At 40.2% G+C, this 135,000-nt stretch overlaps 4 protein-coding genes across 10 annotated transcripts in view; all 4 read left to right on the forward strand.

Annotated features, from left to right (window-relative positions):
* trub1 (TruB pseudouridine (psi) synthase family member 1) overlaps nucleotides 1-6,009 on the forward strand; it is an 8,187-nt gene extending 2,178 nt beyond the window's left edge. The window contains exons 4-8 of the mRNA XM_054601569.1: nucleotides 1,039-1,120; nucleotides 1,252-1,324; nucleotides 3,380-3,519; nucleotides 3,652-3,708; nucleotides 3,832-6,009. Coding sequence (XP_054457544.1) covers nucleotides 1,039-1,120; nucleotides 1,252-1,324; nucleotides 3,380-3,519; nucleotides 3,652-3,708; nucleotides 3,832-4,013 — 534 coding nt within the window. The 3' untranslated portion in view covers nucleotides 4,014-6,009. The remainder of the gene's footprint in view (nucleotides 1-1,038; nucleotides 1,121-1,251; nucleotides 1,325-3,379; nucleotides 3,520-3,651; nucleotides 3,709-3,831) is intronic.
* A 2,549-nt stretch (nucleotides 6,010-8,558) lies between these two features.
* On the forward strand, nucleotides 8,559-14,300 carry hhex (hematopoietically expressed homeobox). Its single transcript, XM_054601361.1, is given in 6 exon segments — nucleotides 8,559-9,217; nucleotides 12,129-12,173; nucleotides 12,176-12,248; nucleotides 12,250-12,304; nucleotides 13,361-13,411; nucleotides 13,534-14,300. Coding segments are annotated over 6 exon segments (924 nt in total). The 5' UTR covers nucleotides 8,559-8,796; the 3' UTR covers nucleotides 13,813-14,300.
* A 26,879-nt stretch (nucleotides 14,301-41,179) lies between these two features.
* exoc6 (exocyst complex component 6) lies at nucleotides 41,180-86,378 on the forward strand. Of its 7 annotated transcripts, none has more exons than XM_054600944.1 (24): nucleotides 41,180-41,340; nucleotides 49,804-49,975; nucleotides 52,570-52,617; nucleotides 52,817-52,907; nucleotides 53,459-53,504; nucleotides 56,060-56,113; nucleotides 56,824-56,974; nucleotides 57,203-57,364; nucleotides 57,778-57,846; nucleotides 58,046-58,129; nucleotides 59,141-59,187; nucleotides 60,450-60,570; nucleotides 62,297-62,368; nucleotides 62,483-62,580; nucleotides 63,862-63,967; nucleotides 64,872-64,981; nucleotides 65,140-65,251; nucleotides 65,329-65,463; nucleotides 66,702-66,881; nucleotides 67,648-67,677; nucleotides 70,657-70,798; nucleotides 71,042-71,115; nucleotides 78,052-78,164; nucleotides 82,782-86,378. In XM_054600944.1, the coding sequence occupies exons 1-24, from the start codon at nucleotides 41,201-41,203 to the stop codon at nucleotides 82,906-82,908; spliced, it is 2,484 nt and encodes an 827-aa protein (XP_054456919.1). In that variant the 5' UTR covers nucleotides 41,180-41,200; the 3' UTR covers nucleotides 82,909-86,378. The 7 variants fall into 7 exon arrangements, with proteins under 7 accessions (XP_054456919.1, XP_054456920.1, XP_054456921.1 ...); XM_054600945.1 differs by having other exon boundaries at nucleotides 64,875-64,981; XM_054600949.1 differs by lacking the exon at nucleotides 41,180-41,340 and adding an exon at nucleotides 42,204-42,323.
* Nucleotides 86,379-97,051: 10,673 nt separating this feature from the next.
* On the forward strand, nucleotides 97,052-101,587 carry LOC129093312 (cytochrome P450 26A1). The gene is made up of 7 exons (XM_054601292.1): nucleotides 97,052-97,463; nucleotides 97,871-98,095; nucleotides 98,631-98,912; nucleotides 99,286-99,435; nucleotides 99,554-99,688; nucleotides 100,441-100,587; nucleotides 100,691-101,587. Exons 1-7 carry the CDS (start codon nucleotides 97,275-97,277, stop codon nucleotides 101,021-101,023), a joined length of 1,461 nt encoding a protein of 486 aa, XP_054457267.1. The 5' UTR covers nucleotides 97,052-97,274; the 3' UTR covers nucleotides 101,024-101,587.
* The last annotated feature ends 33,413 nt before the right edge of the window (nucleotides 101,588-135,000 follow it).

Raw genomic sequence — 135,000 nt, forward strand, 5'->3', positions numbered from 1 at the left:
ACTGTTTGATTTTGAAAGCCGTAGTGCTATGATTGACTATATTTCTCTTGTAACATATATAATTTATACTAGCAAAAGCATGTGCTAGTGTTTTAAAAAAGGATCGATATCAGTTTTCCTTGATTTTATGTATTTTTTTTCTATGTAGATTTGGTATTTAATGAATAAAATGAGCAGAAAATGAACAATTTGGCTTATTGTGTGATTAAAGTGTGTTGCTGTGTTAAGACTTTAGTATCTTAATAACAATGAAAAGCATAGCAACAGTAAAATAAACTTACTAAGATGAATACAATACTGATAAGAGTATCGTAATTAGTATCGTGTTAAATTAGGTTGAATACTTCAAAATGTTAAATTACCAGATATGATCAAAGTTGAATATTATACTTCAAAACAGGGTTGTTTATTATTATCATTATGACACCCCTCAAGAATCCAAGTGAATTTATCTAACTAAACCCTACCAGATATGATCAAAGTCATAGGAATATTATACATGATCAAAACAGGGTTGTTTATTATTATCATTATGTTTCGGGTCGTCTGTACGTACCTATGGTCCATTCATGTAAATGCAATATCTTAGAAACGTCTGAAAAGAGCTTCTTAATAATTGGCACAACCCTGGCCATAAAGCAATAATTGTTATGCTAATTATGAAAATACGATAAAAATATTAAGTGATGACATTTTGGACGGGCATGGATGTCAACTGCTACTTGACTGGTTGACGGAGGAGGACAACCATGAGGCGGTAATTCTAGTTTTTAATGGTCCAGTATTTTGACCAGTGAACAGCTGTTCACTGTGGTAGCATTAAAGTGGTTAAAACTCACTTTAATGATGAATGCCCTGGACTCTCTCAATTCATCAGGTTGTTCTGAATGTCCCCCAAGGTTATTCTTTGTTCCCAAGACAGGTATAAGCTCAATTAGTATCTTCTTCAGTATGAATATTTGCAGCTTCCCACAGATCCGTATCAGAGGTAGTTTAAACACAGAGGTAACAAAGTGATATGTACCATTTGTTTTTCAGAAATATGTTGCCGTGGGGGAGCTGGGGAAAGCAACAGATACCCTTGATGCCACTGGCAGTGTGATTCTGGAGAAAGACTTTGGTAAACATGGATGTTACAGTTGGTCCCATTCAGCGGTCTCATCTATGTGAGCGTGCCACTCTTTCTGCAGTTTGGTTTGCTTCCGTTTTAGAAGGTGACGTTTCTGTGATTTATTAATTTTTTGCCCACAGAACACATAACCAGGTTGGACATCGAGGAGAAACTGAAAGCTTTCACTGGTGACATCATGCAAGTTCCTCCACTGTAAGTAAAGCCTCTCCCATCTGAGAAGGTGTGTGTGTGCGTGAAAACTGTTCAAGTGTTTAACCTGCTGATCTGATTGGTGAGACAGCCGTAAAACTTAATGTACAGATTCATGCTCCTCAGAGGGTGAAGCCATCGAGGACCCCCCCCATCCATGTTTTTTTGAATCGCAAGAGAAAACTCACCTTGAAGCAAATATGATAAAGGCCACATTTCAGCAGAGCCTTGTGTGTGTGTATTGTTATATTTATTGACATTCAAATGAGTTCCACTAATGGCTTTATGTAAAGGGCCTTAATTTCATGTGTTAATTACATCCAGCCTGTGTAAGACTGTGGGGAGATCATGTGTTCGGTCGTGTGTATCTGTCCATCCGTCCATAGCTAATCTCGCATAATACTAGACCCATCAGCCTAGTATTTGTTTTGCTAAAAAATACTTTTTCTATGTTCGCTCAAGGACCTCTCTTGGATGCCGTGATTCACAGTTTTTGAAAAACCTATTTTACTGAGTGTTTTATACAAAAACTGACTTTCATAGAAAAGTTTGGTCTCATTTTGAACTGCAGCATCTGTAGATTAATTCCACAGCCAATATGTTATAAACCACGGAAGTTAGGCCCGATACGAGATGAACACAGCCCTGTTTTTCTTATCTTTGTCACCATCTTTGCTGTAAGTGAGCCGGTAGGACAATTGAGTGAGATTGAACTCTTCTTTGTTTAGGAGGAGCGAGGGAGACACACCTGGCAAGATTTCACACAAATAGAACTTGCCCTAAATCTAAAATCTAAACAGTAATTAGTGTAGCGAACCCCAGCCGGACATAAATTCACTTTCCTCTCCTTCACTACCAATCCTTAGAAAACACTGTAAGAGCTACAAAACAGATTAAAAACACACAAATGAGCTCTTACGAGCATTAACCTTCATTAAATACATGTAGGCATTAGTCAAAACCTTTTTCTCACAATCATCCTTCTCAAAAAGCACATGCAAAGGCTGAAATCGCGTAGCAATTTAGCCAATTTGATAAAACAATAATGCATTCGACCAGCCTTTTTAGAGGTTAATTAAGATAAAATGTCGCTAAAAATGGTCATAAAGTACAATAAAACACACAATACCTTGTTCCTCCTCCAGCTAGGTGCTTAACCGGGTTCAGCGATTCTGCTTTCGCCAGAAGGGCTTCAAAATAAAAGACCTGAAACATTAAAAAAGGCACTTACAACACATAAGCATGCAGGAAGTAGTTATCTTAGGTAACTAGCAAAATATAAGTGTAAAGGATATATTCACCTTATTAACAGAACCTTTAGAAGAGTAATTTTGTTCTACTGTGGTGCACTGAACCCTGCAGCCTCTAGAGGGCACCAGCAGTGCTTAAGACCAGGGTTTCTAAACCTTTTGTAACTGCAGACCCACTTCTGATTGTTAGAAAAAATGACAGAGGACCACCTTTCCAAATAAATTAGATAAAAGCATGACAAAATAAGGAGAAAACAAACTGGGCTGTAAATATGTATTATGCCTCACCACAACGTTTTGGAGCTTTTACTGGCCCAGGGTTGTCTCATGCATCACTTTCTCATAAAAAAAGAAAGATTTAGTGTCACTGCATCTGAAAAATGGTTATCAGTGGTGAACATGACTGTCTATCTGATAATGTGCCCTGATCATACTGTTGATATTCAAATGGACCTGGTCTTTTATGTATTTGAACTCTTGAGCACATTCCAAAATAATAACTAGCTTTTAAAAGGACCAAAAAGCAAATTTGGAACCATTATGGCCCCCACTACATGGTGCTCTCAGGCCCAGTGTTTGAGAATAGCTGAATTGTTCAACTGTCACTTTCCTGCCAGTGGCCATTGCACTTGTAGGCAAACAGCCTGAGGTTGCAACATTTCCTACTGAGGGGAAGGGAAACACTTCAGCTTTACAGTGTCACTGTTTGATATTGGATGGATGGAAGTTATCTCTGAATTCTCCTCTTTCTATTAGATAAGACAGCATCTTCAGCATGGTGTAATTTATAGTGTTTCTGTCATTTTAGCTACTCTGCGCTGAAAAAAGACGGCCAGCGTCTGTCCGTCATGCTGATGAAAGGTCACAAGGTCGAGGCCAAACCCGCCAGACCAGTCACCGTGTACAACCTGACCCTGCAGGAGTTCAAGCCTCCTCTCTTCACCCTGGGTTAGCACGCACTGCATAACTCAGCATTGCTCTCCTTCACTTCTGACTTTCTGGCATTTGAAGCACATTTTCAGCACTTCTCTTCCTTCAGATTCTATTCCACAGTAAAAGTTTTTTTTATTTCTATGACAGATATAGAGTGTGGTGGTGGATTTTACGTCCGAAGCTTGGTGGATGATCTGGGAAAAGGTGAGATTTATTTGTTCATTTCCTCGTGATGCTGAAAAAAGTCAATGAACTATACGATCAGAAATCCCCCCTGCTGACGCATTAACCCCAACGTGAGAATAACGGGTTTTCTGTCTGCTGCAGCTCTGTCATCGTGCGCTCACGTGAAGGAACTGACCCGCACCAAGCAGGGCCAGTTCACCCTGGAGGAGCACACCTTGTACGAGGAGCAGTGGACGCTGGAACACGTCCAGCGCTCTCTGCAGCCCTGCTCGGAGCCGGAGCAGGGGGTGCGCCGTGCGGACCCACCAGAGGCTGACACCTGAGGCCAACACCTGAGGGGGGCCCTCTGAACAAGTTGAAGAGCTGCAGGCCGCTGTCTGATTTTGGGCTCAGTCATGACACACCTGCTGGGCTTTTCCAGGGAACAAGAACATCCTGTCTGAGCGTGTTGTCTTGGAACCCGATGGAGCTGTGCTGGCTGATTTCCAGGCGCTTGTTGTCTTTACCAGTTATTAAAATTTTTATTTTAGATAACGTTGATATACTGATATACTTGTAACAGTCAACTGCCCCACCTGTTCATATCCATCCTTGTAATGTAGATTTCACAATTTCAAAAATCATCTTCCTCATAATTAAAAACAAGAAATTGCTTGACAATACACACCACAGTAAAATAGTTTCTGCTTGCAGCCACGATTGTGGTGAATCTTTAAGATCAGAAGAAACATGAACTTAATGTATACAGTGACATATAAGTACATCTATATAGACTAATATGTAAAGCAGTATTGTGATAACATTACCTTCATTCATGTTGTCACTGATGGTACACTAGCAGGTACACCATCTGTAGCCCTGCTGGAAAATACATGCACAAAACAGGTGAAATGTATCACAGGTTCATCTGTGGTAACGCCTCTACGTGCTACGAACAAAGAAGTTCGACACTCGAAAAGAGCATTTATGTTCTTCCAGTACACGGGGTAAAGCTGTGTTTTGTTTTTGTTTTTTTAAAGATTGGCGTACTCAACATTTGAAAGGGTTGTTGCGTCAGTGGTGGTGTTTATACAGCATGTCTAATTCAATTTGTCCTGAACTTGCAGATTTTTTTAAAAACTTTTGAACTGACCCTATTATGCTTTTCCACTTTTTCCCTCTTCTTTAGTTATATATATTTCTGTACATGTAAAAGGTCCGTGGAGTGTAAGACCTGAAGTCCACGCCTAAAAGGAGCTACCCTCCCCCTCAGAAACACTGATCCTAAGCTGCCTGAAACGGCTCCATTGACGCTCTAACAGACCGTTTCACAGAGAGGATGAGAAGAGGTGCTGCAGGACAGCCAGGATGAGGAAAAACAAGGAGGATTATGAGCATTAATGCATGTAAACATGTTGTAACTGTAACTTAAGTTAAAAATATGCACCCGGAAAATAGCATAGTAGGGCCTGTTTAAGTGAAACCCATCTTCATTGTTAAATACTTGCATTTCATACCAACATCTCTTACATCACTCACATGATGCTAAGTGGCTTCTGGTCATGGAGACACTGAAAGTATTTAGTTTGACTAGGCGTCACATGTCTTTTCCTGCCCGTTGCTATACTGGTGGATTGGCTGATGCGTTTAGGATGGACATTTAAGGGCAAGAGGAGAGATTTTCTAAATGTATACTGGTTTCATATTTCTCTCAAATTTCTTGTTTGGACTCTTTCTTTCTCTTCCTTTCCTTTAAGCAGACAAAAAGAACTTCTATCTGCATTCAAGCGGGCAATAGCAGAGCGGTATAAAGGCTTGGTGTGTAGGATGTGGAATCATCTAGCGATGAGCTTGCAGATTGCAACCAACTGAAACCTCCTGTGTGCCAGATGTGGTTGTATAATTAGGCTGTAAAGTGATACAAATGTGGTCCATATTGCAGATCTATCCTCATTTTAATAAGTCATACTGCTGACTTAGTATCTTTAATTATATTTAAGCATTACAATAAAAAAATGTATTTCTCACAGGTTCTGAAAACTATCTGGAAAATATAAATTGGGTCACAACAACATAAAATATGTAATACTTTGGCAGAATCTGGATTTATCTGGCGATATTAGTTTAAAATAGTGTCATCAAGTCAACATTAGATAGCAAGTCATGTCTTCATCATTTATATTTAGTGTCATATATATAATTTTCTCACAATGATCACTTTTTATTTTTCATCTTTGAAAACCCTGCTGAAATGGGCTTTCATAATCAAGTTGCCATTAATCAAAGGGAGCAGCTGAGAAAGAAATCCAAAAAGTGTGTCATATTTCACTTATGGTTGTACATCTCCAAACAATAAAGGTGGTGTCCGCGTCTCTCCGTGTCTCTGGTAGTATAACCCCTACATGGCGCCAGCTGCTCTGAGGAGTGATCCATCGTGTTTGGGACAGGAGCCTGACGCCGCGCTAAGCCGAGGCGGATCAATGAGCTGCAATCATTGTCTCAGTCCAAATATTAGCCGTTTGCAGACTTCTTTCATGTCTCCAAGGCCGCTGGTATCCCTGTTTGCACTCCCGAGTCCACTTTTATCTAAATTACAGCCGTTAGAAAGTTGGCAGTTAGCGGTGCGCGCTTTAAAGATCGAACCCATTGGATTCGACTAGTGCTCAGATTTATCGATCGGGCGGAGATGCGGCTTCCTCCCGATACCGTGTCATTTATGAAGTCATCACGTCATTTAAATGAATAAAAAACGACCATAACACGAGTTCCGCTTGTGGTGTAACTGTGGAACGGAGAAGTTCCCCGGTTGGCGTTTAACAGCCAACCAGGAAACGTGTGAGAGGGAACGTTGCTCTTAGTGGGCAGTTAAAGCGATTTGCGTCTGCGGTCGTTCGCACAAGTTTATCACCTGATGGATTTCACAGGAACTGTCCAAACATTCAAATTATGAGTTAATCACTGATTGTAGTTCACTCGTATTACAGTGTTAAGATAACGCTCTAAACTGTTTGATTAGGCAAATAAGTATAAAACCTAACGTTTTTAAGGGCTGAGGGGAAAATGTAAGGGGCAAAATGCTGAGCACCTTTTCCTGGAGGGGGGTTCACGAGACACTTGAAACTGCAGGATTCAGCCCAGGTGTTTTGCAGGTTGAATCTGAACCTGTAAATGAATTTTATTTTTTAAATATATATATATATATAGACTTCATATGATAGCCTGTAGGACAACAAAGGTACAGTGTTCAGGATTTCTTCCCTGGCGGTGTAAAAAGGCTTCATGACAGACATCCACTATAGTCTCACTATGACCAGAACAAAGGCATGTCAGAAAGAAGGAGGGGGGGTTATTGATAAATATAAATAAATACAAAACACACAGCCATATTTGATTTACTGAATTTATTTTGTTTCCAACAGAATGGCATTAAGTGTCCACCTCATAAAAAACAATAAGGATAACATGTGGATGATGGCATTTGTGTGTACTTACTGTCAGTGAAGATATAGTTTACACTGTAAACAAGTAAAATGGTTCTCTCTACTCTTTAGATAGCTTCTCCTCTTCATCTCCAGCCTGATGAAGGAATGAAGAATGAACCGGTAAGATAGCAGTGGAGAAAGATGCATATCGGCCTATAGTGGTAGGAAGGGGGTCCTTCTGCCTGATGTCTGCTAATCTGTCCAAGGATTTAACCGGTAGAATGACAGACTCATAAAACAACACTACATAAACAGTAAAACATCCCTGTTGCTGCAGGGGAACTTTATAATAAATGATAAAGTAAGGAGAAAGATAAATAAAATTGACATTCACATAAAGAGTAATGATCGCTTTATACTATGTATTACAATATGCGGCATATTCGGATTGTTTATTATCTCCAGCGGTGGATATCTTTTGGGATATGGTTCTAATTCAATGACACTTTATATCTCTTCTGGTCTACATCTAGTGACAGCTATAGTTACTGGTTAGTTTGCAGATGATGCATGATGTAACACATGATCGTCTTATGAAATAGATGTATTGTTACACAATAAACTGCCCAACATCTCCATGTCTACCAGCTGCTGATCACAAAGGAATGCATGAGCAATCATAATCCAATAATATATACTTTTTGATTTTATTACTATTAGATTTGAAATGCAGGTTTATTTTTTCTTGTAATAATCTTATAGTGAGTAGCTCCATCATTGATAATTACAGAATCACAGTATGGTTTCCTCAATGCAGACTGGGAAGCAAAATCTCAACCTCTCAGCCGCACGCGGAGCCTTGTCGACAAAAGGCTCATTACATAAAATGCACAGATCTAGAAATCAATCAGAAATAATGAAACAAACCTGACACGAGCAGCACCTTCCATATGTTTTTCTCAGAAAGTATTTCAGTTTGGTTCAGAACCCAAAAAAATCACTGTCACTACATTTGCTGCAGATTCTTTTTTTTTTTTTTTATTTGAAAAGCTTGTTTTTATTGCTAACCATTAGTTAATTGATTTAGTCATTATAAGGGAGCAACTATGTTGTATCTTTAATGTTTAATGCAGGAAGACTGTTTGAAGGTTCATTGTATTTAACTTTATCAGGACGTTCTCATCCCATCACCTCAAATCTCATGTTTTCCATCTCTGACTCTTTTTTTTAATTGCCGATCCCTGAAAACATAACTCAGTAGAAAAAAAAAAACAAGCGCGCGTAAACAGTTCCCAGGTGATCAGCTGTACTGATCTGATTCTCCTGGAAGACAATCATCTCTTCCCTCCCGTCATCTGATCACTGTGCGCTCGATCGGAGCAGCGGGTAAGCCAATCAGAAACGACCTCTAGAGCCACCTGCAGGAAGTTTGCAGTCCGCTTATCTCCTCCCTTCTCCGCCTGCAGCCAGATAACAGCCCCAACAGTTGGACCGAGAGCCAAGCACTGCCGCAACAACCTGATGGGCAGCAAAACAGTCTAACGGACTCTCTCTTCAATGCGCCTCGGATAGCCAGTGCTGAGTAGATGTTTGGTAGTATGTGAAGAAGTTCCTCTGAGACACTGTCGATAAAGAGGAAGGCTGCAGGGAGAGACAGCGGGGAGACGGACGCAGCTCTCCGTTAACTCAGCTCCAGCGCGCAACCATGAGCGTGCCGCTTTACGCACCGACCCCCATCCAGCAGGCTCACCCGACGCCCTTCTACATCGAGGACATCCTGGGGAGGACCGCCACCACCAACACCTCCTCACCCTCTTCTTCCTCCTCCTCCTCCTCCTCCTCCTCCTCCTGCTGCTCCACTCCGATCGTTCCCACGCCGACTCTCCCGTCGCCCAACTCCTCCTTCACGAGTCTCATCTCGCCGTACAGGACGCCGATTTACGAACCCACGCCGATCCACCCGGCGCTGTCTCACCACCAGCACGCCGCCGCCGCCGCCGCCGCCGCGCTGTCCGCGACGTACGCCTCCGCCGGGGCTTTCGCCGGCTCCATCTACCCGTTCCACCACCAGCACCACCGCTCCATGGGGGAGTACGCACAGGCGCTGCTGAGGCACGACCCTCTCGGTGAGTTGGACGTGTTCAGAGCCATGTTCTGGGCGCACATGTCGTCTTTATAGTGGGTTTATTTTACAGCACCTTGCGTGTTTTTTTGTTTTTTTTACTTGTGTGAAGAAGCTGTTATGGTTGGCCTATTGCCACTGTCTGTATCTTTAGTGCTTCTGGAGTGAAAACAAATATTAGTTCATAGACTAGTTTGCATGTCGCGTGCCTTATATCTACTTAGTCCAAAGAAATCATTCGAATTCGCTCGGCTGATGTGGCACCAGGAGCAATTTTTTTTTTTGTTGTTTTGACCTTTTGCAGGACAACTTTCGTGTCTTCACAAGCGTCGTTTCAGTGCCAACGGAAACTATTTTTTGCATAAAAAATGTCACGCTTGGTCGTGCATGCGTGTCGAACGCAATGCAGTCAGACTGCCATAGTTTCAATGTCGCCTGTACACAGGAGCAGGTCATTGGACGTGTGCTTTCTCAAGTCTTCAGTCCCAAAAGACACATTAGTGAACGACGCCTGACCCCGCGCGCACATGAGTCACGTTGTTGTTGTGTGACAGACGTGTTTGTTATCCATTCCTTCAGCTAGCGGGGATTGGGGGTGGTGATGGAGGGCTGTGGGGGGGGGGGGGGGGGGGTGCACAGCAACCTTGACTCTTTTTCCTAACTCCCATTGTTCTGCAACATCAAGAGGAGCAAGTCGGCCGCTGACTGAAGCCTCTCAATCACTTCTTATTTCACCTGATTTAGTTAGGACGTGCGTGCGCGTGCGCGTGCGAGCACCAAAAGGCCCCACGAAAAGGAAGAAAAGTTACTCCACACGCATGCAAATGTTTCTTAGGTTGTTGCTCTCATAACGATTCGAAAATCGAAGTTGCATGTCGGGTTTAGAGTGCGCCTATTAAACATGAGGGAATCAGGGTTTTTGTTTTTTTGTAGGCCTGAGATTTGTTTACTTGTTTACATGAAGTCGTTGAGAGGATATGATTGGGTCCACGTTAGACTGGTTGGCTCAGACTGGGAACGCTGGTTGACATTTTTAAATATAGTGCGACATGCGACATGCGCCGAACAAGCCGGAGCCCTTTTCCGTTCAGAGCGGAAGCCGATGGGAGTAAATCTGCTCTCAGAAGCTGTTGAATGTTTTCCCGGCTCACCCCGGCCAGCCGCTTCCTCGGGAGCTCGCTGCGCGCTGCTGATTATTTTATCGACATCCTCAATACAGACGCATTCAGGAAACACTCGGCCTCTGATAGCCCGGGATCCGTTTTTCGCATATTGTTGCACTTCCTCTGCCTGGCCCCCGCGAGGATGTGGCTGACTTTCTTCATGGTTGGGCGGCGAGAAGGGGGAAACTAGTGGGAGCTCACAAAAGACAAACTACTACAACAATTAAAAGTGCTTCTATTAAAGATTGATTTCAGTCGTCCCCCCCCACACAAAATAATAATTTACCAGTTTCCTACTCTTCAGTTAAGGCCGCACTTCTGTTTTATCCTCTTGGGACCATATGATCAGATTAAAAATATATAAATGAATAAGGCCGATAAGCATTCATTCGTGGTAGTATTAAGTATATTTCGTTTTCTTTATCGTTTATGTCATAAATGAAGCAGTGTATTTTAATAGCTTTAATATAAAAATAAATAAGTGCTCTGATGAGACCACGTTTACATATGTAATAACTAGCTGACAACTAATATCAGCCAATTACTATATAGTTTGACTGTAGCCATTCCATAAATATGTCCTTTCATTAACCTACAGTTTCAAATGCAGCAATTTGTTGCAGGCCAAGGGACATATCTGTAGAAACAGAAGGTGGACAACCTAAATATCAACCACTTAAGAAAGGACTTGCCTTATTAATTCGGGTACCCGAGCTTTATTCTAATGTTTCCTTTCGTGATATTTTTGTTGTTTTTGTTTTGAGAATATATCTCTTGGGGATGGATTAGCTAACTTCCTTCGGAAAAGAGCAGCAGTAAGACGTTTGGACCGCAGCAGATTTATGTGGTGTCAGTGAGGGGGTCTGTTAGTGGATGCCATCGGCCTCTAATCACACCGCAGAGCAGGAAGCACATGAAGCGGATATTTGGCCATAGTTTTCACTCTGTCACGACCTTCCTCAAAAAAAGAGCAGCGTGGCGGCCACAGCCTGCGCTATTGTTTGTTCCAGGCCATTAAGAGGAGAGGAAACCAGACGAGACAAAAGGAAAGAAAAAAGAACAGCCCTGATTACACGGAGGAGACGTTTCTCTCACATCAATCTGATCAATAGTGATTGGAGAGTGATACATAATAACTGTATCATGTTTATTGTTGCAGCTCAAATAAAGAGCTTTGCACACTTTATTCTTTTTTTTCTCTTTAAATATTTCATTTGTATTGGGCACTGTATTAATAATAATATTATTATTATTAATAATAATAATAATGGTAATGCTATAAGAATAATTATATTAAAAAACATTAAAATCATAATGACAACAATAATCATAATAATAAACAATTAAATCATAATCATGACAATAAAAAGTGTTATTATTATTATTATTATTATTATTATATTCATATTATTATGATAATAATAATTTAATTAATTATCATTTCTTACGTCACAGCTGATTATGAAGTCAAATCCCATACGATATATATATATATATATATATATATATATATAGCTACAATTACCGTAGCTACAATTATATATATATATACATATACATATTATGTGTGTGTGTGTGTGTGTGTGTGTGTGTGTGTGTGTGTGTGTGTGTGTGTGTGTGTGTGTGTGTGCGTGTGCTTGTGCCATTCTGTGTGAATAGTGAGGAAATAAGAAAACATATTGGTGGATATTATGAGGCTGAATGTGTTTTAAAGTGGACCTTGAATGAATCGCCTCTCTTCCTTCTCTAAAGGGAAACCTATGCTGTGGACTCCCTTCATACAGCGGCCCTTGCATAAGAGAAAGGGGGTCAGGTCCGGTTCTCCAACGACCAGACGATCGAGCTGGAGAAGAAGTTCGAGACGCAGAAGTACCTCTCCCCCGGAGAGGAAGCGACTGGCCAAGATGCTGCAGCTCAGCGAGAGACAGGTGAGCCAGTCTGAGTCAGTGAGTGAGTGGGGGATGTCATTGGGACTGAGAGACACACGTACACACACGCACGCACGCACACAAGCACACACACACACACACACACACACACACACACACACACACACACACACACACACACACACACACACACACACACGACTGACCCGAAATAAGCACGCAGGAGCCATGGACCTAGGGTTTCGGTGCCTTGCCCAAGGGCACCTCGTCAAGGCCCACACTCGGTATAGCCGGACATTTCTTAATGTAAATTTTGCCAATGGTAGCTTGAAATTCAATTAAATGACATTGCACATTTCTGTACAAAACTACCACTTCTAAAAAGCAGCACAGCTCAACCATTTTAAATATAGATATATTATAAAAATGTGTATATTGTTTGATCATATTTTTATTGTATTTCTCTATTCTATATTTATGTTCCTTGTACATAGTTTATAGTTTTAATTCATATGTTTTTTCTATTTTCTTAGATTCTATGTTTGTTTCTTCTACAGTTTATATTATGTTTAATATTTGTATTGTAATTTTCTATTTGTATTTCTTTTACATATTTTTACAATACATTTTCTTATTGTATTTTTCTTCTGTTCTATATTTAGATTTCTTGTACCTATTTTTATAGTTGTATTCATACATTTTTTGTATTTTTCTTCTATTATATATTTGTTTCTTGTACCTATTCTTTAAGTACTTCATCTTTTTATTGTATTACCTTTTATGTCTCATGCTTTTATTTTTTATTCCTCTATTCCTCAAAACAAAGTCGTGTAAAAGCTTCTTCGGAAGCTTAAACCTGATTCTGATTTTGATGACCACCTCTTTAAATGTGTGACACGCGCTGTAACGGCCTAATAGTTCTAGTCGCGCGCATGCATTCCACCTTTAAATGTATGAATGGAAACGTTCCAACATTTATGAATTGAACCAAATTTATTGGAGCATCTTTACATCATTTTGAACCAGCACGGTTCTAATGAGCACCATGGAGGAAAAGAATGAGCCTAAAACGTTTATTATCATTTTGTCTTTCAGGTCAAGACCTGGTTCCAAAACCGACGAGCTAAGTGGCGAAGACTAAAACAGGTGAGGGGTTTAGGCTCATGTCGTCATATGTTCCTTTCATATAGTTCCTTATGGTCCTCTATTAACCACTAAAGGGCAGCCATACAGGCCTCTGAATTCATAGAAGGTTTCTTTTGCATCAGGAAAATCTCCCGGGGGGTAAGAGGGAGTCGGAGGATGACGGTTCCGCCGCCGGCAGGAGCAATAAAGGAGACGAGACGACCGAGTCCTCCGGGACCCGGAGCCCGGATCAGAGACAGATACTCCCGGCCTCTGAGCTGGCGCAGGCGGGCCACTGCGTGATGCGTTCTGTGTCCCCGCAGCCGCAGCAGCAGCACACGGAGCTGGACTCTGACGTGTCGGACGATACGGACCGGGAGCTGGACATCGAGGACGACGACGATTTCACGCTGAACCCGTAGCTGTGGACCACATGGCTCCAAAACTGACACTGGATCCTCTGTGACTTTTGTAGCCCCGATGATGCAGATCACCGGACTCCTTTGACACTCACCTTCACTCCACTGGAGTCTTTTTTTTTACGCCAGAACGACGGATAGGTTGATAGACGGGTTCCTGATGTAATATTCATACATCAGTATCTTATAAAGAATAAATCATTTCCTCACATTCCAGTACCTCTCACACGGGACAGTCATCTCTAGTGAAACTTCTAATGCACTCTGCTGTATGTGTGTTGATTGTTTCTGTGTTATGTCCATCACTGTAAAATAACTGTATAGGTCCGTAAAATAGTTCCTCCTGTAACGTGTGTGAATGTCGTCTCGGGCGATGAGCGCTCGTGGTCATAAGTCTAATGACCGTTGCCTTAAAATGTGATATTACATTAAATAATCAATGTAGTGCAAATTATGTTTTATCTAATAAACAATTTGTTGTTGTAGAATAACGTGTTCGGATGGAGCTCAGATGAAATTTGACTGTGATTTATTATTTTGTATTTCCTAAAACTGCACAAGGGAAAACGATTAATGACGTAATGTTTAGAATCATCTAACTCGGCAATAAAATAAAATAAATAAATGACAGAGTGAAACAAAACAATAAACCTGAAATTGATATAGTCATTGAAAATAACAAGAATAAAGGTATTGCGTTTATTTAAAAAAAAAAAAAAAAAAAAGTGATGTATAGGAACACAGGCTGCTTTTGTATTACGTAAGCACAATATGTAATACATGTATAACCTGCAGTATTTTATGACTAAAAAGCATAAAGGATAACAGTTATGACACCCATGTCTATAATGCATAATAAATATAATCCCTTAATATCTGTTGGTAGCGCTGCATAATTATAAGCGCTCAAATAGTCAAATATCTATAACAATAAACACTTTGTAAAGCATTTTATAATGATAAGATCAAGTTTCATAATATTTAATAATTGTTGGTCACTCACTGACCCTAGCTATATTTGTAATACATGATTATCTTTTTATAATTCACCACCGTTAATGTTAATTATGATAATGTGATAAATCATCTGATCATTGTTTGCTTTGAGTTAAGTAAAAATGTAGACTTTGTGCTGTTCTTGCTTAGATTTAAAGTTTTTTTCACTTTAAGTGAAGCAAACAAAGATCACTAAGGGTAATTCATAATTACATTTTAATGCATTTTAACTGATTATAAAACATTATAAAAAAAAGATCGATGAGGATTACTACGATTCTTTAAAAAAAATGACATGAGCTATAAAGTATTACTTGACCTTACAAGTAATTATAAAATGCTTTATAATGTGTTAAAATTATTGTTTTAAGCATCATGAATAGTTATGAGTGCTTATAACTATTACACAGTGATTTAAACAGATTATAATGCATTATAAGGATGCTACCTCATAAATAACTCTAAAGTAAATGTAAATTGTATGTAAATAATATCCGAAAAAAGGACTTAGAATATCAAAATCATAGTTACTTAGAGCATAAATTGGTCCCTTTCACAGTATGGAATAATTTTATATTTGAAGATAATATTACTGGCACCTTGATGTATAATCAGCATTTGAACTAATGTTCTATTATGTAGTGAAATCTAATATGCTTTGGAAGAATTGTTAGAGGGAAAGTTATCAGTCCCGCTGATATGGAACTTGCTTGCTGTAGATAATCTATAACAGTGTACATTATGTCTTCTTTAATTAGTCTGCCAGGACAATCTATAACCGAAACAGGACCATTTGATTGGTGGAGTTTGGACAGGAAGCTCATACTCTGTCCTCTACTCTAGGCTGTGAAGAAGATTAACATTATACTTTGATTAACCTCTGACAAGATGTATCCAGAGAAATGTTTTTGATTAAATTTGTTGCATTCATTTAGGTAACATTTTTGGTTTAGTGGACGACAACCGTGCCTCTTCAGTAACAAGAACCATAGATATATCTATGATAAGAACCACTCCATGTGCTCTTTAGGAAGATGTTGAACCTCAAAGTGCTTTGCAGAACTTTTAAAGTTGCCTTAAAGGACCTGTTCAGTGGAACAAATTGTGAACATATGTGAATAGAACAACATAAAGCTCATTGTTGTTGGAGAGTAGATGCCGCATACATAGAGGTCCAACTTAAAGATGCTAAACCCAGTAGTCCCTCTTCTTCTGCTGTTTCACTGAGGAATCAAAGGCAGCCACAGATCAGCAAACAGTTTAGTGCATGTCAATGGTCGTCCCATCACCACATTCAACTTCAAATAGCTTATCATTGAGTTCTCATGCAAACACTGTGGGAGTTTTTCAGTAAGTAGATTAGGTTAATGATTGAGTGAAGCCTCAGAACAGCAGGGACCACAGGAAGATACCAGCGGGCTGATTGTTTATACAATATGTTCACAGTACTTTTTAATATAACACATGATTACAGCTGTTGATGCTGACAGCTGTCCTGACCGGCTGATTTGGAGGCTGAGTTTGGAAATATTACAAAATAGATAACTTTGTGATCAATTTTTAAAAGATTGAAGCTCATTGTCCTTATAACCTTGTTTGTGTTATATTAGTGGGGTTCAATGGTCGCACACATACGAGACTTTTCCAAAACCAACAGTATGCACATTGATCTCAGCCTCTGTATTGTGTAATGGTTCACAAATTGTGCTGGGTAAAGTCAACATTTGGACAAATAGCCCACACAGTTGGTGGGTGAAATGTTCAGGAGATAGCTGTTTGATTCCAAAGTGCCTGTCTGATCTGGTCAATTAACCCCCGCACACACACACACACACACACACACACACACACACACACACACACACACACACACACACACACACACACACACACACACACACACACACACACACACACACACACACACACACACACACAATTCATTGACTTACATTAATTTCCTGTAGATTTAACCTAACCCTAACCACTAACCACTTAACCACACCTAACATTAATGAATACACATTGTTACTCCTGATGATTAAAATGATCCTTTCAGTTGTGTCAACATGTGACGAAAAAGCTTGCTTACATGTAGAAGTTGACACACTTGCATCAATAAAATGTAGTATTCTGAAATCATAAGTTGTTTTACGTATAAATGTGGTCAATATGTCATGCATGAATTGAAGGGCATTTTTTTGTCAAGACAAATAAAAACAGTGTCACCGCAGTTCGAGAAATAGACAATTTAGTGGTTTTGTGCTGAACACAAATTTTCTTCTTTTTTTTGTGCCACTCAGCATGACTGCTTTTTGTGACATTACGTTACAAAACCCCCCGGTTTGTTTGACCCATGCACCTCCCTCACCCGACCACCATTAGTGGTATTTGTTGATGCATAGACACATGGATGCGTTTATTTTGCGTGTCTACCACGAATAAGGATCCCAATTAACTTTCCATTTTCATTGTTTTCATCCTTAATTACACAAAAAAACAGACACTGAGATGGACAAATACTATGAAAACCTGTGTTAAGGTTGTAATACTTCCTGGACTGGAAAAATATTGTTGTTGTCCCCAAAAAGAACAAAACTATTTTTTTTATCATTATATTATGTGATAAAAAAGTGAAAGTGAACCTAACCTAATCACTGTAACCTAATCAAAACCCTGAAACACTGAGCCAATATACGTCTTAACTATTAAACACTTTTCAGCTCCCAAACAGATGGCGACATCAGGGGTCATCCGGTGGGACAAACTACTTAATTTGTCTGTAGGTGTTATCATAAGTTAACCTTTCTGATATTGAGCGGATATTCTGAGCAGGGATCAGACTTTGTATCACCTCTTTAATACGATGAAACCATCATAAACAGGCAGGACAGTATCACTACTACTACTCACTAACAATCTATCAGTGCCGTGTGTGTGTGTGTGTGTGTGTGTATGTTCCCTTGTGGTACTGGTGGAAACAAGTTAATGTGTGGTTATATTTGAACGACTGTGGAATGTGTTGACTGTTGACCTTGGCCAAATGGAAGCCATTATCTCCCCACGCTGAGCCCCCCCCCCCCGCTCTGAACTGATAAATTAATGAGAGAAAACACTGCTTACATCGATACTAGTGTCGCCAGCAGCCACAGAGACATAGGGAGGAGGAAGGCAGAGGGGGGAGGGGGAGAGTGGGAGAGCAGGAGAAGAGGAAACAGAGCCAGGCATTGAGAAACACAAATATCCAAATGGTAAAAAAATATTTTTGGTTATATAGTGTTCATTCCAGCAATATATTCCTAGATGTATCATAATTTAGAAGTATAAAAGAAAAAGAAAACAACAATAAAGAGTTTACATGATTAAAAGCAGTGAAAATGCACACAGGATCAATTGTAAAAGAGAAAAAGCAACAAAAAGAAAAACGTCCTCTGAACAGACACCGTCAGCCCTGCTGTGTGTTTAGTTCGGTTAGCTGTTAGCTCTGTTAGCCAAACACACAGGAAGTCCGCCCACAGTACCAGCTGCTAACAGCTAGCTAGCCATCCTCGTAAGAGTATTTATTAGGCTGATGGGTCCAACAGTATGCGAGATTAGCAGTGGACAGACAGACAGATAAAGGGATGCACACACACACACGAAGGAATACATAATCTCTTGGTGGATAATTAATTACAAAGCCAAAACTATAAGGCTATAAGCCTTAAAATGGCGAGTGGATTTGTATTTAATTATGTTAATAAATAGCATTAATATCCTAAAATATCAAAAAACACTGACAAAGTAAAGAAGCTGTTCAGCATATGAGTTGACTTGAAGATGGACAGAAGAGGGGATAAATAACTTTGAATATTGGTTACAGCATAGAGCATAGTGATGTTGTGAAGGCCGTAATGAATATTCACTTGCTAGGATGTGCTCAGGTAGATTCAATATGGTCATTCATTTGGTTATGATTTGTTGGTGACAAATACAACTCACAACCTGTTTGACTCTAATAATACTTGGACAGGTGAACAACACTGTTTCTGTCCTTGACCGTCAGACTGTGAAACATTTTTCATTTTCATTTTAATTGATACTACTAAGAATAACTGAACTGACCAAAAAGGGCTATAGCTTCATCCTAAAACATTTCACACCAATCTGAAAAGTCTACTTTCTGAAGTGATTGGAGAAGTGTGCAACCTCTGCAGGCCCTCCAGCACTATATCCAATAATAACTTGCATTAGTTGACAGAAGTGGGATGTGTGTGTCAAGTCATGAATTAAATGACTTCAGACATTTTTAAATTGACCTACTACTGGTTTTGGACTTTAACACAAATTGATGGTGACTTCACTATGACAAGATCCTCTTCCCAAGAATGAAACACTTTCAGCAGGATCTTCAGAGACAGGCCGGATGTTGAAACATAACCCCTGTTCATCAACCTAGTTTTACCTTTAAAGGTAAGTCAACCACTGGTCCTAACCATAAACCAAGTCTGAATTATTGAATAGTTGTTGGGACCAGTTTCTTTTCTCCAAAAGGAAGAGAAATCTCCATAATGTGACAGATTCTATTTTTTAAAAAGGGGACACACATGCGCACAGGACCGAGCCCTAACACTGCAGGTAACAGAGTTCTTATTGCAGCCTGGGACCGTTTAGTCATGTCTACTCCTCTCAGTGCAGAGGAACTAGGAGTTAAATTGGCCATGTACTGATTTGTGTTGAAAGAGAACAAACAGTGGCTCATGTGCTCTGCTGGCTGGCACACAAGACCAAACAGCTTTTGAAGACCTGTAATGATGACAAATGTGTGTTTGTGGGTCGACCATGAGGGAAAGAGTGAGCTTCCTCTACCATTAACCCGCCATGAGGACAGAGTGCTACTTGTACCAGGGAATTGATTTCTGTCACACTGTGTTTCATATTTTCATTAGCCTAACTTTTTGTACAGCTAAACACGCATATGTATTACTTCCACTGGATTCAGTATGTCACAGATTCATCTGTTATTGTTCATTTGTTCATTTGTCCAATAATGTCTGTTTTGCTTGAACTTTTCTTTTTTTATTAATTTGTTTGTTGATTTAACACCAACAATATAAATAAATTAGTGTTACATATAGGGAGAAGAAATGCAATTATGTAAATCTAATCTGCAGTCCCCACTCTGGGTAGGACTTTTAAATTCTGATGAAAACAATTGAGCTGCACGGTGGTGTAGTGGTTAGCGCTGTCGCCTCACAGCAAGAGGGGCCTGGGTTCAATTCCTGGGCTAGACAACCTTCTGTGTGGAGTTTGCATGTTCTCCCACAGTGTGGGTTCTCTCCGGGTTCTCCAGCTTCCTCCCACAGTCCAAAGACATGGTCTTCATTGAAGACTCTAAATTGCCCGTAGGTGTGGATGTGAGTGTGAATGGTTGTCTGTCTATATATGTCAGCCCTGCAACACACTGACGACCTGGCCAGGGTGAACCCTGCCTTCACCCATTGACAGCTGAGATCGGCTCCAGCACCCCTGCGACCCTTAGGTTACGGAAAATGAATGAATGAACAAACAAACATTAGTTGTTATCATCAATAGTGTTTACATCACTAATTTACTTTTTTATATCAGTGCAGCACTCCTGACACTGCGGTATGATTCCTTATGATAATGTATAGTACCTATTCATATGATTATTTATATAATCAAGCATGATTGAGTATGATTCCTTATCATATGGAAGTATGATACACATTTGGCATGATTTGTTGTTGCTGTCTTATTTGAAACATACCTTATAATGTTTTTGTCTCACCCAGGTTAACTCAGCACTCCTTACCTGCAGCATCACTGATTCTCCACCACGCAGCATCCAGTGCTTACTAATATACTAACAAGATTCCCCACATAATACATTATTAAATGCATTAAATGCATTAAATGCATTAAATGATATATTATTATTTATTTATTATTATTATTTTTATATAATTACGCAGAAAGTCTAATAATTTTTTCAAACCTGCTGGCCTATTTTAAAACTTACCTTGTAGTTTCAATCTCTCATAGGTCCTCCAACTTCCCTATCCGATATCCATCAGTCAGAAATCAGCTTGTTATTATTTTATTGTTATCATGTTTTTGTTTGATGTTTAGAAGTCTCAAATATGCACTCTAAATCCATACCAGATGTATCACCAAAGTCAATTTCTTCCTTAACATTGTGTACCGTTAACACTTATTATAACAACTCTAACTTCAAAATGGAAATGATCATTCTATTACCTACATCCTAAACTCTACAATCACACCCCTCAATCTTAATTAACTAATAAAATATAATTCACCTAATGCCCCTGTAAGCTAACGTTAGCTAGTTTTGTTGTGTGTTAGCAACAAAGTAATGTCCATTCTAGCCCGTCTATTGGTCAAAATGATTTTGTTTACTTAATTGGTGAAACAGGTACTATGTTTCTACAGAAAAATACAGTTTTGCTTCACTAAGAGATTTTTGATTTGTAAGTTCAATGTTTAATGTATAAGATATGTGTTTTATTTCTTTTTTAAATATTTGCCCAGCTGAATTATTTCGTCATGTCAGATTTTTTAATTGTTTTAATACATGCGAGGCATATTTTGTTGGAACAAAACAATACTCATATCATCTGAGAATTTGGAATTTGAACTAGAAAGTAACAAATCATTTAAAATATGTGTTTGCATTCTGTCAATGCTTACTTTGATGTTGTTAAGATCTAGTATGATGTTGTAGAACGTAAGAGAAACAGTTATGAGATATGAAGGACAGCAGGACAGAGACTATAACAGAGACAGTTTGTAAATGGTCTGTTATTGAGTGAGGGGATCCAGTGAAGAAGATCCAAGGATTCCTAGCTTGATTTCCAGGAACCCGGATCAATGTTGCCACTGAACCAGCTGGATGAACTGTCTGCTTTGTGGTAGGATAGAGACACCTGGATTGGTACCACCTCCAATTTACGATATACTTAGAGATTGCACTCTGAATCATCATACTCCAGTACTAATAACTAATCAGACCTCCATCTGATCTGAAAACCATACTTTGAACACCAAACCAAGCTTCTTTAAATGAATTTTCTTTGGCTAAGAGAGCCCAGTTTTTACTTTTCATACCCAAGTCAATGTTGCATTTGTAATGATATTCATAGGCAAACTAAAGTTGTAGTTATTGAATTCACTTGTGTTGTTTACGGTTAATGCGGTCAAAACTTAGATCCTAGAGCAAGGTGGTCATACCAAAGAGTGAGTTGCAACTGCATTCAGTATGTCACTACTTTGTCTGTCATAGTTAATTTGATCACCTGTCCAATAATGTATGTTTCTTTGCACATTTTACTTTTATTAATATGTTTGTTGATTCAACAGAGATGTAGATAAATATTCTGAATCTAGATAAATTATCTGAATAAAAAAATCTGCATTCCCAATTCTTGGTTGGACTTTTCAATTCAGTTTAAAACAATTAAACAAACAAATGTGCCATATGAGACCAATGATTAAAAACAGGATTTTAAACAATAGCACAAATAAAACAGACACATGTATGCATGTGTGTATGCATGTATATAAGTGTGTTTGATTTGTACATGACTAAGTATGCATTGGCTTATCATTAATATTATGAATAATAATTCTAATTTAATTCTAATATAATATACCACCTTTTATACCCAAATGCAACTCAAAGTGCTTTACAAATTAGAAAAAAAAGCAAAAAACTGATAAAATGTAAGAAATAAGAAATACATTAAAAAAGAGGAAAGAAGTAAAATGATAAACAATCAAAATATATAAAGTTAATCAAATCAAATCATGGGAGATTTGGAACACATCTTCTCATCATGTCGCCCAAGGAGCAAGTCTAAACACATTTATATATGAAAACAATGATCTTAGAGTAAATACTATAACTTAACTATAAAGTTAGGTAAGGCCTGTAATGTGTTGAGATAGTGTAGTGAATAAAAAACAGGTTCTCTCTTGCTCTTTATTAAAAAATGTCAGCACTATGCTACCTCACATATCTGTATTATTACATGCCTGTATATATGATTTACTCCTCTGTGTAATGTATAAATGCCAGTGGCTGTAAATAATATTACCTTCCTGCGCTAATGCAGAGCTTGTTACTGTGGTTCCATCGCTGCACAGTCATTCAGTTAAATTTAGAACCTGATTATGGAATATATTGAATATTCTTACATTTTATTCAAAGTTTTACTATATTTTATTGTGTACTATTTATGGTTTCCCCTTTTTCTGGCTTTCTTAACTGCTACCTCTGGACCACATCTATATTATCTAATTATCTCAACATAACAGTTTTCTCATCATCATCACTTTAAGTTATCTCAACGTGACAAAGGAGGCTCATATTTACTCTTTTAGAGCCAGGTATCCTGAGTTGATTGTTCCATTTCAACATTATCTCAAGAAAACAATCATTGTTTTCTTAAGATTAAATGTCTCATTATGATTCTTTATCTCAGGATAACAGGCTTCTGTACTTCATAGTGTATCCAAACTGGTTTCATCATGGAATCATTCTGCTCAGATTTAGTAGGAAGGGGTTTTCTAGAAGAGAACACGGGGCAAATAATGAACCTCAAATGCCAATACATATGTTATTATGAGCACCATCTCATTAGATAAGAAAATAAATGAAAAAAAAGACAATTACATAGAACGATAAGGGATGCACCAATCGTAGTATCATGCTATTACTGTGCCCATGGACTTGTACTTGTAAAACTATTCCAATACCACTACGGCAACATGACGTTAGCCTCTCAGTTGAGCCTAATAAGCCTCTCAGCTGCAACGATAACCCTGTGCACAAACAGGTTAAATCTAACATTTATTTCAAGCTGCAGTGTATGTACTTTTTAGATACGAGGTTGTCAGCTGTGAATCTGTCTGGCATACTCTGTCGGGGTTTAAATCAGTGTGTTGCAAGACTGGCGTAAGGTTACAGAGTGTCTGGTGGAATGGAATGCAGAGGAGTCACGTGTTGACCCTTATATCGCTATGGTACAGTAGAGACCTGTATATCACGGTAAGCTCGCCTTTAAGTTTCTCATATTTTAAGGTCTATTTGACTCTAAATGGACCATAATTTACGAAATGAACATCATGCTGTATTGAAGAAGACTTGAAACTAGAGATTGAGACCATAAACTCATGTTTACAATGTTTACTGAGGGAATAAATCAAGAGAGAAGTAGGGTAATTTTCTCATAGACGCCCCCTGCTGGTCAGTAGAGAGAATGCAGGTTTTACATTTTTCACACCTCTGCATCGGCTTCACTCTGCAGAACCGGAGGTTGCGGTCTGTTTCCTGTGCCTTTGTTAACATATATGAAAGATATGCTCTCAATTGTGAGAAAGATTATTTGTATTGTCATATGCAAATTTAAATTAATGCAGGTACTGTGTATATTCGGGCTAGTACTGGGTACACACACCAGAGTCGCTGAACAACCATCCTCTGCTAACAACCTTACATGTCAGCTAGCTGCTGATTAAATAAATGGGGGCAACTCCTTGGGCTCAAGAACTCTTAAGGTGGGTGGACCAGCTGCTCTAAAAATCTGTAGATCATTTGGAAAAAAAGTGATAGTTGACAAGGAATAAACAAAAGGTCTTCTGTAGAGCTTACATCCTGTTTCTTATTTAACCGTCTTCATCATTCTGCAACCATTTTTGATATAATCTGTCGGAGGTGGTTCACATAATGAATGTTCAGCTGACAAACGTTTTCCATTTGAATCCATACCAAACTAATCTGGGCTACTCTAATTTTAAATCAAGGATGCCCAACAACACCAAGTCAATGTGATCTTCACTGCTCTGAATTGAATATTTTGTTAGCGCGCACACACACACACACGCACACACACACACACACACACACACACACACACACACACACACACACACACACACACACTAGGGCAGACATAGACGGCAATATTTCCCCAGTAATATAACATTTGCTCCAATGACTTGCCGGCCCAGTCAGAGAGACCGAGGGGAGATTACACAAAGTTAAAGGTATTTTTAAAAAGCCTGACAGATTTGGGGGCTGTAGTCTGACGCTCATGTCTAATGGTGGTGGTATTCTACTTTAAGACACGCCCTGGTGAGATGGTGATGTTGTCCTCTGTGTAAAAGGGCGAGCTGAGTGGGCAGACTTCAAGTGAGACGTTGCAGACACCAGGACTCAAAACAAAGAAGTGAAACCAGAGTGCACTCCAAAGAAAACAGTTATGTGCATGTCAGCAGGGCTGCAGCCTGTGGCAAACTTCTTACCATATTCTATATACAACACTCCAAGGCCAGCCAATACCGCCACAAGGGCCAACCAGCCTTGCAAGACACGATATGGATAAAGCAGAGGCATGTTGAGAACACTCAGGTTAGCCAGGGGTTCAGCTTTACGCTGTGTGGAATAAATGTCCATCCCTCATTTTGGAAGAATCAATTTCTAGTAAGTTCATTATAATTGTTTATGCTGCATAAACAAGAAATAGTGTTCAGGCTATTAAAAAGAAATGTACATTTTCAGAAAATGAAAAGAAATGACTTCCTCTGTAATAATACTGCAAAAAGGAAGGTCATACAATAGACTACATGGACCCAAACACTATTGCCCATTTAATACCCCAAATGAACCCTCAATTATAAAGTACCATGTTATTATTGATAATGACACTTCATTATCATCATCTGTTTCAGTTCATCCTTTTTTTTTTTTTATTAATTTCTCATTTAGTAAAAAACCTCTCCACATTCACCTTGAGCGTGGAGTGTATCAGCCTGTCTTTGTTCAGAGTCCCATCTGGTGAGTCAACAGTGAGGCCCGGAGTTGTCCCAGAAACCACTTACTGTGTGTGTGAAAAGGAGCCACATCGAGACATTAATCCCCAAAACAATAATCCAATAGATAATGCGTGAGGGAGGCCATTTGAAGCAATGGAAAACAGGAGCCAGGACGAGGGGCCCGGCAGAAGAGATTCATTCCTCCGGCAGCTAAGGAGATATCACTCACCGATTCATGGGTGCACTCAAGTGTACTATTTGCTTTTCAATTAGGCCATATCCAAATGGAAGATAGGGAGGTTTTAAAGTATTAACATGCTAGTTAAAAGAGTTCTGGATTTTCTGCCTCACCATCCAATTTAGATAGAGTCCATCTGAACGATTAGCTGCTCAAACAAGCCGCCATGGCAGAGCACACACACTGATAATAAATAGTTCTGGCCAAATGTTGCAAACATCCGAACAAATTAAGCTGCTATTAGGGCACAAGTGACATTTTAGGAACAATATAAAAGGATATCACCTGAGGTAAGGCGGGTGGCTACTGGGAAATAGTTTTGTTGGCTTTTCCATTGTGATAAGATAATAAAAGTCAGACTTTTTAATTATTTTGGGTTCTTTAAATAAAATCCCTTCATATTACCATAAAGGAACCTCTACTTACATACTATATGATTTTGATATTCATTCTCAACTTTTTTCCCTAAAGACTTTAAAGGCACAATGAGTAAGATTTGTCGATTGTGGTTTGTAAACACAACATTCAAAGTTGTGTGCTTATGATCTGGCGCCTGGTCGCTTCATTTCTACAGATTTAAAGGCCAGAAACATCCCGCACACAGAAAATTGAGAATAAACAGGCAGAGGGCAGGGTCTATGCAGATACAAACACCACCACATCATGATTGAGAGGTATTATTTATCAGTCTATGCATGTTTTTTTAGGAAACTCTACTTATTTCCTTCCTTTTTCACTGGGCTTTATTCACATACTTGAGGTACCGGTCTACTGATTGTTTGGTTTAGTCATGTTGAAGCTGTGTGTTTCCACAGCACACCAGGAAAAAATATGTTTTGTGTGGCATTGTACGTTTTTGTTCAATGTCATTTTTTGTGCATTTGGTCAGAGCAAGTGTATAGTAGTATATTGTGCGGGCGTTAATGAGAGTTACAAGCGAGAAAGTCCACCACCTAAAATCCACGGGTAGATCAATAAACACAAGACTTTCATCAAGGAGACCACTGTTAGTGTCCAGTGTGACACAAAAAGCACATTTTGACTTTACGCTTGTTACGTAACATTATGTAAGAAAGTCCGCTTAAGGGCGGTTATTTTTTCATGCTAGTTACGTTATTGTCCTGACTTTAATAACTGACTCACGTTCATACTGGTAGGGCAGCACAGATGCCATCGCTAATCAAAGCTACAACAGTGTTTTGGTGTTTTTGAGCGACTGTGTTGGTTTTCAAATGTTCTCTCTCTCCCTTCAGCGGGTCAGTGTTAGATTTAAGCACATATAGTGATAAGCTGTTATTTGCCAAGTAAGTCACAACACAGAACCATCAAATCATAAATCTCATTCTGCCTCTCTGCGCACAGAAAGCCAGTTTTGTATTATGTCTGAGTGGAGGTCAATAATGTCACAGGAAATGGATCAAAAGTGTGACTCAAGTCTTATCAGCCTGGCCATTGTTGTACAGTGACACTTTTTTATTACCAGCACTGATTACAGCAATTACACTTCAAAAAGTGTCATGTTAAAATCACGCACGAGTATAAAACACACAGCCCAAATGTAGACTATATTATATTTTGTCACATGATCTATAGCAATTTAGGTCTTTGCAATTTTTGTGATATGAAGCCTTGATCAGGCAATGTTTTGTTTCCACAGATTCCATGATTTATTAGATTGAGATGAGCTATAACATGACTGTAGGGCTCTTCAGAGTCTGTAACAGTGTGGCTGAGAACGTGATGGAGCCTTTAACCTTCAGACATATGACATTTCCAGATTCCACACTGATTTTTAGTTTTTTTAATTCAAAAATTCATAATTCTGTATCATATACGGAATACATCCTCTGGTGTTCAACACGAGGAATTGCATCTATTTACATATGGAGAAATGGGAGAGTTAATTTTGTCTATCTTTTGCCATCCAGTCTTATGGTTTATGCTCATCGACATCATCGAGACAAAAACAGGACTGATAATGTAAGGAGAGTAGCCAGTTGTGTGAAATATTTTGTTAAAAGACGCATGAAACGCTATGCATGCACCGTATATTTGACACAGCTAGCATGCCATCAATGTTAGCTTAATACGCCATCAAACATTAAACTTGTATGAATACAGCTGTATTCATCGATCTGTTATTAGCTCGCTTATTCCACAGGAAGTTAGCATAGCATAAAATGCTTACTTCCTGCGGCACACAGTGCATACAGTTCGTCCAAAGTCTGCCGCAAAAGTTCAGATTTTTCAATGTACTCAACAACAACAACAAAACGTAAGGAATGAATGGCTCTTCCGCTTGACTTGCATACGTCCACAGAGCTATGTGGATTAATTTAGTTCATATCTGTTTGAAGTGCATTATCAGTTCATGTCTGAGTTTCACTCTCTGTATCTGTATTCACTGTACACGTATGGACGTATCCGTAGCGGTATGTGGGATAGTCAGATAAACGCAGCTTGTTTCTAGTTTTTACAGTGTTGTACCCCAGCTCTTATCATCGCCTCATAGAGACAAACAGAACTAAATGATCCAGTTATAAGCCTTTATTGATCTGCTGCTGGTCCTTTTATGACATGCTTGTGCTGTTGTTCCCATCCCACACCATTGATTTTCCTGCCTGTGTAAACAGCAGGCCCCCCTTGTAAAAGGGCCTCAGTCCACAGCAATGTGTTGGGAAGGGTGTGTGTGTGTGTGTGTGTGTGTGTGTGTGTGTGTGTGTGTGTGTGTGTGTGTGTGTGTGTGTTTGGATTCAATGATATGGTGATAATCCCAGATCAATGAGAGATAATGTTTAAGGGTGCTACTCCTTTTACTGACATATGGGCCTGACAAACAGCTGAATAATGTTTTACTCTGTTCCTTTCCCTTCAACATAACCAAACACTGCTCATGTTAGAGTGCCCTCCTTCTGCCCTCCTTCTGCCCTCCCACTGGTCAACAGAACTGGATGTCATGGACGTGGTCTGTCACGCCAGCCTGTCATGACTGATTCTTCATTGTTGCCTACATTCTTTGTATTTATTTTGGTCTTTGCTAAAGAGAAAAAAGGCTTAGCGCACAGCATATGCTTCAGGGTTGAACCATTAAGAACTAATCCGTGTTTGGGTGATAGACTACCACTATACACTAAACCAGAAAGAAAAATGCCCTGCCCACTACCAAACTTCATCATCAACCTCCCAGTTTACCTTCCACCACTGTTCCCTGGCAGATTGGCTGTTGTGCCTCTGAGCCTTCTAGCCATAGCAACCAACCTTGACAGTTGGTCCCAATACACAAACATCATCCTGCTTCACTACCAATCAGCAGATTCAAGTCCAGTTTAAACTGGAACAGTTAAAACTGGATTTTCTATTAAATTGCAGGTTGTTCAGGGGTTTGGAACCAGGCTAACTAGCCTGTTCTTTGGCCTAATTCATATTTTGAGGATAAATGTTACTGATACCATATACTTGTCAGCAGTACAAAGTAACAAAATGTAATCCAAGGTGGTTTGATAAACCGCAGTGAATGAAAAGCCAAAGACAGGGTGTGGAATTCAAAGTAAGAGGCAGAGCATTGAGCTTTAAGTTCTGTACTAGGCCTCACACACACACACACACACACACACACACACACACACACACACACACACACACACACACACACACACACACACACACACACACACACACACACACATACACACACACACACAGGCATCACCACTGGCCTTTGCTTATTAATGTGTGGTTTCAGGAAACTATTGTTGCGCTGATGTTTCCAGCCATAATGTGACTGGCCAGAACAATGCGGTGTTAATTTGTTTGGTTTCCGGCAGTGACTGTGAAAACAGTGATGGCCACAGAGACAGGAAAGGACATCAATAGATGAAGGAATGCTGGGGGCGGGGGGTGCTTGGCAATGTCCTCACTGAGGGAGGATGTTGGACGGAGAAAGAGAGGGTTAAAGCTAACATTAGCATATAGCGATGAATCAAAATCAACATTGTATAACCACAATGTAATTATTAACCGATGATTAGTAGATATACAATTAACTCACTGATGGTGGCAAGTGAGACCTGTGTTTAGGAATAGGACTACTTGTGTTCCCAGTATTTTGTGGACTCTTCGTGCAAAGTCTTTATCTTTTTCACAGCAGACATTTTGACTTGTCGAAGTCGGAAAAGCGCAGGTGTTATAATAAAATTAATAATGGATCTGTTGTACTCAAATGTCCCTGTTAGTCATGACAGTGACAGTGGGTCAAACAAACATAGGACTTAGGACTAACCCTAACCCAAAGTCTGTCGCCATCTTGGAATACGGCCGTCACCATGTTGGCTTTTTTACAACCAATAATCAGATGTTTAATAAACATCATGCTGTATCAAAGAAGACTTGAAACTAGAGGTTGAGACCCTAAACTCATGTTTAGAATGTTTACTGAGGTAATAAATCAAGTTAGAAGTAGGGTCATTTTCTCATACACTTCTTTGTTGCTGATCTGACTTATTTTTGCATAGTGAGCGTGCCTCGTTGGTTGGCTCTGCAATGCTCCATACTGCGGTAAACGCTGATAACCCCGTCCCAACCGACAGTGTTATTGTGGAAGCGTAGCACCCACCCACTGTTTCCCCCAGGTAAACGCTGTTAGCGTTTTCAGCCCTATTGCGGTCGTTTGCACTGTTAGCGCTGTTAGCACTGTTAGCTTCTAGCGGCCAGCTCAGCCTTCGCCATGTGGAGAGCTGTGTGGAGGCAATAAATATGCTCTGAATTCCGTATTGAGGACCTTTAAGTGGGATTGGTTCATGGTGTCAAGACATGGTGAATTAACATGATGCTTACTTAAGTTGCCTTCATAAACAAGGAAATATGACCAATGATTCACACTTTACAAAATGTCACCTGTTTTTCAGAGCAGGCATTATTTATTTTCCTTTATAACAATTTGTTTCTGTTTCTTTTTTAGAATTGCCCTGTAGACCAGTCAGCTTTGTATGTGAGGTGTTTGTCTGCATAATATAGAAGTCCATGTCAAAAACAAGCCATGGACCCTGTTGCATTTTTGTTATCCATGAAATGGGTTATCTGAGACAATGAGGGTAACAGGATATGCTGTTTTATCACTTCCTCCCAGTCCCACTTTGTTTAGGACTGCATCACAGTGAGTGAAGGAAAAGAGAAGGAGGTGGAGAGAAACCATAGTACTGGAGGGATAAATAGGAAGTATGGTGACAAATTATTATTGACTGAAAAGCAGATTTAACATGTAAAATCCGGCCATTTTGTTGTTTTGTGGGAGATTTTACGTGGGCTCCAAACTGATCAGTTCAATGCTTTGCCACCTGGTAGGTGAAAAAACTTGACTTCTGTTTGGTGGTTTGGGCCAAAGATATGGAAAACAATCCATATCAATCACTTCATTGAAATGTTTTTTTGTCTGGGTAGCGTGAATCCATCAGTAATACACACTGCAGTATTTTATGACCAAGTTTAAGAGTGCTTTCACTAACAAAGACCTCGCCAGTAACGATATATTACATATTGAATGTCGAACACCAAGATGATACAGGAGCGATGGAGCAAAGGCCCGAAGGGAGGGATGGTGGTTAAAGGGATGGGGGTCGAGGGATGTGGGCATTAAGGGTGGGGGACGAAGGCATAAAGGGTGAGGGATGAAGGAAGAGAGGGCATGATTCAACTTGAAGACCGATGGAAGATGGAGAGCGAGGATGGATTGTGTTCAGCTGAAGAAGGGGGAGAACCGGGGGGAGGTTGAGACCTGAGTGGGGGGAGCAGTGGACGTTTTTGATGTCGTTCAGATAATTGTGGATGTATATGGGGTCGACCAGAGAAGACCAGCGGCCGAGCATTTTAATGACGTGATCATGGATACCCTGCCTCTGATGCTGAAGGAGTACAGGACCTAACGGTGACCTTCTTATGTGTGGAACAGGGTGCCCCTAAGGACATTTTTTATGAAGACATTATTTCTTTTCATTGTGCAGACCCCTGCAATTTTTTTTTTTTACATTTTTGAGGGGAAAGAAAATGTTATCATCAGTACCCTTCAGTAAAAGACATATTTTAATTCTAATTACCACTCGGTAAAAGAGACATCATGCCATCAGGAACAGCCTTGTGCGGCAGGATGTTCACCTGTTTGTGCACATCTGAGATCTTCTAATGAGAAAATGGAAAACTTTGAGTAGTTGGTGGCAGAAGTGACATAATCGTCTTGCCTCGAGGAGAAACCGGCAAAAAGAGATCTGAAGATCTGAAGCTCATGTATGTGTGACAAAAGTACAACTGAAGAAGAGTAAATTGAATTAACAGGTATAACCAACTTCCCATTTTAATAAAACAATGCTTGTATTCCCTGCCCTATATATTTATATATATATATTATTTTGTTTAAATGTATTGTTTATTAATTTCATTGTATTTATATTTATATATATAATTTTAGTTATTTATTTAATTTAAATATATTTTTTTCTCTCAGGCTCTCTATTTTATTCCCTCACAGTCTCCTTCTTCTTCCCTCACAGTTATGTCTCTCTCTCTGTGTCGGTTGGGTCGTGTCTGGAGTCAGTGATGGTACCCAGAGGATTTGCCTATCAGTAACAGCACATGTTCTCCTGCAACAAGCTATCTAAGAGCACACACACGTGTCTGACGGGACGTACGGCCGCGCTGCTTTACTGAACACCCTGCATGTGTGTGTGTGTGTGTGTGTGTGTGTGTGTGTGTGTGTGTGTGTGTGTGTGTGTGTGTGTGTGTGTGTGTGTGTGTGTGTGTATGAGTGTGTGTTTGTTTATATATCTCTGCCTCTCTTTCACTTCCCCATTCCAAATGAAAGAGAAGACAATTTCACAGCCGTGACACACAGACTTGAGCATGCATGTATTTTCAGATATTCACACACAAGCACACTACTGAGGATGATATTAGTTCAAAGTATGTAACATTTAACCCCTCTACCGGCAACATGCCGAGGTGTCCTTGAGCAAGACACCTAACCCCAAGTTGCTTCATTGCAGCCCACTGCTCCTCCGGGATGGGTTAAATGCAGAGAAAAAATTTCCCCATTCCCCGACTAATAAAGGCTTAAAGGCTTAATTATAATGATAATCTGTCACATCCCTCATTTTGACACATTAGACAGATTACTCTCTAATAGCTTTGAAGAGGCGTAATAACCTTTCCCTAAAAATATATAGTTTTGTCTTAATATTACAACTTTTCAAAAAATATTATGCCTTTTTTTCTTGAAATACAACAAAACAGCATTTATTTCTCAAAACAGTGACTTTGAGAAATAGTATTTTCACAGTGTGTGGTATTGGAACTTAATGAAGATTATTACATTGATGAACATGTGATGTTTGTGACATGTAATTCTAGACCAAGATGGCGGCATAAGTGTGTGTGTGGGGCGGGGGGGGGACCATTATCTCTGTTTGACTTCCTCTCCTTAGTGTTTGATGAATCTGCGTGGCGGGATGATCTTGACCTCTTCATTCAGAAAAAAACAGAGGTGAAGAGTCCACAGCGGTGCAGACAGAAAGACTGCACTGCAAATAATCCCAAATCTTCAGCACGCAGACTGCCACTCCACGTATAGCTGCAGGATTCGCTTGGTTCTTCTTCTGATGTCCGTTTGACTTTTATTCACTTACACACACTAAACAGCATAACCACAGTCTCTTCAATGATGGCAACACTTCCAGCATGAGGAAAAAGTTCACCGTCTTTAAACCCCATCACTCGTGAGACAAAAGTCTTTGAAACCTCGGGATTAACTCAAGTAAAGAAATTACTTCCCTTTGGTAAGTGAACTTGGTTTTTTTCAGCATGTGAAGGAGAAAAAGAAGCAGAGGGATTGATAAAGTATCTGTGTACATATGTTAACATTCCTCCTGGTGCCTGTCCACTTGACGGAGACTGGAGAGACGACTGACAAGCCTCTGAGAGGTTTACGTCTGCTGAGCAAGAATCATGCGTGTCTGTGTGTGTGCGTGTCCCAGTGTAAGTGGTGAATGTGGCTGAGTAAACTAAACACTGTGAGAGACACTCCAAGACCCATCAGAGCCTTTTGTCCTGTTGACAAGAGCTCTTCACTGAGACGAACATCCACCTGGAACCACTTTTTCAAAGCCAAGTCCTCTGTTCCCTCCTTTAAAAACAAGCTGCGTTCAACCAAACATGTTGAGACTGTTTGTACAGTATTGATTATTAAAAGAATTTCCAAGGACAGATCACTTCTAATCATCATGGCTCCAAGAAGAACAAATGCACCGCTCGTCTATGTCTCACCTGGCCCACGCAGCCAATCAAATCAAGCAAAAGGTGGGCTGTACTACTTTGCCATTTACTTCCTCTTTTGATGCAGGTATATGTGGTAGGGACCGACAAGGGCAAATTACTGTTTCTTAATTACGAAGAACTATATCATTTTTTTCCTACCTCCTCATCCAACAGAATAGCTACCTGAATCCAGTTATTTCCCCATTAATAACATTTATACCCTGGTTGCATTACATTAAAGCATTAGCACATATAACAGGTACAGCCTTTGCTCAAGTGATGTACTCGGATACTTCTTACATTAAGTACAAACACAAGACATAGAACACCCAATACCATTACACAGAATAACAGAAAGATACCTCGTAATATTGGCAAGGATACTGCCCCTTCTGGGTAGAGGGTGAGAGAAAAAAAAAGAAGCAAAAACACAAATCTGATATCAAATAAACACATATGGATGGGGTACTGCCAGAATAGCAGTCATGCAGAATGAAGCAGAGTGTGCACAGTAAGGATACATTTAGGTCTCATCAAGCAATGACAAAAACAGTTTCCACACCTTCAGGAGGACGTTTTGTGAATAACGTTTGCTAAAACAACACTGTTCCATCTTAGCAATAGAAAGCATTTCTGCAATCATGCCTGCCTTGAGAGCCTGTTGTTGATGGGAGTGAAAGTCCCTCGTCTTGTCAGAGCATCCAAATATTGCCAAATTACAGTCTAGCTGGATGTTTATTTGGTATTGTTTTGAAAACCAATTAAATATATCACACCAGAATTTACCAAGTACTGGACAGTGCCAGAATAAGTGCTATAGTGATCCTTTTGTAATGCCACATCTATCACACATAGAAGAAGTTGGTTCAAATATCGTACTAAGTTCAGTTTTAGAGTAATGCAGTCTGTGTAAAACTTGAAATTGAATTAATCTATATCTAGAATTGATAGAACAGCTCTGTATACTGGACAGGCCTTCCTCCCACAGTTCATCTGTCACTGTTACGCCCAGTTATTTGGCCCAGGCCTCCCTGAGATGACTGGCATTCACTGGTACCATAAAAGCAGTGACTAAGTGGAAGATCAAATGTTTAGAGTTTGGCTGCGAGAGAAGTTAATCATTGTTTAACAAAAGGTTGCAATATACACTAATTTCTTTCTTTCAGTGAGTATTAATGTAGCCGATTGTTCTGCTAATGAATTTTAAAACACCCACTATCGTAAGCAAAACTGATTTCAATAGGCAACTAACACTGCAAAGTTTGGCTGAATTTTGGTGAGGGAGAAGCAGGCACGACCATACTGCAGGGGTCCCCTGACCTCTTACCTCGAGATATGTGATTGAATATGGGTTCTATAGGTACACACAAGTCCCCCCTTACAGACATGCCCACTTTATGATCATCCCATGCAGTTTATGTCAGTATACATGTGTTATTTTTGCCTATTCTCAAAATGGTGTATTTGAATATTTGGGTATGACTGTAAAGATGAGCTTGTTATGGATCCAATAAGCTTAATTGTATTCATGTGTGATGATTTCAGTCCACATAGAAGCCATCTCCCATAGTTAGACCATTTTAGAAACTTGATGTCACTGTATAAAATGACCTGTTGTGACCTCTAGGATGAGCACAGCCTCATGGAGCTTTACAACCACAAACTACAGATCGAGGATGCATGACATTCTTAAATATATCGACAGTAAGGGGCATTTCTAAGGGGTTTGCGCTCGCCATACAAAATGCAGAAAAAGGCAATTCTTGCAGAAATGTCAACAGTTTTTGACAAAAAATCCCAACACAGATTTTTCTATGGCATGCCTTGTGGTCATGGTGTCTTTATGTGGTATTTTGGAGGTATTTTTATCATTTTTATCAATTCTCAAGGTGTCAAAAATGGTGGTCGAATTTAGCACCAAATCTGTGTAACAAAAGGTAAGTATGGTAAATTTCAACAACTTCTGAGCTATTAATTGGCATGGGAATGTCTGTCATATACCTCCATCATAAAGTTCTAATCCCTTATACACTTTCACAATTTATTTTAATCGATGAATGCATCATTTTTAATTATGACTAGAACAACTTGACACACTGCTGAGCTGCATTTTGCTTTTCAGTTTTATAGTGAGCAAAAAGATTACATATTTTCAGTTTGAAATGTACAAAGCAGTATAATGCTATTATTTTTTCATATTTTTCATGTTGTAATATTGTTTTGGAAAGATGTATGACTTACATAGATTGTACTGTTATCATACATGATCTGCGTCCACTAATAGCTTCTTTATCTTTGATTTTGAAGTCAGTTTATACAAAAGAGTTAACACAAACAACAGAATAACATGAAATATGAGACATGATATCTATGGTGCTAAATTGATATTTGAGATTTAAATATGTCTGTACTAAAAGTGCTGCACGGTGGTGTAGTGGTTAGCACTGTCGCCTCACAGCAAGAGGGGCCCGGGTTCAATTCCTGGGCCAGACAACCTTCTGTGTGGAGTTTGCATGTTCTCCCCGTGTCAGCGTGGGTTCTCTCCGGGTTCTCCGGCTTCCTCCCACAGTCCAAAGACATGCAGGTTAGGTTAATTGATGACTCTGAAATTGCCCGTAGGTGTGGATGTGAGTGTGAATGGTTGTCTGTCTCTATATGTCAGCCCTGCGACAGACTGGCGACCTGTCCAGGGTGTACCCTGCCTTCGCCCATTGACAGCTGGGATCGGCTCCAGCACCCCCGCGACCCTTAACTGGATAAGCGGTTACGGAAGATGGATGGATGGATGGATGTACTAAAAGTAATTGGGGAGGGCTAACACATAGACACAATCTATAAAGTGGAGCTCAAAGGATGTCACGTTTCATATAGGGGTTTCTCCGTGCATGTTTACCCAATGCAAAGCATTCTGGTGTGTGAGCGTGTGTTGACCATGTACTGTTTGTGTAAATGAATGCATGTCAGATGTATAAATGTGTGCAACATATATACAATATATAAATAATTGGGCGGCAAGAGAGAAATAACCCTGTTGGAAAAAGATGTAGGAAATAGAGATTTAAGAAAGGGAAGAGTGGGGGGACAATGGTGATGAGAGAAGGGGCCTCTTAGTAGTGGAGTACATGTATTTGATCCAAATTTGACATTAAAAGTATTACTGATATAAAGTATTTCAAGGGAACACAAAAACATGTAGGTTGAATTGGACAAATCTGCGAAACACATCCAATGAGGATAGTGAGGGAAACGCTCTCTGTGGCTCCCTCTTCTGGTCAGTGTATGTTAGTGACCCCTCACTGTCAGCTGCTTAAACTGCTCTCTGAGGGTGGTGGATAAATTAGTTCAAAGTATAAAAACACACAAGCAAATACCACAGATAGGCCTTTGCTAAGTCTACTGTTGGACACTTTTGAAGCCGTGCACAGTAAAGAGACTTCAGTAGTTTTGGTCAGTAAAGGGTCAGTACTACTGATACACCACTACAACAGCGCCTGTTAAAGAGTGACTTTGGTATTTTCCCAAAGTTATTATTCCCCTATGTTATTGTGTCTAAGTGACTAACTGAACTGTTGTCCTCATTGGTCACTAAAATGCCTAGAAACGTGGTTGAAAAATGCCAAAGTTACCTTTTAACTAAAGCATTTTTCAAAAATACAGCAGAGCTTCAAGGTATGCTACACATAGTTAATTAGTGCATTACTTTGTAAAGAAAAGATGTGGAACTATAATGCCTGTGATTTAAAATGACAGTCCACTAGCAGTCGGCAACTATGTGTCATTCCAAACAATCTCTACAAACTTTTTGCACCAGTACAAAGTCGTTTTATTTCTGAAAATGTTAGTCTTTACTGCCTGCCAAAGATATTATGGACTGCTACTTAGTAGATGAGCATTCTAGATACGCACAAACACAATAGACGTGACTTTTTCCACTCCATATGACTAAGACGAGGATATGAGATCAGCGAGACAGGAACAGCAAAGCTACAGAACGGACTGTTGAACACTGAGCTGAAGCTCACTATAAAGCTCTGTAAAGTCGAGGGAAAGCAGCAGATTCACCTGATCAATCTCTGTATCTGTTCCTATTATCCCGGCTTCCAGTCTTTGTTGCTAAGTTAGGGCAAAAACACCCAGGAGGTAATTTTATATTTGGTTTGTATCAAAATTTCTGTGTTTCTACAAAATGTTAAATTGAGACTTTGTCCAGTGGGCCCCTGGCCTTGTCCGAAACATCTGGACAACCCCCCTGGCTTCAGCGGTGGACTGTCTCCGTTCCAGGATGTCCTTCAGTGGTATTTGTGAGGAGGGTAACTTACAATGGAGGTCAGCTCTTGTATAGCGGCCCTTGCTCCGGACAGACACAGGAAGCTGGCAGGAAGCTGGCAGAGCATGGAAAGGAAGAGCATTCAGAGAGAAGAATAGGCACAGGGACAGTTCACAGTGGACCCTCGCTGCTGTGATCCATATATCCTCTTTCAAAAGGGACATGAGCACACATGATTATCACTTGGTATGAATTTAATAACACTGCAGCGTTGTAGCAGAAACGTAGCACCCACCCTCAGGTTCCCCTGCAGTAGACACTGATAAGTCTATCAGCAAAGTTGCTGCTGTTAGCCCAGTTTGCTTTTACATGGAAAGGAGTTTGCACAATATCCTTCAATTTAGGCAACAAACCTATTTGGTTAGGTTTTTAAAAAAGAGAATGGTTTGAGTCCAAATAAAGCCTTTTAGAAAGCCCCGAAGACAAACTTCTCCCCTCTGCCCGCCAGCTCAGCCATCACCATCGCCACGTGGATGCTCTGAATTATGTATTTGGCACCTTTAACTATAGTGTATTTTAAATAACCACAATCTTTTCATAATCTTGACCTTAGTCAGGGAGATGTAAGAAATGTTGGCTTTGAAAAGTAATCCGTTGCTATAGAGAAGCACCCGATATCAATGCTATTGTCTGGCCATACAGAGTTAGAAAGAGAAACAGAGTTTGTGTGTGTGTGTGTGTGTGTGTGTGTGTGTTTGTGTTTGTGCGTGTGGGTGTGTGGCAGAAGAAATAGGCGTTTATGTTTATTTTATATCCATCTGTCATCTTATATCTTTACAGTCCTGCTTCTCTTTCCCCCATTGTATACCATCTGTGTGTCTGTTCCCGCAACTCTGACACATTTCCTATACTGCTGGTGTGTGTGTGTGTGTGTGTGTGTGTGTGTGTGTGTGTGTGTGTGTGTGTGTGTGTGTGTGTGTGTGTGTGTGTGTGTGTGTGAGAGAGAGAGTGTGTGTGTCACCCACTTCTTGTTTTTGGTGGAGTAATAAGGAAACTCATAGTCAGGGCTTTTGTAAGGATCTTATTGTCAACCACACACTCCTAATGGGCCAATCCATTTCAAGAAGAATAGCAGGAAATAGAAAGTGGTTGTGTAAGTTGGTCAAGGCCTGCTGCCTTACTCAAAATGTAGGTTTCAGACAATGTGGTAACCTTTCTGTGGTTCCATTTATTGTTATCCACCACACCCCTCAAGTGGCTTACTTACACATTGACATAGTAATACATTCATCTTGCAACAACTAAAAGTAGAGAATACCCAAGTCACAAGCTATTTATAATAACACATGCACATACACACATGCACACACAATATAATAATAAAAATAATAATGATAATAAAACAACATACAGTATTTTTATAGAACTGTCCATCTATGTATATATTTATCAGATTTTCACACAAGATTATATGGGCCAAAATAACTCATGCTAATAATAGCGACATTTGTCCAATTCATCTTTAACTTTGTTAATTGTGTAGGGAGGTAGAGAAGAAGTCTGTTACCATAACTGTACACAATATTATCACATGTGCATTATTTACATGATATCAGTTTTAAAATTTTTATATCATGGTTGGTGTTAACTGGCATACACCTCTTCTAGAGACCAAAAGTCAGGATATTTAGCCTCCTCTCCTTCTATTTTGGATTTTTTTTTTATCCGTCTCTCACAAGACCCATGAAAAGTAAAAGTTTAAATGCAGGAATAGTATTTTTACAATTTTACTTTTACTTAGTTAAAGATAAAAGAACTGAAAATATATTCCACCACTGCCAGCATATAACTCATCCGTATATAAACTATTGCTGAAAGACCTAAGGCAGCGTTTGGGTATACAAGAAGAGTTTTCTTCATATAAACTTGCAAAAACATTAAGCATATTAATCACTTTGAAAGGCCAAAGTTACCAAGATATCACTGTTATTATTTATGTGCTTTAGCTAAAACACTTGAACCTGCATTTAGTTGGAACTGCAGCTATGTCTGGATCTTTTTGGTTCAAGACTAGAGAAAACCAAATCTGGTTTCAGTTTCAGGTGAGAGAAGACAGTCAGTAACACTGCACTGTGCATTATAAAGTTGAATTCACGCTCTGATTTTCACGGTTTTATCTCAGGCAGGATCTGTTTTGCCAGACATCTATATATTCTTTTTTTCTTCTTTTTTTTTTTTACAATAATAAGAATTTCAGTACACACTACCTCCTCACTCTCTTGTCTCTATGTTTATCTACTCATTTCATGGAACCAAAACTCAGCACCTGATCGAGAGTTTGACTGCTGACTTTGTGTTTTAAACCTTCAGTGGTGAATAAAGGCTTCTTCGTGGTGTTTCTTCAGGTTTTAGAGTCCTAGATGAGACAAATGTACACACAGGGAGCAGCTGAAGTTGGTTTTGTTGGCTTCAAAGTCCGGCGAATCACAAGGTTTCATTTTCCTGTTGCTCCCTCTTTTTCTGCTGACCATAGCAGGTGCCCTGAAATCCAACATCACACACACACACACACACACACACACACACACACACACACACACACACACACACACACACACACACACACACACACACACACACACACACACACACACACACACACACACACACACACACATTTACAGTTCTTGGTTTCCTTTTCTTTCACACATTCAGAAAAACTTAGTCGAGATACTAAGAATCTGAAGACAGAAATGGCCTGTGACAGGGTCCATGCTGCGTTACCTGACCCTCCCAGTCAAAGTGAAGATGAAAACAAAGAAGAAGAGATGGTTTTTGGGAATTTCTTTGCTGAGTTAGAATCTGTGGAACTGCCTCTAGGAACCACCTTAAGGTAAACCTGTGCAATATGCGAGACTTTTTTAATTTCATCCTCTAGATACCAGAGATGGTATCCAGGGAGTTAACCTGACTTACAAAATTAATGATTTCAAATGCTGATTGGTCTTAATATTCACATCAAGAGCCAACAACCAAGGAAATGGTTATATTTGCTTCTATTTTCAAATGTGTAATCGGGCTTTTAGTGCAATGTGTTCTTAAAACACTTTAAACAGCCAAATAAATTACCCTTATGAGCAGTGGCAAGTGCTCAAAAACTTGTTTTGCCCCACGTGTTACTTCAACCAACTGACCGGTCGAAATTGATGGGGCCATGTGCGGGCTGTGATTAATATTTAAATCTACATTTTGATCTACAGTTGACTGTGTAATTATAATATTATATAATAATTATATACTTTAGAATTTAACATCAATCAAAGAAAAGGCAGTAAAGCACAGTGCTCATTTTTTTTATTTACTTATTTTTTTATATTTTTACTCAAGATGAATATACAAAATGATTTAGGTGGGTATACATTCTCGATCAATGAAACTAAATGTGATTCTAAGTCATTTATGCAGCCTGTTTAATTGTTTTGTTCTTAGGGAAAACATGACCAACCCCATTATAATAGTACTTGCTAAGCTGACATTAATTCATATACATTCTATATAATTCAACGATGGAGACAACAACCCATATGGTTTTCCATGTTGGCTAATGGCCACAGTGTTTGGGGATGTGCAGTCGTGTCCCTGTGTCTAACTTTAATGTAACGTACATGATACTGTAACGCTATGTGGAAACGAAGCTGCGCCCCCCGCCGGCCACACCTCGCACTGCGCTGTACCCCGCTGTAGCTGCAGTGGCAGCCATAACACACACACAACAATCATGGCGGAGAATGAAACCTTGGAGTGTATAACGGAGCACGAGCGGATTCTACAGGAAATTGAGAGCACCGACACGGCTTGTGTTGGTCCCACTCTTCGGTAAGAACACACGGCTTCCTAAAAAGCCCCTGCCAATCGTAATGTCCGTGTGTGTTGTTGCATCTCCTACGTTATAAGAGCTTTTGTTCATGGGCTAGCTTGGCTGCCCTAGCCACCGGCAGGCTAACATTAGCTTTAACAGGGCTCTATGCTGTTGGATGAGGATCGAGCCTAGCTGGCTTGTTAGCTAACAAGGCCAACAGTGACCACTGGTTCAGTCAGTTGAACGCAGCTATAGCAAAACCGCGTAGTGTGTGTGTGTGTGTGTGTGTGTGTGTGTGTGTGTGTGTGTGTGTGTGTGTGTGTGTGTGTGTGTGTTCCAGGTCCTGTGCTTTGATGGGCGGCTGGTGACCTGTCAAGATGTAAACATCAGTTGTGGGTGTGGCTGTTGTACACCACATCTTGTTATCATTATATAGCTGATGTTAGCTAACGGTGCTAACAATCGTGGCTAGTTGTTCAGTAATTAGTTAACGCTAGTTAGTTGTTGAGCAATTAGAAAATGCATGCAACTGACATTCCAGTTTAACGGTACAAAGGTTGGATGAGTCATCTAGAAAACCCGGCGCTGTGACGTGGTTGACAATGAGCTCGGTAGCGGTGATATAGCACTAGGAAGTGGGATTGCCACAGTAAACTGCCTTGGTTATGCTAGTTGACTTCCAAGCTAGCTTCAAAGGCCGTAGTGACAGGTGTTAGTTCAACAAGCTCGTGTTCGGCTGATCGCCTCCACCTCTCTCGTGCACACACCTGTCTCGTAGACGTGCCCGTAGGCCGTGGTTGTCTTTCAGAATACCTGAGTCAACCAGAAAATATGCCCTAAAGGTAACATCACGTCAACGCCTCGGTTAGCTCCAGTTTTAAGGTTTTGATCTTATTAACGCTGACTTTCTATGAACAGATGACCTCAATTAGTTGTTGAAAGATTACACTTATCTCAGTTGATGCTCTTGTATCATCCCTGCTGAGTTTCACTCTCACACTATCCTTAAATAGAAACCTCAATGTTAAAGTCACATTTTATCTGCTCAGATTATTAGTAACAGGTTGAGGGGGAAAAGGCCAGGTGCATTGCTACATTCAGAAATGGAGACATGTTCAGTACTGTATTTGTAAATGCAATTACTTATACATTTAGCCAAGTACAGGAATGGACTTGCTGGCAGTTTCAAGGATCATACCTGGGCAAAACACGATAGCTCTGCGAACCACCTGCCCACCATAACATCCACTTTTCCTGATGGTCTATGATGGCTGCATACATTTGACTGCTTAAGTGTACATTTCCCTTCTCTCCTCAGTGCAGGTGACTCTGTTTGCTTAAATACAGTGAGGGCTGCTTTAGTGAGCGTGGCCCGGCAGTTGTGTATAGCTCCTTCTGTGTGCAACTTATCCATAATTACAAGAGTTTTACCTGATACATATGTCTCTAGAACTGGATGGTATGATTGACTGACTTTTCTTCACATGAGGACAGCGATGATTGCTGCCACTTATCACTGATGTTCAATCTTCCAAAAGCTGTGCCATGCTGACACAGCCGGGGCCTGTATCACAAAGCCAATTTAACTTCCTCTGGCTTTATTTGAGGTATTTGGCCTTTATAAACTTTAAACCATGTAGGTGCAAATGGATAAATAAGAGGCAAATTGTAAGGAAGGATAAGAGCAACGTGAACCATTTTGTTAAGCCAGTGTTGCAAAAAGTAGACATAATGCTTGTACCCACAGTTAATAAATAAAGATGGATGATGCCACTTACACACATTGTACAAAAATGAAGCCAAAATTATATGGTCGCTACTTTGTTTGGCTGGTGACGTAATTTTCCCAAGCACGGCCACAGCTTGTTAGTGTGAGAGACTCATAGCTGCTGTACTTAACTGACATTAGCACCACGGCTGTTGTTTGGCTAGAAAGACACAACAACAACATTTACCATCAAATAAGCTCATGTTCTATACCACAGAGTTGTGATTCGTGTTATAGAAACAACATCTGCACGTTCGCTAACTAAAGCCTCCAGTCCAGGATAGGAACACCCACGACTGTCCAACTGCGCCGGCTAACCTTAATTAAGAGATGTCCCAATTCAGCTGCCTTTATAGTCTACGTTGGCCACGTCCTTTGAAAACCGCGAAGGCCAAACCAAGCGGTCTCTGTAATGAGACGGCCTGGTCCCAAATCCAGGATAAAAGAAGGCCCCATTTTTTGACTGCATTTTAAAGAGGCTTTAAAATGGTACAGCCCTGTTGCAGCCACTTTGACGCATTCCGTCTTTAAATGCAGCCTCCATAGGATGCAGCCGCTGAATGTAGACACAGCCTAAGTCAGTGCAGATGTTTTTAAGCTAGCTAGCAACATGGTCTGTTACAGTATGAACCATAGACTGTATATAAAGATCTTTATATACAGTCTATGTTTGAAAAAGACAATCACGGTTTTGAAAAATTAAAGTTAGAGATCTCCTCTCGGCCTTCATACTCTACATACAATTTTCAAGCCTCCAGCTCGACTACTCACAGTTTTCAATTAGGTCTGGGTGGTATGGCCTAAAATCTGTATCACAGTGTAATTTTGAAGCACTAACGGTAAATGTCAATGTATATTTGTTTTTCTTATAAAAGTCATTATATTTGCACCAATAGACAACCCTACCATATCGTTGCAATATCGATATCGAGGTATTTAGTCAAAAACATCATGATATTTGATTTTCTTCATACCACCCATCCCTATACTTGCAGAGCAGCTGCCTGAGACTCAACCCTTATAACAGCCTACATGTGTCCTCTCATGTTTTACCTGAATGACTCACATTTTGATGTCACACTCCTCTTCCATCACCCTTCTTAATTTCCATAACCACATGTTTATTACTTTAAAGCAATGCGTACAGTGTAGAACACAATATTCCCAGAACACAGATCTTGTGGAAGGAACTGCAGCAATAACATAAACAACCAGTTGATTTGAAACTTTATCTACCTTTATCTAACTATCCGTGCAAGTAAAAGGCATCCGCCTATGACAACACTGTAGACTGTTTTGAGACTTGTACATGCAGTACAAAAAATACACTGAAAAGTCTTCTTAATTTACACAAACATTTTGTGACAGTCCTAAAAATGCAAGGTGGTTGTTACTCTTTCAAAAAACACAGAATGGTAGAATGATGAAGCTTAGTGTTTGTGACCCAGTGGCCACTTGGAAAGAAGTCAGCTTCCTTCCCTAAGAGGAAGCAGGAAAGCAGTGATCTATTTGTTTCAGCAACCACCTGCTTTTAATTATTGATAACAGGAAAGAGGAACCTCATGTGGCAGCATGGAGACTGATGATTGCAGGCCTGTGTTAACGTGCACGTGTCCGGTTTTCATCTGCTGTGCTGTTCATAACATCAGGCCCAGTTCTAAGATTCAATTTCTTAAGGACTTCTATGGTAACCACTTAGTCATTTATCAAGAACACTTTAGCGAGTGACAGCTACACTTAAGTTTGGACCGATTCATGCTATTTTTTTTATTATTTTTTACATTCTATAGATTCAATTAAATTTAAAAAAGCATATCAATCAATTATGAAAGTAATTCATCTTTGAAACCCTTAAAGGAACAAGGAATGAGAGAAAGCTCTAAAACATAGTCATCCCTTTGGGCTCTGGGTGATTTAGAAATATGGCCCCATTTTTTAAAAAAAACAAAAAACTTGTGCTCTAGCAATAGACCTGACTTCAAACTCTTCAGCCAATGATGTGGAAGAAGGGATGAACATCTGATTTGACGAAGCAGCATCTGATTTGTTTAACAAAATATCTCCGACTGCCACAGCATAGCTCCAGAGAGACAGTGTCTAATACCCAGGTTCTTTTGCTATATACGTATCACTTGTCACAACAGTGGGGTTTCAGGAGTTTTTTTATATTGACTCATAAAGTACTATTAAATTACAGGAATACTTAGTGTGGAAACTTTCCATAGGAATTATCAGAATTTTATGGGGAATGACAGGAATAAAATGGAAAAATAGGGGTTGCTCAGGCTGTATGTCTCATGTCGACAGAAACATTTTACCATATCATAAGTAAATTTTAAGTTGTCAAATGCATACAATGTAAATTGTGCCATGTGGTAAGTTAGTTAGCTATCACGTTAACTAATGGGGCGGCTGTGGCACATGAGGTAGAGCACTTGACCTGCAACCACAAGGTCGGTGGTTTGAACCCCTCCACAGGCAACATGCCGAGGTGTCCTTGCGCGAGGCACCTAACCCCAAAATTGCTCCCCGGGCGCTTCATTGCAGCCCACTGCTCCTCCGGGATGGGTCAAATGCAGAGAACTGAATTTCCCCATTGTGGGACTAATAAAGGCTTAATTATTATTATTATTATTATTATTATTATTAAAGGTAATTTGAAAAAATTTGAGGAAAGACACAAGGTTTTAAAGCGAACAACTAATTCATAAAAAAAGATATTTCCTAATAAAGATAGAATGGAAAAAGATCAATTAAGACTCCTCGTGCTAACAAGTCATAAACTGGGTACTTAGCTCAAGGCTACTTACTTCTGGTTAACTCAAATTGAATTAATAAAATATATTCTCAGTCCAAAATTATTATCCAAACTTGCATGAAAGTGTGTCTTCCTTTGGCTCAGACTAAGATTTAGATTGAGCTCTCGTTGTCATCTTCCAGTTACAGGCTCTACCTCAATCACATTGACTCTGTCACTCTTTAAATGACACAATGACGTTTTCTCTTGTTGCGACAGTAATCAAACATTCTCAATAGTGAAAATCAGATTTCTTTCCTGAGGTCTTATCATTAGCTAGCATCTCTGCTTTGTCCTGGTTTAATTAAAATAAATGTTAGGTCATCCATGAATTTATATCAGAGATTTCATAGAAAACAACCATGTTCATTCTAATAAACTGTGTATCATTAATTTATGAATGTAGCATTTTCACGACCACGTCACTAGATGGAGCCGTTACTCCAGCTGAAATACATGGGGATCGTTGGTAGTGAAGGCTCTGGGCTCGTAGATTTAGTCAGTTTGGGATCCCAATTCATCATTCCTCAACTATATCAGAAGCATGGTACCTACGTCATTTTTTCATTTTGTATCCTTGCTGTTAAATCAATTGTACGGCTTTAGAATGAGCTGTAACGTTCACAATGTAAAATTCTTTGTTTTGAGATTCATCTTCATTGAAGTATTAGGTTGGTAGTAGGATTTTAAGAATAGTTCAGGTATTTGTTTTGCTTTTTAATCTTGCAATTTAAGTGACATCATAGGGGTTGGGAAAGTGAAGTTTTCTGTTAATCCCATTTTGGAACATGCCAAAAACCATAAACGGTTAAATTAAGAAGAAGGCCCATTATTTTTAAAATACATCTAAAATATCATAACCACATAATGTGTGTTCATGTGTTATGTGTTACGTTTTTGCATCAGAAAATTGTCAAGCTTCACTTAGAATTAGTTTGATTTGATTATTGAAGGATAATATTTTTGTTGAACCATTTCTGAATGGAGAACGTTTTGTGTTTAAACTGAATATCCCAGCATTTCTATATGTTATATTTCTATGGAGCAATGTTGTGGTTATACACAAAGTTGTACCTGCATATACACAAGTACACACATTTCTACGAACACACAATGACTCACAATTATTACACACTCAAGCTCTCTCCTTCTCTTTCTCACACACACTCAGATACATGTGTACAATTGACCATCTGTGCCGGTGGAAAGCCAGGCCAGGATATTACAGTGGAGTGTGTATGTGTGGTTGTTGGATGAGCAGCAGTGATTCATAGCGGGGTTCTTTACAATAATGTGCAAACAACTGGCCACCTCGGCCTCCACCACTAGCACAGGGATGTTGGTTCTCAGTGTTTTTGTAGTGCTGTTGTTCAGCATGCATACACATACTGAGGCATTGTGAATGTCAGTGTGACGGTTTGCACACATCACTACTAATCAAAATTGGATTGGAAATGATTTGACCCCTGTAGAGGTCTTCATCATGCGTCTGCTCATTGTAGGGGGACGGACATCTCTGTTACAGTATGTTAGTCTCAAGGGCTCCTGCCCTCTGTTGTCACCTATACTTTGTTTAATGCAGCCAAATTAATAATATAGTTATTCTCATTCACACATTTCTCTCTTTTTTTCTTCTCAGAAAACCGAACAAGTATAAAATAGTGATTTCATTGCTGTCAATTACAAGTTAACCAGCAGCCATTCCAAAGATGCTGCACTCTTATCAAGCCAGGTTTTTTAAGATTTAAACTTTGTAGGCCGTTTTGGAAAAGCTCCCCTTTTGGGGAAATCTAGGTGTAGAAAGGTATAAAAGGTATAGAAAGTACACCGTTAAGAATTTGCCCTACTATATGAATTTTAAATACACCGATGGCAATCAAACACATGTGCCGCAGCTCCATGATAGAAGACAAGTCCACAATTTGTCACAAATGCAAGTCAAAATAAGCTGTGGAGGAACAACTAACCTAATCAGGCAGTTATTATATTGTTATTCATTCCCATTATAATAATAACTAAATAATAATAAAATATATATACAGTGATATAAACCTTAACCATGTTACAAATTTTAGGGCCACATTGCCAACCCTTAGTTTAAACTGAGAGAAAAATATGCATCAACAAATATTTTGTAATTATTAAGGTTTGGACTTGTAGTTTCTGCGTTTGTGATGCAGGAAGCTGTTTCACAATAACTGATGTTTTGACAGTAAATTTCAAAATAAAAGTCACACACAACATTGACATATAATGGCGAGCATGTTAGCAAGCGGTTGTCTATTTCCATATCCAGCAGACACAGAGCATTATTAGTGTTTCTGTGGAGTCCTGTTTCGGTCCACCTGATGAGTAGAAATCCAACATTCAGCGCCAACACCAGGAAGAGTAGTGGCTGCCTTGGTAGTGGCTAATTGGGATTCAAATAAATAAATAAACAAATTCACTCAAAATTTTGCTCTAGTTTGGGCTCCATCAACTCCTGAGAAAAATGTCTGTCTCTACTTACTGCTAAATGCTCCTTTTATGTCACCACCTAGTTGATAACTTTGTCAGTCTGCTGGTTGGTGCTGGGCTGGTGGGACTTATCACTCAAAACGAGAAACCCTCATTGAAATGAATGTGAGCCATCTTTGGGTTTTGTATCGAATACCTATTATGCATAATAATAAACTGTGCCATTTTGTAATTAAGTTACATGCACACACTGACCAATAAATGCCAAAATGATTGCGTCAGCATTTCCAGGCTGTTAAGGGCAGCTATCGTAGATAAGGAACCTCCATCAGGCGGCAGTCTGACGTATTTAAATTGACATATGAACAAATATTTTTTCATTCTAACAGTTCCTACCATTTCCTCTATTTTTCCTTTTTCCCTCCCTGCCTTACCCCCTTCTTCCTGCTTCAACTCCAATTTCCTCACCTCTCAGGTCTATATATGATGACCAGCCCAACGCCCACAAGCGCTTCATGGAAAAGCTGGATGCCAGGATAAGGAACCATGACCGCGAGATTGAGAAGATGTGCAATTTCCATCACCAAGGCTTTGTGGACGCCATCACAGAGCTCCTCAAAGTCCGCGCTGATGCTGAGAAACTGATGGTAAGAGACATCACTGACCAGAGGAGGCGATAGCAGGACAGTTTAGTCTGTAACCCACATTAGCTGCCATATCTCAAAATACTAGAATTTTAAAGAATCAAATTAGATATGTGCTTACTTCATAGGGCCTGGTAGAGTGTGTATTTTAGAGAGACAAATAGAACTACTTGTTCTGAAATATCTTCGTCAGTCCAAAACCCAATAGTTTTCTTTTTATTACCTTCAATAAAATCATGTTTCAGACACATTTAGATGGTTATTTATGTTGTAGTACATTATTGCATTTTACACATATTATTATTAGTTGGAAAAAGGGATATAACGATACCAGAAATTTAGTAGTTGACACCAATGGCAGTGAACGTCCACGAATATCGATACCCAATTATGTACCACGCTAAAAGAAAAAACAATAAATCCCATGTGCTTCCATACACGCCCTTTTTATTGAATACATTTGAACATTTCAAAAAAACTAAATGTAACATGTACTTCAGGATAAGTTTAACAAGGAGTGAAAAATGATGGAGGATTTGTATCAACTGATCGCAATAATGTAAACTTTAAAAGGCAAAAGGAAACATTTATTCATGCTAAAGGTTTTAGTATTTCTTCATTCTCAGTGATGTCAAGAATACCAAGTTCAAGCTATACCTATAAAAATATAAAATTGCTTCCTGTTATATAAATTAAATTGATGGGCCTAGGCTAGCTCCATTTTTATTTCTCAGAAACTTGCCAATTTCTGAAATACATTGCACACAAAATAACAATGTAAAACTTTAATTTTGTGTGCCTCTTCAACAAGTCACACAATAATGCTTGAATACATTAGGAGTTTGTGTGTGGGATTAGAAGCGATAGATATAAAAACTTAAAAAACTATTTTTGTAAGTTCAGAATCGTAGAAGATAAAAATCTTGATTGTGTCACGAATCAAGCACGACTGGTCCTGCTGTAAATTATTTAAGACTTTTCATGTCTCATTCAAACTCAACAGGTGAGAATTATAATAATAATAATTAAATCAAATTCCCTTTGGGTCAGCCCTTCTTAGGGGCTGCTCTCTTTAGTGGGACAAAGTAGCTAATGAGAACAGACACTGTCCCATAAAGGTAAGGTCATAGGTTCTACTCCCGCTAGCTTCCCAGTTTAACGTTATGTTGCTTTAGATCACAGTCTTGGTTAAGTTTCCAAATATGTCTCTTATGCTTTCACCGCGGTGCTGCACCGTAGCCGAAAAAAACAAAAAACAGAAGCGGTGATTATGTAGTCGGTGCCCCCTCGTTTGGAAGCTTCGCTGTTGAAAGGATTGTCATCAAAAAGCCGACTGGTCAATTGGGTCATGGCTCTCAGCCGTGTGACAAGAGCCGAGAGTTCAAAAATCCCCATCCAGAATCGAGAAGTTTGTCACTGAATCTGTGAGAAAGAGCCTGTCACAAGCCATTAAACCCCATGAAAGGCCCAGTGCACCGACGACGGGTTCAGGTCCTCGCTGCCTGGTTAATCTGAATTTGCCCGCCTTTGTCCTTGCCCCTTCATGGACAATGAGCTGATTACAAGGCTGAGCAGCTGCAGCGAGGGAGGTAGCGAGGGAAAGGAGAGGGCATGAAGAGGGGGAGCAGACAGACAGCGAGAGGAAGGATGGACGGACACGTGACAGCATGTGTGGCCGAACCCAGACCAGCTCAGTCATACATTATAAAAAAGTATTCAACTGCCAACATTTTTTTTGTGTGTCTTTTAGGAGAAAGGTATTTTTTTTAAGATCTAGGTTTCCATCTTTGTCAGGCAAAAGGCAAACAAGCTCTATGGTGTTCATCCAAAAAAACAGTGTGATGAAACATCGACAACAGTTAACAATTCAATAAAGTACATTAAAAAACAGTTATTCAGAAGCCAGACTTCCAAATATCAAACACATGTCATTTATAAACATTATATCAAATTCATCATCATTCATCATCACATATGTCAGATACATCACCTACATTCAAAAATATTATACAATAAGTTAGAGGGGGAAAAAAAGGTAAGAATAAATGTTAAAGACCAATTTTATATGTAACTTCTGCACACACATAAAGAGTGTCTTTAACAGAAGTGATTGCTCAGTCACAGAACATCTTCACCAGCTCCACCTTCATCACATTAAAAGAAAGAGTTAACTGAAAGTTAACTTTCAAGATATTTCAATATTAAAGTTCTCGTTTTCAACGTGCAACAGTTCCCAGAACAGCTTTCCCTTTCTTGTCAACAAACCTGATGAGAAGACCAGATCTGTCTCTGTCTGTGGCTCTCAGCTCCAAGCCCAGTGATTCCTAATGAAGACCTAAATCTTTAAAAAAATCTGTTCACAATACTGTATTTGTTATATATTGCTCAGTAAACTCCTAAAGCAGCTGGTCACAAATATACTAAAAATATACTTCAGTGTACGTGTTCTTTAAAGTTTTTGGACAACAACGGAGCAGAGGAATAAGACACATGTTATTTGTTGATAGCAATCATGGGTAGAGAATAGAAAGAATAAAGGGAGAGTTCTAAGGCTGTACAGTTTAAACTGAGTTTAAACTCTGTGTTTGTTTTGAAAGGGCCAAGTGACGGACACTAATCGAAGACTACAAGAGGCTGGGAGGGAGGTAAGTCCACGTATTGCGTGTATGAATGAGTGTGCAGGGGTTAAAAAAGGGGTTCTTTATATTGTGTTGTCAGGACATATGCCTGCTTGTCAACAGCAAAGACAGTTCTGCATTAGACGTGACCGTTCTTTAACCCAGCAGTTAACCGAAGTGGCCTCTTTCTCATTGTTTCCCTTCCATTGTGTGTTCCTTCCCTCAGGTGACGGCTCAGACGGAGGAGGTGATCCGCTGTCGGATCCAGCAGAGGAACATGGCCACCACTGTGGAGAAGCTCCACCTCTGTATACCAGGTAGCACGGCTGCTTGTGCATCAATATGATGGTCGCTTTAATTCTTGTGTTTGATGAGGTGATACCTCGGGGGGGCACTGGAGGCCACACATGTGTTCTTGTGCCTAGAATATGACCAGTTCAACACCTTCTTTAATCTTGGCTGTCTTGAGTGAGAACTTTCCCTTACTTGGTGAATAAACCCGCTAGTTTTTATATATAATATATATAATATAATATGTATATATTTAATGCAGAAGTAATACATGTACTCATAGACAGCACTTTTCTAAATAATTCAAGATTAGTTCGAGTTACCTTTTTAGAAGCTGAGAATGAGGGTGTTTGGGGTAGACCTGAGGTCTGCAACTCCAATCCACCGCTAACATGAAATATTTTGTGGTCTGGCCTTGTTTTCTTGAGTTGGACTGAAGACATTTTTTGGTTGAACATTTAAGTTCAGTATGTTTTATTTTCTATACTTAAGTGTCTTTATGCAGAGTAAAAGTGAGCGAAATGCCTAAATCAACAAACTTACTGGTCCTGTTTCCTGTTTTCTCTCTCTTTTGCAGTGCTAGAAATGTACAGCAAACTAAAGGAGCAGCTGGAGTCCAAAAGGTACCGTCTCACAAAGCATTTCATCACAGTGTGATTGATGTATAACCATGATATTGACAACAACTTTCAAGAATTTTGAAAATTCTCAAGGTTCCCAAATTCTGAAAGTGTAGCTTTACCCAGTCTAATAATCTGACTTGCCCTACCAACGAGTGGTGACAGCATCATTCGCCCCCCACCCTGTCCAACACTGATGTACCTAGAGTACCATGTTAGTACACAAGACCATAGTCCAGTGACGTAGCAGGGTGCTATAGTGCTACAGTACTGCTGCTGCAGCAGTTTCTGAAAAAGCCTTTTGTCACCGCTAGTTGGCAGGGAGTGCAGCAAGAGGTTAACAGACTTAAACCTTTCAGCCCATAGAGGCTAGTGCAGCTACGTGTTATCCTTCTTCCTGAAACTACTGTGGACTTATTCTTCGCTTAACAGCAATTTAAAACCTTGTTTTTGCTGACTTCCAGTGGTTTAAAGTCTCACCTTGCGTCACTGATGTAGCGGTGTACTCCAGGGTGAGTCAGTACTCTGTGATCACTATTGGGTGTTGTAACAGAGTTCATGTCTGATCTTGGGCTGTCAAAATTGGCCAAAAAGGATCAAACTATTCAATTATCTATTTTTGTGCATTATCTCAATGACCTTGTGTCGGATACATTATTATTATTAGTAAGTATTGTTTTACAATTTGAATATACAGTTCATTCGAATTTGGATTATACGTTGACATCCTTTTATCTTACAACAGAGGCTTGACACAAAACATGACAAACAAAGACAGTAGTGTATTCCTGCATTTTTTTGATCTTACATCAAGAGGAAGGCAGTCAGCAGCAACAGAACATTTCTCTGTGCAATATGGCCAACATCTTTCTGTTGAAAATTCAACATCAGGGAATCTTTATCGGTCAAATTTTACTATGTTTGAGCACCAAGCATCATGATGTAAACACAGAGTCCCCTCGGAGTCCTGCACTCTTTCCTGCTGTGTGCCCCTCAAGTGCTGCTAGATCCAAGACCACGATGGAGCCAGGTTTCTGTAAAGATTTGGACACAACAGTCATCGACCTCCCGTTGCTGAGTTAGAATTAATTTTCCGGACTTAAGCCAGGAGCAGACTTGGTGGTGGAGTAGCCTCAGGAAAACATGTTTAGAAAAGCATTCAGAAAGTACAAAGAAAAAATCTGATCAAAGGTCGATTGAAGTCCTCTCCTCAAGTCTTAATCAAAGCAGTCATCAGTGAGGCTGGCTGTTCGGAGGCCAAACTTTGAACCACAGAAGGCAGTTAAAGACTGCTTTGCAACCTGGTATTAAGTTACTTCTAGGTAAATGGAAGTGTTTATACATCAATGGACAACACTTTACACATGTTTCTGTTGTCTGTTCTAAAGAAGTGTTCTTACCCAACCAATCTGCAAAATCATACAGTATTCATGACGCAGGTTTCCACTGCTCAGCGGGTTTGATTGAACTTCCTTTTTACCCCATGAACTTCATGTTTGGCCGTATTTACATGCCTATCCGTATAAAGAGGGGTGGGGAGTTCACTCTGGACAGGAAAATAATGACCCTTTCTTGTTCATTACTGTGTACCAAAAGGAAGAGGCCATTCACTGGCAGGACAATTGACCCTCAGTGTGCCCTTGTTCACAACAAGGCCCCCTCACTGCAGCTCTGTCACGGCCCACAGCCAATCCAAGGCAATTAGACCATTGCCGGCCACCTTGTGGGATTTGTGTGTGTGGAGTGTATTTGAAGCACTAATGACATAGCCTGCACACTTACAATAAATTGGAATGTGTTTGTATGCTGCAAATGCACATTATTGTCTGTACTGTATGTGCCAGTGCCCGGGTCACATTCTGTTCAGTGTCCCGCCACTTGCGGCCTTTGTGTCGTCCTTCCTGGTGCTCTGCACTGTGACAAACCTTTTCACCGTACAGCTTATGAGGCCGTCTTCTGTTCGTGTGGATACAACACATTTTTTTTTTACACTCGCTGACCGACCAATTAGATCCCTTCACAGCCTGCCTATCAGCCTAATGATGGGAGCTCAGCACACTGACCTAAGGCTGAACCCTTGTGACGTGAAGGGAAAGATACTGTGCTCACTATGAAAGAGCACAGTATCTTTGTAACACAGGTAGCCCAATGGGCATTAAGAATTAAATATCACACTTGACTGCATACAATGTATTAGACATACATGTATACCTCTGTGATTGTACTGTCAGGCCTCAAAATGTGAGTAGTTGGCCGATCAGTAGGGGATCTAAAGGACAAAGAACTATACCACCATATTTTAATACCTTTATTACCTTCAGTTTTTTTCAGAACATTGTCATGTTCTTGCCTCTCCTCTCCTCTGAATGTATCTCCTAATGCCATGTATGAATGGGGAAAAAGGGATACAACAAGCAGAACTGCTTCAGTGTTCCTATGGGAACCTGATTATTGTTTAATGAAAGAAGGCAACTGTGAACCTACCCTTTAATGGTTCTGATTAAAGGAGCATAGCTGTGACTGCATCTTACCTGAAGCTACACCGTTTGTCTCTGCAGATACTACGCTGCATTGAAAACCATGGAGCAGCTGGAGAAGGTTTTCATTCCCAGGTAGGATTATACAATCAAGGTTTATGAAGCAACACTCCACTAAAATCTTAAAGCACAGATGTTGTTTGTCTTCTGTGGCCTTTGAAGATGGCGCTGAGAAGTTTGTAGCTTGGTTCTCGACAGCTCGGATTCACAGCAGTTAAAGGTGGAGTCTGTGCTTCTGGAAAAGAATTTGAACTCAATGGCCAAACAAATCCATTAACCTTATCCTTTACATCCCAGTTTACACATTTTTATTAGTTCTACTAAGTGAAATATGACGGTGAAGTTAGCAGAAGAACTCAGTTATATAGGGAAAGCCTCTTATGTTGTATTAGTGTATTAGTGTCTGAACCACATACAGTTCTGTGGAAAGAGAGGTTCTTCTTCTGTAGTTTCTCCAACAATGGCGATGTAATGGTGGGTGATCTGCGCCTCTACAGTGCAGTATGACACATAAAAAAACACATAAATGCCGATATCACCAGTTCTCATAGCGGTTGCATAGCCGGTGTTCAGATATGAAAGTGGAAATAAATCAGATTCATGTGTCCACTCCTACTCCTGATCTGTGTCACATGTGAGCAAAGAAATCGGATATTGGCCACATTTGCTTGTAATGTGAACGAGAGCCTGATATTCATCTCAAATGATGCTGAAAGTATTACCAATATGGGCCAGCTGGCAGTAAAGTGGACTCGACTGGGCTGTTTCTGCTTTGTCTCCTGCAGGGTCAGTCAGTACAGGTTCTGTCAGATCATGGCTGAAAACCTGCCAAGACTAAGAGAGGAGATCAAGGAGATCTCCATGTCAGACCTCAAGGACTTCCTGGAGAGCATCAGAAAACACTCCGACAAGGTCGGAGAGACCGCCATGAGACAGGTATGAGAGTTTATGTTTTCAAACAATTTCCACAATAGATATGAAAATATATTTAACAACTCACTGATCTCTCTCTCTGTCTCTGTGTGATCGTGTGTGTGTGTGTGTGTGTGTGTGTGTGTGTGTGTGTGTGTGTGTGTGTGTGTGTGTGTGTGTGTGTGTGTGTGTGTGTGTGTGTGTGTGTGTGTGTGTGTGTGTGTGTGTGTGTGTGTGTGTGTGTGTCTTCAGGCACAGCAGCACAGGACCTTTAACAGTGCAGTAGCCAAGCAGGCCAGCATGGGCCACTACACCAAGCCTGTGTACTCCCTCAACGGACGGACACACACTCACACCCACAACGGCCTGATGATGGATGACGAAGCGGGAGACGAGGAGGAAGCGGATGAAGAGGTTAGGAAAAGGTTTTTTGGTCGGGTGTGACGGAACATGATCATGCAGAAATGACGCTGCTCATCTTTTCACAAACTGGGTTGTATTTAGTTCACATTTTTCTTACGTAATGGCTTTTAAATGTAAATGGTGGAGTTTTTCGGGTGTATAAATGTCATGGCTTTCTCAGTATTTTATAAATAGATACGGTATACAGGTGGAAAAGATTATGTTTTGTAACGTTGCATAATCAAAAGCCCCCTTCATGTATAAAGCTGCTCTGTAAGATAATTGTAAAAGCAGTATATTTATCTTCCATGACATAGGTAATTAATTTGAATACTTTGCATACTTGTTTATATTGGTTGCTGTGGTGAGAATGAGTTTGAAGAAAATTGTAAAGAAATGTCCATTTCCTCATCTGTGTCTGACAGATTCTTACAGCTCAGGACCTGGTGGACTTCTCACCTGTCTACAGGTGTTTACACATTTACACCGTGCTGGTAGGTGTTTCGCTATCTCTTTTACACACATAAACAAACACACTGCCACTGCAACAATTTTTGGAATATACTGTTATCCTTATTCATATCATAAATATAAAGTCCATCTCTGACAGCAAGACAAATTGTGCCCTTTTTGTCATTATCAGTAACTTTTGGAGAGGTTATTGAAGCCTGTTGTATTTCTGTGTGTCTGCAGGGTGATCGAGAAACATTTGAGAACTACTACAGGAAACAGAGGAAGAAACAGGCCCGTCTAGTGCTGCAGCCACAGGCTAACATGGTGAGCAACACGTAAACAGGCTCGGAGAGCATTACAGCCAATGGCTTATGTAGTATCAAGAAACACACATGTAATGCACTTTCAGAGAACCTCACTCAATTCTAATTTCACAGCAAGAATTCCCAAAGGAGTAGCCAAATTGCTAGCCAGTTAAGTGAATAAACAAATAAAATTGCAACAGACAGACCCTTCCAGCTATCTGCTTGGATAATGTTTACAATTCACTCAAGGAACAATACACAGTGATAATGAAAGCCACTACCAGTAGAATTGTAAAAGTTATGTCTTTGTTGCCCCCTAGTGGTGGTAGGGAAAATGCATCTACCCCTGTGCACCTCATTGACTTCTACCAGATTAGCCATAAGTAACGTTCCAGGTTTTCCACCAGAAAAATGGAGGGGATACTAAAGTTGTCGCAGCATAAACTATTCACACGCTGCAGTGCTATGTTTACAGCAATAACCTCACTGCTAACTTAACACATGCACTCATTTAGTTTAAAAACATCTAGAAAATTCCCTTTTTTCAAATAACACTGACCGAAACTCTGCTTGCTATGCTATTTAAATAAGTTGAAAGACAATATAGTCAAATTTCTACACATAGTGGCTCTAAATAAAAGCATAAAGGCAACAACTGGTAGTCAAGTATCAAAGTTAGAGTTAGAGAGTTACTTAAAGTAGTACATATGTATTTACATTGTTAAAAGTTCAAACCTTGTTCTTGTATCATTTGTTGCTGTTTGGCAACCAGCTGCTTGGATGTTAGAACTTTACTGAACACATCAACAATGCAGTACCATGCGATGACAACCACGATGATAAGTGTGTGTGTGTGTGTGTGTGTGTGTGTGTGTGTGTGTGTGTGTGTGTGTGTGTGTGTGTGTGTGTGTGTGTGTGTGTGTGTGTGTGTGTGTGTGTGTGTGTGTGTGTGTGTGTGTATATGTATATATATGATATTTGATGGATTCCTGTACTGTGTGCAAACATTACTTTCTGTGTGTTTGTCCAGCATGAGACAGTGGAAGGCTACAGAAGATACTTCAATCAGATAGTAGGGTAAGATGTTCCTCCCATTTTCACTCCATTGTCACAGTACAGAATTGTATCTTTAAATCTACATTCTGCTGACCTTTAAACTGTGTTTGATTTGTGTGTCGGTCAAGTTTGTGTCAGTCAGTCCTACGGTTGCAAAGGGTTGTAACATTTTGTCATTTTCCAAGGGATCGTAAAGTCAGGAATTTTGGAATTCTTGCAGAGTTTCAATATAAAATGTATACTTTTTAACAGTGAACTTACAGAAAAAACAAAACTATGTCTTATGGCATGTTTTGGTTAAATGTCTGCCCATTTAATTTGATTGTAACCTGCACTACATTCAGCAGCACTTATCCATCACACAAACGGATAACTTGCCAGCATTAAATGGGAATTTGGTAAGATACAACCCTCCGCATGCACGATCCATTCTCCTATCACATGTGCAGACCACAAGAATGCGCTGTCAGTCAGATGCCACCAGTCACACAGGGACTTACTTCACCTGTTTTGCACAGTCTCCATACACAAAATATCTGTGTGCATTTGATTAACTCCCGACAATAATGGAAACAACTGTTAAATCCCCCCTGAAATGGCCCATTGTAGATAGAAAAGCATATTCCAACTATGTAGAGTCAGAGATCGTTTATTCTGATTGATTGTATTTTTTTCCGTGGGGGAGGTCTGGCCGATTAATTGGCTAAACTAAATTATAGACATCATATTGGCCTTTAAAAATCCACAGTCTGTCAACCTAAAACCTGTTAATATACTGTTTATAACTTGTTTGGATCTTCTGCAAGTTTTTGCTAGCTAGCTGTTCTGGGACGTAGTTTGATGGAGCTAATTGAGGATTTTTAATTGATCTATTTCCATTCGGTCTTTGTTGTAGATATTTATTTTATAAGTCAGTTGTTTATTCAAAACTCTTACGTTTTTAACACGGCATATTGTGGGCTCAAATTCACAAAGTACCTTTATTCATTAGTTAACTTGCTAGCTAACTAACTCACACCATGTCACAATTCACATTGTATGTATTTGACAAATAAATAGATTTATTTGGCAAATGAGTGGATTATGTCTGCTTATGATATGATAAAAGGTCAGTTTCTAGCTGCAAAAAACCCTATATTTCCATTTTATTTCAGTTAATTCTCATGAAAAAGTTCCACCTTGAATATTCGCAGAATTTTGCAACCCTAGTCTGTCCTGTTGGTTTTAATGTGAACATAAATTAATGTATTGAGATGTGAGGTTTTTTTCTGTGTGTGTGTCAGGTTCTTTGTTGTTGAGGACCATATCCTCAACGCCACGCGGGGTCTGGTGACCAAAGCTTTCACCGATGAACTGTGGAACATGGCCCTGTCCAAGATCATCGCTGTGCTCCGAACGCATTCTGTAGGCTCTCACACACACGCATGCACATATGCACAATCATGAACACACACACACACACACACACACACACACACACACACACACACACACACACACACACACAAACAACAGGGAGTGGACAGTGGAGGAGAAGGAGACTGTTTAGCGTTAAGAGAGATAATAGAGCCTATTTATACTGGAAGAACCTTCATTCACTGGCTGATACACACACACAACACTGCGGAGGTCAGTGCACCCACAAACACACTAATGATGTCACTCTCAGGAGAAAAGGTCAAAACACACATACGCATGCTGCCAAAGAGGAGGTCATTGGAGCCTTAATGAGAGACCGATTGCAACAATAACAGCAGATTAAGAAGGCATATTCCTGACCGCTGGGCTCCAGTCACTTGTAAATGACCCAGAGGATTATGCTAACAGGCCGGAGAATGGGCCGCCCAGCGTGGGGTGAGACGACTAACAAAGGCCCCTGGTCTCCCCCTGGCCTGCAGCCCCTCTGCTGGGCCATGACACACTGCCAGGGGTCCTGCCCTTCCAACCACTGCATGGGCAAGTCTGTCCATGAGCCAGACCACTTCTAATTTATTATAAAAAAGCCTACATTGTTCTGGTAAAAAAAGAGATCTTCATACTGTTAGTACTCACATATTTCAATAAACAAATCCCTCACAACACAACTGTTACCAGTCCATCAATCGAGCTGAGTTAAAAGAATATTTACACATAGCATGGATCAGAACATCGTACATACAGGCTAATAAAACTGTCCACATTCCTGCCACTGCTGTGATTTGTTGCTGTGTAGTCAAGTCTCCAGCTGGTTGTTGCTGTGTGTATGTGCGTGTCTGAATAAACAAAGAGGCAGGCGGCTGCCGCTTTACGTCAAATCTCAGGCTGTGTTCATTTGCTCAGTTGATTTACACACTCCTGTGTTTGTCAGGATCCCTGTGTCAGCGTTAAGGGACTCCACTGTGCTGCTTCAGGGTCATAAATCACTCGGCACTCACAAAACTGGAGAGACTTTGTTGCTGTTGATTGACCCTTGGCTAAGCCCCTCCCCCTTAGTTACGCTTGCTACGCCTGTCAAGCTGTGTACCAAATCACAACTTTGTTCGCTGATTCACTTTCCACAACATAATAAAGAGTAGTAAATTGAATAAACATCATTTTAATTACACTCTCAGGTGTAGGATTCAACAGCCGTATTTTTTTTAATCAGATGAAGCCTATTTTTAACATGAGAAAGTTTGCTCTGGCAAGTGGGCGATGCTTGGTTATGGCTCGAGTTTATATATTTCTGAAAACATTTGAGGCAAGAAATAGACGATCACAGTCTTGATTCATATATTTGATCAGCAACGCCTAGTTTCACTGCAGCAGTGATTGAGAGCTGCGTTAGAGACTCCTCTGCTCTGATTGGTTGTTTTCCTATGGGCAAGGTGGAATCTTGCAAATGCCATTTGGAGCACCGAAAGGAGGCAGAGGATATCTGTCTGACTCATGTATTTTCTGTCAGTATATAGTGACAGTTGGAGCAAATAATGACAAAAAGTTATTCCTAACAAGGGTAGCGTTAAACAACACAGTGCTTTACAAATCTCATTCACATCTCTTCATAAATGATTACATTGTTATTGTTGCCGATGTTGTCATAGATCTCTTCCCCCCACGTGCACCTTCGGAGTGTTGTTTGCTAATTCTGATGTTTGTTTTTTTCCCCCAGTCATACTGTGACGACCCAGACCTGGTCCTGGAGCTGAAGAATCTCATAGTCATCTTCGCTGACACACTACAGGTTGATTCAAAGCAGTACTTCCTTTGAACATCTTGGGACTCTGAAGGGTGCAGAACAACTGACATTAACACACTTGATCTTGTGTATGTTTGATGTCTGTGTTTGTGTACAAAGGGTTATGGTTTCCCAGTCAACCGGCTGTTTGACCTGCTGTTTGAGGTCAGAGACCAGTACAATGAAACTCTCCTGAAGAAGTGGGCGCTGGTTTTCAGGTGGGCTTTGCCGATTTCTGTGACTGTTTTTCTATTATAACAATAATTCATTTTACAAGAAAAATAATCACATGAAACCAAGCAGGTAGGTAAAGCCTGGTGTTTATCTTGCCTGCTGCACAGCAAAGACATTTGTGTGTCTGAAGTGTTGCTGGAGTTTTTACCCTTTAAGAAATCAGCATTGGCCAATGAAATCTGTGTCGGTTTTCCAAGAATTTTTGAATTATCTCAGTCATCATTACAGGCTGAGGTCATACTGGAAAAATGTATAGCTGTTAGATCAAGTTGAATGAAAGGACCAGGATATAGTCTTTTTTTATTCATAAGCTAGATATCATCATCACCACAAGAGCTCTCCATCTTTGATTGAGCTTACTAACATTACAATGTGTTGTTTAAATCTTAGAAAAATGTTCATCTTATTGGGTGCTGCAGGAGTGACTCCTAAAACCCAGAAATGAGTCTGGATTCTTGCTGGTTCCCTCATCTCGTAGTCAATGGGCTTTTAGTTAGAATCCCTGAAATAAGGTCTGTGGTTAAAACAAGCTTAAGAGATCGTAACATTTTGTTCTTCAACAACAAATATGTCAATAAATATTAGGGCTGTGTATCGGTACTTGATACCTTCAAGGTATCGACAAGTATAACCCAGTACCAAGTAGTATAAAAACCACAAGCAATCTTCAATTGAGTGTGACATGTGATTTGCCCACCACCGCAGCAGCTACAACCCACTCAGCCAGGACTGCCTGCCTGCACACGGCTCAGACCACAGAGATGTCCGAGTTGTCAACTAGCAGCTAACAGTGCTAACAGCGCTAGCAACGCTAACAACAGCAACAGTGATGGCAGACGGGGGATGCCATGGTCAATTGGGAGAATTATATTGCTGAACAAAATATATAAGTATGATAAACGTTTGTTTGCCACAGAGTTTATTTACCGCAATAAGTCCAATATCCAATGGAAAATTCCCCTTGGCTTTTTGTAAAGAGAAGCGGTGAGAAAAACGTCATGCCTGCAGCATTTCAGAGAGTAAATTTACTTTGTTCAAAGATCGGATTGTTTTCTTAAACAGGTGTACAAGTCTTCATAACGATTGTGACCATTTGATATTTTAGGGTACAGAGATGTTAAAATACAACTGCATTATATTTGGATGACATATGATAATAACAACTAAACAAACTGTACCTAAACAGGTAACAGAAAAAGATTCTTAAAACTCTAATAATAATAAGTGTTCACAAATACTAAATATATATATTTTTTTTTCCACAGGGAGATCTTTGAGATGGATAACTACAGTCCCATCCCAGTGGAAACAGAGGAGGAGTACAAACTGGTAGTCAGCCGCTTTCCCTTCCACGATGCTGAGATAGAGAAGGTAACAAGTTCAACTCCCATACACTCACAAACCCATACATCCAAGGCAAGACTTCTAGTTTTGATCACTTAATTGCGCATGCACAGAGACACTAGGCTTTCCGCAGTAGTTGGTTAATGATGTAATACACCATTCTTGCCCAGCTCCCTCCTCCCTTAGTTTGAATAAAAATGAAACGCATTTAGTTAATTTTTGCGGATCGGCGCCCACGTTCATCAAGTTGTAGAATTACAAATTTAATTTGTGAAATACTAAGCTTTAATTATATAATAATAATTATAAAATTAAAGAGTCTGCTCCTTACAGCAGCACAGAGTAGCCTATTTGGCAATATTTATGATTTAAACCGTATGTCAATAGGGCCCCTGATAATGTTAATGAGGCAATCTGTAAACGTTGTCTGATGAAGTTGGCAGCATCTGGAAGCAACACTTCCTTTCAAGCGCTGCACGTTTGGATTCTCTGAGTGCCTCTGCGACACGGCTCTAGATGAGGGTTGAGATTCCACCTGACGCACCAAAGCCCGTTTCAGAAGTGTCCTAGAAGTGGCTCTCTGTTCCACACTTCCAAAATGCCCCCCGCCGAGAGCTCCATCAGAGAGAACAGACACACAGCCATCAAACATTAAAGAACAAAGCACGTCCTCTACAGATATTGAGCCTCTTACCCTCCCTTATCTTCCACAACATTTATATTCATAGAGCCATTACCATGGATGCAAAAGAGTGGGACTTGAAATGTATGATTTAAGGAGTAATTTAATCCAGTTGTTTTGTGTTTGTGTTTGTGTGTGTGTGTGTGTGTGTGTGTGTGTGTGTGTGTGTGTGTGTGTGTGTGTGTGTGTGTGTGTGTGTGTGTGTGTGTGTGTGTGTGTGTGTGTGTGTGTGTGTGTGTGTGTGAGCAGCAGGACTTTCCAAAGAAGCTGCCAATGTCCCAGTCTGTCCCTCAGATCTACACACAGGTCAAAGAGTTAATTTACGCCAGCCTCAAGTTCTCTGAGTCACTACACCGGAGGTTGGTCTCACGGAACACTTGCCATTTTTCACTTTTATTATGTCGAGGTGGACACTAGAACACCTATACAGTTTTAATCCTCCTGGCTGTTTGCCTCTTTGTTGTGCAACACTAGTATATCTGGACTTGCTAGACGTAAAGTTTGTTTGTGTATCCAGTTCTACAGAGATTGACGACATGTTGCGCAAATCTACCAACCTGCTGCTGACAAGAACGCTCAGCAGCTGTCTCCAAAACCTCATCAAGAAACCACATATAGGACTGACTGAGGTAGGAGCAATACTGCTGTTACTAATCATCATCTAGACCAATAAGTAAGTCATTCAGTTGTAACCTTCTTCCTGTAGCTGGTGCAGATCATCATCAACACCACCCACCTGGAGCAGGCCTGCAAGTATCTGGAGGAGTTCATCACAAACATCACCAATGTCTCCCCCGAAACAGTACACACCACAAGACTCTATGGCTTATCCACGTTCAAGGTAAATGTGGATTCTTCATTGTGTTAATCTTACACTTTGTTGAAATGTGTTTCTGCATTTCATTATTTATTTATATTAAACTTATCACCCAAAATGACCCAAAAGCTGCCAAATTCTACATTATATCCATTGTCCTCAGTGCTGGAAAACAGTTCCAAGACCAGCCGGCAACCTCCAGTCCGGAAATCGAAGCCAATGCTCAAGTGCCTTTAACTTGCATTTTCTCTAATGTCCATCAGGGGGCGACTCCTCCGGTCTGGGAGTTGTCTGTGGTTTTCGTCTTACAGTGTTCTCAGTTCATGAAAGTTCATTGTAACATTTTGGTTGACTAAAAATTATTTCTTCAGCGTTCAGTTGTACTTGGCTCCACATTCTCATGTCATTTCTGGTTCCAAAAAAACAATATGGCGACGGCCAAAATGCAGAACTTCATCAATCTTCTCATCAGAATTATAAAGTTGCGTAGGCATTTCATCACATACAACACCACACACAGGGTTCATCAGGCGTATTCCTAACTCGGCCACCGCAGCGGACACTGGAGATATAGTGATTTCAGCGGCATTTCAAAATACGATTTGGTTATTGAAAATTGTGTTTAACGATTTCAAATGGCTTTTCCAACAATGTTTTACCTTATAGATTAAATTGTGTTTTCTTACTTTTCGCCTATAAGTTGTGAGGAATATCCCTTCTGACCACCATATCATATTTCCCGCAGCTAAACTGTACGCCTGGTCTGAAAGTATGCGTGAGGCTTGCACATTCTTCTTTTCTAAATACCAGTTTTAATGTGTGGGGAATAGTGTATGCGTGGTATTTGTGCTTTCGCATAATATATACATCTGTCCCTGGTTTTGACAACTAAAAGAAGAATACATGGGAGAAAACGAAAGACAATACTTCTGGTTCTGTTGCATCATTTTTCAGACAATCGTGAATCTGACAGAGATACAGGAATGCAATGCTGAATAGGTGAAGTGCTTTCTTATTGACTTGTTGCAACAGTTCTAGATCAGCTTTAAATTTAAATTAGTGTGGAAGAAGTGAAAAACAAATCAAGCTTACTCAGCTATCCACATTGGTTAACGGTAGCATAACCGCACATAAAGGTTCTTGGATTTTCTTATTGCTAATTAGTGTCTCTATTCCTCAATGACTAAAGGTACAACTGTATTTAACACTGTTTTTAGTCCTATAAAGACGTTCAAAGGGGCTCATGAAATATATTTTCCCAGGATGCTCGTCACGCTGCGGAGGGAGAGATTTATACCAAACTCAACCAGAAGATTGACGAGTTTATCCAGCTAGCAGACTATGAGTGGGGAATGTCTGAGTCCGACGGCCGTGCCTCTGGATACCTCATGGACCTGATCAACTTCCTGCGTTCTACTTTCCAGGTCTTCACACATCTCCCGGTGAGTCTGATCCACCATCCACTAACCTGTGACCTGTTCAACCCGCCACCTTTTTCCTGGAACTGTGGGACAGTGTTTTCTTGCTTTTTAGACCCATTTTGTCTGCTTTCAAATGGTGTGCTGCAGTTTACACTGTGTTTTTGTTGATAATAGGGATGTGATCATTTCTTTTTTCAATTTTTTGTTGTTTGGCTACATGTTCATCACATCCCTATTAAATGTGTGTACTGTCTGAAAGTGAATTGCGGATTTAAAGTTGAACTGAGCATTTGTTGCGTTGCCGATCAGTACACGTGCATGGTAACTACGCTCTAACTGACTTGTAGACTGCTTTTGCACATACCGACATTATTTCCAGCAAGACACATTTGGTGATATCAAAGTGTGGACGACTTGATCACTAAATGTGTTTTGGCCCGGATAAGCTGAAAAATGCAGTTTGTTCAATTCAGCTTTTAGTGGGCCACTTGCCTGCTCCTTTCCCCTTCTCTCTTTTCATGTCCTGTATAAGTTCTAGCTTATTTTCATTTTTCCAAGAATGTCTCCTGTCCCCTGATCCACACCCCTGGTAATAAACAGTACTGTAACTAATTTGTTTTACTAGCAGTGTTATTCCTTGATTAATTTGACTTATCAAGCATGCGAGATATCTCCAGTTGAATTTACCTCCTCCTGTCCATTTATTGTTGCCACATTTCTTTTCCTGTCCTTTCCCTCTTTCCCATCCCCTCTGCCATTTTTGGTTGGTTTGGGGGTGTCTGCTCAGAATAACAACAATGACCATGCGTCGATGTCGGTGAGTATTCCTGCCTTGCTGCTGCAACACTATGCTGCCATTCTGCGGGCAGAGGGGAGATGAAAAGCATGCTTATGTTTGACTGTGGATGCTCCACTACTCCAGGCTTGTTGGTTCTTCTGGCACCTGTTGTCTTCACATTTGTGTTTTCGCAAAGTAATTATAACTCAAAGCTCCACTTACTCTCTTTTTTCGTAGATATCAACCGCATTTCATGGTCTTTGATTATGTTGTCAGTGTCACACACAAAGTTCCATAATGACCTTCCATGCTCAGGATGAATCTTACCTCAGGGCATCAAGGTCCTTGATAATTATGTACCATTTTCTGTTTGCTTGCATTGGCCCATTTGCGTGTTTTTGTAACTCAATTTTTTTTTGTTACAACTGTTTATAAGGTATAAGAACGTATGGCATCAGGCCAAGGCATTTAACACAAGGGATTCTGGGTAATCTGGTCCCTTTGAGAAGAAGTGTACTGCTGTGCTTCCATTTGATGTCATGGTGCACAAGAATCACTGATTGTCTCTTCAGGGTTGTTTTTACTCAGGGAGATAATTGACTGTGCATTTTCCTTGACATTGAGGACACCACATCATTCCTAGTTTTGAGAGTTTTTGCATGGGTATCTGTGAGAATGGATTGTGTTGAGCTGCTGTTCTGTTCCTCTTAACCACAAAACACTCACTGTTATTTTCAGATCCATTCAAAGTTACTGTTAGCGTTTCAGACACTTGAGGGGAGTTAAGAATTATAGAAATTCCACTTGTTAGAATGTCGATAAAAGTCAAAACATACCTTCTCACAAAAGGAGCAAAATCAAGAAGGAACACCTTAAGTTGTTGAAACGCTTACAATTCTTATTTACTTTGGAGTTGTAAAAATGTTGCTGTGGAGTGTTACATATGTAATATTGTTGATTGAGTTTATGTTGTGCCCTACCTGCATGTGTTGGGTTATCTGTGGGTTTTTTTTGTGTGTGACGTTTCACAAAGAACACGTTTGGAAATGAGTAGCACTGTAAATGGTCTCATACCTTTCAGTGACAGATTGTATGAACCTATGATAATTTGGCTTCAGGGTAATGTAATGTAGGCATGTTTTAGCATATCTACACTACAATGATAGTCCCTGACATGAAAATCTCTTTAGTGAGATGGATGGGTGGGTAAAAACACCCATCCATTTATTATGTTAACTTACCAAACGTACTTTACTTGCGTCATGTACGTAACATACCCAACATGCGTCAAATACCCCACGTACGTAATGCATAACTAACGTAACATACATAACTTGCATCACAAACTTAACGTATGTCATGAACGTAACATACGTCAGGAACGTAACATTGGTAACTTACTTTAGGTACATTCAATTCAATTCAATTCAGTTTATTTTGTATAGCCCAGAATCACAAATTACAAATTTGCCTCAGAGGGCTTTACAATCTGTGCACATGCGACATCCTCTGTCCTTCCCTCACATCGGCACAGGAAAAACTCCCCTAAAAAAACCCCTTTAACAGGGAGAAAAAAGGAAGAAACCTATGGGAGAACGACAGAGGAGGGATCCTTCTCCCAGGATGGACAGAATGCAATAGATGTCATGTGTACAGAATGAGCAGCATAACAGTTCTTGGTTCATGACTTACCTCACGTAAGTAACATGCAGTAACATCACAAACGTAACATGCCTAACTAACGTCACAAGCGTTACATACATAGCTAACATCACGAACGTAACATCCGTAACTTGCGTCACGTACATAACATAATCAACCTACATAACTAACATCACGTAGGAAATTAACTTAACATGTGCACGTAACCCCAAGCTAAAAAAAAGCATTGGACTTTCACGCTGGAGCCTGCTGTTCATGCCCCATGTGAAACCGACTTATTCTAACCTACATAAGTAAGTGGAATTACGTCACGTGCATAACATACTTAACTCGTTACTTAAGTTATGAAAAGAACCAATTTGCACCCTTACTAAAGTTGCCTAAACCTAACCATTGTAGTTTTGTTTTAATTCACAACGTTAACCATGTGTTGAAGTCTATCGACCTACCCTGCATGTTGAAAAATTACATGTTTTTCATATCATGTCATTTTGCATTGCATTGAGCACCAAAAATAAAATCCAATTTACTTCATTGTATTGGCGTTGCGTCAGAATTTTCATCGACAACTTTCTCGACCTGAATTATCTGTATGGGTAGATGCCACTAGGGCCAAGGGAAGACATATTTCTGGGATTTGGGGTAACTGAAACCAGGCGTTATTAAAATCAAAGATGTAAACCGAATCACCCATTCTTTTACTTCACACATGAGTGGTTCCTGCCTCCAGGACAGAGCTCTAACCACTGATGAAGTCATTATGGCCTTCATCAACAACTTTTGTACCACCAAACACCTACATGCCCTGTCTTGTTGCTTTTGTCTATGTTGTACATGCATTGTATCTTGCTTTTATCAATTATACATTGTCATTGGCCATTGCCATTGCAATTTGTATCGACATTATGCAGGATGTCGATACAAATCACTGCTTTATAAGTTTCATGCACCTTTCTGTCTGCACTGATGTAAACGCTAGGATACATTGTGCAGAGAAGGTAGACTGTGTCTGCAGTGAGTGTTGCCTCGCCAGTCTTCAGTCTTGTGCTGCTCTTGCTAAGGCTGAAAGGTCTCTCGGCATGTTTGCAGCGACTCCTTTTTTGGTTTGGTCGTGGTTCAAAACCGACATGTCTTGTTGGCAATCAGCTGTTCACTTTGTCCAAGTATGCCACAGTCTCAGACAACTCTCACTGAAAGATAAGTGGTCTTTACCCCAAATAGTCGTACTTATACTCTGTCGTTCTCATCCCCATCCTAATGTCTCCTACATCTTTCCACCTTTCCCTCTTCCATTGCTTCCTCTCATCCTGTTACCTTCCTCTTCCTACCTCCTTTCCCCTGTCCCTCTTTCTGTAGGGTAAAGTGGCCCAGACAGCTTGTATGTCAGCCTGCAAGCATCTGTCCACATCACTGATGCAGATGCTGCTGGACTCAGAACTCAAACAGATCAGTATGGGGGCCATTCAGCAATTCAACTTAGACGTCATCCAGTGTGAATGTAAGTACAATTATGTGTGATGTTCATTTTTTTATAAAAATATAATTGGTAGAAACCCTGCCAAAGAGTAAAATGTAATAGCCCAGGGGTATGTCATTAACTGTTTCTCCATGTCCATTTTGTTTACATGTGGTCCAGCACTAAGAAGCTGACCCGGAGCCCCAGTTTTTGAAACTAGCTATCTGTACTGTATTATGCTAATGTATTTGATTGTTGTCTGGTGGTATTTCTGTTTCCTCTCAGTGTTTGCCAGTTCAGAGCCGGTCCCTGGCTTTCAGGGAGACACCCTCCAGCTGGCCTTCATCGACCTACGACAGGTAAACCGTCTCACTGAGCTGTACAGAAGTAATCAACAGTCTTAGCCAGCACAAGTTTTGGACAGATTAATTTATACCTGCAAATTTTGTCTGATGGTTATTATTTAATTTATGTGTTGAATTTTGTTGAATAGCATTGGGCTTTTAGATACAAATTGGGCTGCTTTGGTTGACATTTGGTGGGGTTTTGAAAATATTGTGAAAACAATATTACCAGACAAGCTGTGATTTTATGGTCAAAAACGTAGATAGAAAATTCAGTAAAAATTAATTGTGTCCACTAATTATTAGAGAATTAAATATTTGATAGACAAGAGTTGTATTTAATTGTCGGAAGTGATAAGGGAGGGCCTACTTACCTTGACGTCATCATCATCAACACTGGCATGGCAGTTTGTGTATTTGGGATCAGACTGCTTTCGTTTTGGGTTGGGATAGCCTATTCATCTAACATTGGGTAATTTGATGCAGATATGAAGCTTTGAATGCTTCATTCACTGACACAGGAACAGTGTTGTTCCTTGATTTCATTCTCTTCTGTCTCAAAAACCACGAATGTGGTGGTTCACTTTTACACTGTGATCTGTAGGCTTAAGCTTCTATCTTTATCTTTTAACCTGTTTTCACTGCTCAGTTTAACGTCCTGGATTTATCCATCAAACGCCTATTGTAGACCCTTCTGTCTGCTTATCTATGAAATCGCTTTTTCCGTATTCCAAAAACTGGACAATATCCATTCAGAAAGTATTGTTGGTGACAGTGTGGTCTCCATACTGTCACTAACAATAATCATAGTTAAAAAAATGACAAAATGGACCAATAATTTATATTCGTTACAAAGTAATTTCTATGGCTTCAGTCCGTTTCCACCATTTCCCACTTCACTTCTCAGCTGCCCCACATCTCACCTCTCCAACAGTATCGTGTTTCACTGACTGCTTCTTTTCCAGACTCCTGTCTTTGTGTTACCTTTTCAACTTTCACCTGTCCCAAAGTTCACCCGTTTAAAAAAATTCCTATTCCCAAATCCACAACACAAAGCCCCTGCCTCCTTTTTGTTTTGAATACCAGTGGTATGTAAAGTGTTGCCGGGTCTTATTAACTTGTGTCTGTGCTGATCTGCTAATCTGAGCCTGAGGTGGGGGCTTGGCTCTGCATCCAGTCCAGGTCACAGCACTATTCTGAGGACGTTTGTTGAAAACACTGCAGAAAACGTAAAGGGAAAAATGTCCACCTTTTATGTGCATGTCCAAAAGGTGCAAATGGTGCATATAGTCCACGGAAGAAATAAATTCCCCAGTGCATGATATATTGGTAAAGAATCTGCTCATATCAGCGGCGAGTTCGTTACGTTACACAAGCCCTCTTTTAGTCTGTGAAAAAAAAACAAGTAAACTCCCAAAATATTCTTACCTCTAAAAATATGACCGTACACCTTCGGAATTCAAGTTTCTCTTGTACACAGAACAAAGACAGGCTTAATTGCCTTGTTAACTCATTGTAAAACACACTTCATTCAAAATGGATAGAAACAAAACAAAACTCATAGAAAGAGCATTAAATAAGATGCAGCGACAAGGGGATGTGGAAATCTTTTGCCTCTTCTTACTCTAGAGAAGAAATGCTTTGTGTCAAAACACTAGTTTTTGCATTTATTAAAAGCCGTTCTATTTCCTAACATAAAGTTTTAAATACTATTTTAATGGCGTCTAATTTTCATTGCATATAGGCAATACAGGCAAGCATACGTTTAAGCATTTATTAAAAGTAAAGTTTGCTACAGGTGCTACTGTAAATTAATAAACTTGGTTTTCAGAAAGTCTCCTGGAAAATCAATAACTGCTTAGAAAAACAATGCTAGTTAAACTTGCACCCACTGTAATTTCTTTATAAATTGTACCAAAGGTATATACTACTACAAATTATTAGAAAATGACTGACCAAAAAAAGAATTATATATAAAGTGATTTTTTTAGAACTATAAAATATAAAAACTGCACCCACTCGCCTAGACCCCCTTAAAGGCCCTGAACTCGATGTTCTCAGTGGAAGCTACACCCCTACCTGGGCCTGTTTTTAAAAAGAGCTTAGTTTCCTGTGATGCATCTCATTAGACAAGATGTGTCCATGTTCCCTTTTATGCAGGCTGCCTGGTTGACATGTTAATCCTAGCCTGAGGTAAAGGGTTTTGGAGGCATCCACAGGCTGAGGTTACCCAGAGGTCATCCCTTTACTTTCTCTCCATCTCATGGCTTTGGATTTGTAGCTATGACTGCTTTTTAGATCGTTATCCTTGAACTATTTAGAGTGATTGTCAGTGACACACTCGGATGCAAAAAGGCTGGGAAAACAGTTAGTCAACCTAAAAAGATTTGAGTGATGTTAATGCACTGGAGATAGAGAATATTCTACACCTCAGTAATTTAATGCACCATATAACACATGGGAAAAGCCATATTGTCTTTAAGAAATAAAATACATACAATTTGAAAGGTGCTCATTAAGATTAGATAACAGTTTATTTTATTTATTTATTACATTTGTTAAGTTTTTTTATTGATGGCCTATGTAATATAGATGCTGTTTCCGCACTGCAATTTATTTTAACTAAAGGGCCAACACATCGCCAGAGAACTACTTTGTCATGCACCAGTTGTGTTACAACGGGAGAAAATAAGTGCCCAATCAGACCGAGTACACAAATAAAGTGCGCTTTTCTGGACGCTGCTATGTGATGCATGTTGAATTGAATCTTGAATTGAAAAATAAAATCGACAGGGAATTTGATAATTATCATGATTTATTAAAATACAAAACATACAATAATATGCTCTCGCCAAAGCCAACAGACTCCAGTCAGATGACATGCAGTCATTTTACCTCTCTGATCATTTAAACACACTCAAACTCGACAGAAAAAAAATAAAACTCTTCAAAACTTTCTTGGTTAGTCTTTTTAACTGTTCCCAACATCCCCAACTCTGTTTTTTGTGAAAACAAATCCTTAATTCACTGAGATAGGTGTGAAAGCAAAGCCAGTCTCCATTGACAGAAACTGTTATTTAACCTTGCTGGTCATTGTAACACCAAACCGTCTTTGTTAGTCTTTCCATGGTTCAAACCATCACCAACTCTGATTTGAGACTTTGAAAGAGTAGATATAAACAGATATAAAAAAAGAATTAACCACTTTAATATTTTCACTGTTTACAAAACCTGTTTTTGTGCACATTGTAGACATTGAACATGACAAATCAAAAAAAACTGCGTGTGGGCATTAATGTGGGAAATGGGTTTTTTAAGTGCACACAAACACACACACATACCAAACAATACAAGTCAATGAGACAAAAGCATCTAACGAGGGGACATCCAAAGTGAAGCTTCACAAGTGCATGAAGGGAAGGAAAGCAGAGAGGCATTTCTAGAGTTTCAGAGGACCCTGACTTATATTTCCGGTGTAAAGGGGAAACCAAGGAATTTCACAGCAAGCCATGAACTAATGTCACAGGGACGAAAATCTCAAACACACACACACGTCCTTCTATTTATCTTCCGCTCAGGCTCTTTTTGTTAATCATAAACTTAAATTCACACCAACCTAACAATGGACATAAGCTGGATGTTGGAGTTATTTTGTCAACATTGCTTGTGTTGTGTTTTTTTCCAGGACTGTACAAGTTGACCTTCCGCAGTGACAATTGACTACCACCCACACACAAACACTCGGCCTTTCTCTCTCTATCTCCCTCATACCAAAATCTGAATATTTCCCAGAAGTGTTTACTATTTGACTCTTATGATAACATGACTCAGCTCGCCCAGCACAATCCTACTAGATCACACTGATTGTTGTTGTCTTCACTGCATTCGGGGTCATCTGTCAGACGTATGTGACAGAGTGGATTGGTGTGTGAATGAGATTCACCCGGGCGGGGTTAGATATTGAGAAGTGGTTCTAAAGTGGAAAAAGGTTATTTGCGGGTAATTAGCCTCCACAGGCTGCATTTTAACAAACATAGATGATTTAATGCACACTGCAAGCAAAACATGTGCACAGAATTACTTTTTGTCCAGTGTTAATATTGATCTGGCTGCAGTTTGAATCCAAAATTACTTTTTGAAAATTATTATCATTATTATTAGTATCCTTGTTATCATCATCACTTAGGATGATCATTAAAGCATTGTGGACAGAACTTGTCTGAAGCATATTAGCTCACATGTTAGCAGCACTATAGCATGTTAAATGAACTACTAAAGGAAAAGTGACATCAGCTGTGAAATAATGTCCCATGATTATTAAGAATCACCATATACTGTAGGTGTGCGAGCCAGAATGCTCCTGTCAGAACCTTTTAACTCACGCACATACTCAAACTTACGACATAGAGAATCGAATGTACATGGTAGGATAACCGTCAATTTGATATTGGTATACTGTTATAACCCCTAGTCCTTGGTTAGAGATGGCTATGAATATATATACTCATTCACTTTAGCTTGTGGATGCGTTATCAAAACATTTTGACAACACTTGCTTTGCGAAGGCATAAACAAGGGTATTGAGCACTGCACCTTCTGGGAGAAAGGCTGGTCTGCTGTTCTGAAATTAACCAAATAATAAGAACATTTTAATTAAATTCCATCTTGTGCGCACAAATTGATAAATTTTGGCTTTAATTTACTTATTTATTTTCTCATTGGCCATATAATCAAGATTATCTAAACCGCTTTATTTGGAGGTGAAAGTGAGTGTTGGAGCCCTTCCAGCTGGTGGATAGTATCATCACTGTACCACAGGTATATCGGTATATAGGCATATCCCAGCCAGTAAATAAGAAATGTCAGTGAAGGTACGCCAAAGACACAATTAAGGTCATTGGGATCTGTATCCATCACATAGTTTCATCCACCAGAAACCCCTGACAAGTTCATTTTTTTCACTGTGAAATGTCTTTTTTCTATTCACCTCATAGTCACAAATCTTCACAAACCAAATTTAAGGGATCGTAAACGCCAATGTTTTTAAAATGTCAATGGTTAATGTAAAAAAATTGATATTGGATGGTGGTTTGATAAATTTGTGTCTGTATCCATTTCAAACATCCAGGATGCGTCTTGCGCTAGCGATTGCACCTGAAATACTTCACTGCACAAGAAAACAGTGTGTGTGTGCCCACAACTCCGTTATCAGAACTGCTAGAACCAAGTTTTAACCAACTATAGTTCTTTAAAGAATCATGGTACCAAATCAGTCAGATCCTGTTAGTTGTTGTGAAGTGTTGGAGAGTGAGATGGCTGCTCGCGGCTCATCACTTGGCTCCAGGTAAGAAGAATGGCATTGTTGCTAAGCCTCTCTCTCTCTCTCTCTGTGTGTCGGAGTCTCTCACTCAGCTGAATAATGCCATTATCACTAAGCTGTTCTTTCACTGCTCATTCAACATGACCCAAACACCCAGCTGTTTCACCCTATGACATTAGCATACACTGTGTGTGTGGGTGGGGTGGGGGGTCAGCTCCATCAGGTTAACCCGGGGTCATGGGGGGGTCATTTTGAATGTTCCTGTTCACACTTAACGCTCATCATGTTAAGCAGCAGAACCCCTCCTCTCCCTCCTCCCTTCCTCTCTTACTCTTCTGTTTTTCTCTCTACGTCTCAGAGTGACCCAAGATAAACCAGTGTTTACCGTCTTCACATTATCTGACCCTGCTTCTAACCCGGCTCCAACGCAGCCTTCACTCTGCTTGGTTATGATGCAAAAAGGCCGTTACCCTAATAACTATGGGGACATTGCATCTTCTGCAAGAGGACTGTTACCGTAACTGAGACCTCTGTCCTCTCAGCTGTCCATTCTGTTCTTCTCAATCAAAGATAACATGTAAAGTCCATGTAAAGGTGACAGCTGTGTATTGCAAATAGATTTACAGAACGCAGCCCTCTGTCAAGACTAAAATGTTTTTTTTTTCCCTCTTTACCAAAACTGCCTCCAGAGTGCACAAATCTTACAACGCATGCTTGGCGTTTTCCCTGTGTGTGAGGAAAACTTCTCTTTCTCAAAAGCCCAGTGAGGGTCGGGGGCTGTGTGCCGGTACAGTTAAAAAGTTCCTTTTCAAAATAAAGCCAATTACACAGCACAGCTGTTGTCGTTGACCTCCATTTAAGTTATTTTATCAAAAGACGTCATAACCACAAAATACCCTATTCGGTTTCGCTTTGTGTTGCGCTCCTCCCCTCTCCTGACTGCGTGCACCTCTGTCGATTGGCAACTGAAGAGAGAGGAGATTTATCAGTGCTTAGGTGTTTCATTATAGACAGAGGTACTAAAACCACTATGAAATGCTAGCATTATAATAATAACTTAATTTATATAGCTCTTCAAAAGCAAGTAGAAAAAACACTTCACAAAGACTACTAAGGATTAGTATTCTAATAGAGCAGGGGCGTACTAAAGAATTACTCTGGTATTTTTCAACTTGGATCCTATTTTTCAATGTTTTTGTGCCCGAGTAAGGAATGGGGATAACATTTTTTGGAAATTTAAACCGGTAAATGGTCTGCAATGCATTCACTCTCAGCAGCTCCTCACCGTCAATGTGAGTCCACTAAAAGTGCTTGTTCTGTACTCCGACTCAACAAACTCCCAGTCACCTTCCACCAGTGTCTTCCGTCAACAAGTCACCTCCCATGGATTTCAGAAGGACACTAGAAGCATGACAATCTGAGCCCGTCAGTGTCAGCTTCCTTTTTCGGCACCAAGTTTGCATTAACGCAGCATCTAACAAGCTGGAATTGATTAGTTGCTTGAGCAAAGCTCTTCTTCAAACTTCATAATAGAAATAGAAGATTAGTGTAGGGTTGGCAGACTGACAAATAACAGTTCAAACCTCTTCTGTTGTAGATCTGAGTGGAGTATATCTCTGTGTGTTCTCTAGCTCCTGGATCTGTTCATGGTGTGGGACTGGTCAACTTACCTGGCAGACTACGGCCAACCAACCTCCAAATACCTGAGAGTGAACCCAGCCACCGCCCTGGCTCTACTGGAGAAGTGAGTGCATCTGATATTCAATTCAATTCAATTCAGTTTATTTTGTATAGCCCAAAATCACAAATTACAAATTTGCCTCAGAGGGCTTTACAATCTGTACACATGCGACATCCTCTGTCCCGGAACCCTCACATCGGAATAGGAAAAACCTATGGGAGAGCGACAGAGGAGGGATCCTTCTCCCAGGATGGACAGAATGCAATAGATGTCATGTGTACAGAATGAACAACATAACAGAGTTACAACACATTCAATGTATATGATATAAATTATTCATATAATCACAGTAGTAAGCAGAGTAACAAAGGAAAAAATTAAGAATACTTATAAAAGCAGCAATAACTATAGTAGAATTAAAATAATGATATAGGGAATAGTATTAGTAATGTAACTAATAATAATAATCGAAATAGCAGTGGGTGTCAGCCGGGTCACAACATTGCCATCCAAATGGGCAAAGTTTTGTTCGGTTAACCTTTGTATGGTATTTCATGGATTAGAGTATGACACGTCACACTGTAACACGTGCAGGTTGGATGACTTTATGTAACGCCACTTTCTTGTTAATATTGAACAATTTTAAATTGGTTAGCACGTTTGGTTCAGTTGCTATAGTTAATGTGCTTGATTGCTTGTTGTGCCTGCTAAGCTTTAAGGCTTGCGATTAACTCAAGCTTTGGTGTTTGGCGTCGTTGAGCAAGTTGGATAAAAGAATGGGAAGCTGGGGTTGACCAATATATGGGAGCCCAAAACAGCAGCTAAATACTGGCTGACAGTACAGTTTTACTTTTCAAGCATTATATCTTTAAACGCGGTGCTGTATTGTTATGGTAAATTAATGACGGCAGATCATTGATATTACCAGTTAAGAAGCAAAAGTGTGCTGGGATAAACTGATAAGAGTTACTGGCAGTAAGTCCCTGTTTTCATTTTAAAACGCATATCTTTTGCTTCGTTTACACTGAGCATCCACACTATCCTGGAGTTTTCGGGCACCGAAAACGGAGGAGTTTGAAAAGGCTCCTGAGGCTGGATGAGTTTGAAAACGCGAGTTTACCTCATAGTATGGGCAGGCGGAAACGAAGAAGTTTGGAAATGATGAAGTTTGGAAATGATGACGTAGGCACCCGCGTTCGCTATTTGATTGGGTCTTAGGAGTTACGACGTATCGTTCCCTCAGTCATCATGCCCTTACCACGTGACCCTTTCCGGAAGAGAACAACAGCCTTGATTACCGATCGACTACCAGGTAATTCAACATGGATATCAGATTACATTACAGGCGTTGCTGACCTTGTTGTCTTCACTAGCAGCTGTTGCGCAGTTAAATTCTGCATTTAATAATTCTACTACTGCCGACATGAGGAGGAAGCAGCTTTTATTGGAGCTATTAGCAAGCGGCGTGTCCAGCGGTGTTATCAGCACTACGGAGCGGACGTCTGAAGTCACGGTTTGAGGCTTTCAGGAGCACACTGGACACAAAACGGAGGACTTCCCTTTTCACATTAATTCTTATTTTGTTCTGCACAACTATTGTGAAGTTCACAAATAACTGATAAGGAACAAAAGCATAAATGGTCTCCAGTACGACAGAGACTTCAGCCACCGGCACAGCTACGAGTGTAAAAACAGACAACAAAACCGAGGAAATTTGTTTAATATTTTTTCATTTCAAAGTAAATTTGATATGTTTGTGAGAGAGATAGAACAAGACCTGAGGCGTTGTAACTAAGTTTGAAAAATAAATCTTCTAAAACTTTCCACGAAATTTGTCTGTTTGAGTTTATAGAGGCAGATCTTAAGTATCAAGCACAACTTTTTAATATTTAAGAGTAGTATAATACTCTGTCATGCTATCTGTAAATAAGCAACCAACAGTAGGTACTACTGTTTACATCGGCACCCGCATGCTCTGTGTACGTGAATAGTCAGGTGATATTCGTTTTCAGGCAAGCTAGTCTGGATGCAAATCATTTAGAAAACGATGCTAAAAACGCTTGTGTGGACGGAGATCGCTTTTGTTTTAAAACCCCAGTTTAAAATGAAAATGTATAAGTGCGGATGTAGCCTTAATAATCCGAGCAAGCATGTTAGAGAATATTTTAAAGATAAATTACGTGTCTTTTATATCAGACTTCTACAGAGAGGAACATGTTGGGTGTGTGGCGCGATCCCTGTCTGTCATATCAGCTAGATCTCCAATGAAAATGTCCTGGAAAAGTCCAGGACTTTGGAAAATAGTTTTTATATTTTTTAAATTGAAGATATGCTCAAAAACAGGTGGCTGGAAATGCATTAATTAATACACAAAGAGCTTCACTGGAGCATATGTTTATACAGATGTTCTGTCGTGGGGGGGGTTATTGCATCATTCACTTCAGACACTAATAAGGAAAGACTTGGGGATAGTTTCCAAGGCTGCTTTTGTTTCAAGAGCTAGTATACACTCATCCTGCAGGTTGATGTTTGACTCGAGCAAAGGAACCGTCAGACATTTTATCTTGAAAGAATTCTAGCTTCGCTTTGCGTGTCGAGATGGTTGCCCTAAAGACAGAAGAGAGGGATTTTCTGAGGCTAGCTTTGGTCGCAGTGTTGTGTTTGCTGCGTTAGCTACCCTGGTATCGGGTTTGACCGTGCTTTTGTTTTTGCTTTGTTTGGTCGGCCTATCGCGATATTTCCGCGTTGCTCAAAATGACTCTATCGTCCACTTGGTTACGGGGGTTTTGAAAGTTATAAAAAAAAAAAAAAAAAAAGAATGAACATTGATCCACTGTCTTTCACATTAACAGCTCTTCATTACAATACTTATCCCCTAGCTATGAATTTGTCTGCTTTCCTCCTTCTTGTGTTTCGGTTTAATCCTTGACCTGTTCCTCTAAATCTCCTTCTCTCTGCTGTTTTTCTGCTGCTGCTGCTCAGAGTCTACAGGGGGTAGGTGCAGCTTCCTCACTGCTTTGTGTTGCTCTTCTCCATGCATGCTCTCATAATCTGAACATGGTTCTACCTCCTCTATAGTACAGAGCTGGTCTCCTCTGTGACTCGGCCCAATAGTGACTTAAGGTGTAATATTTTTGACACAATGAACAACACCTGGATTTTTTGTTATGTCGTGCGCACATAATTGGGTTGTGTGCACATAATTGGGTTGATAAATTGGTTGAGCCCAGATCTCAGTAGTAAGGCAAGGAAGAAAAATACTTAAGGAAGAAAAATCACACACTGTCAGAAAATAGATAGGAATGAAATTGGAGAGTTAAATGTATGTAAGTGCTATTGAAGGGGAGATTAGAAGTTTCTGAAATGGTATGTTTAAATATGTGAATGAGGCATTATCTAAAGCTAACTTTTGATAAATTTAGGAATTAGAATTTTTAATAATCTGCATACACAAAGAGACGGAGTAATAAAATATAAACCTAAATGGGTATTTTGGATGTTTCCTCCACTAATGTGAAAGAAAACTGCCCAAGCTGTTAATCATTATTGTGTTATATGATGCTGAATGGTGTTGTACAATAGTGCTTTCTGCAGCATTTTATTGATAATAATAGGCCACCAATATCACCTGCTCAGGGTCTTTTAATCACCAAACACAGCATTAATGTCTCTACGTCTTGACCTATATCTATATATTTCATCACCTTCAGTTGGCCCCTGTGTTTTATTCTCATCAGATTAAAGCTGAACAAATAAATTCATGTAATGTAGCTACAGTCTGATTCTACTACTTTATCATAGTCTGGTTAATAATTAATTTATGGACAATACTGAATAAAATGTTACTCTGTTAACTTAGTGACACTTTTCCCCGCTCTGACAGTTGTTTCAAGATAAATGTGCATAGTCCACATATTGTTTACGTGCATTAATATCTTAACGTCCACTGGATTAAAACGGACGCCCTGTCTGGGAGCCCCACTGATGATGGACTCAGAGTTGACTGAACAAACTTGGTCTTCTCCATAGTTTGTTGTACCTGCTCTCTGAAACAGGGCCCAGAGTTCGTTTTAAACAAAATATTTCCCAAAAATTGTAATACAAAACATAATTGTCTTAATATGAGCAAACAACTTGGGAAGTTTCATGGTGATATCTGTGATTTACAATATTTTACCTATTCACCTATAGTGTCAAATAGCCTGATTTATACAACATTTTATAGCTGATTACAGTATTTCCTGATTTATGGAAAGATAAAGTGAGATATCAACAATTCCCTCGCTAAAAACTTTTTACTCTAATATGTCAACAAAATGAAACAAGAATTTTGAACCTGGCTTTATCCAGTGTTCACATTTCTGTTGTGGAAATGTACGTGAATTAGCACATATTTAATAAGAGAGTGCCTCATTTGCATATTTAAACATACATTTTCTGAATATTTGGAGTACAAATAAGATATTGTCTTAATATAAGTAATCAACTGGGAAAGTTTCATCTGTTGGTTAAAGTAAGTCTGCAGAAAGAAAAGTCTTTCATCTTCACCAATTGAGAAATTGTTAGTTTATCCTGCCAATCCAGATTGAGTTATGATAGCAGCTGTTGAGTGAGTACACCGCTTAGAGAATACATTTGTCTGACCTGTCTCTAATACACTCTGTCTCTCTCTCTGTCCAGGATGAAGGACACCAGTAAGAAGAACAACATCTTCTCTCAGTTCAGGAAGAACGACAGAGACAAACAGAAACTGATAGAGACTGTGGTCAAACAGCTGAGGAGCCTGGTCAACGGAATGTCCTCCTAAACACACACAAACACACACACACACACACACACACACACACACACACACACACACACACACACACACACACACACACACACACACACTCACACACAGAAGAGATTGTGCGTCACATGCACACACTGGACTGCCAAGATGCTCACAGTGGAAGGAGATGTTCGCACATGTAATGAAGTGATAACACACAACATGACAGTGACACTAGGAGAATTTAAACACACACACATATGGTAACAAAAAAGGGACAGATAGGCCGCTTACACACACACACACACACACACACACACACACACACACACACACACACACACACACACACACACACACACACACATCATCACGTGAAGGCACAGCAATACACTCACTGTACAGGGCATGCAGGGAACACACTGAATACTCAATGTAAATAACACATACATACTAAACACTTTACTGGACTCTTCACAGGAACAGTAATATGTTTAGAAAGTATTTTTAATGGCTATGATAAGACATGTTATTATGTTTGTACATTGGTGAGAGTGTAACGATTGTATCTTCAGAGGGAGAGAACGCTACAGCAGAGGAAGTGATGCTCATAAGTACTGGGACAATGAGGTCAAAGGTTGTAGCAGGGACCCTGATGAAGCTACTTTAAAGCTAACGCTTGATGTAACGCCCGGCTATATCCTTCCATCAGAAAAACAGAGAGAAAACAGAAGAAGGTATTAATTAAATTGGTACATTTATGGAATACCTAAAAATAGGTAAATCTAACACAAAATAAATTCTAATTAGCTTAAATCAGGTCAGAGAGTATTACATAACATCATGGCGTTTTTGGAAAATTGCATGCCATCAGTCAGGTGTCCATTATTCTTCACATCATAAATTTGAGCAATATCTGATCAAATATGTGTAGTTACATTTCCCCTCAGTGTATGGCTGCATCTTGAATGTACAATTATTTAAAAGTATTTTTTTAATTGTAGTAAAAGAGCATTGTACAAAAAGACAAATTATACGTTTTGGTTTTTAAAAAACGCTAAAAAATAATACAAATTTTGCTTTATTCTTTTTATGTGTTTAATAATTGATTAATCAAAGTAATAATACATTCATCGATTATCAAAGTAGTTGTTGGTCAGCCCAGTTCAACTCATTGTCCCAATACTTCAACTGTTGTTACTGTGTATTGTGTGTGTGTGCTGAAACAAAGTGATACTGAGCTCATAGGTGGATGGAGGAACGGATTAATGGATGATGACGTTTCAAAAGACTGATGTTCATGAAAAAAAAAAAAGAGAAGCTGTGCTGAACTCCTTGGTGGCTTTGCTTGCTGTTTGTCTCCTTTTCTGCCTCACATTGAGCATTTAAACCAAGCCCCTGAGACAGAGCCTCACAGTGACCCAGCATGGAGGATCTCAGTTAGGGGGGGTGAGTCTTTGACACCAAGATTTTAGTTTGAATAGTCACATGTTCTCTGCACATGAGTGTCAAAAACAAGGGTGGAGATCTGAAAAGTGTCTTTTTAAATTATTTGGACCATCTTGGACAACACAACACAGCAATCTGCCAAATAATACAATCTTTTACAACATCGCACATATTCATGCAGACACACAGGCCTGACCAGTGCAGGTTGTTGTACTGGATTGTATTGACTGCATTGGTGGACTTATCTTGGTTTTGGTCAGCAAAGGCTCCAAGGAGCTGATGAGGATTTTGGTATGGTGTCGTAGTGACCTCTGCATGAGGCAATCTTAATGGAGGGTTTGCATGTGATGTCACCATATGAGAAATTTACCAGTCACAGAAACTGATCTAGTGCTAACATGCTATCTGTATCTGGCTATGTATGGTGTAAACGCAAGCAAAACATGATGCCAGGGGAAAGTGATTGTAGTTTCATTCTAGTACAATCTCAGCCAGGTGCAAATGACAGCTTGAGGGTTTTGGAAAAGATAGAAAAATCTGAAATCAGACAGGTTAGACGAGCTAGCCCTACTGCTAATAAGCTTCTCCAGTGGCTCTAAAGACCTTATTAAACTCAAATGATATTCCTTTCGTCCTCGCAACATCATTTCTTTCATGTCCACAATGTAAGAGCTCACAATTTATGCTTGAGTCCTACGTAGACACCAAGTGTAGTGTATATTAAGCCGCATCCGCTGCCTGAGTGTTCATCTGACCTTTAGGTAACTACAGTTAATGCTCACATGGTTTTCTTCATATTACATTCAAGATGTGCACAGGCCAATAACGTCCTGCTGCAGAGCTCCAAGCCCAGGCATCTGCCAGTGAATTTGTTAATGTTAGCTAACGTTAGCTATGCTAATGGAGTTAACATACTAACATTAACGTTAGCGCAAAGGGGAAAAAAATTCAAAAAGCTCAACTTAATCATTTCAGCTAACGTGCTAAGAATATTAGCTACATAGCTAGCTAACGTTAGCAAACTCATTAGATTAGTACGCGTACGCTCACGGCTATGCCAACATCCAGATACAGATCACGTGTTATTGGGGTCAAATCTTCCAGGCAAATTTTCAACATCCACAGACCAACTGACTCGTCGCGCACGTCCACGTTACATCTGATGACCATCACTTGTACAATACTTTTACAGACGATGTTTCTTTTCCATCTTCATGCCAACGGTGACATCAGTGCATGCCCTCTTCCTCCCTCTGTAAATCCTGTCGGTTGTATGGTAAGGACATTATTTATGTAACATTGACTGCAGTTTCGTCTTACAACCTTCTCAAACTACTTGATTCATGCTAACAAGAAAACAAGGCCACATGGGAAATTGTGTTATTGGTGATTATATATATATATTTAACAGTTCAATAAATTGCATTCTAAATTCTTTTTTTTGTTCCTCAGGGTGAAATGAAGCTTTAGAATCTTATAACCCATGTATATTCACAAAGCACAGCAATAATGAATTGGCGGCTTTACAGCCTTGTGGGCGGGTTGATGCTTATCTAAAACCTGCACATGACAAAAATTTATGACAAACATTTTGTAATGAGACAGTTTCTATTCTGTTTATGTTTTGGGTCTGTGCTCCTTTTCCAACAGGCAGTTTTGCACTGAAACTTGATTTTTGTTTTTGTTGTTGGCTTTTTTAAAGTTGCTTGTAAATGCCAATGTATATACTGCATATTTTGTAAAGAAAATATTGCAGCTGTCTGTCTGCGACAAACAGAACTGGAGGTTGACACTGTGATATGCACCTCCATCAACAAATATGTAATTAGTAAGAGTATGCATTTGTTGCTTACTTGGTGAACACAGTTGAGTACAGTGTGAGGAGTTCAATGATTTTTGTTGGTACCTTCTCTCCACTCATGTGCATGGTTAAGATATAAAAAATGCCATAGTATGTTCTAGCATAGACCCTGTGTAATATTCCAATAGTGCTCCAAAGTAGTTCAACTAAATGCTCATAAATGTTATCCAAATAAAGAACGGTTCCAAATTCAGCTTTAGTCAAAGGGTTTCTCTGCAGACACCCTACCGCCTGGGGTTCATCTCATGGGTGTATACTGGTGTTCCTAGTTTGGAGGTGTGTACAGAGCTGTGCATTCATGTCCAATTTACCATAAATCCTCAAATGAAAATCCAGCAAACAATGAACAAGTCTTAAATAATAGCTGGGCCAGGCCGTACAAATAGGAGCCAGTGAAAAAACATTGAGGATATTGAAATGCCTCACATAGTATGATACACATTTCGACATCGCTAACTCCATCAGTAAAGCAACGGTCATGTTGTAATCACCACTCTCTCTTTTTACCACAAATACTGTTTTCTTTCAGTGCTTGTGTCCAGTTCTTTCCAGAGGACATATAATGAAAAACTCTTGCAGTATTACATTTGGGTAAACAAAAAAAAATGTTGTCGATTAACATTTTACTGATGCATTAACACTAAGCAATTGACATGTTAATAGAAAATGTAATCAATTTCCTTCAAAACGTATTTGCTGTTGCTAATTAGTTGTATATAAATGTCACAGGGTTGTAAAACATGGGACAATATACTTCAGAAATTCTGAATAAAGGCCTGGCTCTCTGCATTTGAAGTAAATGTTTGACAATTAAATTTATTTTTATTAATATATAATGTGCCACATAATGTGAGACAACACAAGAAAACGTGTGAATGCGCTCACAAAACTCCAAATGAATCAAACTGTGGTCTTCTGATTTGGCAGCATTCCAACATTTTCCTGGTATAATGGTACTGCTTGTATGCCAATGTTTATTTCAATTGGATTTAATTGCAAATTTCACCGCTGCGGGACTAATAAAGGATTATCTTATCTTATCTTAAAAACAGTGAGGTAGTTTTTCTTGCCGACCACAGAGGTGGAGAGAGGGTACATTTTGATATCCAAAGGAATCTTTGCTTTACTTTTGTCCTTGTTCTCAGTGAGACACCATGACTGAGATGGTGTTTTCCTAAATTTGTTGTTTTTATTTTGTGTGCTGTAATAAAAGTTTATTCAACAATGTCTGCTTGTTTTAAAGCAACGATGAGCCTTCTGTTTGACTTTCCAGCAGCTTTATCTCTAACAAAATGTAGCCAAGCATCAACATCTGGGTCTGAAAAGTGAAGCTAACAAGAAAGTTTCTTAAAGCTGCATTCTCTCTAATGTCCATCAGTGGGCGACTCCTCTGGTTGTATAGAAGTCTATGAGAAAATGACTCTACTTCTCTCTTTATTTATTCCCTCAGTAAACATGAGTTTATGGTCTCAATCTCTAGTTTCAAGTCTTCTTCAGTACAACATGATGTTTATTTAGTATGCTTTAAAGCATGCTTAATGTGATTGACAGGTCGCTACCACGGCATTGTCCGGTCTGTGAGTTTTCCATGTTTCTGTCTTAGAACTTTAACCCTTTCACAGTGTGTTTCACTTCATGAAAGTTCGTGTAATTTTTGTCCCCTAAAAATGTGTTCTTCAGCGTGTAGTTGTATTTAGCTCCACCCTCTCATGTCACTTCTGGTTCCAAAAAAGCCAACATGGCAACGGCTAAAATTGCCTAAATTGAGGCTTCAAAACTCCAGTCCACAAACCAATGGGTGACATCATCTTGGCTACATCAACTTCTTATATACAGTGTTGAGGTTTATGGTAAATGGTTTGGCTCGTTTTGTTTCCAGAGACAAACCCAACTTGGGTTGAGCCAAATATGAGCTATACAACCAGGGGCCGACCTGTTGAAAATGTTTTTTTATATATATATATATATATATATATATATATATATATATGTGAACTGAAATTTTAAAACCACTGAGTGAAACAAATGCGCAGAGACTGAGCCTCATCTTGAACTGAACCACCGGTCTCAAACTAGATATGGGCGCTCTACCCCTCCCTCCGTCTCGCTCTCACCCTCACACAAAGACAGAAGCGTCACTTGTTCTGTGAAGGTTTTTCTTGTCATCTTGTCTCTCACCCTCGGCGCCTCGCTGTGTCCCACCACACACACGCTAACTGGGAAACAGCAAGTGAACTTTGGCCTGGGTCAGCGCTTGAATGCGAGGATCCCTGTCGCCGCAGATGTAATGAGGCGAGAGACATTTGGAGAGCTCTATTATCACTGGACAGCAAACACCCTGCCAACACACACACACACACACACACACACATAAACACACATACACACACACACACACAGAGAAATGTGTTTGTTTTCTCCAGAGGGTTACTGTTACTACACTCTCAGATGTACTGTCTTGTTACATTCTACCCCTGTATTCTTGAACATTGTCACATTCTTTTACATACGCTTCCTCCGTATCTCTTCATCTACAGTGGAGGTGGATTTGCCCCTCACACCCTTGACTAACCACAAAGGCTCAGAGGGATGCATCTTTGGTCCAACTGTAAGGTCGAAGAGTAAAAGTATATAATCAACTTTGTAAAGTAAGGAATTAAGTTATATCTGTGCTGATATTTAGGAGAACTTCAGAGAAGTCCATGGACGGATTATGAGAAATTTGGCCACTAGCACAGACATGTGAAGGGCCCCAACCCTCCTACATAAGAACAAGAGTCACAGATTCAAAGAGACATCTTTCTGTTCTCTTTGTTGCGTGTCTTCTTAGATGTTTTGCGTCTGTTTTTGGTCATTTTGTGTCTCTTTATAGACATTTTCTTTTTTTATAGGGCCTTTTTGTGTCTTTTTTCACATTTGGGGTGTCATTATAGTTGTTTTGCACCTCTTCAGGGGTCATTTGTGTCTATTTGTAGATGTTTGTGTCTATTTATAGATGTTTTGTGTCCCTTTGTGCTCGTATTCTGAATCGTTTAGGTTATTTTCAGTCTCTTTTAGGTCTCTGTTACTTCTCAACAAGAAATGTTGGCAGTAACTTCAACAGAGGCTTTGGTCCGGGGGCCACCTAACCTGTTGGGTCCAGTAGGCCAGTTCAGTAATCCATCCATTGCCCTAACTGATGGGTTACCAGGAGAGAGTGCTTGCTTGGGGGAATGTTGGGTCTCGATGAATTTAAGAGAACGGTCTAGACCGGCTCTATATAGAAAGGGCCTCGAAGTAACTTCTGTTATGAGTTGACACCATAAATGAATTAAAATTAAATTGAGACATTAGCTGTGTCCCAATCCAGCGGCTGCAGCCTTCGGAGGAACCAGCCTTTGAATACCAAGAAGGCTGGACCGAGCGGTCCCTGAAATGAGACGGTCTGCTTGACAGAGGATTTCCTGTTTGCGTCACCAGCTTTTCGCACCCCCACCTTTTTGCCGCTCCCATCTCCTAGCAACCAGCTGCAGTTGTCATAAAAGAGGTAAAGCTAAGTTAAAATATTAAATTGGACGAGCGTCAGCCAGTTATCTGATCAGGTCCTTTGTATTTAGTTTTAACACTTGTATATGTAGATATTCACGTGAGTTAAAACCCAATAATTACATTTAAATGTGAATTCTCCTGTTGCTGGTCCACTAGTCGCCATGTCGATTAAAAAAATAAATAAATCAACTCCTCCGGCACGCAATGAATCTTAGGATATGTTGGGCCGTGAAGGATCCATCAGTTGTATCCTCCGAATCTGGAAAAATAGGCTGCATTTGTCGGCCGCATTAGGAGGAGTCTTCGAAATGGGACAGCCTCGTCGCGGCCGCTGTGACGCAATCGGTCTACAAATACACCCTCCGAAGGATGCAGCCGCTGGATTGGGACACATATGCTATTTCACACTTCGACTACATTTCAGAAGGAAATGTACTTTTATATTGCACCATATTTATGTGACAGCTCAATATCAACTTTAACATTATATGTATATATATATATGTATATATAAACATATATATATGTATATATAAACATATGTGTGTGTATATATATATACACACACACTTTCTGCCATTACACATAAAGCCTACACAGAAAAAAAACGATTATATTCTCCATTTTGAAGTTCACCACTAATAATCTAAAACTGACAGAAAACCGGCAACACATGATCATGTCACACTCGCTCCCAGGAGTAGCCTTGATTAAAAAAACATTATTTTTTAAAAGATTTTAAAGAGCAAATATCACTGTTGAGCTGCTGCACGTTTGCACTCTGAATTCAATTCAATTCAGTTTATTTTGTATAGCCCAGAATCACAAATTACAAATTTGCCTCAGAGGGCTTTACAATCTGTGCACATGCGACATCCTCTGTCCTTCCCTCACATCGGCACAGGAAAAACTCCCCTAAAAAAACCTTTAACAGGGAGAAAAAAGGAAGAAACCTATGGGAGAACGACAGAGGAGGGATCCTTCTCCCAGGATGGACAGAATGCAATAGATGTCATGTGTACAGAATGAGCAGCATAACAGAGATACAACACATTCAATGTATATGACATAAATGATTCATATAATAAGACTACTTATAATAACAGCAGCAATTATTACAGTAGAATTATAGCCATGAAAATAGGGATAGTAATGTGACTAATAATAATAATCGAAGTAGCAGTGGGTGTCAGTCGGCTCACAGCAGGAGGCACGACTACGGTCCAGGTACCACAACGATTCATGGAAACCTGCAGAACGAGAAAGCAAAAGGGCTTCAGGGTGGAAGTAAAGCTAAAATGCTTAATGGTACAGGTAATAGTAATGTGACTAGTAATAATAATGGTGGTAGCAGTCGGTGTCAGCAGGGCCGTAGCAGGATGCACGACCACGGTCCAGGTACAGCCACGATTTATAGAAGCCTGCGAAGCGAGAAAGCACAAAGACTCCAGGGTACAAGCAAGTCAATAAGCGTAATAGTACAGGCAATAATAATAGTAATGTGACTAATAATGATAGTGGTAGTAGTAGTGGGTGTCAGCAGGGCCTCAATAATATAATATAATAATGAATAAATTATGTGTGGGCGAAAATCAGCAGACATCGCGTTCCTGTGTCAAGGCATTGTGTGTGTGTGTGTGTGGGGGGGGGGGATCCTTCCTGCAAGTCAGCAGGAGTGACAAGTATTTTAGAGCAGGGATCAAACACTTTAACAAGGCAGTAAACAGCTTTCACATTCACTGCAACAATACAGCGGGCAGACGGGGAGGAGGAGGAGACCTGGGAACACATTCACATGGTCTGACCTACACATGGACCGGTATCATAGTGACAGTTTCTCACTCTGTTTTATCTTCTCAAAGCCATTGAACCTTCTTCCTTCCTTCCATCTATAAAATGGCATTAGATTAAGAGCGGGAGGACAACAAAGATCTATATGCAATCTATATAACAATAAAGCGTTTGATCATCAACAGAGATACATTTACCTTGGTGCAGGAACCAGCCAAAGTTTCCCACTGGGATGAATGCTTACTGGATGTCTCATTTAACTCCAAAAACTGTTGGTGAAATGACACCTGATATTCAGGCTGCAGTATAAGTAATGATGAATGGGACGCGGTCCGGCGACAAGCTCATTCTTTCTCAACCTGACTGAAAACGCAATGGTGTCTCTGGACTATCAGCAAATTATGGAGGCATGGTCTAACCGTTTAGCATTCTTATGTGGCTGGTTGTTGGAATTAATGTTCCACTCTCTCCTACTGAGTTTCTACAGTGAGAGACAGAGACAGAGAATGATGTCAGTGGACAAACAGTGTGTGACCCTGTGCTGAACCAGGAGCCTGACACTCCCTCTGACCTCCTCCTGATGGGAATGCACCTCAAACTACTAATCCCAGAAGAGCAGTCACCATTAAGTGAGTTATAAGCCGATGTAAATTCAGGCCTACTTGGCTTTCACCTAGCTGCGGTATTCTTCATCAGCAAGGAGCGATGACAGTGATATCAGGGGAGACGTATCATACATATGGATTGCCCACTTGGCAGCATCGACCCGGGGAACCTGCAGTGCTGGCATCCTGACACTTGGCCACCTGAGACCAACAGAGGGATTGGACTGGAAGACACCATGGCAGCTGTCAGAGGAGTCATGTGTGTAATCTTTAAAATTTCTGGAGGGGCTAATAGGGCCGAGGCTGGACTCCATGTACGCATCAACACAAACGCTACTGGTGCTGAAGGCTGGCAGGACGAAGGAGGAAAGCTGTGGACCTTTACCTCTCTGAGCCTGGGGAGTTTAACGGTGTGAAGGAGAAGGTTTTATATGCAGCACCAGACCTCTGAGTCTGTCCAACTCCACAGAGTCTGAGTCGAGCGATTCACCTGGAATATTGACATGAAGTGGTGGTTTCCCAATGAAAACCATAATGTTAAGTTCTGACGGCCATCTCTTTAAAAACATTGTGAATCTTCAACCCTTATAGATAATCTAAAACATTTACACAAATCTTCTATACAAGATCTTGTTTATCTAAATCTTCTTCTAGACGGCCGGTCTGTACGGGAGAATTCATCTCTGGATCTTTCTCTCAATGGCCTCTCTTTGGGCCGCTGAATAATACTTTGGTATTTAATATGACCCCTTTGTTTAACAATTCAATTTTACATATCAGATATGTCTTCTCAACATCATCCTACATCGTAGGCTGGTTCTGTTTTACTGAACTTGCCCTGTAACTCGCTCCGCTCATTTTCCCTTTCGAATACAGGGCCACCTCTCTCCAGCTCCGTTTTCTCTCTCCCTCTCTCCCTCTATTTCTGTTTTCTCTCTCTCCCTCTCCTTCTCTCCATCTCTGTTTTCTCTCTCTCCCTCTCTCCATCTTTTTTCTCTCTCTCCCTCTCTCGATCTCTTCATCTCTCTTTTCTCTCTCTCTCTCCCTCTCTCTATCTGTTTTTTCTCTCTCCTCTCTATATTTCTGTTTTCTATTTCCCTCTTTCTATTTCTGTTTTCTCTCTCTTCCTCTCTATCTCCGTTTCTCCCTCTCTGTAGCTTTCTCTGTTTTCTCTCCCTCCCTCCCTCTCTCTATCCTTGTTTTTATTTCCTTCTCCCTCTCCCTCTCTCTATCCTTGTTTTCTCTCCCTCTCTGTTTCTCTCTCCCTCTCTTTCTGTTTTCTCCCTCTCCCTCTATCTTTGTTTTCTCTCTCTTCTCTCCCTCTCTATCTGTTTTATCTCTCTCCCTCTCTCTATCTGTTTTCTCTCTCTCCTCTCTATATTTCTGTTTTCTATTTCCCTCTTTCTATTTCTGTTTTCTCTCTCTTCCTCTCTCTATCTCCGTTTCTCCCTCTCTGTAGCTTTCTCTGTTTTCTCTCCCTCCCTCCCTCTCTCTATCCTTGTTTTTTTATCTCCTTCTCCCTCTCCCTTTCTCTATCTCTGTTTTCTCTCCCTCCCTCTCTCTATCCTTGTTTTCTCTCCCTCTCTCTTTCTCTGTTATCTCTCTCTCCCTCTATCTCTGTTTTATCTCTCTCCCTCTCTCTATCCCTGTTTTCTCTCTCTCCCTCTTTCTATTTCTGTTATCTCTCTCCCTCTCCCTCTCTGTTTGATGGACAGTGAACTTGGTTGAGTGTGAGAGTTCACTGAGATGTCAGGGTTACAAGCAGGTCAGCCAGTGTGTGAGCTGGGGGAGGAGATACAAACATGTTCGCTCTGCACTTGTGCTGAATGTGTGCTCTCTGTAGGTGTGTGTGTGTGTGTGTGTGTGTGTGTGTGTGTGTGTGTGTGTGTGTGTGTGTGTGTGTGTGTGTGTGTGTGTGTGCGTGTGTGTGTGTGTGTGTGTGTGTGTGTGTGTGTTGTTATGATAACAGCAAACACATTAACAGATGTCATGGTGACCCTTATATGATACATTGCTGTAAACTATAAGCCTTCCCCAATAGGGGAAGTATTTGAATTATTCTACCAGGATGCTCCTACTTTTAAAGATGTGTCCTGTTCTATTATTTCTACTTGAGTAAAGGATTAGCACTTTATCCACCACTGGTGTACTTCTTCTTAACCTCATATGTACTGAATGGAGCCCAAAATCTGACACGGGGCAATAAAAGATCATCAGAAAAGACTAAAAATAAAAGTGAATACATCAGTTGATAACACAGTTAAAGAACTTAAATGGAATAGAATAGAAGGAAATATAACGCTTTATACTTTTCCTCAACCCTCACTATTTACAGAAATACAAAGAGAGCATGAAAAAAAATCTGTAATGGAAGCCCTTAATGGAAGTTTGTACTGGTGGAGGTCTATGGGGAAATGTCATGGAGTCATCAAAATCAAATGGGTCTATCATCTGGGGAGTGTGAACATGATCAGTAAATGAATTACAAAATGTCTGTTAGATTATGAGATGTGTGTGAAAGTGATAATTTGTCCTGCTGTTTGTGGTTCGAGGAAAGTTTATAAAATGAAAAGGTTCATCCTCTGGGGAGCATAAAGGTGATCATCTCGTGGCAATCTGCCAATGAGGTGATAGTGATATTTCTAGTCTATAAGTGAAGCTTTTGACCTGACAATCAGGCAGGCTGCATTTCTTAAAGTTTGTCTTTAAGCTCACGTACAGTATGAACTGTACATTTGACAGCAGTGAAGGTGTAGAGCTCTGCCCAGTCTTAAGGGGGGGGGGGGGGTCCAGCAGGTGATCGGCAGGTTAACAGTGACTTTATGGAGCAGCATGGTGAGGTGTGGACCCAGGAATCATTCTCCACACTTGAACCTCCCTTTGCCCGCCCACACACTCCCCTTCCTCCTCCCGGCTTTATCACACCTGAACAGCAGAATCCTGTTTCACACATTCACATTGTGATGAGAAAAACTCTCCAGCTCCAGCATGACCAGCTGGAAACCCATTCACCCTGAACATGCATCACCCTCTGCTGTCTGTCTGAACACAGAGGGGAAACAGGGATTATTACAATAACATTGTGGCTGATGTCAGGTTCAATTGCTGTTTAGCAAATACATTTGTCGTGAAATATTTTGTATTTTAGCACTAGCTTTACTGTTACTGGCGGGTTCAGAGTTGTCTCTGCTCTTCTCCGTATTCAAATTAAATGCTCTGCTGTTCAACTATTTATTTAGTTGGCTGTCCGATAATATGTTCTGCTAATTTATTCTAATAGAGCAATCTCTTCTAATGGAAATCTCAATCAAACTGGAAACATTATCTCTTTCCCGGATCGGCACCAGATTGCGGAGTTCCTTCCAGGAAACCTTTCAAGGAAAATTATCAGTTACAGAATCATTAAATCAAATGTAACTGTTTCATTTGCCAAAAAAAGGTCTACACAACTTCTACCAGGACTGGATAACTCAACTGGGATAATCAGCGCATGCTTTTCTAATAACTCAAAAAATGAATACATTCTGGTAGATGAATAATAAATTGTGTATCTATTTAGTTTCTCATTGTAGGTCTAAAAGTAGTCAAAAAGCCTACAGAGTCTAAAAAAAACTGGACTTAGTCTAGTGTAGACACTGGGGATAACATAACATGTCCCCAGTGTACCTGCTTCAGTAGAAAATCAAAGGAAAAGTCTTGGAATTTAACATCCAAACCATGAGATCAGATCAGATGTCCAGGCTTTTGTGTGTGACTGTAATGGTGATAGTAGTCATGCCTTCCCACCGGGGTGAACCTCGGGGCACGCTCTTTTATATATCAAATAAAAAAATAAAAAACGCACACAGCCGGAACAGACAATCCATGTAATGCGTTGTAAAAAAAAAAAAAAAAAGCAGCCAAACTGTCTCACTCTGACAGACCGGTCGGCCCTGCCACACACACACACACACACACACACACACACACACACACACACACACACGTCCTGTCGTTATGGCAGGTCGTAAAGACACGAGAGACCAGGCAGGGTGAGGATGTGGTGGCTGGGCAGAGGAGCGCCTCCTCTCTCTGCCCGTGTGTAGCCGGGGATAACCTCCGCCGTCTCCACTGACCCATGTTTGAACCCGCTGAGAGTTATCATTTTTATAACAACACACACACACACACACACACACGCGTGGTCAAAGTCTTCATCTAGATTAGGAAGAGTTTCAGTCTGAACGCGGACTGATTATCCACCACGTTATCTCCAGAGTCAGACTGTCTCATTGTTACACTGATACATCGCGAGGGCAATAGAGGGCGGTATGAATAATATCAGCCACGTGGTGACATCCGTGTGCACACTCATCAGAATCATTCACAGGGCGAGAGTGAGCGTGTGCCCGTAAAGTGAAGTAAACTACATATTTGCAGTATTATTATATTCCTTTATTGATCCCCATGGGGGAAATTCAAGTGTTGCAGCAGCTCAACTACACAGAAACAGATAATAAATACACATATTATACAATAAAATAAAAATAAAAATAGAATAAAATAAAAAATAAGAATACAAATAAAAAAATGTACAGTATATCCACATGGGGGGCTGGTCAGCATGATGACAGACTGTGGTAAAGTAAAGGTTGGCGCTGAATGGTTGCAGTGAGACTCACGGGGAGAAGGATTAAGACATTCTTTTTTTTTTCCCCAAAAAAAATGTTGCTGCTTAGAAAAAGAAGCGTTTTGCTCTTGAATGCAGGCCGCCCTGCAGGCATCAGTACTGATCCCACAAGCGGGGCTTAAGCCAAGGCGATAATGAGAGTAAACTAGCTGCAGGATGGCCAACAAAGGCGTCTCGGGACGCGCTCCCATTGTCTCGCAGGGGAATCGTCACCTTCTTCCCCCCCCTCAGTTGAAATCCTCCACGGATTGTCTGCGTGCAACAGGAGGTAGGGATTAAGGATGCGGGCCCCCGTGGAACAAATGGCGAGGGCGCGTCGGCCAGTGCGGGGCCGGAGGCGGGGCCGAGCGACAACCCCGCAATTAAAGATGAACTTTGAGTGAACTAATTTATCAGAGGGAGGAGAAGGTAACGGGCAGCCTATAAAAGCGCCGGGGCGAGCAGTCGGGCCAGTGAACCGTTAGCCGACGGAAGACTTCACCCGAACCGCGCAGACATGGCCCTGAACACGCTGCTGGCCACCTTCCTGTGCACCATCGTGCTGCCCGTGCTGCTGTTCCTGGTGGCGCTGAAGCTGTGGGAGGTTTACATGATCCGGGGCAGAGATCCGAGCTGCCCCAAGCCGCTGCCCCCCGGGTCCATGGGCTTACCCTTCATTGGGGAGACGCTGCAGCTCATCCTCCAGGTAAACGCAAGGAAACACACGGTGACTCCCACACGTGGATGAGGATGCTCCGGGACACGTGTAGGAAATGTGGCCAACTTGTGTTAAACCTTTTTTTTTTAAATGATGGCGTCATCTGTTTACATATTGGTTAACAAGGAGCTTTAGTGGCACCTTAAGCCTTAGATATTGTGTTTAAATTGATTAAATATCCTCTTTGAGTGTACCATTATGTTGTGATTGATTTTATTTAGATTAATAGATAATCTGTGAATCATGGCAGTGAAATTAGTTGATTTTAAACATGTATTTAATTACAAAATCATTCTTATTTAAAGGGTTTGCTGTGCGTGTCTGTGCATATACAGAGCTGGATCAGTGTGTTGTTTGCTCATCATGTTGCGTTGGTTCTTGTCCACGTTTTGCAGAGGGGGAAATTCCTTCGCATGAAGCGCCAGAAGTACGGTTACATCTACCGCACGCACCTCTTCGGTAACCCCACGGTGCGCGTCACCGGAGCGGACAACGTCCGGCAGATCCTGCTGGGGGAGCACCGGCTCGTTTCCTCGCAGTGGCCCGCGTCCGTGCGCACCATCTTGGGCTCGGAAACACTGTCCAACGTGCACGGAGCACAACATAAGACCAAGAAAAAGGTGAGTTGGGATTTGCATTTGAAACGATATAACGGAGCACAGCAACTGAATAATAAATAGGTGAGTCTTATCAGTACTGTGTCTGATGATTAACTACTAAACAAATAAGTAGCCATAGTCATTTCTGATCATTGGATCCTAAAAACTTTATTAATTTTAAAGCAGCGTGTGCAGTTTCTGAAATGATTTTCTACAAAGTAATATCTGCATGTAAATACAGTACAAAACAAATGCAGGTTACTGCACTAGAATTAAGAAAAATCTCACCTGATTTAAGGAAAATAATACTTGGAATGGTTTGAACTCTTCTTAATTCACTGGCAGATTGTGTCACTTGCTCCAAGAGAACTTAACTTTAAGGGCTGGGTTACAGACAAATGACTTGATAAGGAGGTGTTTGCAGGGCACTGAGGCAACATAATTATGTCTACTGTCGCCATGTCTGCTAGTTGAGCACAACAGTCAGTCAAATAATAGCACATGCATGATCTTCTGTTTCCCAAAAAGTCTAAAACTCCTGCCCTTCTCCATCCAGGCCATCATGCGAGCTTTCTCCACCGAGGCTCTGGAGCTCTACATCCCCGTCATCCAGGAGGAGGTGCGGGCCGCGGTTAAGGAGTGGGTGGCCAAGGACTCCTGTGTTCTGGTTTACCCGGAGATGAAGCGGCTGATGTTCCGCATCGCCATGAGGATCCTGCTGGGATTCGAGCCGGAGCAGATCAAGACCGACGAGCAGCAGCTGGTGGAGGCTTTCGAGGAAATGATCAAGAATCTGTTCTCTCTGCCCATTGACGTGCCCTTTAGCGGACTGTACAGGGTAAGAGGCAAACGCATAGACCACATACAGCTACACTCCTCTTTTGTAAGTCTTTAAAGCACCGACAATTAGGTATGGTTATGGGGTGCTTTAATTAAGTAATTGATGAAAACTTGAAGGACCATACCAGTGATTTTGCATATCACATCATAGCCAACCATGTTTATTAGCATGCTTACATCAACAGTTATAAAAGTCGTGATAATAACTGTGGAGAATTACCTCACTTGAGCAAGTAAATCAATATCCCGTGAATGCAAGCGTGATGCTAATTCATTCTCTTACATTGTGTTTCTCCTCTGCCCTCCATTCACCCTTCTCTTGCCCTATTTCCACCTCTCCTCTGGCCATCCCCTGACTTCCTTTCCTCCAGGGTCTGAAGGCGAGGAACTTCATCCACTCCAAGATAGAGGAGAACATCAAGAAGAAGATGCAGGAGTCGGACAAGGAGTCCAAACCCAGAGACGCTCTGCAGCAGCTCATAGACAGCAGCAGGAAGAACGGGGAGCCACTCAGCATGCAGGTAATGTTTCCTTCACATCCTCAAACTACACATGTGAAAAAGCATCTTCTACCCTTCTTATAAGCCATGCTTTTGGTTGGGACCTGAACTTATTCTATGTTTCAAATTATTTTCCCAGGCCATTAAGGAGTCTGCCACAGAGCTGTTGTTTGGGGGCCATGAAACCACAGCCAGCACAGCCACCTCTCTGGTCATGTTCCTGGGCCTGAACCCTGAAGTTGTGGATAGATTGAGGCAGGAACTGATGGAGAAGGTAATTACACTGTGCAACTTAAGATCTATACGGTTTTGTTCAAATACCTTTTAATAGTCGCTGCTGCAATGAACATTCAACATAATAGAAAATCTGGTGTAACTTTTCATCTCATTCATGGGGGAAAAAAATCATTAAAGGTGTTAAACCTCAAATTCAGAGCATATCTACTGATAACAACAGATCAAACAGAACTAACAACTTTAAAAAAAAAAATTCTGCTATAGTAATGCCCTGAATATCAAGTAGAGGACCTTTATGCATGAGCAGGAAACGCCACTCTTGACCTAGCTAATTGTTATTGACCAAAATATGGTCAAAGTCTACCTACCTCTTCATGAACTTTCAACCCCATCTCATGGTCTTCATCAGCAAACTGAGTTTGCACAGTTGTCATACTTGCTTGTTCAAAGGTATCTAAACTATCTCCATGACAACTGAACAAACTCTAGCTGCTGGTGAGACCATGAGTTGCTGTGTAAACCTCAGGAAAGCGATTTTGGAGAAAGCGCTTTCTAATACTACTCTACTGTAATGCTACTCCTTTATTAAAATTAAACAGTAGGGTAAGTGCACCCTATGCTTGCCGTAGAGACTGTAATCTACAGTGAAACTTTCTCATTAATTAGTGCAAGTCATGTTAAATGTTGGTCAGGAGCCAGGTCTGATAAACAGTGCCATCTTTTCTTTGAGTTGAACTATAGAACTGGTTCTCTGCTTCTCCTAACATGCAAGTTTCTCTCTGTCTTTAGGAGGAACAGGGGATGGAACTCCACAGTCTGAACATTGAGGCCTTGGAGCAGTTGAAATACACAGGTTGTGTCATTAAAGAGACTCTGAGGATCAACCCTCCTGTTCCTGGAGGCTTCAGAGTGGCCCTCAAGACCTTTGAACTTAATGTAAGTTAACAAAGATCTCCGTGAACCGAATGTGTAAATGGCAGATTGAGACACAACTGAAAAGCTGAACCTGCTTACTGATCATTTCCCATCACAAATTCAGGGTTTCCAAATTCCCAAAGGATGGAACGTCATCTACAGTATCTGTGACACCCACGATGTGGCGGAGATTTTCCCCAACAAAGAAGACTTCCAGCCGGAGCGCTTCATGACCAAACCCTTGTCCAACTCCTCCAGGTTCCAGTACATCCCGTTCGGAGGAGGCTCCAGGATGTGTGTGGGGAAAGAGTTTGCAAAGGTCCTGCTGAAGATCTTCCTAGTGGAGGTGGTCACAAAGTGTCACTGGACTCTTTTAAACGGGCCACCCACCATGAAAACAGGACCTACTGTCTATCCTGTGGACAATCTGCCAACTAAGTTTACCAGCTATGTATGAAAGTGAAACTGAGATGGCCAGGGGTTGTTTCCTAAAAGCAATGTAGAGTACAATTGTGAGGTTTCCCGAAGGTATCAAATCATTTATGTTTACCTCCAAATCCACGGGAGGAACTACAGTGAAATTAAGTTATTTGGGGAGTTTTGGGAATTTTAAAAGTTCTAAGGAAACCGAACAAAGGCTGCATTTACACAAGAAGAGAAAATATGTTGATAATTCTGATCTTTTGGACTTTGTCAATGCATATTTTTCCACATGGCTTAAATTGTACATATTGTAGATGACTTAAGAACGTATTTTACAGTTTATATTATGATGTTAATACATTGAATTTGTATAAATTTATATATATATTTATATATATATATATATGTTTGTTTGAACAAACTAAACGAGAGGCACTATACACAGACATGGAACACTTTAATCAGCTCAGAGGTGTATCTATAGGATTATGTACATACTTAATGTAGAGTGTGTTTATATAACTTTTGTATCTTACCCCAACTTATTTAATTGACTTATGTTATATTGTATGGGATTTTTTATTTAATAAAACTGATATGCAGATAATCTTGTTTTTTGTTATTTCATTTCAATTAAACTGTAATGTTTTTGTGAGAATGAGTGGAAAAAATGGAGATTAATCTATTGTTTGTGTATCAAGTACAGAGCTGGAGTAATGTTAGCCTAGCTTAGCATAAAGACAGGAAGCAGGGGGGGAGCTAGCCAGACCCTGTCCACCTCTCAAGCTCACTGATTACCACTTGGGAGGCAGAGTAAGAAAGCAGAGAGCTTACCAAACCTATGTAGGATGTAACTCTTATGGTTTCATCAACTGCCTATAGTGGAACATGTCGGAATCCAATCGTCGGTGGTCTGTTGTATTGTGGGTGATTTAGGCACCAGGTGTTGACAAAAAAAGATATCTGGTTCTGCTGCATCAATAATTTTTTCTAAACCTTCCATTGTGAGTCAGAATGGTGGCGGTGCAAAGCTAAATAGGTGGAGTACTTAAAAAAAATGTAAACATGACATACTGTCTTCTCAAACGTGTGTATCCACTCACCTAGCTCCTCTGTTCCTGCTATAGCTCTGGTTACCAGATATGGTCAGAACACAAGTTGTGTTGTTTTTTTTAACGGGTTGTTGACCAAGAATTCTTGTGAAACCACACATTTACTGTTATTTACATTTCATCTTCTGTACGGAATAAACTACGGGGTGACAAAAACACTGCTGGACACCGTAGTCATTCTGCGACGCCTGTGAGACAGGCGGGGGGGAACAGAGAGGAGAAAAGACACACATGGCAAACTTGAAAAAAAACCCAAAAATTATTCCTCTATAAACCAAATCAGGGTGACACAAAAAATCAAGTCTTTATATTTCTTTTTCTTTTTTTTGTTGAAGGAATGGAGTAGACTTAAACTCCATTGATTTATCTGCTAAAGAGCAAAGTGCAACATGCCGAATATTGATTTTCTAAGTGTTGGTAGGGTGTTTTTAGTATTTTTTAGAGTCAGTCTAGTTGTTTAGCCCTGCACCCAGTTTGCTAATGCTAAGCTAGTTTTATTTATTTAAAACCTGCTGTACTGGTATTATGTGTTCTTAATAGCCTGATAAATCAACTTTATTATAGCACACTATTAAATAAACAGGATGTAATGACAAGGTAAAGCTCTCTATGGGTTATTTGAAAAGGTGAAGTTTTGATGCTAGTTAATGTATTTTACTCTGTAGACACCGAGGGTGGGTGGTCCTGACACACACACACACACACACACACACACACACACACACACACACACACACACTCACACACACACATTCCATTATCCTTACAGAATCAATAAATTGTGCGGAGAAAAGAAAAATAGGAGAGAAATCTGGAATCCATAGAAGGAGGGAAAGCAAAGCAGAGGGCTGATGACCCTTGCAGATGAGCAGACAGAGGGTGAAACAGAGTTCATACTGATCAGTTCACTTTCAGGGCACTGAACCCGTATAGACCTTCAGTGGAACTGTGGAAGTAGGGCAGTAGCATGGGTACACGTTTACTGCAGGTTCAGAGATAAGATTCCTATTTTCAGGACAGCAAACTGTTAATGGATTGCTGTTGGACGCCTATGTTGCAATGGTCAATGAAAAGCTGTTAACAAGTGTGGATCTGGGTGTTTAAATAGACCGCTTTGTTGTAATAAAGGGTGTGTAGCTGGCAGAGAGATAAGCTGATGATAAGATGATCTGGGTGGTGATAAGCTTCAGTGTGCCTGAAACAAATGAAGTCGATTGAAGTGTATGTGATTTATTTTGTTTATAAAAATGCAAAGAAACAATAGGTACAGCCCAAAATTATTATTATTATTCCCAAATATCGAGTTGGTTACTGCTGCATGTACACATTTTGCTAATTTATGACCGTATGTTCAAGGACCTCTCGTGGTTGCGATATTCATTTTTTTAAAAACCTGAATAAATCCCTGTTTATATTATCTTCGCTGCCACCTTTGAGTGAAATTCATCTCTTCATTATTTGGGAATGGAGAGGGAAACACACCTTTTGGCGGAGTTCTGGACTCTACAAAGCACACTTTTCTAATTTAGAATACGTCTTGAACTGTTGTCATAGCAACAAATCCTTAAGGCCAACCTGCAATAGTGCAGCTTGTTGACAGTTATAGATCCAGATGTTTTACTGTGGACTAAATACAAAACACATTTTCAGACACAAATGGCTTGCCTTTCCTTATATTCATAATGGAAGAGCATTGATATAACTTAGATTTAAGATGAGAAGACGCATGTTGTTGTCAAATTACATTGATGTGTTATTATCACATTAAAATATTCATAATGTAAACTTACCAATAATTATACATGAAGATAAAAATTGCTGTTAGCAAATACACATAAACTCATCTAGAATATTGTAGAAGAAACATTACTCGTAGTCTGACCACAGTCACTGGTAATGTTTAACTGTTCAACAATGTTTCAGTGGGACCATTGTGGAACAAATTGTAAAACAAAATGACTCCTGTAATAATGCAGGAATATAAATAAACAGGTTCTCTGATTACCTGCGTAACCTGGTATCTCCATGCAACCTGGTTATTCAGAAGTACATGTAAATGCAAGCATCAACAGTGAATGTTCTAAAGTGTCAGCCTAACATTTTGTTCTGCATGTATTTGTTACACTTTTTAAAGTCTTCACCTAGCTTGGTAAATGAGAGCCAGTGTTTGTGCAGGCTAATGACAGCTTTACTGGCAGATGTGCTTTGGCCTCTTTCACAAGTTGTTTCTCTTTCTGGTGCCCTTCTGATTTACACCCAGCCTCCCTCCACTCCATGGCGACTTCTTAGCATTGTACTGTTGTCCCTGGGTCTTGTTTATTACTGTGCTACTTGTGATTATTGGATCCACAAATGCTGAACTGTTGTACTTATTGTAAGTCACCGGTGATAAGAGTTTCAGCTTAATGGCCAAATTGTAATAGTAAATTGTAGCTGACACCTTTATGTCCGGCCATCCTATCCCCGCTAGTCCAGCCCTCGAGTGATGTGAATGAACTTCTCTGAACTTTGCCTCCTCTCCTCATTCTAAAGAGCGTCTGCTTCGCTCCATTGTTCACCATCACCCAGTGGAGACAAAACTTTGCACGGCCAAGGCCATTTTGGTCTAAATTTGTGACCATTGTAGTGAATTTACAACACAGCGTTGAAAGAGGTTTGAAACTAGCTTGCTTTAAATTAGATCCTTAGGCCTGAACATGGTCCAGAGTAAATCTTTGTAATAGCTACAGTAGTAGTGTTATTGAAGGCAACACTTTTATACACCGAACCACTTGGTTGCCATGAACAGCGCATGAGAGAGGTGAGGGGTGGAGGCTGGAGGAAGCAGGGACAACCACCATAAAAGGAGAGGGGAGAGGAGAACCAAATCTGGTCTGCCTCGTAAGGTCTTGTCTGTTTGGTTTCAAGATTTTAAATATCCATGTGTTACACTGTCTTCTACAAAATTACGTTCCCATACATCTTAACTGCATTCTCACTAAGGTTTAGAGGGAAACATATTTTCACCGGGTTGCAGTTTTAATGTGGTTGATGTTGTAAATTGAAACAAAACAAAAACACAACAAAACATCATGGTTTGGCTTGAAATAAGTATGCTTTTTTTACATTATTTAAGTTACAGACGTAAATTAAAAGAAGTTAAGAAGTCTTTGTTCCACATGGGACACTAGAAGCAGTCTCCTTGGTGAACGTCCTCCCACCCACTCACTAGTCTGACCTTCTCCCTTCACAGACTGCCATGGACTTTGATTACAGTACTGTAAACTACACTGCAGATACGTTTTTAGGGGTGCAGATTTCATCTCACCCATAGATTATCCATGAATTGAGTTTGCTGGTGGATTGATGGATCTCTACCTCTATCTATATGCTTTTATCGGAGATGTCCAACATTTAAGAAAATATCCCTGTGTCATTTTAAGCTTATTTTATCTCTCTGCATTCCCTTTCGGTATGATTGGCTTTTAAATAATTTATACAGAAAAAAAGCTTTCCCTGACACTTGTTCTTTCATGTGTCAAATTTACAGGGGACTGTTTGCACTCTGATTAGGGCCTAACAATCAAACAAATGGTCAGCAGAAGAAGGAAATAATCTTATCAAATGAAAGTCACTTGTCTTAATGCTATCACATGTGCTTAACTAGGCACTGTAGGGATGCACTTTAACTTCAATGGGCAGTTATTTGTCCTGATGACCAAGGTCATTTAGAATCACTCAGCTTATAGAGTCCATGTTGGAGCAGTCACTGTAAGTCAATGGGAGTGTTAATTCCTCAAACTGCGTTTGCACAGTGTCTGCTGGCCCCTCGTCCCCTGCTGTGTAGTCAGATGAGTGCCCAATAAGAGATGCTAATGGCATCGTTAGCATGGCTGTTGGTGGCTCACTGTGATTATTCAAAATTTGAGAGCCTGTCGACAAGTTCAGTAGGTCAGATAGAGTTCAGCACCCTGGCAGAGAGGTGCTTATTACATCAACACTACTCTGATCAAGGTTTACCTACGGCTGTTAGTGGTAAAATGCCTAAAATTTAAGAGGATAATTTACAATTGACTGTAGCCTATCATGTAACTGCCATTGTCAGGGTGTATCCATCCAATTCCTCCTCTGTCCAAAACGAAAGCCTTAAACATTGTTGGAATACGGTGGAGAATGTAGCACAGTCTAAGGGGTTGAAAGGCAGCAGAATGCTACAGTAAGTCTTTATTTATAGAGCTCGGGAGTAATTGTTGAACACCTTAGGCTCAGTCGTTGCTTCCTCTTCCTCCAAAACGTGTAGCAAACTAGGGAATATATTCTGGAGGAGACACATTAAAATAGATGAGATGATCATCAGCCACTTTGACTAAAAGTCTTACATTAGCATTACATTGCTCTGGTTTCAAACCAACAATCTGGCATTTCAACAACATAGCCACCTTGTTAAGGGCACAGCATGGTCTCTGTACTGGCTTGGTAAAAAGAGCTGAATGTCTTATATTTTTTATTCAAGGTTTCTATTGAGGTTTTCAAATGAAGATATCCTTTCAAGAATATAAAGTATGTCAAAAATTGTCATAGTATAACATAAAAAGTCATAGTATTGTATGCCATAAAAAATGTCATTGTAGTATGTCATTAAAAAGTCATAAAAATATATAAGTATAGCTTGCCATGAAAATGTCATAGAAGTGTCTTAAAAAGACAATATAAATTGTAAATGAACTTGCATTTGTAAAGCATATTTCTAGTCTTAGAATGTCATAGAATAGCATACTAAAAGGGATGAAAGAAATGTCACAGTATAGAATGCAATGTAGTAAAGGAGCTTACAATGTCATGAAACGTCAGCATTGTATGCCAAAAATGCCATTTTAAGTCTATAACCAATTCTTTTTCAACTGAAATCTGACTAAATAAAAATTGAAATATGTTTCTTGGTTGAGTGTACAAGCTCCTTTCATTTCATGCTGTGACGACCCAGTGTTGATTTAATAAGTTATAAAAAATAATTTGGATGTCCAAATTTTTTAGGGTTTTGAATGATGTAGCTTTATATGCCAATTGATTATTTAATTTATACATCTGTAATGTGCAGAATAATCTGTAATGCTGAAAGGTGAAGCAAATGTTATTTTTTTCCGGAGGTTTTGTGTCTTAGAGTTGAGTAGAAGTTGTATGACCAAGCAGCTGAGATAATTAGTGGACTGCTCAGAAGACCTGAGGAATGATTTTGTTAAGAGTTTTTGACAAACTAAACTATGATGTTTTACAACTTTTTTTTTTACAACTAGTCTGTAAAATGTCTTTTTATGAGTTTTCCGACATGCTATCATCTGACTTTTTGTCACATGATATGACATTTAGCGACATACTATGCAATGGGTTTTTCCGTGTTTTTTCAACATACTATATTATAACTTATTCATGATGTTTTTTTCATACTATACTATGACTTTTTTAGGCAGCCTATATTAAAGTTCATAACTTTCCTTGACATGCTATACTATTTTTTGAAAATACTATTCTCTGACTTTTTTATGATCATTTTCAACATGCTGTCTTTTGAATGATTTTTTTTTTCTTACCATACTTTGTCTTTTTCAAAAAAGTTACTTTCTATGACATTTCTCGACAAAAGATTTATAAATGTCATAGTATAGCATAACTGAAAAAGTCATAGAATAGTATGTTGTCATACTATGACTTTATCTTATTTATGTCGACTTCATATACTTTTTTTCAACATACTATACTATGGCTTTCAAATGACTTATTCTACATGCTATACTGACTTTTTTATGATTTATGATATAATAATTTGTTATGGCATAACCTCCTATGACATTTTTTATGGCATTCTATGGTTTGATATTTTTATTTCAAACAATATTAGGACGTTTTTCTGACCCATTTGTCATTGCATACTCTTTCACATATTTTTATGGCATACTCCACTATGACATATTTTCATGGCACACTATACTATGCCGTATTTTTATGGCATACTATAATACTAAAACAATAACCAAAGTATCAAGACAAAATATTGCTTGACTGGTGTTTGCTTTTTTGATAATTTTTTTTATGATTTACTATACCGCACATATAGTAGAATACAAATACAAAATCAATAACCATACTGTCTAAATAACGCATTGAATCCAATTGAATCACATAAAAAGAGAGAATGTTTTCGATATAACAGTTATGCTGACACTCATTGTAACCAATGTATTGCCTCAAGAAGAAAGATACACACCATTTGTTTACAACTATGTTCCGGCCAGATACGGTGTTGGAATAATTCAATCAATATATTATCAGTCAGGAAATATGTTGTTCCACATGTGGTAGAATATGTTATTGGAGAGTATTGGCTTTTTTTTTGTCTTAAGCATTGGCACACAGTCAGACCACTACAATACGTGTCATTTGTGCTCAGCTGGCCCAGCATTGGTACCTTCAATTATTATTTATGTTTACCAACATGGCATGTCATCCTGTAATATGGTTCAGAGTTATTCCAGTAATCACAATGCTATAATGAAAAGGGTTACAGACCAAACTTGGGTTGACTTGATCTGTGTTGGCTACAATGTTAGTTATACTATTCAATTCAATTCAGTTTATTTTGTATAGCCCAAAATCACAAATTACAAATTTGCCTCAGAGGGCTTTACAATCTGTACACATGCGACATCCTCTGTCCCGGAACCCTCACATTGGCACAGGAAAAACTAGAACTAGTGTTTTTCCTGATCACCAGGGCTTAGAGCAACACATTTCAAAAGGCCAAAGTCTTGTTCACTATTGTTATGTGTGATTTTAATACATATCTGAGATTCAATTTCCAATTTAGTTTTATCTTTTGTATTCATGGTGATATAACTATTTATACATTCATGTGACACCAGTGTAGCATCCATTTTCTAATAGCCCAGTTAGCCCAGTTTTGTCATGTATATAACATGATTGTGCATTACAGTGTTGAGGTTATACATGTACTATTACAAAAGGAGACAAGGCGGATCAAAACTAACCCAAACTAACCCAAAGTGTTTTAAAACCAACATGAAGGGTCTTAGTATGGAGTCTTAGATATCGATAAAGACATGGAAGCTGGAAATGTGTTTCTTATTCATATTTTGATTTAATGTATATATTTCTTATTTGAATTCTTAACTTGGAGCTTGGAGTGTCTACTACAACTCACCTGTAGCTGCGTCATTGGTTTGAAAATATGAATGTCAGTGCTAAGTCCTTCAAAGTCATTTAATTTTAACGAGGCCAGATTGAGGTTCTCTGTTGAGTCAGACTCGAAGACAACCCCATGTAGAGGTGAGTCGATGCAGTGACAGAACATAATTGAATTTGGTTTCACTTCAGCTCAGTGTGAGTCTTCACTGCGTATTGCCATCATTTATGTCGCACTAGGTTATCCCCTCTCTCTCTCGCCCTCCTCTCCTCTGGTCTCTGTGTTTCACGGGCGGAACTTTGCACAGACACATATACAGAGCTGGGGGACGCCATTCAAACATTGAAATTCAGCAGTGGTGTTAAGATGCGGTGACTTAAACAAAGCTAGTGCAGAAGAACAAAGAGTAAGGAAAACAAACTAAATTCCGCTAATTCATGCTGTGTAAAATGACAAGGGCATATCTTAGAGCTGTTATGTGGAAACCTTATTTTCATTTATAGATTACAGTTATTTACAAATTTTATAAAAAAAATAATCAGGGACATTGCACATTCATCAACATTTCAGTTTCAGACATGAGGGCCGGAACAAAGGGGCATGAGCATTTAACAGGCGGAGGTGGACAGGAGATTGGACAGGAGGATGACCAGGCTGACGGAGCGGCTCAGGAGGTCAGGTTGGTTCGTACTGTCAGAACCAACCTCCAACAAAAAAGGGAATGGCCCAAATGCAGACACACATGAGGAGCAGAGGAATAGTTAACATTTGACGCCGCTTTTATTACGATATCATTAATTAAAATTTTGTTTCACCGGGGCCCCTTCTGGAGCCAGACCTGGGAGGGGAGCTCCCCAGCTAGCGTCTGGTGGCCGGGCCTTCGCACATGGGGCTCGGTCGGGCACACCCCGAAGATATAGCATGGAGCCGCCACCCTGTTGGCCCACCAACCGCAGGGATAGACATTGGGGTTGAGTGCATTGTGAGCCGGGCCATTGCAGACTAGCTCTAGGGACGTGGAATGTTACTTCTCTGGCGGGGAAGGAACTGGAGCTGGTGCAGGAGGTGGAAAGGTACCTACTAGAAATAGTTGGGCTCACCTCCACGCATACCACTGGTTCTGCAACCAAACTCCTGGAGAGGGGCTGGACTTTATCCTTTTCCGGAGTTGCCCAGGGTGAGAGGCGCCGGGCAGGTGTGGGGATACTCCCGAACCCCCGGCTGTGTTGGAGTTTTTCCCGGGGAACGAGAGGGTCGCCTTCATGCGACTGCGAGTTGCTGAGGAGAAGTCTCTGACTGTTGTTTGTGCCTATGCACCAGCAGTTCGGAGGGGAGGAAAACTGCAAACCCTGACTGGGGATATTGTTGAGCGGTGGAAAGAACACTTTGAGGAACTCCTGAATCCGACCAACACGTTCTTTGTGGAGGAGGCAGACTCAGTGGAAGACTCATCCATATGCCTGGCAGAGGTCGCTGAGGTGGTCAGAAAGCTCCTTGGTGGCAAGGTGCTAGAAGTGGATGAGATTTGCTTGAGATGCTGAAGGCTCTGGACATTGTTGGGCTGTCTTGGTTGACGCGTCTCTTCAGTGTCGCAAGAAGGTCGGGGACAGTGCCTGTGGAATGGCAGACCAGGGTGGTGGTTCCCATTTTTAAAAAGGGGGACTGGAGTGTGCTCCAATTATCGGGGTTTCACACCTCTCAGCCTCCTACGACCGATTGTCGAACCTCGGATTCAGGAGGAGCAATGCGGATTCCGTCCTGGCTGTGGAACAGTGGACCAGCTCTTTCCCTTGCAGGTCTGTTGGAGGGGTCATGGGAGTTTGCCCGTCCAGTCTACATGTGTTTTGTGGACTTGGAGAAGGCCTATGACTGTGTCCCCCGCGGAGTCCTGCAGGGTGTACTGAGGGCATACGGGGTACCGGGTTCGTTGCTACAAGCCATACGGTCCTTGTATGACCAAAGTGAGAGCTGTGTCCGGATACTCGGCACAAAGTCAAACACGTTTCCGGTGCGTGTTGGCCTCCGCCAGGGTTGTCCCTTGTCACCGGGCCTGTTTGTGATTTTCATTGACAGGATTTCAAAGCGCAGACGGGGGGAGGAATTGCATCCCTGCTTTTTGCAGATGATGTGGTTTTGTTGGCTACCTCAAAACGTGACCTTCAGCACTCACTGGGGTGGTTTGCAGCTGAGTGCGAAGCGGTTGGGATGAGAGTCAGTACCTCCAAGTCTGAGGCCATGGTTTTCTGGAAGAGTTCATTTTCTCTTTTTGCTATTGTGCAGGCAGGGTTTGTGTTGTTGAAGGGGGTTTGGAGCTGGATGTGTCAGTATGATTCAGTGCCTCCACAGTTAGCTGCTATAGATGACCTCACTGTTCACAGTTGAACGTAAAACATCTGACAGCTACAGAACAAACTCTGTCATCATTCTGTGTTAAATAGGCCAATAACACATATAGAAATGGAGGAAAAGGGGTAAGGAGACAGGAAAGGAAGGAGATCAGGGAAATGAAAAATGTGTCAACAAAGTGTAATCTCAAGTAAGAACGCACTTCTTGTAATAGACCAAGCCAAAACAGGAAACTGAAGAAACTAGGCAACTGAAGGACACACACACCCCACATGTTTGTGTAAGCTCTCATGTATTACTACCGATTTCATTTTTCAACGGGTCATCTCCAAAAACACTGGATCCTACATTTCCCATATTGCCACAAATACCATCTTGCCATTACTCTCCCGGCCTGACATACACCAAGGTGTTCCAAACTCCAACCTCCACTTTGTAATTCAGGCTTTCTCCTACACATTTGTCGTCCCCAATCTTAAGTGACTCTCACTCTGATGACATCATTATTTTTTCAGATAAAGAAGTGTCTCATGAACAACAGAAGGCTTTTTACAACTTCAATGGGGTGTGTTAACAAAACCACACTGTTATAAGCATACAGATCTTCATGTATAAAATGTGGCCCTTTAAATACAATGCTTTAGAGCCAGCCATTGCATTTTGTAAATGTTTTTATGTCACAAATTGCAATGACTGCACCACCAAGTAAATGTTTTCAAACAGTGTTTGTTTGCAACTATTACCACAGTCATTATGAGATAAAGAGACAATACAAAAGGTCCCACCACCCCTTCTCCATATGCGCAAGACACACATTTGGCCTCTTTTTTTTTTTTGTCTTATTGTGTCTTTTTGTAGTCACGGCTGTGGCACACAAGATAGAGCGCTCGTCCCGTAACCACAAGGTTGGTGGTTCGAACCCCTCTAGAGTCAACATGCCAAGGTGTCCTTGAGCGAGACACCTAATCCCCAGTCGCTTCTTAGCAGCCCACTGCTCCTCCGGGATGGGTTAAATGCAGAGAATTGTAATTCCCCCATTGTGGGACTAATAAAGGCTTAATTATTATATCTCTCTGCGGTCATTATGTGTCTCTTTGTAGTTGTTTTGTGGTTCTCTGTAGTTGTTCTGTGTCTTTCTTTTGAGTTGTTTTATGTGTCTTTGTGGTAATTTTGAGTCTCTTCCTGGTTGGTATGTGTCTCTTTGAGTGACAATTTGTAGGTGAAGGCCCCTGACACTTTGGGCCCCTGGACTTGATGCATGACTACATAATGTAATTGTAAGTCAGTAAACAAAATCTATTCATATATATATGTAATTTGAATAAGTTAACTAAATCTTGGTATGGTCCTTTAAACCTTGGCCTACTGTAGGGCTGACAGCTGGTTGGTGTCAACAAGCTGCTGCTGAGAGATCACAACCACCTTCTGTCATTTAAAAACCTTTTCTAATTCATCCGCTTATTGCAGAAATACAGTGCAACTATCCCTAGCTCTGATGTCATGTGTTGGTATTCAGCCAGTCAACAGCTAGTAATAAATGTATTACGCTCTCTAAAAAGGTGTCAAAACAGGTATGTGAACTGTGAACCCAGATAACAAGGGCTTGTTTTCTTGGTACTGTTAAATGAGCAGCAGCACACTGCTTCCTTGAACGTGTCTTTGTGCCTTTATCTATATCTCCTTGAGAAATGACATACTTCACAGGATGGGAAGGGCATGTACTAGATACAATGATCTCACCCTACCATAACATAAGTAGCACTTCTTATTCTTAAAATTGGTGTTTCACTATTTCCCCTTAAATAGAATCAGAATCAGAATATGGTTTATTGCCACGTAGGTTTTCACAAAGAAGGAATTTGCTTTGGTGTATTGGTACAAAAAATAAGCATAATAAGAGAAAATAAGATTAAAAACAAAAGCAACTAAAAACATCAAGAAACATAAATATATAACAGAAAAATTACAAGGAAATACAAAAGAAATACTATAAAAAGTATGTTCAATATCTGAATAAAAAGCGCTCTGCAGTCTTTAAAAGTGGTAGTTTCATGCAGACATTGTCCAAGGAATGTGCAAAGGCTCACAAAGTGAAAACGAATATGCAGTGTATAGGGATATAATGATAAATGACAAATGGTAAATGGACTCATACTCGTATTGCACCTTTCTAGTTTTTTAACCACACAGAGCGCTTTAACACTACATGTCATTCACCCATTCATACACTGATGGCAAGGTCTACCATGCAAGGTGCCACTATCCATCAGGACTAACTAATCACAAATGGCACAGCCCTCAGGAGCAATTTGGGGTCGCCATCGATCTTCTGATTGAAGGGCGACCCGCTCTAGCACTGAGCCACAATCAGTCCCAAAGATGTGTGTTAATGTAATGCATATAGACAGATGTGAAGATTTCAATGTCATGTGTAGTGTCAATGGCAGGGGATAAGAGTCCAGTGGGGGTCCTGGGCCTTGTTGATCAGGACAGGCCCTGGATAGGAGACAAAACACACCATACATGCTAATGCACATCAAAATTGTGAATCTATATAAAATGCATTTTGTGCAGTACAGTTATGCAAATATTTTTTTTGAAACAGAGATAAAGTACATGTATATCTATGTAATATACAAAAACACAAGACTTCTAATAAATAGGATGTGAACGTTGATATCTTTTTCCATTGTGGTATATCGTCTTGGTGCATGCTAACAAAAAGCTAAGGAAAACCTGTGCATGAGATTATTCTATTTATTTTGACGGCGCTGTCATGGTTTGTACAGAGTAGGCTGACACATTTACGCCACATTGTCCTGAGAGCTCAGTGGAACAAGAACAGTTGTTTTGGTTGAGGGTGGGGAAATCCTCTCCGTTTCACTGCTGTCAAAATCCACAGGGATTACAGTGTGCAGCTTTTCCTGGCTGCCTAATGCCCTCAAACATACTTAACCAAGTTCAAAAGTTCAGCACAGCCCTGAACTCTGTCAGGGACTCTGGAGGCAGGCAGGAGGCTAAAGTCCATTCTGCTGAGTTAGTCTGTACTTCCAATAACAGCTATTCCCAATAAGGTTCAGGGAATACTTAGAATACCAGGGGAGTTACAATTTAAGGCGAGGTGAGGGTGACACTAATGATTTAACAAGGAGGTCATCCAGGAGTCAGCGATACAGCGCACATACACACACCTACACACACAGTGGTGGAGGGGCAGCCAATTACTTCTTCTTAATAAATACTCAGTGTGAAGTCATAGGCACTTTACTTTAACCGTCATAACTCTCACGATACTTTACCTTAAATTGATACTCAATATAATAATCTAATCCTCTGTGTGGGTGGAGGATGAGTTGAGGGGTCTTACAACCTGAGGAAAGAAGCTGCTCCCAGGCCTGGTAGTACTGCAGCTGATACTTCTGTTTCTCTTGCGAGACGGCAGCAGTTGAACAGGCTGTATCTGGGTGGGTTATGTCTTTTAATACCCTTTGGGCTATGCGCCGGCACCTCTTGTCACCAATATCACGGTGCGGTTCGAATCCACTGCTGTAGAGCCATCTCTGTCCCGGGCCGTGCACATCCCATGAAAGTTTGTTTTGTTTGCAGTCAGGATGCTTTCTATTGCTCCTCTGTAAAAGTTGACAAGAACTTCTCAGGGAAATTTGGCTTCTTAAGTTTCCTTAAGAATTACAGCTGTATCTGAGATTTATTTACTAGGGTGCAGATGTGAGATGGCAATGTCAGGTTCTTTGTGATGCTGATTCATAAGAACTTAAAACTGTTCACTTGTGCCACCCCAGCTTCATTGATGTAGATATGGGTGAGTATCTCCCCCCTCCTTTTTTCTATAATCAGCAGCATCACGTTGAGCAATATTGTTGATTTCTTTCCCAATATGAATTTTCATGTTTGTTTGTAATCTGGCCAATGATGCTGTCAACCTCAAAATTTACATCCGAGTTCTCTTAGTGCCAGTGGTAGCAGTAGAGGGTGTACAGCGTGAACTGGAGGGGGATGAGCACACAGCACTGGGGGGCTCCGGTGTTCAACACTAGAGTGGAAGAGGTGCTGGGATTTGTTTGTGAGGAAGTTTAATAACCAGTTGCAGAGTGTGGTACCCAGAGTTCTAAATTTGATCAGTTTATCAATTTTATGTGGAAGATTGTGTTGAATGCTGAGGTGAGGGCTGAGTGGAGGGCAGTTGAGACTGCATCCTCCATGGATCTGCTTGCTCTGTAGGCAAACTGGTGAGGGTCCAGGTTGGCTGGGATGTGGCTTTTGATGTTCCAAAGCACTTCACTAGAATGGGGCTGTGTGCCACAGGGCAATAGTCATTCAGACAGGACACTGCAGACTTTTTAGGCACAGGAACGATGGTGCCTGTCTTAAAGCACGTGGGAAAACTCTCCTGTGACAGTGATGTGTTGAAAATGTCAGTGATGACATCATTTAGCTGATTGGCACATGTTCTTAGTACACAACCAGAGATGTTATCAGACCCAGCAGCTTTAATCATATTCACACTTATCAGGGTTTTTCTTACATCCTCTGTGGATACTGACAGAGGCCGGTCCTCTGGAGGCGGGGCTGACGTGACCGCTGACTCTTTGTTGAGGAGATAATAAAAGGTGTTAAGTTCATCTGGCAACGTGGCCTCATATAATTGGAGCCCTCCTGCTTTTGTAGCCTGTTGTATTGTCGATCGTCTCCCACATGTCTTTGGTGTTGAAATGTCTCTTTATGTGCCAAAATACATAGTTTTGCTAGTTTTATCATCAACATATTTGTTGTATGATGTCGCTGTTGATGTATCATCCTCAGGATTGATGTGGTTCTCCTGGTCTCCTAAACACTATATTAGTGCAATTGGCTATACTGTCTAAAAATACAGCTGAAGGGCGTGATAAGGATACAACAACCAAATAAATAACAAACTAACACAAATAGTGATGTCACTGGTGATGTGAGCCAAAGAATATTTATGAGTCTATTTTTATGAGAACCTTTGCATGAGAACTATTGATTATGTTGATTCCTGACTTGTACCTTCACACTCCCAGAAGATAAATCACAAGCCTTCATTAATTGCAGAATGTCTGAAAAACAGAATAAGCAATTCAGTTTAGCTACTAGTTACCATATACAGCACACACATATATTTCAGTTTTAAAGTAAAGTAGCAAGGCTCTAACATATACTATTATCTAAAAGTTCCACAGTGGGCACAATGTGAGCATTCATCCTCTCTGGTTTGAACTTTAAGTAAGGCCGAACAGGGTTTGGAATACAGGAAAGGGCAGGTGAGGAGGTCACGAGGGTCACGTCACAGAACTTTTACAAGGATTCCCCACTTTCATGAGCCCAGGAGCAATCAAACATCTAAAAGACAATAAAAAAGGGAAATAAAGGACACACTCGTCGTCTAGAGCTGTTAACGTCTCCTCAACGTAATTTACATCCAAATGCCATCCTCGTAAACACCGATAGACCAGCATAGACTCTCCAGGCGGAGGACAAACACACACACACACACACACACACACACACACACACACACACACACACACACACACACACACACACACACACACACACACACACACACACACACACACAACATTATCAAATCACACAGTTTACCTTGACAGTACATATAATTTACTAAGAACAAACATTTTACTCAACTTTACTCTAAAAACATGCTGTGAACATTTATAAATGTACACACACTGAAACAAGTACACATATCAGATCATGTGATGGTGTGTCCGGAAGCCATGGAGAGACCAAAGGATATAACAGGTACATGTCACATTTCAGACATCGTCAGCCCTTTGATGAGGAAGAAAGAAAGAAAAAAGGCCATTGTCTGTAAGCATACCCCAATATAACTGTTTCATCAACAGAAATCACACACACACACACACACACACACACACACACACACACACACACACACACACACACACACACACACACACACACACACACACACACACACACACACACACACAATGCCTGGGTCTTTATAAGGTTGTTAACACAGTGCCTGAAACTGCTGAAGGATGCAAAGTTAAATCAGTATTCAGAATTTTTGTTAATGATTGAGTTCAATTTTAAATATTCTTAGCGCTTAGTTTTGTTTTGTACCAAAAGTCCTTCCTATAGTGGCCCAGGTTTGAATCCGACCCGTGGCCTATCTGTCTTTCTCTGACTGTATAATATAGGCAAAAAGGATTTAATTATTTTTGGAAAACCATAGTTGCTGTTTTTGAAATGTAAAATGTTGTAAATCAGAAGAAGTAAGAAAAGATGTCGATATGAGATAAAGGCCACAGGGTTGCACCCTTCCATTGAACACCTACATTGTAGTTGGTTTTGTAGTTGGTTGTTGTTGTTATTAGTATTTAGTTAGTGACTGTATGAAAATTATTGGCCTTAGGAAGTGGGCTGAAACCAAAACTAAAAGATGCAAAGTATATTTCAATTTACTCTGTTGGCTCAAGTTTCAACCTTTGACCTACACAATTATTACTGACAATATTTGGATGGATTTTTCTTCATATTTTCTTTTATTGATTTATATTTTAAGGCAGATCTTCTAAACCCCAAGGCATTAAAACATTGCTTGTGGGCCAAAAGGAAACAATATGATTTGGCAGAAAATAACATGTAAAAAAAACTTCTTGGGCATCAAGCAGGAAAGCTCCGCAAGTTGTCACAGCACTTGGTCGTGCAGCTCAGAATTTGTTTAATTCTGATTATTTTGGACCTGACTGTCACACAAAGTAGAGTGATAAAAGCATTATCAAAATATCTTAGGCTTTTACAAAGATGGTCCATTCTTTTTGAAAAGGTCTTAAAAATCTATATCTGAGTAAGTATTTAAGTATTTTGCCACCAAAATCTAATTGATTACAGGATATTCAACCTTTATATTCATTATAATGCATTTGATACTTGACTCCTTTCTTTACCAGGCTTGAATAAAGGTGATAAAGTAGGCGATGCTTGAATATGTGTACCAGATCTCATGGCAATCATCAAATAGTTGTTGAGATGTTTCAGTTTAGACCAAAGTGATGGAGCAACCAACAGACAGACATTGCCATCCCAGAGCCATTTGGGCTTTCCAAAAATTGAGACTACCCTCCCCTATTGTGACTCCCCCTCTCCCCTAATAAAACACAAACACTCCTCATAGTCCAACACGTACCTGTTGGACTCAATCAATTCAGAGAAAGACATTTTCACAACTTCTGCATCGTAACTAGAATCATCCCCAACTCTGTTAACTACAACCCCTCCCCGAGTCCTCCAGTGAACCTTGTGAGTGCCAGCACAGAGAGAAAGTTTGCTCACAACAAAGTAGTCACTGTGGGAGGGAACCTGTGAGGGGGGATGTAAAGGTGAACATCAAGTGACCATCACGCAGCGAAACAAAGGTTAAAAGGAAGTCAGGATGGGAGAGACGGAGTGGGCGTGACACAAAGTACCACGTCTGGAATGCATTTAGAGGTTACCATCCAGGCACTCTCCTCAAAGCCATGAACTGAGCTACGTGTACTGAGGGTGTAAGGGCGGGTTGGGGACAGGCCGAGAGCTTGAAGATGGAAAAACAAGTCTTGTGAAAGTTTACAGTTCAACCAAGGTGCACTAGCTGAATGAAGAAAGAAGGACATAAGCAGAATCAGGCCTAGAATTTCGAAGTTTTCATTTTCTCTTAAGAACTGAATTTACTAGGAAGTCTTGTTTATAAGCTATTATTTGATACGGTCATTACTTTCACAAGAATTAAGGACAATTGGTACGCAGAAGACACGGTTTGGTGTGAATTCTGTACTGCAAAAGTAATAATTTATCTACATTCTTATGGTCATATTTTCCATTATAAAATTAGAACTTAGTATGAGAACTGAACAAACACTTTCCCAAAAGGCAACAGATCACAATAGGCTATATCACCTACAAGTATCAAACAAACCGACCACCAAAAGACAGGACTATAAATACAGAAGAAACTAATCAGACGCTAAACATCAAACAAGACACAGGTGGACAGATGTGCAGGCAGGCCGAGAGCTAATTGGTGGAAGAAACTCAAGGGGACGGAGCAAGGCTGAAGAGAGAAATGCAACACAGGTGATTCACAGAAAAAAAGGAGGGAAAACCTCGAAGACAGGAAATCAAACAAACCAGGACACAAAAGGGCAGGGGAAAGTAAACAGGGAACAAACTAAACAAAAAACCAAGAGAATGACACTAGGAGTGGGAGTGAGGAGACTGGGACAGGTGGGAAAGTCTAAAGTCTTCAGGTGGACAGGAGGCTGATAGGAAGGACAGAGAGTCAGACTGGGCAAGAAGGAGCACAGCTGAGGCACACTTTGTTACACGATGTGACTCTTCTGGTCAACTATATACTGAACACATTCATTCCTAAGAGTAAAGTGAATTCTTGTGAACTGAATTCAGAGCTGTTCACTTGTGATCGGATCACCCAAGACGCGTATTAATGCCAGATCTAAACAGTTAGCAGCTACCTAACAGGTGAAATGAGACGAGACAACAAAGTGAAACCCAAACCAGCGGCGGTCGCTGGAGACACATTCTGATGTCAGGTGTGAACGGATTTACACTTTACCATCTGGAGACACCTGGATACAGGATACACCTGGATACACACACACACACACACACACACACACACACACACACACACACACACACGGTCACATATACATGCAAAGCCACCCACCCACACCCACAAATGCACATTTGTGCGAACACATTTATCATCCAATTTCACTTTCCGTTGGCTCTCATGATCAATCATAGTCCCAGTGTTTGCTCTGCAACTGGCCATCTTTCATTGTCACCTTCAAAGGACTATCTTGTCTTCTTTGTAGAGTAGTGTAGGATGTGTGTGTGTGTGTGTGTGTGTGTGTGTGTGTGTGTGTGTGTGTGTGTGTGTGTGTGTGTGTGTGTGTGTGTGTGTGTGTGTGTGGCGTATGCATCTGTGTTTCAGAGAGAGAGAGAGATCGATAGAGACGGAGAAAAGAGTCTTTCTCGTTGATCACTTGTTCTCTATATTGTGCTTATATAGCTTTAAGCTAACTGTGAGGGAACTTAATCAATGGAGCATTACCAAGAAATTACCAAGGGTTATTTTGCTTCATTAAAAAACAGAAACATACGTTTTTGTCTGAGTCTTATTTCAAGATTTCTAGCTTTCATGGTCACTGCTGAATCGTGTGGTGTGTATAGCTTGTGGGGAGTTGGTGGTTAATAACATTAAATAGCATACATTGGCATATTTAAAACTATAATTTACCTCAGCAGGAAAAAGGTTCCAGTATTTAGAACATATCCATGTGATTAGTAAAAAATAAAGAGAAATAAAGAAATAAAAGTACTTTGTGAGAATAGTGAAAATATTCTATAAAGACTTCCAGTGTGTAGTAAACGACCAAGGAGAAATACGTAAGGGGTTTGACATAAAGCATACAACATTTACATCAAACAAGGATGCAATATGCATAATCTGGGATTTTTTTTCTTGATTGTTATGGTAATGAGCAGAACAGCTGGCCATGGCAAGAATGGGATGAAAGCTCGCATCAGAACTGAAGGACCAGGACTTTATTGATGACGTAGCTCTACTCGACCAAACGGTAGATAAAACGACAAGACAGGAGTAAGAAACCACACGATTAGGACTCAGGATCAGTAGAGAAAGCACAAAGAAATGAGGCAAGATTCAATGCAAGAAACAAGGAAAGAATTAAGATCTCTAGGGGTGCATTGGTCTGACTCAAGAAGACCTGGAGATCCAGTCTTGCCACATGGGTGTGCAAGGCAGCCGCTGGCCGCTTTGGCTCAATCCACACAGAAATGCACATAGCCCCGTTCAGAAACTGAGCCTTGCCTTCTCAGGATGGGAACATAAAGAGACAGGCGCTAAAAGCAAGCATTTCAGACAGTGTAAATACCGATATGTTCAGATAGAAAACATATGAGAAGAATTTAAAAACATTTTCTAACATTAAAGCATGTAAACATGTCTTGGTAGAAACTAAAAGACAGGTATGAACCTGAAATTTAGTTTGATATGTCTCCTTTAAGATTCACAAAGACCATGGTTTAAAATAAATTGATTTGTGTATAGTGTGTGGCAATTGTGGTAACAGTGTCAGCGCTAGAGGCAATCCCCGCTCCACTAGTGGAACAGAGTAGTAATCAGCTCTGTGTCCGCAGGGATCAGAACAAACACGGCCGTGGCTCTCCTCTGGTTGCAGGTGGCTGCAACACCAGGTCCCATTAAGAATTAATAGCAGCCTATCATTGGACAAGCTTTTGAGTCCATATGTGTGAAAGCATAATCAGATAAAACAAAACAAATCATCACCATCATTATAACATTTTAGTTAAGTACGATATGTAGGACAACATGCAATACTGGATTTTAAACTGATAGTCATGCTCTCTTCATTCTTGACTGAAGAAAATCACTAGATGACAAAGAAGAGCTGTTGAACTTTATTCAACTTAATATTTTATAATATTTTCATCTTGCTCCGTCTATCAAAGTCTACTTAGTGTATTTGAAGCCTGCATGTCACATGTGGCGACTAATATGGACTAATACATTTTTTTAATGAACATAGGTGTGTACTGTATGAGTTACACTCATAGGCTGTATATAAGAAGTGGATGTAGACATCGTAACTTTACCCATTTGTTTGTGGACATTTTGTAGCCTCTAGGTCGGGGGGTTTGCAGTCGCCATCTTGGATTACAGTCGTCGCCATGTTGTTTTTTATGCAACCGACAAACGGAAGTTAAATAATTTGAAATGCAGAGGAGTGACATAGTGGACGCCACCTGTTAATCACATAGCCCCACCCTAAAGCATACCCTGCTTTATGGTCTGTTTGACTCTAAATGGACCATCATTTACTAAATTAACATCATGCTGTATTGAAGAAGACTTGGAACTAGAGACTGAGACCATATTTCATTGAGGGTCCCGGGACAGAGGATGTCGCATGTGTACAGATTGTAAAGCCCTCTGAGGCAAATTTGTAATTTGTGATTCTGGGCTATACAAAATAAACTGAATTGAATTGAAAAAAATAAACTCATGTTTACAATATTTACTGAGGGACTAAATCAGGTGAGAAGTAGAGTCATTTTCTCATAGACTTCTATACAATTGGACTTCTTTTTGCAACCGGAGGAGTCGCCACCTGCTAGTCAGTAGAGAGAATGCAAATTTTAAGACACTTCTGCATTGGCCTCACACAGCAGACCTGGAGGTTGCCACCTTGTTATACATGGTATTTGCTTCTAATGCTACATCTCTGTTCTTGCATGTGATGTATTGTATTGTCTGTTGTCGCGATTTGTGCTTTGACTTCATTGATGTGTGCTGTCCTTGATAAGTACTAGGTAAAGTTAATCGAAAACAGTCTACAACATGAGGAGGGGGCAGGGTAGCCAGAGAACAAATTTGTTATAATAGCGCATCATTGCCATATGCGTGACGAGTAGAACGAGGCGATGATCAACAAAATACCCCATGCAGGCTGAAAACTGAAATCAGCATTTGTGCTGAACGGTTTTTGCTGACACAAGTAAAAGGCAGGCGCCATGAGAGTCCTCCCCCTTCCTCCCTCCCTCCCTCCCTCCATCTCAAACTGTCATCTGGCCTGCACATGAACCCTGCTCACCTCCTAACCCCAAAGTAGCAGCACGCCTGGCTGTGTGTGTGTTTATTTTGCCTATCAGACAGATCAGACACTGATTTTAGGCCATCGCTACATTAGAGATAGAGACCTAAAGGCTGCAAAGCTGGACAGAGCAGAGGGAATTATGTCGAAGAGCAGGGAATTCTACATGCATACAGTGGCTTTTCATTATAGCCTCCCAAGGTATTAACATCATTTGCTGACATGAATCTATGTGATTAGGTGTACAGTGAAATAATTTGGTGTGTAGTCCCTCTTTAAGCAACAAAAGCACTCTTGTAAAGGTCAGGAAAGATCCTGGTTTCAGTTCAATCTAGATAAGTCACTGCAGACTATTTATTCTTAGTGCGATGGAGGAAGTGGCGATCATACTGTTAAAGAGCTGAAGAAAAAAATCATTGCAGCCTGTGGAGAAAAGTTGAAACAGAATCAACTCTTGGAGAACCCTGGCCATGTAACGAGCGTTAAATGGGCCATTCAAATCAAATGGGTCAATCGAATGAGTGGCATTCAAATGGGCCATTTAAGTGACACTCCCACGCCTCCGCACGGCCCATGCCCTATACGCAGAAATGCCTGACTTGGTTGAATGCAGCCTAACTTCTGACTCTGCTGACATCTCTGAGAGGCCTCCTGGTGTCATGGCCGAGACCATTCAATTCAATTCAATTCAGTTTATTTTGTATAGCCCAGAATCACAAATTACAAATTTGCCTCAGAGGGCTTTACAATCTGTGCACATGCGACATCCTCTGTCCTTCCCTCACATCGGCACAGGAAAAACTCCCCTAAAAAACCCCTTTAACAGGGAGAAAAAAGGAAGAAACCTATGGGAGAACGACAGAGGAGGGATCCTTCTCCCAGGATGGACAGAATGCAATAGATGTCATGTGTACAGAATGAGCAGCATAACAGTTCTTAGATACAACACATTCAATGTATATGACATAAATGATTCATATAATAAGACTACTTATAATAACAGCAGCAATTATTACAGTAGAATTATAGCCATGAAAATAGGGATAGTAATGTGACTAATAATAATAATCGAAGTAGCAGTGGGTGTCAGTCGGCTCACAGCAGGAGGCACGACTACGGTCCAGGTACCACAACGATTCATGGAAACCTGCAGAACGAGAAAGCAAAAGGGCTTCAGGGTGGAAGTAAAGCTAAAATGCTTGACCATGACCAACAAGCCTCCTCCACTGCTCTTCTTTTCAGAGTTTTGGTTGTCCCGGTCAACTCAGCGGTTTAAATTGTTGTTACTGTTTGTTGCAGTTGTCCATCAGCTTGTCGTATCACAATAAACAGCGCCGCCATAAACCCCTTGACAGCACCACTTGCTAATTAGTGCCCATTTGTAATTCCAGGACCTTGAACCCAAAGTGTGCAAGGAACAGTGGAAACAAAATCAGAAGCTGTGGCGATTGATACACATAATGTTAAATTACACTAACTCCTGAGTCCTGCTCTCATTCATACCTGTATTGGTCCAGCTGGTGGATTTTGGGTCGTGGTGGGGGAAACACTTCCTGCCCCCGATGTATTTAAAAAGAACACACACACACACACACACACACACACTTCCTCAAGGGTCATCAGGAGGCTGAGAACAATAGAAGGTGCCAAACGACCTGATTCCTGAATAATGGCCCACCTCAGCTGACACACAAGGCAAGGATTTTTACACCTTCGCTGTCATACAAACTTGCGTGTATGATAAATGTATTTACAGTATCACTGCATTTTAAGTGGCGTTCGACAAACGTTCTCCGCCGCTGTCTGTCTGTCTGTCTGTCTGTCTCTGTCTGTCGTCCCTCCACATATCTATTCATCTGTCCACGCGTCCATCCATGTCTTGTGTACCTTCGCTGGGCAGTAAGTGTGTGAGCTGTAGTAACACGGTGTGATGAATCTGCCTATAAATCAGAGTTGTCAGGGTTTGAGTGAACTATTGGCCTTTAATGGCCAATAAATATAGGTTAGCAGGACAGAGGTTGACTGCAGGTCACAGGGCGAAGGAGTGTGTGTCTGTGTGTGTGTGCGTGTGTGTGTGCGTGTGCGTGAGAGAGAGAGAGAGTCCTATTGGCTGTTGTTGTGGTGGGGGTTCACAAATTGGGATTGAAGAGAGGAAATTAGAATTGCTAATATAAATCACTACTTCAATCAAAATAACTATAAAACACTTGAGAGCATCCTAGAATCCCTGTCTTAAAATGATAGGTATAAATCCTAAATACCCCCAACAGATATGGACATTGTCTATCATATGGACATTGTATTTTGCAGCTATTTAATTCTACATTTCAAATCCTCATATTTAATTTTAAATTTCCCCATAAACCAATTTAAAGCTTTCTCTCTCTTCCTTCTAACTTCTGAACTCTCTGTCTTCCTTTCTGACTGGTTTTCCAGCTGGGATCATCAACAGCCTCCCCTCCTCCTCTCATCTGTCCGCGTCTGTCTCGCAGAGACAGCAGTCACCTTTTAGCCTTGTGAAAGGCCCGGCCTTCAGGCCCACCTCCCACCGAGACGAAGGGGGTCAAAAGCGATCCAACCCAGGAAGTGATTTTACGCCCTTCACACATGTGAGGAGCTTTTAAAGAGCAGAGGGAGAGGACAGGAGGCTGGAGGTGCCGTGAACAGCACCTCGGCCTCAGATCTTCTATCTACCAGCCATTCAATGAGGACACTCTTCATTCACTCTCGTCCTCCATTCTATGATGAGAATAAAGTGCAATAACCATTTTGCAAATAAAGACGAAACATTGAGAATAAACCTCAACATTTTGAGAAAAAAGCATAAGCATATCACACATTATCAAAATGCAAAAATAATAATAAAAAAACTCTTACTCAACCCACTTTTCCCCCTAATGCTTGGCCCTTATATTTTTTTGTAATACAGTGTATATGTGTACAGATACACATTCAGTGTTAAACATTATACTGACAGCATCACAAACTTTTTTGGGACATTTTGGTGCCGTAGGCCAGACTTCCACTAGCCCCCCTGAGGATCTGATCTTTAAATGATACTATTCTTTGACCATTATAATACTATGGTTTTATCTTAAGATTAAGTTTGGATTCAACTTTACTCAACTTCATCTTTACATTAAAACTGGTCTAAATCATATTTAGGATATGATATAGAATATAATATGCTTTTAATATCCCGGTGTGATTGTAATTTAGGAGTGTCTTTGATGCCTCCACAATAATAATAAATACATTTCTGGACTGAGCTGCAGGTTTAATCAGTATCATATTTTCACTTATGGCTGTCCTGACCATGTTTTTTCAATCCAATCTTTTTATCCATTTTATATTTGGATCGGCTTGGGACATCCTTCCTTTGTTTTATTTTCATTTTGAAGATGTTTCTATCCGGTCACCCTACCACTGATATGCATATATGCAACTAGTCTAGTTTAGTCTGCTTAAAACTGAGATGGGACTTAAGTTTTTCTGCATCATTTGTTTCCAGGCGGGGTAGATCTTTGGCAATTTTTTTCAAATTGAAGAATTCTGTTTAAGTGACATTGCCAATGTGGGTTTTGAAACCTAAATCCCCAAATGACCCCTAAACTACTGTGTATAACCTAATGATTTTGAAGTGTTTACATCATAATTATATTCTATCTCAGAAGTTCCCAAACATTCTAAACCACGACCGCTATGTACCAAACCAAATTTCCCAAATACCACCTCCTACTGCGGTTACCAACAATGAAAAATTACAACAAACAGTAACTATGCAAGAGCCTCTTCGCCCATACACAGCTCTGCTGCTCCTCTGGCCCTGTGACGGTAAATCCATTTTCATTTTGATGGAAGTGGCATAAGAAGTGTCTGTTGGACCATATAGCCATCTCAAATTTCCACTCATTCTGCTTAAATTGACAATTGAGAACTCAGGATGATGGCAATAAGCTGATGCTAACTTTATTAGTTTATGCTAAATAATTTATACCAAATTTTAGTTAGATAATATTTAAATGACTAACAACTAATGTTTGCATCACTGTAATGGGATGTGTATATGTAATAAATCACTGAACTGTAAACCTGTAAATTAAATTTGATTAAATTCATTTCCTGGGGCTTTAAGTTAAGGACCTGGGCCAGTTGGATTGTAATGTTAGGTCTTTCAGAAAGGGTCTTGCGGTACTAACCACCAGTGGGGAATCACTGTTCTATCCGATGACACTGATGACAAAATGTATAAGAGAGAAGCAGGGCCGGTGTCATTATGAATCACAGAGATAAACAGTTTACAAAATCCCATCGGGGATGCAGCCTTTTGAGAACACAAAACAACTTTGAACTGACTGCTGTTCTTCAGCAGTGTGACAAATATCACTGAGCATTGAGACCTTACATTTTGTATAACAAAACTCAGATTCAATGCCAGATAAGGTCTCTTGTCTCCTCCCCTCTCTTCTTCCTCTTCCTCTTCCCATACATCTTTCTCTCCTTTCCTCACTCCCCCACTTACCTCAATTTCTATTCACCCCCCATCCCCTACATCAACCCTTGTCTCCTCCTGATTTTATCCCTCTGTTCATCCATCCATACATCTATCCAATCTGTCCATCCATCCATCGTCTCTTTCTCTCCATCCATGCTCTAACCTCTACTTTACCTCACACCTCAACTCTTCAGTGTGTGTGTGTGTGTGTGTGTGTGTGTGTGTGTGTGTGTGTGTGTGTGTGTGTGTGTGTGTGTGTGTGTGTGTGTGTGTGTGTGTATGTGTTCATACAGATTAACAAGGCTTAAAATGTTCTAGGCCTAGGCCTTCTGTCTCTCTCTGGGTGTGTTTATGTGTCTGTGTATGGATATGTATACGTATATGTGCGTGCATGTGTATTTCAAACTGTGTGTGTGTGTGTCTTACTGTGCACATGTACATGTACATGTATGTGAATGTAAGCGTGGGTGTTTGTGTGTTAAGACACCAGGGCACCACCTCTAGATTTAAACCCCTGTGTGACCCCTGGATGATCACCCCAGTGTTTAACAGTCCACATTCCAATCTGCTACGTGTGTGTGTGCGTGTGTGTGTGTGTGTGTGTGTGTGTGTGTGTGTGTGTGTGTGTGTGTGTGTGTGTGTGTGTGTGTGTGTGTGTGTGTATGTGTGTATATGTCGGTGTACGATGGCTCCCCATTATACATTGTTGCATTTACATGTCAGGTGTTATTAAGTGACAATCCAGAGCTGCACTGAATGCAGTAGAAAGCTAAACGGACGACACATGAGTACAGTCAGAGTGGAAGGTGTGTGGTGACTACTGAATCATGTGTGCTCTATCAATACCAGCTGTTATTTTCTACAAATGTGGAGTGACTTTGGTGTAATTTGACTTTGAACGGACGTTGTGCGTGGTTACTTTCGACCGTCAGTGGGGACGAAAGTGACACACGGGTAGGTCAAAAGTAACACAACGGTATAATTGGAATTGTTAATATTATTTTTGTTTTTATTAAAAAATGTCTGATAATGTTCTTTTCATTTGGACAAACCAAAGAAATAAAATAAAAGTTTAATCATACTTTCATATTTATACTTTTTCAGAACTGCTTGTCGGATGGTTCCAAAAGCTTCAGAGGCCACCCAATGTTGCACTATGAGGGGGATGTGCACGACAACAAGGAGACAGCTAGCCTGGCTCTTTTCAAACAAAAGTCAGCTACAATTTGACGTTAGGTTCAAAATAAGATTTAAAATACCTCACTGAGAAACTAATGTCAGGCTCTTCAGGTGGTTCCTAAATACAACATGTAAGTCGGGTCTCTCCATCTCCGAACAAGCTTCGGGCTAAGATTGTACCAAACTTAGTACTTAGTTGAACTTAGTACTTTGTCATGAACCCTGACCATTTTAGACACATTTGAGCTGTTCCATAAGTCCTAAGCATAGCTACATGAGTGAGATCTTTGTTGTGACCAACACATACATGTCAATAATTAATTTTGTAACAGTTACAAAATCCCCCACTGCTTCAAGTACTTATGTAGTTCATGTAAGATTGTGTTAATGTCGCAGTAATTTACATGGACGTATTACAAACTGATGAATGATGTGTGGTGACTAAAGGGTCAGAGCCTCCGTATCAGCAGTGCAGTGCAGGAACTACCATTTGCTAACACTCACTTCTCATGTTCATAACAATCACACACACACACACACACACACACACACACACACACACACACACACACACACACACACACACACACACACACACAAACACACAACACACACACAGAATGTGGTCATGAAAAAGGCAGATGTGCCAGTGAGGGAACCCCAGAACATGCACGTGTGTGTGTGTGTGTGTGTGTGTGTGTGTGTGTGTGTGTGTGTGTGTGTGTGTGTGTGTGTGTGTGTGTGTGTGTGTGTGTGTGTGTGTGTGTGTGTGACTTTTCCATGACCACAGTCATGCGGAGTTCAGCAGCAGTTCATCCAGGTTAACACAGCAGGGTGCAGGGACACACTTGTCTCTGCTCTGTCAGACACACACATGCACACACGGTTTGTAAATGGAAATATTTTAGTTTTAGTATTGTTAATAGACTATTGCAATGTAATAAAGTAATTGAAAGATTGGACAATGCAATAGCTCTGTAAAGTTTTGAATTTTGTGTTCTTAAACGTTGATCCTGAATTTAAGGTAAATGTGTAAAAACAAATACATCAAGGATATTTCTATTGGAGGCAGTGGTGCACCATAAACAAAACAGAATTTTTGGTTTGAATTAGTGTATCACATACTTTCAATGAGACGTTGGAACAGGCAGATTTACATTTTTACCTGTAACTGACCTAAAGTTGTAGCCCTCTCTTGTCAATTTGGGTTTGAAAGGCAAATGTAAGTTGCTGCCTGGATTACATTTACTAGTTACACTTTCTTTTCTGTCAAATAAATGCTAATTTTTGTAGGCAGGAAGTTGTGGTGGAATTAAAAGCAGAGAGGTTGTTGTTTACATCCTTCAAGGTGATCTTATCCCTACTAATCATATTTTGCGGCTTGGGCATACGGCTCTGCTCAACTTGACTCACGTTAGGTACCAGGTACATTTTTCTATGCTTTGTTTCCTCTGTGGATAGTATCCCCATCGCCATGGCGTAGTGTATGGCATACTTTGAAGAGCTGCCATTTTGAAAAAAGTTTGATTCTCTCTGAACGGTTAGTGGTCTGTAGTGTTTTAATACCAACCTTGACCGCATCGTTACCAAGAATGGAGTGGTTCTTTACCATCCTCCACTTTTGTTAATGGAAACCAGGCGGCCGCCTTGCATTCTCTCTCCGCTAAAAGAAGTTTGATTGTATGGAAGTCTATGTGAAAATGACTCTTTATTTATTACCTCAGTAAACATTGTAAGCATGAGTTTATGGTCTCAATCTCTGGTTGAGTCTTTTTCAAACAGCATGATGTTCATTTAGTAAATTATGGTCTATTTAGAGTAAAATAGACCATGAAGCAGGGTATAATTAAGGGTGGGCTTACTGTGATTTAATTCAATTCATTTAAATTTAATTTATTTGTATAGCCCAAAATCACAAATGAGAAATTAAGTACTTTTACAGTCTGCACACAAACATCCTCTGTCCCGGGACCATCACATCAGCACAGAAAAACTCCCCACAAAAAAGGAAGAAACCTATGGGAGAGCGACAGAGAAGGGATCCTTCTCCCAGGATGGACAGAAATGCAATAGAAGTCATGTGTACAGAACAAACATAACAGAGTTAAAAAACATTCAATGCATATGACATAAATTATTCATATAATAGGAGTAGTAAGTAGATTAATGAAGGAAAAAATTAAGACTACTAATAATAACAGCAGCAATGAATATAGTAGAATTATTATAATGATAAGAGCAGTAGTTTTTCTGCATCGCTTTGAGGCAGGATTTGACTGATTTTTGAAATGTTACGTAAGTGAAAAAAGGCTGTCCTTGAAATTTGTTTTATACAAGAGTTAAAAGACAGATCCTGATCAAAGATAACTCGGAGGTTCTTTACGGTAGTGCTGGATGCCAGGGCAATACCATCTAGAGAAACTTTATCGTTAGATATGTAACTGATTTCGATGGTGATCTGGGCCTAGTAGATAACATCAGTTTTGTCGGTGTCTAACATCAAGAAGTTGCAGGTCATCCAGGTTTTTATGTCCTTAAGACATGCCTAAAGTTTAGCAAAGTGGTTGGTTTTATCTGGATTTAATCGATAGATATAATTGGGTATCATCTGCATAACAATGAAAGTGTTGGAATGTTTTCTGATAATATTCCCTAAAGGAAGCATATTTAGGTGAATAAAATGTGTCCAAGAACAGACCCTTGTGGAACTCCATGACTGACTTTGGTTTTCATCGAGGTATCATTGTTTACATATACAAACTGAGATCGGTCTGATGAATACGACTTAAACCAGCTAAGTGCGGTTCCTTTAATGCCTATTAGATGCTCCAATCTCTGTAATAGGATTTGATGGTCAATGGTGTCGAACGCAGCACTAAGGTCCAACAATACAAGTACAGAGACAAGTCCTTTGTCTGATGCAATTAGAAGGTAATTCGCAGATGGTACTGGTTAACAGCACTGGTTAATTGTAACCAGTGCTGTCTCTGTGCTATAATGCACTTTAAATACTGACTAAACATCCTCAGATAAACTATTGTTATGTAGAAAGTCACACAGCTGATTGGCGACTGCTTTCTCAAGGATCTTAGAGAGGAAGGGAAGGTTAGATATAGTCTATAGTTAGATATAGGTCTATAGTTAGCCAACACCTCTGGATCAAGAGTGGGTTTCTTAAGAAGAGGTTTAGGCCTGTGGCACATGGCCCGTTAGTAAAGACAGCTTGATAATTTCTAATACAGAATTGCTAACTAAAGGTAAAACTTAAGAAGCCTAGTCGGGATCTGGTCTAAGAGACAGGTGGAAGGTTTAGACTTAGAAATTGTTGAAGATCAATGGGAGAAAAGCCATTTAAATATATATCAGGATCTACAGCTGTTTCTAAGGTTACAGTATTTGAGGATAGATCGGGACTGGTTGAGGGCAGGAGTTTATTAATTTTGTCTGATTAAAAAAGGGAGTCGGTTTCTGTACACACTGACAGAAAACAATCAAATCTAATAATGATATAAACGCTATCATTATCGACATCCACTAAGGCTATCATTATCGACATCCACATGAATATTAAAATCACCTACAATAATTACTCTATCTGTTTTGAGGACTTAACTTGATAAGAACTCTGAAAATTCCAATAGGAATTCAAAATACGGTCTTTGGGCACGGTACACTATAACAAATATAATTGGCTATAGGGTTTTCAAGGTTGGGTTTGAAAGAATAAGAACAAGGCTTTCAAATGACTTATAATTTTATTTAGGTTTAGGGTTTATTAATACGCTTGAGTCTAAGATGGCTGCTACTCCACCTCCTCGGCCTGTGCCTCGAAGAATATGAGTGAAAATGCCTCCTTCTTCAGCTTGACGTTAACAAGCGTGTTCTCGGGTTGCCACCACGACAGGCATCGATTATCTCCGACTACAGCTCCTAGCAGCAGCTTCCACAATGGAGGATCTGAACATGGCCCACTCGGATTCCATGTCCCCGGCCTCCCCCAGGATGCACGAGAAATTCTTACGGTGATGGGAGTCGAAGACCTTGCGGACAAGGGCTCCGCTTGGGTTTCCAGGTCTGTCCGGCAGCCTTTCCCGCCATCTGATATACCTATACCTGCGAGTGGTGGGCACACAGGGCGGCAGCTCCATGTGCCAAGGCCAGGCCATGGTTTCCCTTTTCCAAGGGATAAAGGGTCAGTGAATGGCTCTTAGTCTGGCTCCACCCCTGAGTGCACTTTGCCTTAGAAGACCCTACCAGAGGCCATTGCCCCCGAACAACAAAGCTCTAGGAGTCTCTGGGGCACACAAACCCCTCCACCACGTTAAGGGTGCGCTTCATTGTAGGGGGTACCTCCTTCACATTCCAAATATGGTAAATCAGTTTATCGGAGTTTGCTACACATCAGAATTTTTTTTCCGCATTGCATTATAGACTGTATATAAGAAGTTGACATAGTCATTGTGACCTTACCCTTTGGTTTTTGGACTAACGGTTTGTGTTCGCCAATTTCGCCGCTGCCATCTTAGATTAAGGCCTTCGCCTTCTTGGTTTTTTTGCAACTGAGGAACAGACGATAACACATTTGGAATGCAGAGTAGTGACGTAGAGGCACGTATATGGCTTTGGCAGTGGCAGTGACCTGTCAATCACAGTAAGCCCGCCCTAAATCATACTCCGCTTTATCGTCTATTTGAATCTAAATGGACCATAATTTACGAAATGAACATCATGCTGTATTGAAGAAGATTTGAAACTAGCAATTGAGACCATAAACTCATGTTTACAATTAAATCAAGTGAGAAGTAAAGTCTTTTTTTCATAGTCTTCTATACAATCAGACTTAATTTGCAACCCGAGAAGTTGCCCCTTGCTGGTCAGTAGAGAGAATGCAAGTTTTAAGACACTTTCACATTGCCTTCACTCGGCAGAACCTGAGGTTGGCGCCTGGTTTATTCACATAATTAGCAGGACACAGGATTGTGTTTTGCTTATGCTTGGCTTGTCTACCATGCACATGTTTGTGTGTACTAGCCACCGACCAATAGGTGTAAGGCTGCTTTAACAATGCGTACTGTGTCTTTCAACTGAACATCATTTTAGGAACAGCATTTATAAGTTCATTTCTAAGTGTAAAAGTGCAGTTCTTAAATTTGTGTGTGTGTGTGTGTGTGTGTGTGTGTGTGTGTGTGTGTGTGTGTGTGTGTGTGTGTGTGTGTGTGTGTGTGTGTGTGTGTGTGTGTGGGTGTAGCAGCATGTCTGTGTGCATAGCAGCGTGTCTACAGGAGCCTATTCAGATTACATAACATTTGAACTTGAGTTCCTCCTCTACGGTCAAACAGAGTTCAACTCGCATCACTGCCTAGGCCATAGCGACAAAAATCATAATTTGAAAGGTTTTTTGATATGAACCCTACTGAGGTTTAGACACTTGTATCACTATAGACAATGTTTTACAAGAGGACCCCCATTTTTGGGGGAAGATGCCCAAATACACACATGCGTTATTGATGCAGGATTTGAAATGTTTTTTTAATTTTTTTTTATTAACTTTGGCAAATACTTTATAAGAAAGGAAATGTTTTCAACATTTTGTTAAAACTCAAGAATACATACTATTTGTTTTGGTGAGAAACTCTGAATGTAAAGTGAACTTAGTTTGATAAGAAAGTCCACAAAGGTGTACAAACTTAAATGTACAAACTGACAAACTCTGTTTACCAGCAGGAAACTATGTTTTCATGCTCAACTTTATGTTTTATTGAATCTGATCTATTTTGTCAGCAAACGTCTAGATCAAAAAGCATATACTAAAATGAAAAAGTAGGAACCGTGTTCTCTCAAATTCAAATATTACCGTTCTCATTCTCTTTCTAACTGTCAGCAAACAGCAAACTCGCATGTTCTCAATTACAAATCCTCTGCCTCTCTGTCTCTCACACACACACACACACACACACACACACACACACACAC

The sequence above is a fragment of the Anoplopoma fimbria genome, chromosome 7 (assembly GCF_027596085.1).
Source record: "Anoplopoma fimbria isolate UVic2021 breed Golden Eagle Sablefish chromosome 7, Afim_UVic_2022, whole genome shotgun sequence".
In the NCBI taxonomy this organism is placed as follows: Eukaryota; Metazoa; Chordata; class Actinopteri; order Perciformes; family Anoplopomatidae; genus Anoplopoma; species Anoplopoma fimbria.

Coding starts and splice junctions, on each gene's coding strand:
- exoc6 (XM_054600944.1), top strand. CDS start 41,201: ATGGCCTGTGACAGGGTCCATGCTGCGTTACCTGACCCTCCCAGTCAA. Junction 65,464..66,701: donor ATGGCTTATCCACGTTCAAG/GTAAATGTGGAT, acceptor ATATTTTCCCAG/GATGCTCGTCACGCTGCGGA. Junction 78,165..82,781: donor GCCCTGGCTCTACTGGAGAA/GTGAGTGCATCT, acceptor CTCTCTGTCCAG/GATGAAGGACACCAGTAAGA.
- LOC129093312 (XM_054601292.1), top strand. CDS start 97,275: ATGGCCCTGAACACGCTGCTGGCCACCTTCCTGTGCACCATCGTGCTG. Junction 99,689..100,440: donor GGCAGGAACTGATGGAGAAG/GTAATTACACTG, acceptor CTCTGTCTTTAG/GAGGAACAGGGGATGGAACT. Junction 100,588..100,690: donor TCAAGACCTTTGAACTTAAT/GTAAGTTAACAA, acceptor TCACAAATTCAG/GGTTTCCAAATTCCCAAAGG.